Source organism: Lepidochelys kempii, chromosome 7 (genome assembly GCF_965140265.1).
Source record: "Lepidochelys kempii isolate rLepKem1 chromosome 7, rLepKem1.hap2, whole genome shotgun sequence".
NCBI classification, from domain to species: Eukaryota; Metazoa; Chordata; order Testudines; family Cheloniidae; genus Lepidochelys; species Lepidochelys kempii.
This window is the reverse complement of record NC_133262.1, coordinates 48994790-49135930: the sequence shown is the minus strand read 5'-3', so window position 1 is coordinate 49135930 and position 141141 is coordinate 48994790. Positions and strand designations below refer to the sequence as shown.

At 55.6% G+C, this 141141-nt stretch overlaps 1 protein-coding gene across 3 annotated transcripts; it reads left to right on the top strand.

Annotated features, from left to right (window-relative positions):
• Positions 1-29093: 29093 nt before the first annotated feature.
• Positions 29094-140792, top strand: SEMA3F (semaphorin 3F). 3 transcript variants are annotated; one of them, XM_073352602.1, is made up of 19 exons: positions 29094-29498; positions 37539-37690; positions 102180-102340; positions 105785-105847; positions 107751-107870; positions 110957-111046; positions 121042-121135; positions 123968-124087; positions 129479-129618; positions 130174-130288; positions 131014-131083; positions 132604-132748; positions 134106-134328; positions 136239-136327; positions 136917-136958; positions 137475-137632; positions 137985-138052; positions 138250-138383; positions 138624-140792. In XM_073352602.1, the coding sequence occupies exons 2-19, from the start codon at positions 37579-37581 to the stop codon at positions 139080-139082; spliced, it is 2403 nt and encodes an 800-aa protein (XP_073208703.1). In that variant the 5' UTR covers positions 29094-29498; positions 37539-37578; the 3' UTR covers positions 139083-140792. The 3 variants fall into 3 exon arrangements, with proteins under 3 accessions (XP_073208703.1, XP_073208704.1, XP_073208705.1); XM_073352603.1 differs by lacking the exon at positions 105785-105847; XM_073352604.1 differs by lacking the exon at positions 110957-111046.
• The last annotated feature ends 349 nt before the right edge of the window (positions 140793-141141 follow it).

Sequence of the window (141141 nt, the reverse complement as noted above, 5' to 3'; positions counted from 1 at the left end):
GCCACCACCCAAATGCAAAAAACCCCTTTGACCACAGGAAGGAGCACTTGGGAATTCCTTCCAGTGGGGTACCCTCAAACCTTTCACCCCCTCCAGGGAAGAGCTGAGAAAGGAAACAAAGGAAATTAGCTGTTGCTACCAGCTAATCAAACAACATTCACAAACCTCTTAGGACACCTAAAATCCAATCCTGTTCTTAAAAAAGGTAAATTTTATTAGAAACAAAAAGGAAGAAAATACATCTGGAACATAGGTTTTTGCTAGATTTTAAAAGAGCAATTCCAAAAATCAAGTACGAATAACAGCTTTCTTGGGGTCCAACTTAAAAGTTACAAGCAAACAAAAGCACCTGGGGTTAGCACAGGGGAGATCCACAAGCCAAAATAAAGAAATAAACCTGATCGAGCCTAATTAAACATTCCCTATCTAATGATTTTTTCTAGGTATGGAAGATGAATTTTCATACCTGGTTTAAGCTTTACATAGCATTCCTGCTTATAGCATTGCTGTTCCCTGTCTGCTTCTCCGGAGAACAACAGAAAAAAGGGAAGGTTTTTTTTCCATTTTAAAAAGTTCTAGCCTTCCCATTGGCTCTTTTGGTCAGGTGCGCACTCCTTTTCTTTTACCTGTGGGCTTGTTAACCCTTTACAGGTAAAGGAAGCAGAGAACAGACACCAAGATTTTACAAAAAGAAAAGGAGTACCTGTGGCACCTTAGAGACTAACCAATTTATTTGAGCATAAGCTTTCGTGAGCTACAGCTCACTTCATCTAACTGGGTGGCTGAGTGTCCATAAAAAGGAGCTACCCCTACCCCCACTTCATTTATCACAGATGGAGTTACATTCTTTGGACTCTCCATCGCAGATGTTCTACTCTCCACCACCCCCATTGGCCACTTGGCCACTTTCCTTCCAGATTGGCCGAGACAAGCCCAAAATCCCAAGGTGAGCCAATGAAAAAGCTGTTTCCCTGGGGGGGAAATTCTCCTCCGGTGTTTTGCGTTTTTTTCTTTTGCAAGGTGGAAACAAAACATTCAGATATTGGCTGGGAGATGCCTAACTGAGTCCACCGCTCCCCTTTCCCCACCCCACGACCACTGGGTGTAGAGTGCACCTCCGCCCCACCACGGGAAACTCCAGCAAGAGGGAGCCAGATGCTTGCAATTAGCCACCTTTCCTCCTGATGGCTGTTTCCCGGCCCTCCTGCTATGCCACTTTCCACAAACGGCTAGCGTGTGGCTCTGAAGTTCAGGTTCCTGGCTGGAGAGAGGAAGCAATGCAGAGGGGTTGCCCTCAGGGCCATCCCTACCCTTACGCAAAGTACGCAGCTGTATAGGGCACCAGGAAATTTTGGGCACCACATTTCCTGGTGCCCAGCACAGCTGCTTGCTGCTCCAGCCCCTGCCCCGCCTCTTCGCCAGGGCCCCTGCCCCTGCTCCGCCCCAGCCCCGCCTCTTCCCACCCCTGCCCTGCCTCAGCCCCGTCCCCACTCCGCCCCTTCCTCAAAGCCCCCACCCTGCTCCGCCCCTGCCCCGCCCTTTCCCACCCCTGCTCCGCCCCAGCCCCGCAGGACTGCAGCAGGGCCGGGACTTGCACTCACCAGAGGCGGGAAGTGCAGCAACCCGGCCCCAGCCATGCTGCCGGTGAGTGCTGGGGGGTGGTTCCCCCATGCCCCCCCCCAAGCTAGCCCTCCCCTCGGAGGCCTGCCACCCCCTGCCCCGTGGAGGGGCTGCGTAGGGCCCCAGAATAGCTAGGGACAGCCCTGGTTGCCCTGCCATCACTCCGGAGAAGAAGAAGGCCGCCGATGCTTGGGATTGCACCTAGGGTGACCAGATGAAACGAACAAAATATCAGGACACATGGGGGAAGCAAAAAAAAAAAAGCGTCCGGAGCGGAGTTGCTGAAGCAAAAAAAAAAAACCCGCCAGAGCGGCCAAAGCCGCAATATCAGGAGACAAATGGCGTCCCGACCTTTCATCGGTTGGGACGCAGGACAAAGAACTAAAAATCAGGACGTCTGGTCACCTTAATTGCACCACTCCGCACTTGGTAATAGAAACCTCTGCTCAAACCTCTGGGAGAAGAACCTCCATAGCAAATGTATCCCACTGATCGGTGTGTGTCATGTGTCCTGCACTGTGCCTGGGAGTCTCTTACAGCCCCACCTAAGGAGCCTTGACTCTAGCTGCAGCAGATCGGGCTGTTAGCTCTGGCGGTCCCTGATTCAGTGCCTGGTGCGGAGGCCAAGATGGCAGCTGTTATGCAGCTACACCAGGCAGGAGAGATCCTTCAACAGAAGGAAATCCACCCCTGCCCTTAACAAGTGGAGGAACCAAATGAGAATAATATAGTCGCTTGGAACCAGTGGCCATGAGCTCTTTGCCTGTAGCATAGCAAGGAGCAGAAGCATTGCATGCAGCAGTACAAGAATGTTAGGAGTTGGTACAGCCAGCCTGGGGAAATTAAGGAATTTAGGATTAAGGGACAATGGGAGGAAGTGATAAAACCCATCTGGAGGCCATGGATGGGAGATGCTCTCCAGATGGAGGTCCTACTACTAAGGCTACTTCAAGCAATGGGAGCTGGCCAGGAAGACTCGCAAGCATATTTAGGAAAGGCCTTCTGGCCTTGGAATGGTTTTATTAGCACAGTTAGCAAAACCACAACCATTCCAAGCCGGCAAAGTAGACAAAAACAATACAAAATGGTCCAGGGGTCTGGCATCTGAGTGCTTGTCTACGTAGTCACACCGTCTCCTGGAGACATCTAGAATTGATGAGCCCCCAGTGGGCTGATCTCTGGCATGCCAAGAAGATCCCAAAGGCATAAGCTGTAGTTAGCTCTCTGACTGGGACATGCGGCAGGCGTGAATATTCCGAAAGCTGTCTTGTCTCCTCTGTCCATATCTAAACTCCCTCACCCTAATACTTTTGGAGTGCTCTCTTCCTAAAGGTTAATACATCATTTACCTCAAGCTCATTATTTTATATGCCAGTAAGTGACCATAGCTGGTTGAACATCTGCTGATGTTCATATCCTAGAATATCCCAAACTAGCATAAACTGGAATTCTGGCCCTTGGCAGCTCAGGTGCACTTGGTTATTAAGCCATCTGTCTCGTGATATCTTATGCCCCACGATTACTCCTGGTTAGCTGCTTCTGCTGAGACTTCTGGGTGTTAAGCTTCAACCTGGCTAGACTCTTGCCTGATGCCTGTCAGCTTCTTGCTCTTATGCCTTGCCGAGCAAACACCTACAAGCAATAGGCTGCAGATCGAAAAGTCAATGACAGTTTGTTTTGGATGGAACGTTTTGTCCAAACTGAAACATTTGTTTCGATCTCGAGCATTCAGTTTCAGGTTTGTTTTTAATAAAACTGCAGGACCAAACAGAAAGTTGTCAAAACAGAAAGTTGGTTCAAACTGAAAACTTGAAACACTGTTTTTTTGGAGGACTTATTTTGTAATAGGTTTATTTCCCCCCCCACCGAAACAATTTGGTGAATTCACACCGTGCTTTGGGCTCAACAAATGTTGCAGTTTTTTTGCTGGCAACAGTTTTGGATGAAAAATTTCCCCAGCTCTGGTCAGAATTGGAGTAGGTACTGGGGAGTGGGCTGGAGTGCTCAGCTGTCAGAACAATGTTTGGGAAGAAAAGGGCTTTCCCTGCAACTCTCATCATCATCCTCAAAGCACCCTCTTGCCTCTCCCTCTTTCCCCTCTCCGAGTCACTTGTTACCCTCTGTCCCCTACCCAGTCACCCCTCTGAACTTGTCTCCCCTGCCCCAAAATCTGAGCCCCCCATCTCCTCCTTTATTCTCCCCCTGTGCCCTGCCTTTCCTCCAATCTCTGCCCCACTTTGTCCCCAATTTCCGGCTCCTCCCATGTCTCCAGCATGACCCACCCCTGCCCTTTCGCTGGGGACCCCCACCCCGCTCTGTCTGACTCAAAGGAGGCTGGGGGCTTGGCTGTGCAATGGTTCCCCAGAGAGTGGCTCCAGCAGGGGGTTCCATCGCCAGGTCAGACAGGGCCCCTTGTCCATGACCTTTCTTCAGCCCCCCTTGGTGCAGGGAAGAGGCTGCTCAGTGCCTGATGATGGGAGAGGAGGAGACGTGGGGGAAGGGCAGGCTGGGGGCAGCAGGGCAAGCACTGCGCCCCCGGCCGGCAGCCGCTCGGGGGAGGAAGGCGGGTTTGGAAGTCAACCTGTCTGTGCCCCAGCCACAGGCCCCTTTCCCCTCTGTTCCCAGCCTTCTCTCCGCAGGGCTCCCTGAGCCAGTGCTGGGCCTCAGCTCTGGAGGGCGCTGGTCCTTGGGGGACACTTCCACCACTGGCTGCTCCCGCTAGTCTGTGTGGCCATGGTGGGCTCTGCTGAGTTCAGCTGAAGGCCGCCCTGGGACCTGACATCAGCAATGGGGCCAGGCAGAGGGTTCCCTAAGCAGGCTGGACTAGGGGGGACGTCCTGCCCGCTGGGTCCCCCAAGTCCACTCTCTATACGGGGCCTGGTGCCTTCCTTCCCCGGTGGGGAGGGGCCGGTGTCGCGCTGGGGTTCAGTTTCCCACACGGCAAACCCCATCAGGCAACGGTTACATGTGGGTACATTGCTGCTGGCTGGACAGCCTGGCTGGGAGAGCCACACTTCCCTGGTGGGTCACAAGTGAGTCCGTCAGCACAACCACAGAACACTCACTTCTGTTTTAAACTCAGACAGGTGTGAAAGGGGTAGGAAGGGACATTTTCTACTGAATTATTGGAATTGGGATGTTTTTTCATTTTCAAAACTTGTGAAAATTGGCTGGTTTTCTTTTGAAACACATGCTCCCTGGCCTGAGGCCAACTGCTCCTTTTTTTACCTTTTTTTTTTAGTCATAGAGGAGCCATTTTAAAACTTCAGACACCTTCTCATGCTGCCCAGGCAGGTGCCGTGGGTCCCCATAGCGCAGCTCAGTGCTCAGGGATGGCAGCCGCGCTAACTGGCCATTTGCACAGCTTTCTGGGATCTCTCCTGCCAGCAGTGGTGAGTGCAGGGGGAGGGGGCTCAGCACCAAGCTGGGGCCATGGCCTGGATGGAGGCAGCGAGCGCTCAGCACCGGGCTGGGGCCATGGCCTGGATGGGGACAGCGAGTGCTCAGAACCGGGCTGGGGCCATGGTTCAGCTCTGGGTACCTGGCTGGAGACCGGCGCCGCTGATCATAGAATCATAGAATATCAGGGTTGGAAGGGACCTCAGGAGGTCATCTAGTCCAACCCCCTGCTCAAAGCAGGACCAAACCCCAACTAAATCATCCCAGCCAGGGCTTTGTCAAGCCTGACCTTAAAAACTTCTAAGGAAGGAGATTCCACCACCTCCCTAGGTAACGCATTCCAGTGTTTCACCACCCTCCTAGTGAAAAAGTTTTTCCTAATATCCAACCTAAACCTCCCCTACTGCAACTTGAGACCATTACTCCTCCTCGTTCTGTCATCTGCTACCACTGAGAACAGTCTAGATCCATCCTCTTTGGAACCCCCTTTCAGGTAGTTGAAAGCAGCTATCAAATCATTCTTCTCTTCTGCAGACTAAACGATCCCAGTTCCCTCACCCTCTCCTCATAAGTCATGTGTTCCAGTCCCCTAATCATTTTTGTTGCCCTCCACTGGACGTTTACCAGTTTTTCCACATCCTTCTTGTAGTGTGGGGCCCAAAACTGGACTCTGTACTCCAGATGAGGCCTCACCAATGTCTAATTGAGGGGAACGATCACGTCCCTTGATCTTCTGGTAATGCCCCTACTTATACATCCCAAAATGCCATTGGCCTTCTTGGCAACAAGGGCACACTGCTGACTCATATCCAGCTTCTCGTCCACTGTCACCCCTAGGTCCTTTTCTGCAGAACTGCTGCCTAGCCATTCGGTCCCTAGTCTGTAGCGGTGCATTGGGTTCTTCCGTCCTAAGTGCAGGACTCTGCACTTCTCCTTGTTGAACCTCATCAGATTTATTTTGGCCCAATCCTCTAATTTGTCTAGGGCCCTCTATTTCCTATCCCTACCCTTCAGCGTATCTACCTCTCCTCCCAGTTTAGTGTCATCTGCAAACTCGCTGAGGGTGCAATCCACACCATCCTCCAGATCATTCATTAAGATATTGAACAAAACCGGCCCCAGGACCGACCCTTGGGGCACTCCACTTGATACTGGCTGCCAACTAGACATGTTGCCATTGAGCACTACCCGTTGAGACCGACAGTCTAGCAACTTTCTATCCACCTTATAGACCATTCATCCAGCCCATACTTCTTTAACTTGCTGGCAAGAATACTGTGGGAGACCATGTCAAAAGCTTTGCTAAAGTCAAGGAATAACACGTCCACTGCTTTCCCCTCATCCACAGGGCCAGTTATCTCGTCATAGAAGGCAATTAGATTAGTCAGGCATGACTTGCCCTTGGTGAATCCATGCTGACTGTTCCTGATCACTTTCTTCTCCTCTAAGTGCTTCAGAATTGATTCCTTGAGGACCGACCTGCTCCATGATTTTTCCAGGGACTGAGGTGAGGCTGGCTGGCCTGTAGTTCCCAGGATCTTCCTTCCCTTCTTTAAAGTTGGGCACTACATCAGCCTTTCTCCATTTGTCCGGGACTTCCCCCGATCGCCATGAGTTTTCAAAGATAATGGCCAATGGCTCTGCAATCAGAGCCGCCAACTCCTTTAGCACTCTTGGATGCAGCGCATCCGGCCCCATGGACTTGTGCTTGTCCAGTTTTTCTAAATAGTCCCAAACTACTTCTTTCTCCACAGAGGGCTGGTCACCTCCTCCCCATGCTGTGCTGCCCAGTGCAGCAGTCTGGGAGCTGACCTTGCTCGTGAAGATAGAGGCAAAAAAAAGCATTAAGTACATTAGCTTTTTCCACCTCTGTCTCTAGGTTGCCTCCCTCATTCAGTAAGGGGCCCACACTTCCCTTGACTTTCTTCTTGTTGCTAACATACCTGAAGAAACCCTTCTTGTTACTCTTAACACCTCTTGCTAGCTGCAACTCCAGGTGTGATTTGGCCTTCCTGATTTCACTCCTGCATGCCTGAGCAATATTTTTATACTCCTCCCTGGTCAGTTGTCCAATCTTCCACTTCTTGTAAGCTTCTTTTTTGTGTTCAAGATCAGTAAGGATTTCACTGTTAAGCCAAGCTGGTCGCCTGCCATATTTACTCTTCTTTCTACACATCGGGATGGTTTGTCCCTGTAACCTCAGTAAGGATTCTTTAAAATACAGCCAGCTCTCCTGGACTCCTTTCCCCCTCATGTTGTTCTCCCAGGGGATCCTGCCCATCAGGTCCCTGAGGTTGTCAAAGTCTGCTTTTCTGAAGTCCAGGGATGTGCTGGGGGGTGCTGGAATGTGCTGTTCCCCCGTGTCGAGGAAGGGGCATAGTAGGGAACCTGCTGCCATGGGGCACACGGGGTTCCCCAGGCCCAGGGGAAGCTGCTCCACATTGCAATACTGTGAGCGACAGCCCTGGAAGTGCTGCCCTGTGGCTTTCCTGGAGCTCTGCTCCCGGCTCCTGCTACCCAAGCTACCCAGGCTAGGCTCCTGCTACTCAGGCTGGCTCGGCCCCACCGGGTGTCTGGGTGTCTTGTCTGTCAGGCCTAGGAGCCCAGTTAGGAGGCAGCTGATTAGTTATGGGACCTGACCCTGCTCCTTCTTAAAGGGCTAGTATCACCGATGCAGCCGAGGAGCAGGGACTGGGGGAGGATGGGCAAGAGCTGGAGGTTGGCGAGGGACCGGACAGGAGGAGCAATGCAGGGGCTGGGCTGGAGCTGGGGGCTCATAGCAGGTGAGGGGACAGGCCAGATCTGCGGGGATGGGGAGGGAGAAGAAGAGGACAGGAGAGGCTGGGGGGCAGGGACAGACAGGTCTGTGACCACTAAAGCACATTCCCCTCCAGAGCCTGTCTTTGCTCTAACCCCGTATAATGAGCCAGCATCCCACCCTGCATCGCCCAGCAGGGCCCAGGACAGACGGACACCGGGGAGATGCACAGACACATCAGCAGGTCCTGAGTTGTAACAGGTTCCAATAGAGGCTAGGAGAGGGAAGATGAAGAAGGTGGGAAATTGTGGGCAGAGGAGAAGGGATGAGGGAGTCCAACGGGAACAGGAAATCTCCTTTGCAGTTTGAAAGTCCCATTCCCTGGCAGCTGTGGGAAGGTTTTCCCAGCTCTCGGCAAGGCCGGGCGAGCCATGACCTTGTCACTGTGTCTGTGCAGAGCAGAGGACACAGCACAGTTAAACAACCTTCAGGGCCAGGGGGTGGGATGGGGCAGAAGGGATCGGGTTTGGTTAATAATCAGAGATTAATTCTAAAGATTGAACAAAATTCTGCTGATGGCCCGCTGCCCCCTCCCCCAGCTCTGCTGGTGCCCCTCAGTCTTGACTCACAACCCCCTGCTATCCCATCCCCACCAGCTCTGCTGATGCCCTCAGTCCTGGCCCGCAGCCCCCTGCTATCCCAGCCCTGGTGTCCCTCCTGCCCCGCTCTGCCGATGGCCCTCAATGCTGCCCTCTACCCCGCTGGCATTCCAGGCCTGGCATCCCACCTTTCAGAGACGGATAAAGGCCCAGTTACAAGCCGTTGTCTAGACAGGGTAAACACAGCCGAAGGCTCTCAGGCAAAAGGCAGGCACGCAGCAAGAGGCGGCCAGGGGATAAAAAGCAGGAACGTTCCCAGCCCAGCGGGACACCAAAGGAAATTCCTGCAAACCAGCGGGGAACCCAAATCTTTTTATGCTGCTGCTCATAGGAGGCTTGTCCGGCACAGCCGTCGGGCAGACGCGTTCTCAGCAGAGCCGCGGGAGCCCAGCCAGATGCGATGCCCTCTTCTGAATGCTGAGTCAGCACCTCATGCTGCATGGGCAGGGTGGATCTGTTTGCTGCCACACCAAGACATGGGGCCACACGCAGGTGGAGGGGCTGGGTGTGCCCACCCCTGGCGTGCCTACTGGGCATGAGTGGGACACACGTGATTCCAAGGCTTCTGCCCCGGGTGAATCCCTGCTGCTGAGAGGGCCTAGGAACCACAAGGAGAGTAAAGCATGGAGGCAGCAGCCCCTGTACAGGATCTGGCCACTAGAGGGGGATAGAGAACTGCACCAGGTTGGCCCGTGTGATCAGTTCCCCACTCCTCCAGGGAGTCTCTCATGCACAACAGCACAGATGGGGACTGAATTTCCTCAGTTTCTCCCTCCCCTTTCAAAGCAAAGCAGTCAGGCCTTTGGTTTTCTATACCCGGATCCCTCCCTCTAAATTCCCCTCACAGGTCACCTTGGGTGGAATGCGGCCTGAGTGGGATAAGCCCATTAGCTGGAGGTTTCTGTGATGAGCATCGACAGCAAGATAATTAACACTTGGAGCATATTGAAATAGCACATTAAGTTAGGCTCCCGTATTAGTCCCCCGCGGGGATGAATGGGGGTGGGGAATTTCACAGTCTCTGCATTGCTTGCTCTCAGCATGCTGGCTCGGCAGCACCGCACAGCGCTGGGACTGCGTTATGGGGGTTACTGCCGGAGCCAGAAATGTTCTGCCCCTGGAGCTCGGGCAGTGGGGCGAGCCAGCAGGGTAATGCATGGTGACTGAATTTCTACTGCCCCAGCTTGCTACCCACCTGGCTGGATGGGCAGGGAGCTGCCCCCCAGACCTCTCCTCACTCTCCCCACTGCGTGTGCCTGAAAGGAAAAGGGAGGGCTGAAGGGCTGCCAGGTTGGAGACCAGACCAGAAATGCGCTCAAGGGCTTTGCTGAGATGAACTCCAGAGCCAGCCAGTCCAGTTGTTTCTCCATGTAGGGGCGTATGAAGTCCTCCCGCCAGTTCCAGTAGCCACAGAGCAGCTAGCGGTAGTGGGAGGCCCGGCAGAGCCCGGTCCATGGAGATTTGCACTCACAGCTCACTTGAGGCAAGGTCTTTCTGGGCAGCAGGGTCCAAATCCAAGGATCTGTCGAAGCTGAGTGGTGTAAGTGCTGCCTAGGAAAGGCTGAAGGAGGGCTGCGTGTCGGGAGTGAAAGGTATCAGCAGAGCTGTGTGCGGGGGGAGCCCAGGGCTGGGATAGTGGGGGGCTGCGGGTCAGGAGTGAGGGGCATCAGTAGAACTGGGTCAAGAAATGTACCCAGTCTTATCACCTGGCTTTCCGAGCACTAAATCCACATAAATAACCCCGCAAGTCCATCTCTGCATGCAATCAACCACACTGCTGCTCCGTGGCGCAGGAAGGGTTAATCCCGACGGCCCTGTGCTGCCAGAGTGGTCCCTAATTCCCAGAGACCGAGCAGTGACCTTGCCATCACCTCTGCGCTGACTGTGCCTAGCGCTCCTGGCTGGGCAGGGGAGCATGGCTGAGCACTGAGAGTGTCCAGGGAGGGGAAATGGTAGGAGACTTTCCGACTCCTACCGGAGCAGGCCAAGAGCGTGACACTGAGCACAGCCCCACGGCGGCATGCCAGCCCTGAGTTACAGCACTGCTGGTCTTGCAGGGGACGAACAAGTCAGGCCAATGTCCCCCTGGTTTGCTGGTGCCTGGGGACGGGGCCAACTCCATGCTCCTTGGCACTGGGCTTCCCCTGGGCACTGTGTCCAGATCGCCCCATGGCTGTGACTTCTGCACCCGCTCCAGGCCCTGTCTGCACGACAGCCCAGAACTGAGTTTAGAGCCAGAGACGCAGACGGCCCCAAGCCTGGCTCCGGCCTGTTGGGCCATTAGTGACTGTGGCAGCTAACAGGGCTTTGACCTGGCCAGAGGCCAGGCTGGGATGTAGAGGGACGGGTACCTGGCGGGGGGGGGGGGGGGTCAGAGACTGGCCTGGGATTCAGGAGACAGGTTCAATTCCTAGATCTGCCGCTGAACCCCACCCCAGCCCTGTGATCATGGGCAAGTCATTGTATGTCCCTGTTCCCCAGCTGGAAAACAGAGCCAGCCTGTCCCTCCCTCACCAGGGAGGGTGAGGGCTAATGTGGGGATCAGAAGCCATGGTGAGGGGCCCAGATGACACCCGAAAGCAGGTCATTGCACTGTAGACAGAACCTCCTAACTGTGTCTGCACCGTCAGTCTGCCTGCTCCCAAGCCACACAACCACAATGGAAAACAACATGGCACAGATGGACCCATCACCCCAGACACAGCACCGAGCCACATGAGTGAGGGACACTTTGTCACCACAATGTGAGTTGGAGTAAAAGAAATTTGATTGCAGAGCCATTGGTCATTGGCCATTATCTCTGAAAATTCATGGTGATCAGGAGAGGTCCCGGACGATTGGAAAAAGGCAAATATAGTGCCCATCTTTAAAAAAGGGAAAAAAGAGAAACCGGAGAACTACAGCCTCACTTCAGTCCCCAGCAAAATCATGGAGCAGGTCCTCTAGGAATCCATTTTGAAGCACTTGGAGGAGAGGAAGGTGATCAGAAACACATCAACATGGATTCACCAAGGGCAAGTCATGCCTGACCAACCTGATTGCCTTCTGTGATGAGGCTCTGTGGATAAGGGGAAGGCGGTGGATGTGATATATCTTGACTTTAGCAAAGCTTTTGATATGGTATCCCACAGTATTCTTGCCAGCAAGTTAAAAAGGTATGGATTGGATGAATGGACTATAAGGTGGGTAGAAAGCTGGCTAGATTGTCAGGCTCAACGGGTAGTGATCAACGGCTTGATGTCTAGTTGGCAGCCGGTATCAAGCGGAGTGCCCCAGGGGTTGGTCCTGGGGCCGGTTTTGTTCAACATCTTTATTAATGATCTGGATGATGGAATTAATTGCACCCTCAGCAAATTCGCAGATGACACTAAACTGGGGGGAGAGGTAGATATGCTGGAGGGTAGGGATAGGGTCCAGAGTGACCTAGACAAATTGGAGATTGGGCCAAAAGAAATCTGATGAGGTTCAACAACGATAAGTGAAGAGTTCTGCACTTAGGAAGGAAGAATCCCATGCACCGCTACAGGCTGGGGACCGACTGGGTCAGCATCAGTTCTGCAGAAAAGGACCTGGGGATTACAGTGGACAAGAAGCTGGACATGAGTCAGCAGTGTGCCCTTGTTGCCAAGAAGGCTAGATTTCAGTAAGGCGTTTGATACTGTGCCACATGGGAAATTATTAGTTAAATTGGAAAAGATGGGGATCAATATGAAAATTGAAAGGTGGATAAGGAATTGGTTAATAGGGAGACTACAGCGGGTCATACTGAAAGGTGAACTGTCAGGCTGGAGGGAGGTTACCAGTGGAGTTCCTCAGGGATTGGTTTTGGGACAAACCTTATTTAATCTTTTTATTACTGACCTCGGCACAAAAAGTGGGAGTGTGCTAATAAAGTTTGCGGATGATACAAAGCTGGAAGGTGTTGCCAATTTAGAGAGAGACCGGGATATCATACAGGAAGATCTGGATGACCTTCCAAATTGGAGTGATAGTAATAGGATGAAATTTAATAGTGAGAAGTGTAAGGTCATGCATTTAGGGATTAATAACAAGAATTTTAGTTATAAACTGGGGACGCATCAATTAGAAGTAACGGAGGAGGAGAAGGACCTTGGAGTATTGGTTGATCACAGGATGACTATGAGCTGCCAATATGATATGGCTGTGAAAAAAGCTAACGCGGTTTTCGGATGCATCAGGCAAGGTATTTCCAGTAGAGTTAAGGAGGTGTTAGTATCATTATACAAGGCACTGGTGAGACCTCACCTGAAATACTGTGTGCAGTTCTGGTCTCCCATGTTTAAGAAGGATGAATTCAAACTGCAACAGGTACAGAGAAGGGCTACTAGGATGATCCGAGGAATGGAAAACCTGTCTTATGAAAGGAGACTCAGGGAGCTTGGCTTGTTTAGCCTAACCAAAAGAGGGTTGAGGGGAGATATGATTGCTCTCTATAAATATATCAGAGGGATAAATACCGAAATTATTTAAGCTCAGTACCAATGTGGACACAAGAACAAATGGATATAAACTGGGCATCGGGAAGTTTAGACTTAAAATTAGATTAAGGTTTCTAACCATCAAACGAGTAAAGTTCTGAAATAGCCTTCCAAGGGAAGCAGTGGAGGAAAAAGACCTATCTGGCTTTAAGATTAAACTCGATAAGTTTATGGAGGAGATGGTATGATGGGATAATATGATTTTGGCAATTAATTGATCTTTAAATATTCATGGTAAATAGGCCCAATGGCCTGTGATGGGATGTTAGATGGAGTGGAATCTGAGTTACTGCAGAGAATTCTTTCCTGGGTATCTGGCTGGTGAATCTTGCCCACATGCTCAGGGTTTAGCTGATCGCCATATTTGGGGTCGGGAAGGAATTTTCCTCCAGGGCAGACTGGAAGAGGCACTGGAGGTTTTTCACCTTCCTCTGTAGCATGGGGCACGGGTCACTTGCTGGAGGATTCTCTGCACCTTGAAGTCTTTAAACCATGATTTGAGAACTTCAATGGCTCAGATATATTTGGGAGGTTTATTGCAGGACTGGGTGGGTGAGATTCTGTGGCCTGCATTGTGAAGGAGGTCAGACTAGATGATCATAATGGTCCCTTCTGACCTTAATATCTATGAATCTATGAATCTATATTGGGCTGTATTAGTAGGAGCATTGCCAGCAGATCGAGGGAAGTGATCATTCCCCTCTATTCAGCATTGGTGAGGCCACACCTGGAGTATTGTGTCCAGTTTTGGTCCTCCCACTACAGAAGGGATGTGCACAAATTGGAGAGAGTCCAGCGGAGGGCAACGAAAATGATTGGGGGCTAGGGCACATGACCTAAGAGGAGAGGCTGAGGGAACTGGAATTATTTAGTCTGCAGAAGAGAAGAGTGAGGGGGGATTTGATAGCAGCCTTCAACTACATGAAGGGGGGTTCCAAAGAGGATGGAGCTCAGCTGTTCTCAGTGGTGGCAGATGACAGAACAAGAAGCAATGGTCTCAAGTTGCAGTGGGGGAGGTCTCGGTTGGATATTAAGATACACTATTTCACTAGGAGGCTGGTGAAGCACTGGAATGGGTTACCTAGGGAGGTGGTGGAATCTCCATCCTTAGAGGTTTTTAAGGCCCAGCCTGACAAAGCCCTGGCTGGGATGATTTAGTTGGTGTTGGTCCTGCTTTGAGCAGGGGGTTGGACTAGATGACCTCCTGAGGTCTCTTCCAACCCTAATATTCTATGATCCTATGAAAACGGAAAAAAAAATTCTGCCAAACTAACAATTTTTGGGGCTAGTTTCCATTTTGGTCAAAATTGTTGGCCAAAATCCAGCAACTCAAACACAGCTTCTGGGCAAAAACCTTCCCCTTGGGGGGGTTTGAAAACCAAAACTCTTCCCCAAAAGTAAACGTTTATACAGAGCTATTGAATGAAAATGGTTTTCAAACCCAGATTTTTTTTTTTTTTGGTTAAAAAAAAAATAAAATGGAAAAATCCACAGGGAAAATTTCAAAAAGGAAACAAGATTTAAAAAGAAATGTACATGGAGAAATAATTGGCGTTTTCCAACTGGCCCCTGCCATCAGAACTGTGAGGGGGTAATAAGGTAGAAGGGTGGACTCAGGGCGAGTGTGCCCCCTTGTGTCTGGGTATGGCAGAGAAGCACGCCCTGCTGATGGAACTCCTGTCCCACAGTGCTCTGCCTCATCTGTAGGGCCCTACCAAATTCACGGCCAGGAAAAACTCATCACGGACTGTGAAATCTGGTCTCCCCCCGTGAAATCTGGTCTTTTGTGTGTTTTTACCCCATGCTATACAGCTTTCCTGGGGGAGGGCAGCATTTCGCACATTGGGGAGTTGCAGGCGGAGTTGCAAGGTTATTTTAGAGGAGTTGCAGTATTGCCACCCTTACTTCTGCCTTCAGAGCTGGGCAGGCAGAGAGAGGCGGCTCTTGGCCGAGCGCCCCGCTCCGAAGGCAGCGCCCCACCAGCAGTAGTGCAGGAGTAAGAGTGGCAATACCACACCATGCCACCCTTACTCATGCACTGCTGCTTTCAGGGACAGCTGGAGAGTGGTGGCTAGTGACTGAGGGCCAAGCAGCGCAGAAGTAAGGGGGGCAATACCATACCAGGCCATCCTTACTTCTGCGCTGCTGCTGGCGGTGGCTCTGCCTGCAGAGCTGGGCTCCTGGCCAGCCGCTGCCCTCTCCAGCTGCCCAGCTCTTTGAAGGCAGCGCCGCCAGCAGCACCACCACCAGCAGCAGAGCAGAAGTAAGGGTAGCAGTACCGCAACCCGCCCCCCCACACAATAACCTTGTGACATCCCACAACTCCTTTTCGGGTCAGGACCCCTACAATTCCAGCACCATCAAATTTCAGATTGAAAAAGCTGAAATCATGAAATTTATGGTTTTTAAATTCCTATGACCGTTAAATTGACCAAAATGGACCATGAATTTGGTAGGGCACTACTCATCTAACAGCTCAGCCCTCTGGCTGGGTGACGTTTTGGTCCCATCCCTTCCAGGGTACCAGAAAGGCCAACAAATAACAGTCCTTACATCAGGTCTGTGGTCCCACCGCATCCCCCCTTTGCTCAGGGCTTCCTGGTGTCCTTATCCCCTTCCCACGTCCCTTTATTTCCCCAGTGGCTAGCAGAAAAACCCAGTTGCAGCAGCTCTGTGAATAGTTCCCTTAATAAAGGCTTGAAGCCCGCTCCTGCCACTGTCCAACCCATGGGGCAAGAAACGAGTAGGGCAGGTAACAGGTGGGATGAGGGAGGGGCCCTGGCACCCACGGCACCGCAGACATGTGGGGTGAAAGCAGCGTTCCCTGATGCCTGCTGGGCACGCTGGCCTCTGAGGCTGGGGAGGAGCAGCAGGAAATGGGTGCTTTGGAAAGCAGGAAGGTTTCTCTGGGAGCTGCTGGGACATTCGCCTGAAGGGACCCGGGTGCCCCCTGTTCCTCTCTCCCAGCCATGCTCCGCAGGGCTGTCTGGTGGGCACACTGTTCACCAGCCCATCAGCCAGGGAAGCCCCTCTCCTCTGCCCCCCATTTCACTCTGACCTAGTACAGGCCGCTCCCTGATCAGCTTCCCAGCTTCTAGGCTCCCTGGCTTAGTCCTGGCTCTGCCCGTGTGTGGCACAGGGAGCCCAGGCACCTCACTGGGGCTAAGGATTCCCCTGGGCTGCTAGCCTACCGGGTGAGGCATTTCACTGCTGAGCCATGGAACCTGTAATGTAGACAGGGATCAGGCCCTCACATCCTCTGCCCCTGCTCCACACCCCAGTCCTGTCCCCACATTGGCCCTGTGACTGGAGCAGCCTGTGGGGGAAGTCTTGAGTTCTCCCCAGGGCTCTCAGCCTGTGGGGTGAGACCAGGGCAGAGCAGCATAGGGCTGGATAGTGAGGGCAGGCTTTAGGCCTCCGAACAGCTGGCCCAGAGGCACCGGGGCTGAGCTATTTGCCTGGGGAGGGTCCAAGTGCTCTGGGCCCAATTCTCCAAGATCAGCCCACCCCCACTGCCCATCAAAGGCCAGTCCTCTGCGCACCCCAGATCCCAGGCATTCACACACACTGGCTCTTCATGACAACATTGGCCTGAGTGATTTTCCTGCAGCCACGGGGCACAGTGGGGCCAAGTCGCAGCTAGTGCCTGGCCCCCAGCCCCTGGCTTCTAGCCCATGCTTCCCTCCTCTAGCCCAGGGCTGCAGGACTCGCCAGTTCCCCTTTCGCTGGAGCAGGGCCATCCAGCCTGGCTGAGGGTGGTTGACAGGAGCCCTCTGGCTAATGGACATTGCGCTCTGCTGGTCCTTGGCTACCACGGTAACTCTCCAGCCCCCAGCACAGCCCACCTGGCAGGGCAGGGGCAGGGTAGGGTGACCTTACCTTCCTTCAGCTAGGGGACCCCGTGGCGTAACATAGAGCAGCCTGGCTGCGGCTCTCCTGCTCAGTGGCACCGGGATCAGCGCAGGCCTAGGGTAGAGGGTGCCGCAGGCACTCCCCAGCACCCCTTTCTCTACCGGCTGAGTGGATCTCGCTCACAGGGAAGACCTGGCACACTGACCCGGCCTGGGTGGCAAATTCACAACCCTGAGGAGCCATCCCAGAGCTCCCCCTGCAGGCAGGGCGTGCAGCCATCTCCCCATGGCCAACCAGGCTCTGCCCTCCCTCCCCCCACCGCTCCGCTGCCAGTTCACATTCAGGTGACACACGCCCCTGCCCCCCATGCTCCTAGCCAGAGGCTGTGAGAGGGTGGGGCAAGGAATGGCTCACTGCTCCGGGAAGGGGGGGGTTGGAGGGGGAGGGGGGGCAGGGGGGGCCTTGTGAGTTAGTTCTGCCTCCCCTCCCCTCCCCAATGCACTGCAACTGACCTGGCAATTTACAGGGCTGTTATCCAGGAATGCTCAGGAACAGGGAACTACTTAATGATTACATTAGATTAACCCTCTGAATCTTACCTGCCTTTGCAGGACTCTTTCCCGCAGGTGCTCTCAGCATCTTTGAGCCCCAGCGGGCCAGAGACAAAACAGCAGAGTTTAAAGCCGACCCGTCGGATTTAAGCCTGGTCTAAGCTATGAAATCCAAGGGCCTCTGCAATCATGCCAGCTGACTGGGATTTGCTTATTATTAGTCAGGACCCCCTTGCACTCGGTGCTGTATGGACACAGAGCTCTGCCCCGATGAGCTCACACCTGCCAATGAGACAGGAGACAACCAGGAGCCCAGCAAAGAGCCAGGGCGCCCCACACTGCTATTACAACCAGTGTGATGAGGGCCTGCCACAGCTCACCAGCTGCCTAACCACTACCGAGTTCTTTGCAGCCCACGCGGCAGAGGCGAGTTGTCAGGGGGGTTGGGAAGAGGACAATGAGGCAGCTGTTGGGGGGTTTACTGTGGGACTCCTCTGTGCACAGGCTGGTGTGGAAGAGCACACAAAGGGGCTGGTGGGGATGAAGAGTGGGAATGTCATTGGAGTGGAGCTGCTGTTTGATCCCACAAGATGGTCCCATCTAGTCTTGGGATCTAGGAATCTCAATAGCTTATACTCCATCCCACGAACAGCCAACCGTCTGCAGCCACCACTGCACTGGGGATGAAAGGAAGGAGGCAGAAAGGGAGAGGTGGGTGTGCAGGGGGTTAGGAGAGGAAGTGTAGCCTTACGGTTACAGCACTAGGCTAGGAGTCAGCAAATCCAACTTTGATTCCTGGCTCCACCACAGACAGCTTGGGCTGCTTTGGCCCACTCCCTGTGCCTCAGTTCCCCCCATGATGGGGGAGAATGATCCTTCTTTTCTTCCATCTTCTGGCTGCGGAAACCCTCTTCTCTTTGGGGAAGGGACTGCCTCTCACCGATCCTGCCCTGATCTTGATTGGCACAACAGTTATAATCCCACATATGTTCTTATACCATGCCTAGCACTGTGGCATCTGGGCACCAAAGAGAAGAAAGAGAAGATAGATAGATAGATAGATAGATAGATAGATAGATATTACAGTGGTAATATGAGGCTGGATCCAACATTAGCGAGGGTGAGTCACTCCAACAGCCGAAACCCAATGTGTAATAATCCTCGCAATCGGCGCGTATGTTTCGCAAGTTGACGCAGTATAAAACTATGTATAGATTTCAGGAGCCAGCAAAGAGGTCGTCACTTCCTCTCCAGCTGTAATAATACCACAGCGGAAGACAGGGAGGGGGAGCGGCCCAGAGCCTGCAAAGGTATTTTCTGTGCAACCCCTTTGAATTGCACGAGAGAGAGAGAGAGCGAGATTGGAAGAGGCCGAGCAGAGGAGCTGGTTAATGATTTTTGGCTCTGGAGGGTAGGAGCTAAATGCTGGTTGATTTTACTTTAACCTTGAATAGCGGGGGCAATTGATCGAGTGCCTCCATCTGGTTCCATTCTGGAGGCAGGCTGGGGCAGAGACATCCCAACTGGCTCACACCAAGAGATTCATGAAGTCCTGCTTCTCCTTCTAAACCCAGCTCCAGACTGGGATATTCCCTACCAGACAGATGCAGCTGCCCATTTCCAGAGGGAAGGTCCTGACCCGGGACACCCTACCTATTCCTGAAAGGGTGCTACAAAGAATGGCTAAAGAAGCGTTTGGGGTTAGGAGCATGGCACCAGATTTTGTCCCAGTGCTGGCTCCCCCGGACAAACACCTCCTCTGCCCCTCGTGCATTTCCTAGCATGAGCATGGAAGATCCTTTGGGGGAAAGCCCCAGAAACAGCTTCTTCACTCTTCCCGGGGAAGATCCCAGCAGCCCAGGTAACCCCATCCACACTGAAGGTCAGGCCTTAGGAACCATAGCTGAGACCTAGGAATAATAAGGCCTAGTGGAGCAATCATCTGAGGAGGGAGACAAGAGAAGTTTCCATCAGAGACCTCAGGGGTGTTATAAAGATGCCAGGGACCAGTTAATCTCATTAGTGAATTAGGACAGGAAACAGTGGGTTTAAGCTACAGCAGGGGAAATGTAGGTTAAATAGGAGGATGATTTATAGCGATCTACACTTGGGAACAAACCATTCCAGTCGGATACCACCAAACCCTAGGCTAGCCGTGTGGCCGAAGCCCGAAGAGCAATCTGGCTAATAAGACCTGCCAGACAATTTGCCTTGTCTCAGCCCTAACGTTTAAACAAAGTTAGGGGTTCAGTGGGATGCCATTAATTTTGCAACCCACCCTAACACACTAAAGCGGTCTAAAAGCTGGGGAATGTAAGCTCTTTAGCTGCTGCAGGGAGTTACAGTGGTTTAAAGTTTAAGTCAGTTTAATGCCCTGTTGCAGTTCAAGAGTTTAAGCCACTCGGGATTTAAGGTGGTTTAAGGCGGTTCTTGACTTAACGTGGTTTAAAAGCTTATGGAGCAAAGCCATTTTAAGGAATTATGATCCGTTAAGCCTTCCACGATCAATCGATTTGTAAAGATCCATTCAATAAAGCAGTGAATGGGGAGCCCTGAGATCTGAGTTTGAGTCTTGGCTCTGCTACTGATTTTCTGGCTAACCCTGTGCAAGTCACACTGACCACAGCGTGCCATAGTCTCCCCATCTAGACTGTAGCACTCGCCTATCACAGTACAGCTGCAGCATGGGATTGTGGATGATGGAATCATCTGAAGTCACTGAAGGGAAGCGGGACAGAAGTGACTCAAGAGGGCATCATGGACTTCAAAGTAGGATCACTACAAAGAGTTGAAATAGAAAAATTCAGGCAAGATTTGTACAGACCCTTCCTCCTTCTAAAGGTCAGCTGCCCAAGTCTAGAGCACTCTCACCTGTATCTCAGGCCAAGTTTGAGATCAAACCAGAATCAAGGTGTGACATATATTAACTTCCCCTCCGCATTGAATTTATAGTCCTTTGGCTCCTCCCAATTTTGATTTCAGCCAATCAGAGCTTCGCTGGAGGGAAGGGGGGGTTTCAAAAGTTCCCCTCCACTTTTTTTTTAAAATGTCATTTGGTGCATAGATTGTAAATCTCCTTGAGCCAAAGCTATTCGCCTGTCAGAAGGTGTACGCTACATGGGGTCGGCAGAACTCCGACAATCCTTTGTAGCCATAGCCTGCAAGCCAGAGTCCTGCACCACCACAGTCTAATCTGTAGAGTTTACAGACTCCGCAGTTCGTATGTGCAGGCTTTATAAACACTGCAACAGCTACTGAGAGAGCAACAAACTCGGCATTCCGAAATGCAAATATTCATAACTCTCGAGTTAATGAGCCAGCCATCTGAAACCAATAAGAATCCTGTGCATTAACGTGCTGTTGAGAGCACATGAATTAAACAACATTTGGAATTTCAATACCAGGCTCCTCTGCGGGGGATGACGATCCTCTAAGGTTTGGTGTTTAGATAAGGTTTTCGGGGCTTTGGTTCAAAAGGGAAACATCTCTATGTAAAGTCTTGTATCTCAGGAAGCCCCTACATTTCACACAGCTTATTTTCACTCATGATTAGAAGATTACAGGTGTGGGAGTTAATTGGCACAACAATTAGAAATTTCAACTGATAAAACTGGGGGGGTGGGATAGCTCAGTGGTTTGAGCATTGGCCTGCTAAACCCAGGGTTGTGAGTTCAATCCTTGAGGGGGCCATTTAGGGATCTGGGGCAAAAATTGGGGATTGGTCCTGCTTTGAGCAGGGGGTTGGACTAGATGACCTCCTGAGGTCCCTTCCAATCCTGATATTCTATGAATCTATGAAAAGGAAAGGGCTTTTTCACGCAACACAGTTAACCTGTGGGACTCCCAGCTACATGGTGTCATTGAAGTCTAGAGTTTAGCAGGACTCAAAAGAGGACTGGAGAAACAAAAGCGTCCAGAGTTGCAACAGTAAGGATTTAACACAAAACAAAATGTGCCTTTTAGATGGGCTTTCTATGACCGCATGCATGAGGGCCTAAGCCAATCATAGAATCATAGAATATCAGGGTTGGAAGGGACCTCAGGAGGTCATCTAGTCCAACCCCCTGCTCAAAGCAGGACCAATCCCCAATTAAATCATCCCAGCCAGGGCTTTGTCAAGCCTGACCTTAAAAACTTCTAAGGAAGGAGATTCTACCACCTCCCTAGGTAACGCATTCCAGTGTTTCACCACCCTCTTAGTGAAAAAGTTTTTCCTAATATCCAACCTAAACCTCCCCCACTGCAACTTAAGACCATTACTCCTTGTCCTGTCCTCTTCTACCACTGAGAATAGTCTAGAACCATCTTCTCTGGAACCACCTCTCAGGTAGTTGAAAGCAGCTATCAAATCTCCCCTCATTCTTTTCTTCTGCAGACTAAACAATCCCAGTTCCCTCAGCCTCTCCTCATAAGTCATGTGTTCCAGACCCCTAATCATTTTTGTTGCCCTTCGCTGGACTCTCTCCAATTTATCCACATCCTTCTTGTAGTGTGGGGCCCAAAACTGGACACAGTACTCCAGATGAGGCCTCACCAATGTCGAATAGAGGGGGACGATCACGTCCCTTGATCTGCTCGCTATGCCCCTACTTATACATCCCAAAATGCCATTGGCCTTCTTGGCAACAAGGGCACACTGCTGACTCATATCCAGCTTCTTGTCCACTGTCACCCCTATGTCCATCAATACAACTGTGATAATAGCCCTGCCGCACCTCATGGAGCTGTGAGGATAAATACAGTAAAGATTCAGAGAGGGTCAGCTGCTCTGGTTCTGGGGTCATGGAAGCACCAGACAGAGAGAGAACCTCTGACTAATGGGGGATAGGAGGAAAATTTCCCTAGGGTCAGGTTACTCCGTAGCTGCCTCCTGCAGAGTTTCTGGCACTGGCTGTGGTCAGAGACAGAACGTCTAATGGGATGGATTTCAGGTCTGATCCAGTCTAGCAATTCCTATGTTCTTAATAATCAGTCTCCTGAATGGAACTATGACTACTGAGTGCATCTTCTCTACCATCCCCTGGATGACACTGGGCCAGGGACTGCCTTTGTCCTGTGTTTGTAAGGCACCTGGCATGCCGGGGTCCTGCTTAGGAACTGGGGCTCCTAGGAGCTGCAAGTGACCAGGGCAAAGGCGGTCTGGCCTAGTGGTGTTGGCTGGAGCTGGGATCAAGAGGCGAAAGTCAGGGTCCGAGCCAGGTCAGGGTTGGAGACCAGAGATCAGAAAGAGTACCAAGCTGGGTTGGACCAGAAAACAAGGTGACACCTGGAGTTCACAGCAGTCCAGGACAATTTCCTGGCCCATTTTCCAGGGTTAAATAGTGAGCATTGGCCAATCAGAGGGCTGCAGGGTGCTGGTCCCGTTGGGCAGTACTTCTTGTGGTGCCTAATCTCCACAGTGCTGCTTCGAGGTGGCTCTGCCTGGCCTCCCAGTGGCGATGTGGCAGCCCCAGCTGTCCCAGGCTCCACAGCCCCACTTCTAGCTCTGCAGCTCCTCACAACAACACAAATTTCATGTCCATGGCATGGGGGCTGACTTTTAGTTTTCCCCAAGGGGTGCTCCACCCTGCTCTGCCCCAAGGCCCCTTGCCCCGATGCCTGACCCTTGCTCTGCCCCCTCCCCCGAGGCCCTGCCCTGACTTTTCCCGCTACGCCCCCTCCCCGATGCCCCCACCCTCCACTGGCTGCTCTCCGCCCTTCCCCAAGCCGCCAAACAGCTGTGACTGGGGGGTGCTGGAGCACCCACGGAGTCGGCGCCTATGCAGCCCCAGGGCAGCATTCTGAGGCAGTACTGTCCCAGAGGTGACATAAAAGTTACCAGTCCTCCCCGAATCACACCAGCAGCTGATTCAATATGAAGACCCGGAACACCCGGTGAAGGCTGCCTTTTAGGGATGGCAAGATATATCATTTCCATCTGCCACTGTTATCACGTAAGCTTCTCCGAGCCATGCACGTTCTGATCCTTCTCTTTCGTTTAATCAGCCAGACTGCAGACGCGCGTAGCTCAGCTCCCCTGGTTATAATCCTCACCTCTGTGCCGCGCTGCCTGTGAAACATGGGCCACAATTTCTACAAGGGCTAATTGGTATTCTCTCCAGCTCTTCCTTTTCTTTAGGAAAGTCACCTGCTGGGGACGTCCTGATGTGAGGGAGAAAGGTAAACAGGAGAGACGACTGGCTCTCTTTAGCTCATTGATCATTTCATATTCCTTGCTCATATCTCCTCCTAGGCCTAGCCTCTTTCATCTCTCCTTCTGCAGAATGTTTTCGTGTCACCGATCGTCTCTCTCACCCTATTACATATTTCTGCAGTCTCTTCTTTCGGGACAAAGTGAACGTACTAACAAAGGGGAAGATATATTGCTGATTTCGTGCATCGCGGTTACGGTATTTTCCAGATTGCCCTCTCTGTACAGCACAATTTGATCTGGTCCATGACTGAAGAGGACAGCTCTATGGAAAAACCAGCTGGTGTAGAAGCAGCCTGGTGATTCGGTAGGTGACACACTTCTCTGTGAAGATGTACACCCTGCACTCTGCGAGAGGGCATGGGCTATCTTGCAGACAAAATGTAAGCCTAATACTCTGCCCCCCTCATGGTCATTAAAAGATTCAGTGGCAACATAATTAGCCCCAGTGTCCCGCTCCAATTCCAATGCAGGTAATTCCATTCTTCTACAACCTAACGTTCCTCCTGGAGTTTCCACTTGAGAAGTTATTCTTCACTTAGTGATGCAGCAAGGGGCAGAGTGGTGGGGATGTTCTACCTTAGAGGTGGCTATGTTTTAGCCAGTGGATGGAATCAGTGTCAAGTGGTCTGAGCTCCTCCAGGATGAAGGGACTCTGTCTTGTGGGGCTTGCTGGAAAATGGGAAGTATTTGCTGGAGGAAATTCCAGATAAGTGAAAAAACTATTGTGTTTCCACTTCCTTTTGTAGAGACTTTCCAGGTGTGTGTGTGGGTTCTTTTGTCTGTAAAACCCCCTCATTTTGGCAAAAGAGACCCCTTTTTCACTGAAAAAAATTCAGCCCCCTGTAATAAAGGGATCCTGCAAAGTTCTGTGGCTAGCCATGTGCTCCATGCACGTAACAGGGTGAGTACAGAACTGCTGGACTCTTCTCTTTCATTGGCCTCTCCTCATCCCACTGACCTAGGCCAGTTACTCTCTCTGCATATGAAAAATTGCGGTCTCACCTAGGAGCCCCAGTCCCAGATCAGGACCCAATAGTGCCAGGTGCTGTACAAAGAGAACAAAGAACCGGCAACCTATGTTCTGGCTTTCCTGCACTGGCGTTGGTTTGGTGCTTTGACCCACATCACATACTCAACTTTGCTTCCCATTTGTCCTATGAGCCTAAATTCCCCTTCCACAGGGACTACGTGACTGTGACCCCGACCCCGAGATGAGGTCCCCCTCCACAAGCTCTGCTGTGGCCTGCGGTTCCATGGGACCACGCTGGTATCAACCCATTTGTAAGGCGCTCATTTGCAATAGCCCCCTTGGTGCAGGGAGACCATCTCCGGTGCGCTGAGCAACCACAGCTCCAGCTGATGGCCCAGGGAGCCACAGATCAGAGCAGCGTTGTTTCAAAATGCGTTTCCTAGGAGACGGGGTGGTAGCTTCCTTCCTTCTTGTTTCGTTTCCCGTTGTGCTGGAGCCAAGCCATCTCCCTATTGCCCAGACCCTGTTCATGGGGGGTTCAGACTGAGCAATGCATCCAGTCAGCTGGAGCCTATCCTGTGGGTATGAGCACCCCACACACAACTGCCCCCTGCTGGTGTGCCCCTCAGCTGGCAAGACCATCTCCAGGGGAAGAGAGGAGCTGTGACCGTGGTGAGCCAGATTATGAAATGAGTCTGGGTGAGTTTAAATTGTGATGACTAGCACCATCTCCCAGCACCCTTGATGTGCTACCCCAGCTGAGATTCCTTTCCTTAGACTCACACCCACTTACCAGTATGTATACCCCTCCCTCCCAGTCCATATCACAGCCCAGGGTTTGGAGACAGCCACTACGCACCTACCCCCCATGCCATCAGGTCTCTGAACCTACTGGCTTGTTCTCCAGAACCTCAGCTTTCCTGTAGAATAAAAAGTCTTGTTTTCAGTTGTTCTGGCTGCAAAGAAAACATTAAAAATGAGACCCGGGTGTACTTGCTGCAGCAAGGGTCTGCAGAGCCCGGAACAGTCACTTGGAGAGGTGTGAACTTCCCGGTCAGCAAGGACTGACCACCAGGGCTGATCATTTCAGTGCCCCATGGCTCACAGCAGAGAGGAGAGGGCAGGTCCCAGATCTGCGTCCTCCGAGAGACATCTCGTTTGCATGTGGGTGGTGTTTGGAAGATACTGTTTTCCTCCCTGAGCCCAGATTTTAAACATCCCCATGATCTACTGTGCGCAGCATCTTATTGGGGCATCCCACATGGGCAGAGCTCACTGTGTGACTGGAGCTTGGAAGAATCCCACGGCCTTTCAACCCTGGGCAGGCCTAATCATGTCTGAGCTTCAGCTCCGCTATGGTAGTTAACCAGCTCTACTGCTCACCTTCATATTGCAGGAGACTGGCAGCAACTCACCAGGGAGAGCTGCATCTGAGATTGGTCTCCAAATTCCTATTTTTCCTCTAAATGTAGGCAGCCGCTGGGTGGGAAATGTCACCCAGGGTTCATTTTCATGCCTTTGAATATCCTCCATCATTTTTGCTTGGGTTTTCTTCATAGACATTTTTCATAGGAAGGGTTTGAATTTGGGCTCGGGGTGAAATTTTTCCTCGGCAGCCCTACTTTTTATTTATCTCTCTTTTAAAACTTCACCTGTCTGCACAAAATGGAGCAGGGAGGCCAAGCCCAGCGAGATCTGATGCAAGACGGAGAGATTTGTTAAAGAAAACATTGGCTCTTGAGTCATTTTCAGCCACTGTTCATGTTCTGTGCACACAAACCTGGCTGATAGAAAACCAGGCACATAGAAAAATCTTCTCCATGAGGAGCTACAACTGCCGGTCAGGTTTTGTCAGGCAACATCCCATGGGTCACGTGCAGTTGCTGATACACAAGGACTCATGCATGGCTGCTGGCAGACAAAGCGTTCTCTTTCAACCACTGCACGTCTAACCCCGCAAGTCTACCCTCATGAAAACACTGAGAAAAAGCCCAAAGAATTAATAGAGAACAATCTCTGTTGTAAAGTAGTCAGGATTAACACACGCACAGCACAGACCCACAAAAGCAAGGCAATGAAAAGTGAACTTACTCCCCTACACCTCCATCACAAACACACATTGCCACAGCTACTGGCAGCACCACTCATCACAACCTTAACTCTGCCCTGCTTCATCACAACCTTAATTCTGCCCTAGTAGACACACCAGCCTTCCATTGCCTCCTTGACTACCCTTCTGCACCCACCCCTTTACTAAGCCCTCTCTCACTACAGCAGCAAGCCGGGGGCTAACTCAGGGAGGGTCAACGTCACATCAGAGTCTGTGTCAGGGCCTTGCCTCATACGACACAATTTAGGGGTTAAACCAAATTCTTAGGCAAACTGCCAAAATAAAGCAGCTCCTCTGCCCCATCTGGCTACAGTTTCTGGAGGCTTTTCTCTCCGCTCTTTCAGCCCTTTGCCCTAAACCCTCAGGGACACCCGCAGGAAACTTTCTACTCCTTGCACTTCCCAACTCCCCAGGTCCCATGTCAGGTGCCAGCTAAGAGCTGGATCCTTTCCCCTGATACAGGATCTGACCTGCTGTCTGCAGGCCACCTGAGAGGCTGATACATGAACTGGGTTCTTTCCCAGGATTCAGGCGCTCCCTGCAGCTCTCCAGCTCAGCTGAGCTCATGCTGATTCTTCTGGGAATCATCCAGCTCTCACCTGCTCCTTGGCCTCACTGGGAGCCAGCCTGCTAGTCACTGGTGGGGGCCAAGCTGGATTCCCATAAAGGGCCAGCCTAGTCTGTGGCCACAACCAACAACTGCACCAAACACCAACCACAGCTAGCGAATTGGGCCATTCTCTTGGTTACCATGGGGGACTGAATCACAGACATCTAGAGTGAATCACTAAAGCAGCACATCCCCTAGCCGACAGCTATACTAGACCCATGTCCTCTGTGGGTCCAGCACACTAACACACACCGAGCGCTGGGCCATGCATCGATTTGCTTTGGAAGTGTACCTTTGCTTGTTTGCTTTAGTTCTTTCCTGGGGAAATGACGGCCCAGGGTTGTCCTGCCCCCCAGGACAGCCGTTGCAAGTGATTTGGACATTGCCTTCACAACAGTGGTACCTCGCTCCCTGGATCATCTCAGGAATGAGCCACATGTTTGCAGCACAGACTCACCCAAAGCACAGGCCGGGAGAGAGCAGGGAAAAGACGCAACCAGACCTGAGCCTGGCTTTGGGATCATATGGGATAACTCCAAGGGGAATGTCTGTGACAACCCAGGCTTCCAGCTCTCCGCATTAATCACAAGAATCTCTTGTGTCTCATCCTGACTGCAGGTTGCTCAGTTTTACTGTGCAGAGAACAATCCTGGGCATTTGCAGAACACCTTTTGCCCCATATGATCCCCAGATGCCCTGGTGGCCACACAAATCACCCAACCCACCACTGACATGCAGCCGCCTCTGGGGAGGAAGAGATCAGCAGCCACAGTTTGACACCTCATCGGAAAGACGTGGCTTCGAGTAGCGCAGAGTCTGCCAAAAAATGTGGATCAGCATCGGGCTTGCTCAGAGGAAAGAGCACCACCTGCTGAATTTTGAGGCAGGGCAGGGCCCCGGAAATTCGCTGGAGATCCCTAGCACCGATTCCACTGATGCCTTGAAGCCTTGCCACTCCAAACAACTTCCCCAGCCCCACATTGGGGTTCACCCTGCATCTCCCTGGGAGCTTGCCTTCTGTCTTGTGTAGGTGACAACTCCGAACCTCCTCCCCCAAAGGGTTAACCTGTCTTGTCTTGGGGAACTGATGCAAGGAAGGAGGGGGGTCGGGAGCTGAGATAATGACGGGAACACGCTTGGTGCTGCTGTCAGTTATGCCTGAGTTTTTCTTTGTTGTAGGATATTTGGCTGGCTGGATTCTGCAATATCACAAAGGCCCCTTCCTCCCCCCCCTTCCCTCCCTCTCTCTCTCTCTCTGTCTCTGTCACTCACACTCCTCTTCCTCCTCTCTCTCTCCCCCACCCACCCCAGGGAGCCAGGAGGCTCCAGTGCAATAGGCTGCAGAACTAAGCCAGACAAAGGACTAGCTTTATTTATTTAGATTTCCTAGGTGACACCACCACCCCCCCCGCCCTTTTCTGGGCACTCCCCCTAGAAAACAGGCACCAAAGAATGGGTGGGAAGTGAAGAAAGGTACCAAGGGTTTGTAAGGAGCCGCACTAGCCAACCCGGGCCCCAAGGCTGGAGCAGGGGAGCCGAGCAGGGCTGGGAGGGTGGAGGGAGTGAGGCTGGAGGTGAGCTGGGCAGGGCTGCGGGGGCATGTAAACTGATCCGGGGGTGGGGAGGAGACCAAACCAATCCCCTTCCAAGCATTCCTCTGCAATGCTCCCTGTGCCAAGCCTTCCTGAGGCTCTGGCACCAGCGACTTCAGCGGGGAGGGGCGGTACAGGTGGAAAGGGGTGGGAGTGGGGGTGAAAGAGAAGCCAATCAATCCAGCCCCTCGCCCCGGGCGGGGGAGGGCGGGGCTATGCAAATCGCAGGCAGCAGAAGCCAATGGGCTGCGGCGGGGCCGCGGGCTCAGTGCGAGTTGTGGAGCCGGGCGGGCCGGGGGGCGCACGGGGCCGGAGTCTGCCATCGCAGCGCGCAGTTCTGCTCGCCTCGCCAGCAGCCAGCGCTCTGCGCACCGAGCCGCCGGGGGGGGAAGGCAGCGCAGCCCGGCCCGGGGAGCCTATGGCTCGAGGGGCAGAGCCGGCTTGTCCCTGATCGCCGGCACCCCGCAGCGGGGCTTCTGGGGGCGCCCGGGGATGGCGCGGGGACTGTGCCGCCGGGCACCCTGCTGAGATGCGCTTGGGCTGGCGCTAGGGTCCCGCTCCCCTCCGGGCTGGGGCTGCGCCTGGATCGGTGCCGGCTCCACGCCCGCAGCTCGCCGCGGCTGGGAGCCCCGCGCGTCCTTGCTGCCCCGTCGGGGGGGCTCGGGCCCCGGAGCGGTCCGAAGAGGTACGTATCCGGCGCGGAGCAGGGTGCGGGCATGGCTGCGTCGGGCGAGTGGGGACCCAGTCCCTGGGGCTCGGGCCCCTGCCCCGCGGGCCCCCCAACTTCGCCAAGGCTTTGGCGCCGGCTGTGGCTGCAGAACATCCTCCCCTGTTGCGAGGCGAGGGCCCGGGGAAGCCCGTTGGGCTGCACCTCCGGAGGGTCGGCAGGGATCAGGCCCTGGCAGGGACCTCCCGTCCCGATGGGGCTGAGGGGGGCTGGGAAGGCAGAGATCCAGGCGAGCGCTGCTCCCTACAAACTTCGGGCTGGTTTGAACTCCCCAGGACAGCGCAAGTCGTCTGATCGTTCTGTCCTGCACCCGCGGGGGCAGAGGAGGGGAAAGGGGTCCTGACTTCCTAGGGGCTAGCAGGGCTCAGGGAAGCTCCAGCAGCCGAAAAAGCCGTGGGGGAAGCTAGACGTGCCGAGTCCGCCTGCTCCCCGGGGAAGCTCAGCGGCTCTGTGCGGCTGGCTAGAGGGAGCTGCCCTTGGCCGGGGAGGGAGTCGAGTAGGACGGCAGATCCGCGTGGGAAAAGGAAAGGGATGGCGTGCCAGGGCTGGCCTGGCTCCCCGCAGCGCCCTGGTGGGGCAGGGCTCTGGATAGCCACCCACAGCCCCTGCAGCTCAGAAAAGTCTGTCTCCCTTTCCGAAGTCTCCTGCTGGTGCGAGGAAGGGGCTACCTCCAAACCCCAGGCTGGCTTGCACCTTTAGGGGGTTTGTTTCTCTGTCCCCTTCCCAGGCCGCTTTGCCCAGCCCCCTTGGCGCTGCCCCAGGGGGAGGTTCTGCTCTCAGCCACTCCAGGGCCTTTGCTTTGGGCCTGGAGTGACCCAGCACAGAGGTGGGCGAAACCCCTGGGTCTGAGCGATCTTGCGGGCTCTTTCACCTTTATCAGCTCTTGAATTCCCTGCATTTGTCGTCCATTCTCCCTTCTCTCCTCCCCCTGCTCCCTCCTCGCCCCCTTGTTTGAATTCTTCTCCCAAGTTCTGGGCCTAGGGGCAGCGGTGTGTTCCCTTCTCTGCCCTGCCCCTGGTGGGGCGGTAGGGGAGGGTTAACCAGTCCCCCACCTCCATCATCTCTCTACAGCCTGCATTGTCAGACGGGGAGGAGAGGAGCTCTTCCAGGTTCTGCTGCCAGCCTCACTCCCACATCAGCCTGTTTGTTTTCCCTTTGGCTTTCATTTCCCCAATGAAAACACAACTGCTGGGTAATTAGTGGGAGACATTGCCATGCCTGGGGAGCTGCGGCCGCCTTGGCTAATTGAGTCAATTTGTTAGACAGGGCAAAAACCCCAACCCCTTGTTCTCCTTTGCTGCAGCTCAGATCTCTCAGTGCAGCTGGAGACATCCCTGTCCCTGCCAACAGCTGGCACGGGTTGCTTGGGCTGGGGCCCTTGGGCCAGAGCATCAGGTGTCTGTGTGGACACTGTGGAGCCAAGCCCTGGAATGGGGGATGTCTCTTGTTTGGGTTAGTAACAGCTGCTGGCATTTATTTCAGCATCCCCCAATTCCTGTCCCCTTCCTTTCTTTGTGCAGCCTCAGTTGAAACCTGTTTTGCCTTCTCCCGTGCAGGGACCTCTCTCCTCGTCCATCTCTGGATGGCCTGTGGTCCAGTTGTCCCTGAGTTGTGGGGCTCATAGAGAATGGATGTTAGGTAGGGAGGCTCCTGAATCCATGGGAGAGGTGGATCTGCCTGGGGGAGAGGCGTGGAGCGAGGGGAGAGTCAGAGGGCTGAAAGATGGAAAGAAGGGACCCTGAGAGGAAAGAGGGACCTGCCAATGGGGAACGGAGGGGCACAGACATGCCAGGCCCTTGGCAGTCTCACCCTGGAGGAGCCAGTGTGCCCAGACCCAGAGCACCGGGAGACTGTTAATGAGCAGGGGGGAGGTAGGGAGGGCAGCTTGGCTGTGTCCTGCTGGAGGGCCAAGGGGTTGGCTGCGGTGACGACTCACATTTGGATGGGCAGAACACCAGGGCAGGGGATGGTGTATTGGGGAGAAAGCAGTGCTTGACCCTGGGGTATGCTGGATGCCCCAAGATGGCTGGTTTGGGAATGTGGCAGGAGTAGCCCTGGAGACGGGCAGAGTGCTCCCACGGGTCCGGGCTTGGGGACCTGCCTGGCTCACTGCCATGTCTGCTCATTGTTGGGCCCTGTCTCATCCTGGCAGGTTTTCAACACCAGTCCCCTCCGCCTCCCCTTCACTCTGCTTTCTCCCTCTGCAATGAGGGGGTGTGTCTCTCCTCCCCACCAGGCCGGGAGGGAGGCCGATCTCACCTTGGGGAAATAGTCAGGAGTCACATGGCAGCCCCAGCTCCTGCCAGTGCCACTGTGCAGGGCATGGAGTGCCGTGGACTCCCTGGGAGCATGGCTGTGGTGGGGAGTGGCAGAGGGTGGGGCAGTGGGGTCGCAGATCAGAGTGCTAGTGGGGAGCCTCCAACCGTCCCCCCGTTGTTCAGGCTCAGGGCACTTCCTCTTCAGAAATACAGGCCCCCACACACTGCCAGCCCATGCTGTTAGGTTGCTGGGGGCCATCAGCAGAGGGGGCCACATGCAGCTTGCCTGCTCTGTTCCTCTCCGCTGGGAGCAAAGGGTTCTGGGACAGCAAATGTCTCAGGTATAAGGGCACAGCATCAAACCCAGGACAAGTGCCTTAGTCAGGTGACCCCGCTGACCCATCCAACCTATGATGCCCACCTGGCCTGGTCTCCTAAGTGCCCCCAGTCTGTCAGCCCTTGGAAATGATCTAACGCAGTGGCAGCCCTTCTTCTACCTGACTGATCCAAGCTCCATGCACATGGGGCTAGAATGGTGCTGCTCTCCTGGGGGAGGGGGGGTACTAAGAGGATGTTTTGTTCTCCCAACCTTCTCCCAGCCCTGACCCACTGTCAGACTCCAAGACTCCCTCCCACCACAGGTCAGACAGCTGAAAAGAGAGAGGAATATCCCATAGCCTGACCCCAAGGACCAGAGCCACACCGAGAGACCCCTCTTGGGAGAGGACGGGGCGTGAGGAGGCAACGGAGGGTTAAATGTGGCTGTGGAGGAGTTATGTAGGGGGAAGTTATCTGTCCAGTCCGAGGGGCTGCGGCGTTTTGCTGATGTCATTGTGTGCGTGTCTTAGTTACGGAGTTCTTAAGAAGTCCCTTTTGACTCCTGAGCCTGCGGCTTTCTTTTTCTCCCGGAACACTTCCTGCTCTCGGAGCCCCTTTCTTGGACACACGCACACCAAGAGCCAGGCACGGCGCAGGCCAGCCGCTCCCACCCCCTCCGAATGGGCATTTCAGCAGCAGAGCTGAGATCTTTCCCTTTCCGCCCAATTGCCTCGGCTCCCAAACATTTTGGCTAATCTTTATTTGATTTATTTTGGGGATGGGGAAAATAGCTATGCTGTTTATAATGAAATAAAAACAATCTAGAATGCCCAGTCTCTGAATTTCGCCTTGCCTGCCCATGCCAGGAGAGGAGGGTGGCTGATTCTTGTTGAGAAACAAATCTGTCCAGAGCAGTTGAGTTTCCACATTTGAGTGTGAGCGACATTGGAGAGAAGAATCGCAGCACTAAGATGCACTTGGAGATCAGTCTATTCCCCCTGCTCTCTCTGGACATTTGTTTTCCTCCCAGCTTTGGACCCTGTTTTCATTTCTCATTCCTTTTCCCAATCCCTCTTTCTTTCCTCCTCCTCCCCCTTCTTTCCATTCTCGTCTTTCTCCTCCTTTTCTCCTCTTCCCCCTTTTCCTTTGTTTGCCATTTCACTCCCTCTCTGACGCGCACACAGCTCCATCCAAATGAAATAGCAGGATCTGCCAGAACTATTTCCCAAAGCCGGCAGGGGGGTTTATTTAACTGCAGCCGACTGTAGCTTTTATATCGCAGGGTAATTTGGTTTTTAGACGTCCCGGCTCCAAAACACATGGCATTGTGCTAAGTGCAGAATCTTAGCAGGGAGACGCTGACATGGAAATGAGCGAGAGTACAATAGACTCCAGAGAGAGCTGTGTGTGCGGGAGAGGGGAAACAGATCGATGAGACAAATATTTACGAACTCCAAAGGCAATAGCAATGCAGTAGTGACTGGGAGCGGGGAGCTGCAATTCCTGTGATGGTGGGGCCCACAGTTGAAAGAAGCTCTGTACTCCCAGGGGCTCAGCCTGTACCGCTAACATCCTTCCAGCCATTCGTCTGACTAATTTGTGGGATTTTCCTATCAAATCCCCAAAGTTAGTTTCCACCATTTAGACAGTCTCCTCCTGTCAGCTCCCTGTAGTTTGCTCCTTGGGCACAGGGGGCAGCACTGAAGGCCCCTCTGTTCCCCGCTGCTCCAGAAGCAGTGTCAGGCCATGTTCTGCCCCTCTCAGCCAGCTCACCTGCCATCTCCCTGCCCTGCTACCCTCAGCACCTGCCCCAGACATCAGGGCCTCAGACGAATAGTGCAATGGCCACATCCTAGGGCTTGAACCTCCAGAGCGCAATGTGGGACCTGCTGCAGAGCCAGAGCTCCTGAGCAGGGCTGTGCCAGCCTCTGGACTGGCAGAAAGGGGGACCTGTGGCTGCCCAGTGGGGGACGAGCACCAGCTCATGTGATTTCCCCCCTCCCCGGCCCAGGAGGGTTTCGTGCAGGCACATGTGATGATTTGTGGTACTCTGCCTCCCCCATGCACACTTGCTGGCCTCATCCATCTGGCTCAGCTGGGCTGATTGACCAACAAATACCCCAGTGGAGACAAGGCCCTTGGGCAAATGTCTGAGACCCCCCCCGCATCTCTCCACCCATACCCCTGTCAACGGTGCTTTGCCACCATCTATTTCCTTGGTGCGACATGTGGCCTTGGGATCTGTGGTGGGAAGGAGATGGCTGGATCTATCTCTGAGCCAGGAAGAATTAATAACCTGGTGCCTGCAGAGCACAGAGCTGTGAAACGAACCCGCTTTCCCTCCCCCTTGGCAAAGCAGATATATCCAGACACCAGCAGTGTCGCCACCTCCTGTGCATTTACGGCAAATGTCCTGGAATTTGGGGTCCATAAAGCCCCAGCGCCTGGATTCATGTGAGCATTTGAGAGCCTCCCTCTTAAATTGGGAAGAAGGAAGTTTCTGGCCCTGCTGGTTGCAGAGAAAAGTTGGAAAACATGACCTGCGGGTGACCGTAACAGCTCAGAAATCAGAAGGCAAAGGGGAAGAACCTCGTTTTCTTATTGGCTTAAATCTCATGAGATTTAAGCCAATATCTCCTGATTGGTTGGGGCCTGACTCCTGACTGAGCACGGGGTCTTGGCCAGACTGCAATGAGGAGCCTGCCAAGTGATCAGTCAGTTCCAAACTAGTCCTCTCAGGCCTACTGTGGATGCGCCAGCTGGAGGATTTGGGGGCGGGCCAATGCGCTCACTCTCGGGGCAGCTCTGATCCAACCCAACTCGTTCAGTGCCCACAGGCTGTTCCTTTTCGTTGTTGCTTATCCCAGATGAGACCAGATCCACCCTGCTTGTCCAGGGCACCTTGCCAAGCACCTCTCCCACCAGCTGACCCCGTTCAGCAGGGATCCATCCACAAGACGTTGGATCCAGCTGGTCCTTGAAGGGGCAGTGGGTCTCGGCCCAGTTGTGCCATTGTGCCCCCCCGGGGGTGAAGGGGAGATGAAGATGGTCATGTGACCCAGTCAGACCCCCTGGACTAGATGAGGGACTGGGCTGGCTACTGGGGAGATGGAGAGCAAGAGGGGAGAATGGGAAGAAGGCCGGGGGGCAGCTGCTGAGGAAAGGGCAAGAGGCAGCCCAAAGGGTTGAGGGTAGAGATGGAGGGGAGTCTGGCAAGACTCTGTGTTTTGCGTTTGGTTTTGGACTCACACCCTGGAAGAGGTGGGCTTAGCTGAAGGCCTGAGTCACTAAGGGGAAACTGAAGCAGCGATGTTTCAGGAGCTCCCCCTCCCCCTGGCATGAGGGGTGCTCTGGAGGCAGTGTCCCTGTTAGAGAGCCCCTCCCATCTCCTTCCAGACACTTGCTGAAGCAGGGAGGCCTAATGGGTAGGGCACTAGCATAGGACTTGGGAGACCTGGGTTCAAATCCCTGCACTGTGGCAGACTCCCTGTGTGACGATGGGTGAGTCACCTGGTCTCTCTGTACCTCGGTTCCCCACCTGCCCAATGGGGGTAACAGCTTGGTCCCTGAGGGGTGTGTGAGAAGAAATACACTACAGAAGGGGAAACTGAGGCAAAGCATGACCCACCCAGCAGGTGCATGGCAGAGCCAGGACTAGAGTTCTGATTGCCCAGCCTGTGCTCTGCTCACCGGACTGCACTGCCTCCTTTCTAGCAGATGGGTTGCCATGTTCAGGGGCCGTGAGTGAGGGTTGGGGTATGGCCCACGTTTGCAGGTCGAACTAGAAGGGGAAGACTGAGCACGGGCTGTGAGTACTGCACTGGGGAGGTCTCTGGTAGCAGGCAGCTCTCCTCGAGCACAGGTAGCCAGCGCTGGCAGGTGACGTTCGACCAATTCCCAGTGGCAGTAAGTGGCATTGCTGACAGTGAGGATAATTAGCCAGTGGACTGAGGAGTGTGGGGGAGTCTCCCTCATTGCTGGCTCAGCACAGGGCTAACGGGGGAGGAGCCCTGGTCGGTCACTAGGGTCCCATCTGGATTTAAAATGCTCTCCCTGCCGCATTAAGATAGATCAGCTTCAATTCCCGGCACACCCCCTGGGAGCTACGTCCCTTGTGAGCCTGGTGGTTCGTGCATGGCCCCCAGCTCTCCCCTTCGTGGTGTTGCCGGATCCCCACAGTGCCCAGCCAACCTGGCACATACAGATCTTTTTTTTTCTCCAAAGTGCCTTTTGTCTCTTTTTGTTCTGTAAATAATGAAGCCCAGATTTCCCCTCCGCTCCCTGGGTCCTGCGCTTCTTTGCTCGGTGGGGGGCGTGAAGGGGAGGGAACAGTCATGATCTGGGCCAGCAGCTGCCAGCTGGTGGGTCAGCCAGGTCCTTCCATGACTGCCGTGGGGTCGGGCCAGGAGGGGGCTGTTCAGTCCTGAACCAGCCGCTTGGATTACTGCCCCTCAGTCAAACCCCATTTGCTTTGGCAAATGAGGCCAGCCTGTGAGCTGGTTAATTACGGCAGTGCTGGGGACGCTGGCTTGCTTGGCAGAGTCCACTGTCCTGCAGGGACTGGGGACCCCTTCCTGAAAAGCGTCTGGTCATGGGGCGAGCGTTTGGACCTGCCCCATCACCCGCCTCCCCTTAGTTCCACGTTCAATGAGCGGCGGGTGAAGAGTTTGCAAACAAAAATAGTTTGCACCCCTCCCACCAGATGGCTAGGGACAGACTGGTCAGAGAAGAGCTGGGTTTGAAGGCCGCTTTTATAAACGGGGACCTGGCAAAATGACGGGAAAGATACGAAGGGAGCCAGCTGCCTGGGCTCCTCTGTATGGGCCAGACAGCAAGAGATGTGGAAAGGAATGACCAACCACCCTGTCTGGTCTGCTCAAGCCCTCATGGGGGGCTGCCCCACCTCCCCAAAAGCTGTCTCCCCAGATTCTAGCCCTTCCCCTGAACACTGGTGCAAGGGGAAGGGAAGCTGAGCTGTGGTTAACCCCTTGTTCACCAGGTAGTGCCCCCTTCGTCTAACAGGTCAGCCCAGATCAGTGCACCCTGGGAGCTGGGCAGGGGCTGGGGAATTACTCCAGTGGTGGCCCTAAGACTTGGGGCCCCATCTCCCCACTGCAGGGTCTGAGGAACAGTCAATAGGGCTTGTGCCGACCGTCAGACCCCTTATGGACTCCTAGACTGGCTCCCTTCCCCCCCACCCCCACCCCCAGTTCTCGTCCATCTTCTGATGCGAGGGGGACTATGTGGGAAGGAGCCTGGGAGGTATGTGTGAGCTGGGTGTGGCCCTGGCAGTGGTCTGGGGTCTGTCTGTGGATGGTGCTCCCCACAGGAGAGGCGGATGGGGTGAGAACCACGTCCCCTCAATGGGCGGGCTGCTCCGTTCTCCGCCCCCCAAGTAACGCTGCTTTCTCCTGCCCACTAGGCTTCCCAAGGACTCTGCCTGGACTTAGATCCACCCCACCATGCCCCTCCTTGGCGTCGTCCTCTGGGTCACCCTGCTGACGCTGGGCTGGCGGGTGGCCCACGCCAAGGACTACGTCTTTGCCACCCCGAGGGTGCAGCTCTCCCTCAAAGGTAAGACACTGTCTCCTTCCTTCTCGAGCCTAAAGCTGGGGGTCCTGTGTCTTGTGCTTTGGGGTCGCTGTAGCAGCTGGGTCCAGAGTCCATTCCAGGGGCATGGGAATCCAGGTCTGGTTCTTCCCCTCCCAGGGGCTACACCAGAGTCCATTCCAGGGGCTCAGCAATCCAGGTCTGGTCCTTCCCCCTCTTTAACCTCTGGGCCATTAGCACATCCATCAATCCCTTCTGTGTCCACCCTCTTTCTGAGCCAACATGTGCCCTTGGGGCACAGGAAAATCCTGGCCAGGAGCATTGGATCTTGCTGGAATGGATTCTAGTCAGTTCCTCTGGTGCCAATCAGATCCGCTTGGTGCTGTGGGCGGTGTGGGGGAATTGCATTGTGGCACAGGGAACTTTCCCACCATTCCTCAAGTCGAGCGTTGTGACTGTTGGACCAGACAGCAGGTGGAAATGCGGTGAGCCCAGGCTGGTCCTGGCACCTAGGACCTGGTGATGCCCAAGAGTGGGCTCCCTCGGAAAGGGGGAGGGGTGACACCGTTCTTCTGGCTAGTCCCCCCTCTGCCCATGCGGTGGGGCAAGGCTGTTGGACTCCTCCGTGCCAGGCGGCTAGGGTTTGGAGCACGCAGCTAGTGGCATCTGTGGGCCGCAGCTGAGATAGTCCTAGAGGGGAGCCCTGTGTCCAGTCCCACAGCACCCTGTGGAAGGGAGCACAGGCCTGGTTCCCAGCTGACGTAGTTGAAAGGTGAACTGGCAGGACGTGCCGGCTGCTGTCACAACACAGGGTGTGCAGTGAGCGCTTCTGCTCCCCTGCCCTTCCTTCCCATCCCTGCAACACAGAACGGCTTGGGCCTTGGGGGAGCCGGCAGGGTGGATTTATCTGCAAGCCCCAGCCAGGGCGAATGCAGAAAGCACGAGTGAAGGATCGGAGCTGGCAAAGGAGGGAGCAGGTGCAGAGCCCTGGAGCAGGGCTCGCTAGCCTGTTGGAAATTAAGCCACCTGCTGGTGTTGGTGCCTGTATGGGCTGGGACCTGCTCTCCCCCATCACCCCCGGGTCCATTTGTGGGATCTGCTCACTGGCTCTGCACTTGCTCAGATACCTGGACGCTGTCCAGATGTACATGGCCTTTTGCGATCGCCCCAGGGGTGTTGGACCCCAGGCCAGGAGGCCTGCTGCCAGGGTGGGGGTTGAGCTGGAAAGAGGAGGGATGTGAGTGGATGCAACAAGTTTCGGCAGGGTCAGGATTTGCACAAGCAATTTGTGATCATCGTGGGCGCCTCTGACCAGTCGCTGGGTGAACTCTGCATGGCGCCTGTGTCCTGGGTGTCTTTGTCACTTGCCAGCTGGGGAGAATCCGCAGGCTGGCAACATGGCCTAACGGGCAGGACGCCACACTGGAACTCATTGAGACCTGGCTTCTGTTCCCACCTCTGCAACCTTTGCCGAGTCCCTACCCGTTCTGTGCCTCAGTTTCCCCTCTTGCTCCTCAGCTCTTGAGACCGTGAGGTCTTCAGGGCAGAGTGTCTCTCACTGTGTTAGACAGGGCCTGGCCCAACAGGACTCCGACTTGGGTTGGTGCTGCTAGGTGCTACTGTAGACGATAGGATGCAACCCAGGGAGAGTCCCATGCCTCTTCAGCCCCTGCCTCTTCTCTCCTCTGGAGGGGTTTGCCCTTTGGGCTCTTCCCATCCTGGTACTGGAAGCCACTTAGGACTCAGCTGGGCCTGAGCAGAGTGGGTAGGTGCTGTGTGGACAAGAAGCAGGTGGATGGCTGGGGCGGGAGTCCTAGAGGGTTGTGGGAAGGCTTTGAGGGTTTGCAGCCTTCAACAGTTGTGCCATGGCGCTAGCCTGCATCCACACTAGAGGGAGCAGGAGGGACGGTCGCTGTACCCCGGTCATGCCAGCGCAGTCCTGGGATTGCCGCCACTCCGCCCGTGTGGGGTTTGTGCATGTGGACAGGGTTGGAGTTAATGGGAACACTCAAGTGATAACTCGCGTTCACTCGCTCGTGGAGGCCAGCCCACAGCCCCATTGCAAACGAGGTCCCGTAATGATGCCCGCATGCCCCTGCATGCCTGCTGGCTCAGCCAGGCCCTTCGCCACTTGGTACCACTGGGCAGGTGTGCAAATCTGTGCAAATGGCTGCGATCCGTACAGCCGTGGCTCCTCGTTGCCCCCACCCTGTGCTGCTAGGGCCAAGAGCTTTGTTTCTTGCCTGGGCCGTTAGCCAAGGAAGCAGGACACTGCATGCCCCCGTTTGTGGTACTGCTGTTGTGCTAGCATGGTGCAGACAGGGTAAGAGCCCCCCTCGCCAGGCCTGGGTGGCACCGGTGTCCCTGTTTTGCTGATTTTGGTGTCCAACGGGGCGTGTGCCGGCCCTCAGTGAATTTCATTTCACGCTGTATGTACCTGATCCTGCGTTGCCCCGCTGACTCTAGCGGTGTTCCTGCTGGCTTATGCTGGGGTACCCGAGTGCAGAGCCCAGCCCTTTATTTCTCAGGAAAACGTGAATGGAAACATTAATTCAGATGGTCTCAGGGTGGGGGTGGGGCGCTGTCAGGTGGGCTGGAAAGTGGGTCGACCACCGTCCCAGACCAGCCCCGTGTTGTCTGGGAGATGAGTGGCCATGGCGATGGGCTTAGCCTGGCCTCGAATAACATCTCTGCTAATGGTCTGGGAGTGACCCACACGCCCATCAAGGCGAGCTGGGAGGAGGCGAGGAGAATGAAACCACACAAAGGCGCTCGGCAGGGTTAGGCGCGCGGGCAGAAAATGGAGGCTGATTTCAAGGGGAGCGTGGCGGTGGGGCCGCCTGGGGAGCTGGGAAAGGAGCCGAGTCTTGGGACAGATCTAGCCAGCAAAATGAGAAGTTCAGCTCCACAGACTCTTTGCAAAAGGCCACTGTTCTCTGCCGTGCGTAAACCGCGGGGGAGGAGTTATTTCACACGGTACTTGTGGGTATAACTTGGAGGACGCTCAGGGGAGCTGGGCTGGGGACAGTCCAGCCCTTGGGACTTCGAGTGTGTTTTGTGCACAGGCTGGGAAGTGGACTCAGCTACTAAGGTTTTTGCAGGCCTGTGGTTCTGTGATACACTGCAACAGGGCTGCATCGCAATGTGCGGTGTTCCCAGCTGGTCTGGGCTCCAGCATGGAGTGAGAGCCAAGTCGGAGTAAAATTCAGGCTTTAGTCCTTCCTTCCACCTACGCTGCCCACTCCCGACAAGCCCTCACTGAATGGAGAGGCCTCGCTGCCCCGCTAGGTAATCACCCAACAGCGCCCCCTATTGGGAAGCTGGCCATCACAACACCCAGGTGTCTGTGCTGAGCGAAGGATGCAACGTTGCAGGATTGAGAAATGGGAGGTGGGGGAAATTGCAGCCACCTGCTTCTCACTTCGGAGACTAGACCAGGCAGCATGTAACCGCACGGGGCATGCCGGGGGCAGCAGCTCTAGCACAGTCCGGACAAGCATTGTTAAGCGTGGTGTGCGGCGGGAGTGTCCACACGCAGTCCCTTCCATGGGAGCTGGGCGTTGCTTGTACGTCTCTGGTATAACGGCCAGATCGGGCAGTTGTCAGGTGGGATTCCCTTGACTTAGGAGCCCAAATCCTGTCACCTGAGGGATTTAGGAGCACAGGTCTTATTGACTTTCACTTTCCTCTGGAAATCCCACCGGTTTGGGACTCAGGGTGGTGTTTCCAATTTTCACTCCTCTACTTGCCTCTGCTGCCCCCATCAGCCGCTCCGCCTCCAGGCGGTACCCGCTGGGGATGCGCTGGCTGACAGCTGCGCACCTGCCTCTGCAGCCATTGGAGAGCTGTTAATGAGGGGCACTGAGGGAATTGCTGCTTCCTTTTATCCCCTCCCCGAAAGCCACCCACCCTAGGTGCTGGTGGGCACAGATGTGATGGGCAAGGAGGGTGCAGTTTACACGTCGTTGAACTGGAGTAATTTTTGGAGCGTCTTTTTGCCTTACTCCGAATGAGCAGGTCACCTGCCCCCTGTCCATTAGGGGTTCTCTCTGCCCTGCTGCTGCGCTCTTTCAGTGTCTCCAGTCAATGAGAATTAACCTCTCGCCTTCCTTAAGAGCCAGCTGGGATGCTGGAGCTGTAAACTGAGCTGGCTTTAATCGGCTTTTACGAGTCGATAATTTCTCTGTGTGTCTCTCTGCACCGAGGCTGCAGGGCGAGTTGGGGAGGGCAGCTGCAGGGAGACCTGCTAAGCAGCGCAGGCCCTCATAGCCAGCTCTGTGCATGAAAACAACTCCAGGGCTGGGGGAAAGGTGAGGGATTCACTGGGCCAGCTCTCTCCTCCCCCTTGGCCCAAATCCCACCGCGGATTAGCCGGCAGGAACAGGCCCTACCTCCACAGGCAGGAAAGGAAAGCAAGTGAGCAAAGATAAGCCCTGTCGGGGTCGTGCAGATGGCGCAGGCCCAGCAGGCAGTGAAATGGGAGCCTGGACTGCGCCTCTGCCGAGCTGTCAGGGCTAATGGCATGCCAGCTTTGTGGGACAGGGATCCAGCCCTGCTTTTATGTCACCAATGGAATGAGTTTGGCGGTTTCAGCCACGGGCCCATTAGGGGGAACTGGTCATGCGATGAAAGCCGTTGTCCAATATGGCACAAGTTGTTGGGTTTTGTTCAAGAGAAAATTATTGGAATTGGGGCAGCACTGCAGGTCAGGAGCGAGGGGCACCAGCAGAGCTGTGGGGGGAGCCCAGGACTGGGATAGCAGGAACTGTGGGTTGGGACTGAGGGGCACTGGCAGAGCTGTGGGGGGGAGCCCAGGACTGGGATAGCAGAGGCTGTGGGACGGGAGTGAGGGGCACTGGCAGAGTTGTGGGAGGAGCCCAGGGCTGGGCTAGTGGGGAGCTGCAGGTCAGGAGTGAGGGGCACCGGCAGAGATCTGTATGTGGGGAGCCCAGGGCTGGGCTAATGGGGGAGTGTTAAAGGTTCAGGAAGATGCCCAGAGCTGGGGGTGGGGGACTCAGTTCTGTGGGGTGGCTGCAGGTGGGAACTGAAGGGCACCTGTCAAAGGGGTGTCTGGGTATTCAGCAGGACTGCAGGTGCCAGGAATGCCAGGAGCCTCAGACAGCTGGACTGGCCAAGCCCTGCGGGGGTCCCAGATCTGGCTACTGACTCTGTGCCCAGCCAGCCAGGTCCATCCCTTGTGCTGCCCAGTCTGGCAGGGCAGAACAGTGCTCTCCAAGGCCAGGGGGTGTCCAACTGGGAGAGCAGCGGAGGGTGGGTGGGAGCTAAGCTGTGATGGGAGGGGGCTGGTGGATCAGGTTTGGGAGGCTTGGTCACCCCACAATGACCTGGAGAAAGGGGCTTGCTTGGGGTGGGGTGGAGCAGGGGCCATGGCAGCACCCGGTGGCTCGGACGGTAGCAGAAAGAAAAGCATTTTGCCCCCAGAGCAGATAAGGGGAGGTCAGGAAGAGAGGTGAGGATGGTCACCTGCTGGGCCTCTCCCACGGGCCTGCAGTTTGATTCCATGTTTAAAATCCCCAGGCCCAGCTCCCCACCCGGCTGCAGACTACGGTGGCAGCCAGTTACCCTGTTGGGATCTGCCTGTAGAAGGAGGCTGATAGACAGCCCAGGGCAGCTGGCACCTGGTTTTCATCCCTAGATTCCACAGCTGGAAGGGACCACTGGGATCTGACCCCCTGTCTATCCAGTCTTGCTTTAAAAATGGGCAGAGACAGTGTGAATTTGTTGAGATTCAACTTGCCGACATTGGGTTGTGTTAGACCTTCCTCTGCTAGTCTGAATAGCCCATTGTTAAATACTTGTTCTCCACATAGATACTTATAGGCTGTGATCAGGTCACCCCTTAACCTTCTTTTTGTTACACTAAATAGATTGAGTCTCTCACTATCAGGCAGGATTTCTAATCCTTTCATCATCCTCGCAGCTCTTCTCTGGATACACTCCTATTTATCAACGTCCTTCTTGAACTGTGGGCACCAGAACTGGATGCTGGATTCCAGCAGCAGCTGCACCAGTGCCAAATACAGATGTAAAATCACCTCTCTGCTCCTACTAGGGATTCCCCTGTTTATACACCCCAGGATCGCATTAGCTCTTTTGACCACAGCACCACACTGGGAGCTCACGTTCAGCTGATTATCCACCACAACCCCCCAAACATCTTTCAGAGTTGCTGCGTCCCAGGGCAGAGCCCGCAGCCTGTAGGTACAGCCTGCGTTCTTTGTTCCTCAAGGTTTACATATCCATTCAGTTTGTTTGGAGAATCTCCTGTGACCAGGCAATTATCATCTATGTCCTCTTAGTCCAGCCAGTTAATCTGGGACAGCCTCCTTTTACCTTTCGTATTACCTGGCATTACAGGGCCAAGATCCCGTCTCACGTGTGCGTGCCCCTGGTATAAACCAGGACTGAAAGCCATTGAAATCCAGGGACCCACTCAGGTGTATGCAAGGTTCAGGCCCACGGAGGCAGAATCTCCTTTACTCCGGTGTCGATCCAGAGCAGCTGTCTGATGCATTATGCACACACAGGAGGTGGGACTGCCTGGAGAGACCATGCGGATGAGTGTGTTGTCGGGTCTGGATGGATGGATGCTCTCCTGTGCAGGAGGCAGACAGAGAGCCAGGAAACTCTGGGTCTGAGCCGACCCCTTTGGCAGGTGGAGACTCACAGGAGAGATTCCCACCGAAGGGGGGAGAGACCACAGGCTTGTGACCTGCACAAAGGGACCAGTGACGCTGGGGGTGGCGGAGGTCCCCAGGGCGAGGCTGCCAAAGCCACAGCTCTGGAGTTGCCCGTGCACCAAATGGCTGGTGCTGTGCCAGACGCCCAGAGGGAGGCACTGGCCCTGCTGTGCCGCAACAGCCAAGGGAAAGCCGAGGGTCTGGATCCAGGCGAGGGTTTGGCTGAAACCCTGGTGATGGGAATTGCTGCCTCGGCTCTAGCTTCAGGGGCTCCCCACTGAGCTCTCTCATTGGACACGTGCACTCTCAGTCTGGCTGCAGCGAGTCCTGCTCTTACTCGGGAGGGTGCCAGTCAGGCCCCAGTGCTGGCCAAGGGGCGGCTGTCACCCCTGCGCTGAGACCTACTGGCCCACACTCTAGAGTCAAGGTGCAGTTTTGCTTTCCACGACTGCTCAGTTTTGCTCCTAAATTCCCCAAGGAGTCTCTCAGCCGGGCATGTTTGGCTTGTAGCCAGTGGGCTTTGTTCACAGCAAACTCGGGGTGATCCGTGCGAGCCCCTTTAGAGATGTGGGATATAGAAGAACAGGTGACGTGGCCTGAATTGAACTTGGCTCTGAGCTGCCTGACTTTGCATTGCTAGGATCTTCTCTGCAATGTCCTTGGCAGGATTTCACCCCTGGGGTCTCTGATGGGGACTTTCAGCCTGATCTCCAGCTTGACAACAGTTTTTGCTGGGTCACTGAAGTGCCTGGGCCGGAGTGTGCTTCACCCCTTTGCTTCAGAGCAGTTAGTTACTTCCAGTGTACCTGAGACCAGAACCAGACCCATTGTGATCCTTACCCTCCCAAGCCTTCCCATCAGCGCTGGGGGGCGCCTCCATCTCATCTCGGGCCTGCTTTGGGGCAGCACAGGCGGTGGCGTGGGCCAGCTGCCCAGGTCCTACCTAGGCTCTCAGGTGGGGCTGTGCCAGGCAGCTGGCCGATGCTGTCTGTGCCACTGTTAAAGCGCCGGCTCCGAGCAAAGCGTAGACAGCCCGTGTGTGTGGACGTGGCCCAGGTGGGGGGGATGAGCAGCGATGGAAAACAGCCCTGATCCAGAATGCTGCTGTTGGAGGAAAAGGGCTAGGCCACGGGGAGGGTCAGTCATAGAACTTTCAGTCATAGAATATCAGGGTTGGAAGGGACCTCAGGAGGTCATCTAGTCCAACCCCGCAGGACCAATCCCCAATTTTTGCCCCAGATACCTAAGTGGCCCCCCTCCAGGATTGAACTTACAACTCTGGGTTTAGCAGGCAAATGCTTAAGCCACTGAGCTATTCCTCCTCTGTGCCTCCTGCTGTGCTGACAGGAAGGCTAGGTTCTGATGGGAACCCCCCAGGGGCAAGGCCAATTGCCCAGCCTCCTCTGTGTTGGGCAAAACCAGGGCGGATATTTTTAATCAGCTTCTTGTTACCCAGATTCCATTTCCCAGCCTGCTGTTGTCCCTTCTCTCCCGCCACCATGCGCGGGAGGCTGGCTTAGGGCCCCAGGAGCATTTGCAGGCCGCTCCATGCACTCTCCTCGCTCCTTGAAACTGGGGCTTTCCCAGTAGTTACGGGGAGTTAGGAGGTGACTCCCACTGAGTTTCATTCCCTTAGGTCCCTGGGGAATCCCAGCCTGAGATCTGTGCATCTCACCTGTTGACTGAACTTAGCAGCAGCCCCCAGGGCTACTGTCAGATAAAAGGAAACACTTGTTTTTACACAGCATGTCGTTAGCCCTTGGAACTCCTTGCCACAGGAAGTGGTTGAGGCCATGCTTGAAAGAGGGGCTGGCCATTGATATGGATCACAAGACTGTCTCGAGTTAGAATAGTTACTGCTGACAAGTTCTGGCAGGGGCCTTGAACCTCCAGCTGCGGGACTAAAGCTGATCGCTTGCCGTTAGAGAGCTCACGGGGGGAGGTTATCTCACATCTGCTACTTCTGACACCACCTTTGGCAGCATGCCGCAGCCAGAGATGGGGTCTGGGCTGGATGGAGCTTGGTTCTGATCCAGCCTGGCAGTGCCCGTATTCTTACGAGGCCATGGGGCTCCGTGGCACCTGCTGCTGGAATCCGGGTGAATTCTCTGGTCTGGGTTATGCAGACCAGCCATCAGAATGGCTCTGTCTGGCCTTACGATCCAGGAATCTCTCTCCTCTCTGAACCTCCCTCTTTCCTGTACTGCACTTGCTCCCCCGCCGACCAGGCTCACAGTGGCTGCATTGCAAGCGGCTCTGGAGGAATTCTGCCCATCCGTACTGCATGACCTCATGGGAGGCACGGGGGCCAGCAGGGAGCTGGGCCCAGCAATATCTAAGCCACAGAGATAAGTGCTGGTAAGAATCAATTGTCGTCTTAGTGGAAACCAGCCGCTACGCTAAGTGGGAATTCGTTTACTTCCCAGTGAGAGAGACAAGGTGGGGGAGGTGATAGCTTTCACTGGGCCGACTTCCGTTGGCAGAAGGGACAAGTTCTGAGCCATACAGAGCTCTGCCTCCAGTCCGGGACAGCACTGCAGCTAAATGCCAGGTGGAACCGATTAGGAAGCGTAAGGAGTTGACACATGTTGCAAGGAAGTGGGCAGTCACAGCACACAGGAGGGATAGGGGGTATGTCATAGTGACGCATAGAACCAGCATTGTAACTGAGGCCTGGTCTGTGCTACAAAGCAAAGGCGACCCCTCCTGGTAGCGTAGGGTGCAGTGGTGCCACTGAGTCCAGGATTTCAGTGTCTTGCTGAGGGAGGAACAGGAGCCCCTTTTTGGAAGGGGCTGGGCCAGTTTCCCGAAGGAGCGGGGCTGAGAGCCGGGGCTGGAGTGATGGCTTTGGGAGAAGTGTTCGACCGGGGCTGAGGGGGCAGTTTTGTCATTTTTTGGGGCCAGCTCATTTGGCAGCATGGGGATGGGCCGCTTTCACCCTGCTGCTGGTGGGGTATTGGGTGCCCTGGATGGGGTCCATCGCCTGTTGTGATAAGTGTGGGTAGAGCTTCCAGGGTCAATTGTGCCCCCCTCTGGCCCGGTGCTTACGCTGAGCCCTAGTGGTATTGTAGGGCCACCAGGGCAGAGCAGCGATGGGCAGTGGGCATTGGACTGTTGGCCTCAAGGCCTGCAGCTCTGGTTTGGCCCCGCAGCTAGCAGAGGGCTGGCTTTGGATGAAGGACAGTTCCGTGGTGGGCTTAGCTTGGCTCCTCATGCAGAGCGGTCTGTACCCCCATCCCTCCTCCCTTGCTGGCAGGATGGCCTGGCCAGGGAGACCATATACCTCTTGCGTCCGTCACGCCGTGGCAGCCTACCTGGCCTTGGGTGTTTGTAGAGACTCCTGGCCCCAGGCCTGTGTACGTAGCACCCTGGACCGTGAGGAGAACAAAGGTGATAAACGTCTCCATGGATTGCAAGGCCCAAAGGGACCTTTGTGACCCTCTGGGAGCCACGTGAGTAGCCGCGGGGCAGGATGCGACGTCTCGGCTGTGCCTCCATTAGGGGAATTCCCCCTTGGCTGGACCCTGGGCTCCTGGGGACCCTTTATGCCACTGGCTCTGGTACTTTGACCTGACATAAAGTAGCTAGAGTGGGGGTGAGGATCCCGCTCTGGGTTTCTGTTCTCAGCTCTGCTACTGGCCAAGTCACGTCCTGTGCCTCAGTTTCCCCTCCCAGCACTTGTCTGTGTGATCGATTTTGTTTGGAAGCTCTTCAGGGCCAGAGCGGCTCTTGCTGTGTGACTGTACAGCACCTAGTGCTGTGGGGCTGTGATCTCCGTGAACCACCTGCCAGGGACACCTTTGCCTGCTTTACACACAACACGTTGACCTAGCCATTAGCAGAATGGAGCTGCGTCAAGGAGCAGGGAATTTGGGACTGTGTGTGGAAGGAGATTCCTTAAGCCACAGCTGGAGCTACATTGCTAGGGATTGCCTGGGGACTGCATAGTCAAATAAACATGGCAGGGCCTGGGAAATCTCGGGGGCGGGGATCGCTGGCCAAGGTCTGGAGAGAGACCGGAGCGTCAAGGCCTGCTGACTTAGAGTATCTAGTCACACCTGGGGAGCTGCACGCCGCTGCAGGGCGTTGGAGAACAGCAGCCCGCGCACCCAGAACACAGTGAGCCGTGGCCTGCTCTCAGCCACAGCCATGACCCTCCTGCAGTCAAAGGAACCTCAAGGACTGCTTCAGTGTTTTTAAATGCCTGTACCGTTACAGGGGCTGGACAGCTGGCTCTTGTTCCACGGAGGACGGACTCCAGGACCGGCTAGGAATTGTGACTGGTTTTACGCTGTTTGTGTGCATAAGAATGCAGCTCCCCCAGGTCCTTGCTGATGGACGGCATCCAGGCCTGGTCTCCCTCCCATGTGACTCCTCAACACTCAAGGGATTTCCCGTGGCCATGTCCAGTTCTGGGCTGGGAACAAAGAACTGTCGGCCTACAGGGACATTTGCTCCAGAAGCACCTGAGAACAGGTTGCTGAGGAAAAGCCCTGTACAGCTTACCAGGGCTCCTTTCTGAACATGCCTGTAAGACATAACAGCAAATGACCTTATCTTGAAATCAGAGGTGAATTTGAGCGCTGGAGAAAAGATCAACAGCCCTGGAGACTAAGACCTGTCCAGCACAGGCTGTGCCAACCAATGTCCTTTAATCCTAACCTCGAGGGACCCCTGCTAGAGTTCAGGGGATGATACTCCAAGGGTCTGTCCTGCCACCCGCCCCAGGGGTTGGGCCAGGGGTGCAGCCTGCTCACCTGGCCTGTAACGAGCCCAGCCAGCCACTCATCACTGACCTGGCTTGGACTGAAATTGGTGATCTGGAGCTGAAAGACTCTGTAATCTTGTTGCCAGTCTGCTAAATGCCTGACTAAAGTCAAGATATAGTAAGTCCCCTCTCCTCCCTTTGTCTACTAAGCCTGTTATCCTATCAATGTAATAAATAAAGTTAGTTTGGCTTAGTTTGTTTCTGAGTAACTCCTGTTGCTTACCACTCATGGCTTGCATTGCTCTATGTGCTTGCTTCCAAAGGGACAACTTTGATCACTACCTCAGCCCTTCCTAAAGCAGTCGACTTCCTTTGAGGGTTCTTGTTTCTCCTCTTGTCTTCCCCTCGCTGCTGTCTTTAACTCTTTCCATTCCTTTGGATCAGCTGTGCCCAGGAGTTCTCTAAAACTATCCCTGATGCTTTAAACTATTGTAGAGGATGCAAGAAGGAAAGTCCCAGAATGGAAGCTGGCTTGAAAGTGTTCAGGTTCGCCCTGCATTCAGCGTATCTGTAGCCATGTCGGTCCCAGGATATTAGAGGCAGGTTAACCAAGTATTCTCGTAAGTGTTGACTAATGGGGGCCATTGGAACTCCCTGCTCCCGGAAATGCCTGTTGTGAACGCCATTCATCGTACCAACCTGCTTCTCTTTAAATCCACTGCATCTTTGCAAGGGCTGGCTGCATGTCATGGCAAAAGTCTGAATTTTAGCTTAAAAAAGAATCCTGGCACACAACAGCTGATATTACTAAGTTTGTTTTCCATTGGAACTAGCTGTCACGCACAGTGTAAAAGCACTGCACCACAATCCTCATGCTGCCGACTAGATCTACAAATCTTCTAAAACATTTGCTGGTGTGTCTTGTTTGGATAAAGCATGTTCTACGTTCTGAAATTATACGCTTGAAAAACCAAAGTTTCTCTTCCAAACCCCACTAGGTTGGACATGGACAGAGCCAGATGTGTAAACCAGTTCGTGGAGTGTTGCTCAGTCGCACGCTGACTGGGATGACAGACGAATTTTTTTTTTTTTTTTTAAATATGGGTTTTACCCCAAAATGATGTGGACAAACAGGCTTACTCGTAACTCCTCACCAGGGCCTGATCCTGATACCCTTTCTCCAGTGAACTTGCTTCATCAATGAGACTTCTCACAGACTAATCAAAGTATGGAAATGTACCACAATCTTTTCCTAATACGTTTATGGGTTGTTTCTTTGGACTTTTAGGCACGTTGCATGGCTGATCAGTTAGGTCACATGCACGTTTCCTCTCCCTAATTGGACAAGGGGAACCGTTTTAAAGGGAGACCGTTTTAATAGACTCAAGTTGCAGTGGGGGAGGTTTAGGTTGGATATTAGGAAAAACTTTTTCACTAGGAGGGTGGTGAAACACTGGAATGCGTTACCTAGGGAGGTGGTAGAATCTCCTTCCTTAGAAGTTTTTAAGGTCAGGCTTGACAAAGCCCTGGCTGGGATGATTTAGTTGGGGACTGGTCCTGCTTTGAGCAGGGGGTTGGACTAGATGACCTCCTGAGGTCCCTTCCAACCCTGATATTCTATGATTCTATAGAGAAATAGGCTATAGCATGCTTTGGGGATGAATTAGCGCTTGGGCCTAACATTGTGCAGCTTGCTGGAGGGGTAGCTGGATTCACAAAGGCCAGGGGGTGTGCCTAAATCCTGGGGAGACTAACAAGCAGTGGCGAGCTGGAGCCGGTTCGCACTGGTTCGCGCGAACTGGTTGTTAAATTTTGAAGCAGTTTTAGAACTGGTTGTTAACCCTCTTCCCTGCAGGGGATGCTGAGGCTTTGATGGGCTCCTGCTGGGAAGTGATGTAATTCCTTCTCCAGCCGCCGGGGGCGCTGCACTGCAGGAGCCATGTGGGCTGCCGCCTGGCCCTGGGCCTGAGCCCTGTTGCTGCTGCTGCTCCCCTGGCCCTGGGGCTCCCGCTGCTGCCTGGTGGTCCCCGGCTGTTCTGCCAGGCCTGGGCTGCGTCCTGCTGCTTGGGCTACTCCGAGCCACTCTCCCCGTGAGCACCCACTACCCTGCCCGCAGCCAGCCCCTGCCTCCAGCCACCCTCTGCCCTGCCTCCAGCCACCCGTCTCCAGCCACCCCCGCACCCCCTGCCTCCAGCCAGCCCCTGCCGCATCCCCTGCCCTGCCTGCAGCCAGCCCCGCACCCTCCTGTCTCCAGACAGCCCCGCACCCCATGCCCTGCCCACAGCCAGCCCTGCACCCTTTGCCTCCAGCTAGCCCTGCCCCATGCCCTGTCTGCAGCTGGCCCCGCGTTCCCTGGTGCCCTGCAGTTCCCAGGGCAGTAACCCTGCACACCTGCTTCAATGAGGGGGGCAGGGAGCAGCTGGGACCCACATATGTGCACACCCTAGGGTGACCAGACAGCAAGTGTGAAAAATCTGGATGGGGGTAGGGGGGGTAATAGGAGCCTATATAAGAAAAAGACCCCAAAATCGGGACTGTCCCTATAAAATCGGGACATCTGGTCACCCTAGCACAACCCCAGGGAGGGGCGGGGACCCATACATGGGAAACGGAGCTCATTTCTAGTTCAGGCCCATCTTTTTTAAAAAAGAACTTTAGCCCGGGTTAACATACATCCGTATTTTCCCGGACAGGTCAGGCTTTTTGGTTCTTAAATCGCCGTCCGGGAAAAAAAATTCCTCCCGGGAAAAGTATGGTAACCCTGTTGGTACAAAAAATACATACTGGGGCACATCCCTTAAATCAGAACTTTTTATAGGGAACTGGTGGTTAAGATTTTGGCAGCTCATCACTGCTAACAAGTAAACCTGGCCTCCAGAGTTAGCCCTTTTATTCACCACAGTAAAGCCCCAGTCGTTTTACTGTTTGGGCCTTGTTTCTTCTAGAGCCCATCAATCGATACAGTCTGAATGGGTGTCTAGGGTTGAGGAGTGGTTCCTCCGGGTGCACATGTTTCTCCGTCTCTTGCGCTCTTTAAATCAAGCATGGGTCTTTCTAAAAGCTCCGTGCCAGCTCGGCCACCCGTTACGGGGCTCGACACACGAATCGCTAGGGGTGCAAGGTCAGACTTGATGATCCCAATGGGCCCTTCTGGGCTTGGAACCTGTGGGTGGAATCTGGCCCTGGGAGAAGGTGATGGGAGTTTTGCTGCGGGGGCCAGGATTTTGACTCACATAGCTTTGAAAAATGAATATTCGTGGCAGCAGCCTTTCAAAACCAAACCAAATTGGGCAGTGAAGTAGCTTGTAAATGTTTAATCAGAGCGTATCTGTTCAAATAAGTAACCACAAGGGCGGCCTGTGGCCAAAGTCCATTAGTGCTACTTCAGCAACGCTGGCTGACGGCATGGTCTGCGCGGCTGACTCCTAGCCAGTTTGTTCGGTTTGGCCATGAGGGCAGGCACTCAGACCTCTGTTAGTCCTGGCGATGTGAGTCTAGGTGCCATTTGTGCATGCACTGCAGATGTTAACCTGCGGAACGCCCTGCTGTAGGATAGCTGTTGAGGGAAATAGCTTGGGGGGGTCAGGGGAGGATTTGAGATTTATATGCGTTAGCAGTTGCAGTGCCTGGCGCTGTTAGGAGCAGGAGGGTGGGTCTCTTCCAGGCCTGCAGGTTCTGTGTCCTGCACAGAGCTATGCAATTCTCTGAGGAGAAGCTGCGCTATCCCACCTCTGGAAACGCCACTTGAGGCCTCACCCTCATCATGGAGGGCTGTCCCCTTACCATCCCCTCTGTTCCCCCTTGCCTCTTGAGTGCTTCCCCGACATACCAGCTGCTCTGCCCCACCAGCAGGAGTGTTCTTGGGAACTGCAGCTAGAGGCCAGCTGGAGTCTAGGGACGGGCCCGGCGGCGAAATGCTCCTGCCAGCCCCAGCTCCACGGATGAGAAGTGGTGGGCTGCATGGCCACGGTGGGGAAAATTCCTCCTGCTGCCATGGCTGTTCTCTGCATTTACAGCAGTGCCGGGGGAGCAGAATTTGGCCCTTGAGCGGCTGAGGTGCCAACCCACTGGCCAGTGGAGTACAGAGTTAAATAACAAGTAGCCCAGGCCTTGCCTCCTAGGATCCCAGCCAAATCCCACGGCAGGACCAGCTTTCTCCTGTCATAGGATATCAGGGTTGGAAGGAACCTCAGGAGGTCATCTAGTCCAACCCCCTGCTCAAAGCAGGACCTATCCCCAATTTTTAGCCCAGATCCCTAAATGGCCCCCTCAAGCATTGAACTCACAACCCTGGGTTTAGACCATTGAGCTATCCCTCCCCCCCGTCCCGATGGCTGAAGGGCTGTGAGGATGCTGCCACTCTCTGAGCACCTGGCCCCTTCCCTGCGAGAGGGGAGAGGCAAACCTGGGGCGGGGAGGGGGCTGGGTCACTGGGAACCAGTGGAAAATGCTCCCTGTGAAGGAGTGATTTATTGATCTCAATTAGCCGTGGAGAGTTTGTTTCCGTTAGGCAGGATAATGGGGTTGAGCCTGGGGGTGGGGTGCTCTGCCCAAGCTACTGTGTGTTGCTACCGGGGCTCAGCTGGCTTCAAGAAGAGCACCCCCCGCACACACACACACACACCCTGTGAAAACTCACCCGGGTTCCCAAAGTGCTTTCCAAGCAGCGAGATCCAGACGCCTCATGCGGGAGCAGAGGGCCCCGCGAGCGCTGCTCCCCTGGCCTTGTTATTCCTCATGCCCTCCTCTTTTACTCTCCGTGCCTGTCTTCCTTCCTTCCTTTCCCTCCAGCAACCTGAGTGCCTTCCTTGCTTGGACAGTGGGCAGCTACCCTTCTTCTCCAGCCGCAGGGTGGATGGCTTCTCGGCTTGCTGTTGGCGGTGGGGGGGCAGACTGGCGCCCCACAGCTGTGTCTAACCCCTTCCGAGATGGCTGCTCCCAAGGCCTCTGCCTCCTGCCCCCATGAGGCTGGAGGGGCCCTGGCCCCAGCCTCGCTGCTTCTGGAATGTCACCGTCATTCACAGACACATGGTCTTCCAGGTGCTATGTGCCAGTCCCACAAGGGGCTTTACAGTTGAGGTCTCCCCCAGTATTCGGTAGGAAGGGGAGCGTCACGGGACCTGCTTGTGGGGCCCTGTATTTTCATTCTGGGTAGCTGAGGCAGTCGAGAGCGCCCCCTCCTGGCAGCTCTGCTCTTTCCCCTCCCTGCCCGTCTCCAGTCCTGATTCCCCCCTGGAGGCACTGTGCGAGTTTTGAGGCAGGTGTTAGGTGATCATGCAGGGCAGAGCAGCCCTCTGGGAGGCCGGAGCCACTCGCAATCAAAGCAAGCGGGCACCAGTAGCACAAATGCTCAGCAGAGCCACAAAGAAGCCAGTCGTTTCATCTCCAAGGCATCGTCAGCGTTCCTCCGTTCCCTCCCACCTGTGAAGTGGTTAAATAGGAAAAACGCTTGGCTCAGGGCCATGGAGCCGCTCGCATTACATGTAATTAGCTTAATTACATCATAAATAACCCATCAAGGGGGAGCGACGCTCAAACAAATCAGCAGTGCCACGGTTAGAATGCAGTCCGCGCTGCTTTCTGATCAGTTCAGTGGCAACAAACCATTTCAGGGCACGAGGGGACGACACCATGGCAGTGGCCTCCACCTCGCCAGCAGCCCAGCAAACTCCTGGAGCCACTGTCCGACCTGGGGAGCTCCGATGTCAAGGATCCAAAGGGATTTAGGTGCCTACAGCAACTGCTAGGCACCTGTGAAGCGCCTAACCAGGGTAGGCACCTAACTCCAAGTGGAGTCAGTGAGAATTAGGCACTTTTTGGAAATCCTGCAGGCTGTGTATCTGTGTCTTTAGGCCCCTAAATACCTTTGTCAGTCTGGCCCTGGGCCCCAGTGGAAGGCTGGAGGCTTGGGCTCTGTTCCTGAGCTGCTGGGTGATGTGCCTCAGTTTCTGCAGATGTACAATAGAGAAAACTCTTGTTACCCTCATACCTTTGGGCACACAGCACATTACAAGAGGGTAAGGCCCAGACCCACAATGTAATTATCAATGTTCCTAACTTCCATTGTGTCTAACTCTTTATTATTAGGCATGCCCCTAGCTCAGTGACATGACCCCCTTTAAAAGCAGCTCAGACAGTGTGATGACAATTTTCTGAACTGTGCCCCAGAGGCGTGGCCGGGTGCTGCTGGGCCGCTGGGCTCCCCTGCCGTCACGCACACACAGCAGCTGAAAATGGCTCAGGGCAGTGTGGAGAGGGCTGCAGTGGGTTTGCTGGGGCCCCTTCCCCTCCCACGAGCTGAGGCCAGCGCCCCTGGGGTAAAGCAAACACAGAGTGTGAGTGTGATCAGAGGCTCAGACAAACTGGCCATCCTCAAGCAGTTGGGAACCATTTGGAGCTGTGTAAAGAAACCCAGCCACACACCCTCAGCGTCGCTGGCCCAAACAGTCCCTAACTCCAGGGCTGGGCCCCCCCGACTTGGCACGCCATAAAAGGGAGTATGGGTGGGATTGTTGTTCTCCTCCTAGGGGTGCTGGCACCTTTCCAGCTTTGCGATGCAGCCCCAAGAGCTAGATATGGTGGTGGTTAAATTGAAGCTGCAGGTCTGTCATCACCTGCCTCCCAGAGCTGTGGCTTGAATAGTGTAAGATGCGGAGTCCAGTTGCGGTTGGTTGCAGCCTCATGTGCCCATTGCCCAGCAAGCTGTGCTGCTGATCTGACGCTCTGGCTCGTGGCAAAGCATTGAGTCAGCAGGAAAAGATGACGGGCTCTGAAGCAGGGCAGGGGGGCCTCCCCGGAAAGGCCACGCCCGGATGCATTCCAGGCCCGCCTCTCCCACCTTACTGCCTTGGTTCAGCACCGCAGAGTCAGCATGGGGCAGGCTGGCTGTCAGCTACCCAGTCAGCCCTGAAAGCTCCATGCCCCCTGTGACAGGGATGGGGGAAGGGGGCGGGGGAAATGGACCTTTTATCCCAGGGGGCCCACAGGGGGCGGCATGTTTACTGAGAGGGGTTGGATGTTCAGCCATGTGTGAATTCCCTCTGCACCTGTGTTTGTGCCCCACGTCCCAGGAGAACCCCACGCTGGCTCTGCTTCCCGTGGATTGGCCTTCCTGTGGCCGCTCGCCTCATCCAGCGAGAGGCAGGATGGGCACATGACTAAGTCACAAGGGCTGGGTTCTGATGCTACACTGCCTCGGTTATGTCCCCTCCCTGGGCCTCAGTTTCCCCATTTGTTGAATGCTGACTGCACAGCAGGGAACCTGCATCCTGTGAGGCTCCAGGTCTGGCAGCAGGTGGCTGAGGGATGATGCCTGTAAATAACTAAGCCCAGGGATGGCTGCACGGCCGTGTTAGCCCCAGGTTACGGGTCTGGTGTCCAGCTGGCAGGCTGTCCTGGGATGTATTTAATGGGTGAGCCGAGTGTTTCCCAGCTGTAGGGGTTGGACTGGAGCAGGGCAGGGGAAGGTTGCTGCATGGCTGAGCAGCGTGTCTCTTTCCCAGAGCTGGCAGCTGTGGGTGTGGCTTTCCTTGCAGCACCAAGGGGCAGGAGATGTTAGCAGAGGGCCTGTGTTGCCGTGTTATGGACTGTGGGTCAGAGAGCATGTGCCCCCCACTGTGCTGAGTAGTGGGGCTGTGGCTGGGCACAGGTGGTAAGCCTGGTTCCAGCAATGGTGCTATGCTTGCAGCAGCTGGGAGCCCTGTGTCTCTGGTGCCCTCTAGGGATGAGCAGGCCATTCCCTCTCTCAGGGGCTCCCTACAGGTTCTTGCCATTGTCCCACTCTGTGCAAAGGGTTCAGAGTGCACTTCCTCCTCCCCTCGAGCCCCACAGCTTCCCAGCTGGAGGGGGCATCATGGCTGCGAAGGAGCCCTGGGGGCTTAAACCAGGCCTCAAAATCCACCGCAGGAGCCTTGTCTCTGAGCATCCTGAGTCTGGGCATGGAGGGGGAGTTAATGTGTGTCTGGCTACAGCTTCTACCCCATACCCAGTGCCGTCCCTGGGACTATGGGTGGCTGGGAGGACAGTATGTGATTCTGTTCATGTCTGGGGGCACTGCAATACCAGTGTCACATCCCATAGGGGTGCTATTACGTGGGGCAGGAGTGACAGCTGTAATCTTGGCTGACGCTCTGGGGAATTGAATCAGGGCTAAGAGCCTGAGCTGCTACCATTTGAGCTACAGAGCCAACTTCCCTCCCTTGCCCAGGGTTGTAACACTCCTAACCTCTGTGGCTCGGGCCCTGAGGGGGCCCATCCTGCCCTGGCCAGCGGCGTGCACACACGCTCCGCACCCTGCTGTTGTGCAGAGGGGTACAGATTGGAGCCCATGCTGTGTGCCCACATGCAGGCTAGGAGCCGGAGGCTTTTCTGAGAAGCCAGCTGGGGCCAGGGGGATGGACGGCTGTGTGGGAACAGGGAGCAGACGCTGGCAGCAGGAACTGGGCTTTGCAGCCCGGGCCTTCAGCTGTCCTGTTCCTGCTTCCAAACCCTCCCCAGCTCAGCTGGGTGCCCTCCCCGCCCATCTCCCAGGCTGCCGGAGAGCCAGCCGGGTTCATTAGAAAGCACCCGTTCAGCTGAAATCTCAGCTTGGTTTGCTGCAGGGACGGATGGTCCCCGTGTTTGTTTCCCAGCTGTGCATCTGAGCGATTATTAGGCAGATCCCGTCTCTGAGGGGAGGAGGTGGGGCAGGCCTGGGGAGTCCCTCGTTCCAAGCAGGATTTCAACCCCCTTTCAGTGATCTCTGAGAGCTGGGTGTTCCCTGCTGGTGCCCACCCACCCCCTATCAGGGCTGCCTGGTGCCCGCCCCCCACCCCCATGCCCTCCCTTCTCCAGGGACGTTTTCTGTGGGAGCCATGTGCCATGCCTCTGGCTGCCCACAACCACTGAGTGAGAGCCAGGGGCCTGGGGAGGGTTAATATATGGAGCTCCCTGCCCTTGGGGCCAGTTCCACCCACGCCCAGCTCCCACTAAGAGCACCGAGTTCTGCCCCGGGCTACGAACCGGAGCTGAATCAAACCTGCCATGCAGGAAATGGGCCTGTGCAATTCCCAGTGCAGGTGCAGACAAGCTCGCCTGAGTGAGACAGCCCTAGGTTAGCGCTAATGCCGGGGCCAGAACCTCTCTGCTGCGGACGTAACCTCCCTGCCAAGCCGCAGCCAAGATCTCCCAGGCTACAGCCTCCCCTCCAAGGACACGGTTACCAATGAATGCCCTGCACTCTAGGAATCCGGCCCAATGCAGACCCGAGGCTTGATTCTTAGATACACCTCGGCCCCTCTGGGTGTAAATGACACTGCCTGAGTGGTGCCTGAGACTCACATGGCATCCTGGCCCAGACCCTGCACCGCCCAGCTCGGGATATTTTGCCATCAACCTTTGCAGAGGCAGGATCAGACCTTTCTGTGAGCGCTTTCCCACTCTGTCTGTGCAGGCTTGTGCTCTTCCCTGCTTTCCCCTTCTCTTTCCTCTCCTCCCCTCTGTCTGGCTCCTTTCCCATCCCTCGCTCCTTGCCTGCCTCCTAGCTCTTTTCTTCACTCCTTTGTCTCTTTCCCCCACCCATCTCCTCTCACCTCCACACATTGCTCTGCTCCCTTCGCTTGGAAGCAGATTGCTCTTTGCCTTTTCCCAGCTGTGACTTCCCCTTTCTCACTCTGCCTTCCTTGTGTGTGGGTGCACACGAGTGTGTGTGTGGTTGTGGGCCTGTGAATGTGTGTGCACGTATGCATGTGTCTGCATACGTGCGTGTGCGTGTGTGTGTGTGCACGCGAATCCTGCTGAGAGACACATGCAAGGTGTGAATGATCCCTGCGTACCAGCAGTCATGATGGTGTGTGCCTTATAGCTAGGGAAATACGGTATCGTCTACTCTGTTGGCATTTAAATTAAATTCAGTCACCCAGATTAAAATAAAGCAAAGCCCCCTCCCGAAAGGCAGCACCGTCCCTGCAGCCGGGAACACTGGGAAGTGGTTATTGAATATAAACATGCCGTGTAATTTACATGTTAATTACGTTGAATGCACTACAAGGCCGTAATTAGAAACTAATTGGGTGAGAGCGCATGTAATTGGTTTTGCAGGCGCAGCGGATGGGTTAATGGTGCACCTGGGGAAAGAGCTGCCTCGCACCCCAACCGGAATTAACCCTTGATGCCCGCCATGCCAGCTCCCAGTAGGGGCCCTGTGTAGGTTCCAAGGGAGGCGGGCAGCCGGCGGAAAAGCCTCATGGGGGAGTGGGAGCGGGTAGATCTGCCCTGGGCAGTCAGTGATTCTGGGTTCCCTGGGAGCATGGTTCTTTGTCCACAAACCAATCCTGGCCTCTGCCATCATATCTATAAACAGACCCTGGAAACACACTCCAGCCTGTGGGGCATTCGCCTGCTGGGTCGGTAGCGTTTCTCTCTTCCTGTTTGGTGATTGGTCACTATTATCCCGATCCTGGATTCGATGCTTGAAAGTTTGAAAATGGGAGAGTATCCAGTGGCACCCTTCCAGTGTGAATTTTTGGGATCCCTCACATTCACAAAACCTTTGGAGTCATTAGGCAGGCTGGTGGCTAACCAAGCACTGGAATACGCAAGATCAAGGAACCACACAGCCCGTGGCTAACGGTGAAGCAAAACCACCTTGGCTATCCACGAAACCACATGCCAATTGCTTTCTTGCACGTCTGGCCTGCCTCGGGGCTGGGTTCTTCTCTCTCCACCTGGACGGGGTTTTTGTATGTAATTAGAGACCCAGATCCTCAGTAGAGGGCATCCTCCTGATTTATACCAGCTGAGGATCTGGCCTCCAATGCGAGTAAGATGCTTGGGAGGTATTAAAAAGGGGGGCAGGGATAGAAAATAACACAGAACATGCTATTGATAGGGCCAGAAGATTGAGGCTCAAGGACTTGGAGCAGTTGTGAGTGGGCCATGCAAACTCCAGGAAATGCCTGTTTTCAGGTGGAAAATGACCATCTGCGCATAGGCGTCCACTTTCTGACCATCCTACCCACCGTGGCATCATCTCAAACACGGCTGGAAAGTGAGGGGCAGGGGGGGAATCCAGTCTGGGTCAGCTGTCCGCAGGAAGGAAACTGGCTTGATTGGAATGCACCAGAGAACGACAGTGGAGATGGCTGTGGGTATGAAGAAGCTTCTCTCTGCCAAAAACTGGCAAGAACTGCTTTGCCCAGCCAGGAGAAGGCTTAGACAGGACAGGACTGAGGGTGGAGTGAAAACTGATGGGCAAGTTCTTTCTTTGCTGCCCCACAGTGGGGAGTGGCTGGATGAAGTGACGAGGCTGGAAATGTAGAACAAGTCCAGGGGAATTCTGCTTGATGGAACATCTCATCAGCCGGCACGATTCACTGCCGGGAGGGCGCATTGAGTCCCGGGGGCTGGGAGATTGATTCTTTAAAGGTCTGGATAATTTTACGATCACCAGCATCATTTGTAGCTGTTCAAGAGATGATGACTCGGGTAATTAAAGCTAATGCCTGAGGGTGGAAAATGTTCTCCTGGATTTCCCCACTGCCCATGTTCAGCATGGCACACAAGCTGCATCCTGGGCAGGGTGAGGTGGGTACCAGGTATTGGCTCCTACCAGGCTCTGGATTGGCTAGACCAGGGGTCTGATCTAGTGTATGAGGCAGGATACCTGACAAAGGGTCTGCTGCAGGGGAAGGACACGAGCTTGGATGGGTCACTGCATTGTCTGGTGGAACTGGAGGCAGGATCGTGGATTAGATGGGCCAATGGTCTGATCCAGTCAGGGGACTTCTGTGTCCACATGCCATGGGATGTTGGTTTGGTGGGATGGGAGAGAATGGATCTTGTACCAAGGAGGAAGAAATTGCTGAGGCTGGAAGGCTGTGATCTGTGGCTGCAACAAAACCAGGCTGGAACGCCCTTCACAGCACAGCCAAAGAAGCAAAGCAGTGTGGCCAATGCCAAGAGTTCAAAACCCCTGAGCCAGCCCCCTCTCCCCCACCCTGCACAAAAAAATCCTGAGATTATCTTTAAAATCCTGAGATTGTTTTAAAAAACAATGTTGGGGGGTTCTTATTTCTTGCTGGTTTCTGAGAATTAGGGGCTCATGTTTTCATGCCGCAACCAGAAGGGCTAGAAACTTCCTGGGGTTTTTTGCCCCTGAAAGTGGTCATTCCCCCATAATGATGGGACTCCAGGAGCTGGAGCCTTCTCAGCCCCAGATATTGCGAGAGGGGAAAGAAAATCCCAACACTGCTTGACATTTGGGATGTCCTGTTGTTTGAGTGGGGGAAGCGGGGCTTTAATAGCAAGCACCCCAACACGGAGGCCCCCTACATCAGAGGCCACTCTCACAAGTTGGGGTGGCACTGTTCACTGCTTGACCTCTGGGAGGGTGTCTGCCCAGCAGCTTGACAGCACCCATTGTCCCCCATACGCTCTTCCCGTCCGCGAGGAGCCTGGCCCAGGACTCCGTGCCGCTGGCTAATTGGCTAGCCGGGCAGAAGACGTTTGGGAGTTCCGGGATTTTCCTCTGGTGGCAGCCAATTAAAAGGGGATTAGGCTGCTGGCCAGCCGTGGAAATGGGCTGCTTTGTTGGTCTCCCTTGGTGCAAGGCAGGGCTCTGGGATGCAAGAGAAGATATGTTGTCAGGAAAGCGACTCCACTAATTAGCAGTTTTCTTTGGCATGCCTGTGTTTCGTTTGGTTACATGGGTGCTGGGGAGACCCCAGCAACGCTGCCTCCGTCCTGTGGCCAGGGCTGCGGCATTTCCCAAGCTCTGGGAGCGGAACCGCACCAGGGACGCCGACTTTCCCAGGCTGGGAAAATGCTGTCTCTGCTTGGGAGCGCATCCGGAGAGACAGGACAATGGCTCAGCAAACTCTGCTCTCAGCCGTGCCCTGTCAAATCCCTGGGGCAAGGGAGTTACGCTGGATTTATGCACCCACTGAATTTGGCCCACAATGTCTCAAAATCCTTGTATGATCTTAAAATCCAAGGTCCAGCTCCTCAGCTGGTGTAAATTGGCACAGCTCCATTGGCTACAATAGAGTGACACTGACTTACCCCAGTGGGGGGCCTGGCCCCACTGACTCCAATGGGGGTGCTGGTGATTCCCCCCAGTGTGGGAGCTGGCCCTACCATGGGACGTTGGGTTGCAGAGCCAGAGGCAGGTGCTTTGCTGGGGTGGAGAAGGGCAGGACTAAGATGGGCTGGCAGGACTCTGGCTCTGTGACACAGGTCGAAGGGCTGCCAGGCTCAGTGCCTGGGGGCTGCTTGTGCCCAGCCGGGCGTTCAGTGCCTGGCCGCCCTGGGGGGCTGGGCCTGGCCACTGTGCATATGGGAAATGGCATGTGCTGAAAACTAAACATGGGGCATTCTATAGCGAGGGGCAAGAGAGGCCTCCTCTGCCAGAGCAGCCTGAGCCCAGACACACCCCAGGGCCTCACATACACCCCCACAGCCTACCCCCTGAGCCCAGACACATGCCAGGGGCCCCCATACCTCCTAGCCAGCCCCCCAAGCCCAGACACACCTTTCCCCCCCAAAGCCTGTCCCCTGAGCCCAGACTCACTCAGGGCCCCCCATGTCCCCTCAGGACTCTCACAGCCTGCCCCGCCCAAGCTCGGACACACCCGGGGGCCCCACATGTCCCCTCAGGAGTCACACAGCCTCCCCCCCAGAGCACAGCCACCCCCTTGGACTCCCTCACATCCCCCAGAACTCATACAGCCTGCCCCCCAGAGCCCAGATATACCCTGGGCACTCCCCACATACCCCCAGGACACTCCCAGCCTGCCCCCCGGCAGAGCCCAGATATGCCTTGGGGAACCCCCCATCACACACTTATTATCTGCACCGCTTCCTCAGCGCACCCCAGATGGGCATCCCTGTGACCCACACACACAGCCTGATAGGTCAGATCCCAGACCCCCGCATGTATTCCCGGGGCACCTCAGCCACTCACACTGTAGACCAGACCCACACTCCAAGCACCCAGCCAGCTTCGCAGCCCGGTGGCGAGAGGGTGGGTCTGTCTGGCAGGTCGGGGGGCACGGGGTTTCCCTGCCTGTGGGATGGCATTTCAAGGCAATGATTTAGCGAGGCACAGGGCAGCAGTACCCCCCCCCCGCACACACACCTTGAAGAAGCAGCGTCCTGGCTCGGGGTGTTGCCACGGGATCTGGGTCAGGTCATATCTCACCCTCCCTTTATTTCCCACTCATCCGCCCCATGCTGAGTCTGCCTTCTAGAGCTGAGTGCCCAGGAAGCTCTCAGAGCGGCATCTAGCTCCTGCTCCCCTCAGGCTCAGCACTCCAACCAGAGCCCTGGACCAGGCCTGGCCGAGCTACTGGGATCCATACAGGCCCTGGGATCGCAGAGTAGCATCGCCCTGCCCGGCCACCAGTGCCACACTCCCTCTCCCAGCACCTTGCTACAAACCCAACTCTGGACTGGGACTTGAACCTCCAACCTTCCCAGTGAGCCGCAGGCTGGTGTGCCTGGCAAAACACTGCCTTGTGAGTATGGGGCACTGCTGGAAGGAGGCCCAGCCCCTGGTATGAGCCCACTCTCGGGGAGCCCATTAGATTCCCAGAGTCTAAGGCTGGAAGGATGTGACCGTCTAGCCTGACCTAGCTAACCAGGCCAGAGAACGCCCCCACAATCATTCCTGGAGCAGATCTGTTAGCCAGCCAGCCAGTCTGGATTTAAACAGTGCCAGTGATGGAGAACCCACCGTGCCCCTTGGTAAGTGGTTCCAGTGGTTAGTTACCCTCCCTGCTAAAAATATACACCTCATTCCCAGTGTGAATGTGTCTAGCTTCAACTTCCAGCCATGGATTGTGTTTGACTTTCCTCCACTCAGTTAAATATCTGTTCCCCACGTAGGTTCTTATAGACTGGGCTCAAGTCACCCCTACGCCTTCTCTTTGTTAACCTAAATAGATCAAGCTCCTTGAGACTACCACTATAAGGAGGTTTTCTAATCTTTTCATCATCCTTGCGGCTCTTCTCTGAAGCCCCTCCATTTCATCACCATCCTTCTTGAACTGGGAGCACCAGAACTGGACCCAGGGTTCCAGCAGCGGTTACATCAGGCCAAAATAGAGGTAAAATCACCTCCCTGCTCCTACTGGAGAGTCCCCTGTTTATGCATCTGAGCATGGCACTGGAAGCTCCTGTTTAGCCGATTAGCCCCCCCACCCCACTCCAGATCTTTTTCAGACACCGTGAGGGAGGGGAATTGGTCTGTCCCCCTGGTGGGAGCTGCTCAGGCATGGCCTGACCTGAGTGTGTTTAAAATCTGTGACGAGCTGCTGAGATCTCTGCTGAGGGTGACCCAGGCCCTGAGCCCCCCTCCCCATAGAGCTATCTGAAAGGCAGGGATTAAGCAGCAAGGGGCCCGCCCACCTTAGTTGCGCTTGTCAGCAGGTTCCTGGGGATTTAGGGTTGGGGGGGTCAGAGGTCAGTGCGTGGGCGCGGCTGGCTGTCCATCACCTTTACAGAGCTCAGATCAGCGATTGCTGAGCTGTCACCGGGCGTCAAGTGAGCAGACAGGGGAGTGACGAGTGTCCATCAGGACCACGGCCCCCTTTGTGGGCACTTTAACTGAATGGGTGTGTCCGCCCACTGCTGAGCACTCAGCCGTGGGGCTGTTTTGTCTTGGTAGCCAACGTTTGACTGGTGGGGCGGGAGGGTGAATGGAGAGCTTAGCTTCTGAATGGGCTGAGCAGTGGGGTCTGGAGCCCCACAGAGCCCTTTGTACCCAGCCTGTCCCATTCTGTTTGCAGGGATACACTGAACAGAACCCAGGAAAGCCCTTAGAGACAAACCTCTGATTCACAGCAGGGTCCAGGGAGAGCGGGTGGCTAGGTCAGATGATTCCCAGCTCCCAGCATGGACCTTCTCTGGGAGAGTCCAGCACAGATCCCAACAGGGATGGGGCGCCCATGGCTCTGTGATGCATTCAAGATCCATAGGAGAGGGGAGGCTGCTTCCCCTTCGGAGCAGGGTAAACCAGAGAGTTTGCTGGGTGTGGGGACCAGGGGGAGCCCAGCCTCATAGAACAACTTAGAGAGATGGGAGGAGAGATGTAATCTATCTATCTGGTGCAGCGTGGCCCCTGGGCAGCTTTTGGGTCTGGAGGGGGATCCCGTGTGATCAGCCAGCTCTGGGTGGGTGTCAGGGCGATGTCAGGCACATCCCCGGGGAGTTCCGTTTGACCCTGAGGCCTCAGCACTGGCACTAGAGAGCAAATGGGTCATGGCGAAAACAGTGACCCCTTGCCCCGCCAGCAGAGACCGCTGTCTGCACCCCACGCTCGGGGGCATGGCCTTTGCAGCGCTGGGGCCAGCAAAAGGGGTTGGGGATGCTGATTGGCTAGAAGGTGTTGATGGCTGGACAATGCTGATTGGCTGCAGGCCTCTCATGGATAAAGAGCACTGGTTGGCTGGTCCAGGAGCACTGGTCGGTGGGAACATGCTGAGCAGTCAGAGTGTGTCGACCAGCCAGGTGCCAACAGGTGGTGCCATTACACATCATCCACCAGTTCTTTCTCCTAGCGTGCGAGCAAGTTTTGACGCTTGGGAAGACAGTCTGCCTTGTGATTAGTTTGGGATTACGCCAGGTTTTGTGTAGAGGCATCTTTGGGGAACTGTATAAGCAGCAGAAGTGTTTGCTCCGAATAGGCAATTCTTGAGGCAGAGTCACTGGTTGGAAGCCAGGAATTTGGGTTGAGCTGATATCCCTGAGACAGCATTGCACTGGCTGCTGTTTGACTACTGCTGTTCCACACCTGGTGTATCTGTAAATAAAACCTCTTACATTTAGCATTCACCCAGACTAATCATTAACTTCTCCTCCACTGGGAAGACAACTTGCAGGGCCCTGCTCAGCAGAGAGGCAACAGAACAGGATGTCAGCTGGTGTCAGGAGAAGGGGCAACACTTGCATGATCAGATCATCAACTTACAGTAGATATTGTACCTGTGAGTTGTAGCAAGGGGCTGACTTTGGGGACACCTCTAGTGGAGGTGGTAGGTGATCGATGGACTCCTTGAAAAGCATTGAGCTGTGGCTACTTTCCCTGTTTAAGTCCCCTGCTTTGCTTGAAGGACTCTGCTTGCACAGTGTTTCTTTTTATCCTGTGGCTGATGATTGGTGGATTGATGGTTTTAATGATGTCGTAAGCTTTTCCATTGATCCCATTCTGTAGCAATTTAAGGAACCTTCTAAAAGTCTATAAAAGCAGACAAGTATCTCCCACTGCCTGGTTTGTTTGTCTCTTGTTTGTTAATGAACATCTATGTGGTCAGAGATGTGCGTAGTGGTTTGTTTGTCTCAGTGGAATCCAATTTACCTTCCCGGTATAATGGTATTACCTATCGGGTATTATGTGTGTCTTTTTTTGAGGATTCTGCAGAACAGTTTGCTGACATTAACACAGATGCCTCTGCCTGTGTTTGGGGTGAGAACATATCAGTTTGGGTGGACTGGGGTAATGTGGCCACCTGACAGCATCTCTAGGAAGTCTCAAAATTGAAGAGTTGGTGAACTTTAACAAGGCTTCCTGCTGTGTTTTAGCACCTCGCTTGATCTATTGCAGAGGTGGGCAAACTATGGCCTGCAGGCCACATCCGAGCTGCGGGACCATCCTGCCCTGCCCTTGAGCTCCCAGCCCCTCCCCTGCTCTCCCCCCTCCCCCGCAGCTATGCCGCCGCGTGGGCAGAGCTCTAGGTAGCGGGGCTGCGTGCTCCTGTCCTGCTGCTCTGAGCAGCATCGTAAGGGGGCCGGGGCCAGGGGGTTGGATAAGGGGCAGGGGATCCCAGGGGGCAGTCAGGGGATGGGGAGCAGGGGGCAGTTGGATGGGGTGGAGGTTCTGGGCCGGCAGTCAGCGGACGGGGAACAGCAGGGGTTAGATAAGCGTGGGGTCCTGGGGGGGCCTGTCAGGGGGCGGGGGTGTGGATAGGCCATCAGGGGACAGGGAGCGGGGGGGTGGATAGGGAGTGGGGTCCTGGGGCGCAGTTAGGGGCAGGGGGTCCCAGGATGGGTCGTTTAGGGGACAAGGGGACAAGGAGCAGGGGAGTTGGATGGGTCGGAGGTTCTGAGGGGGGCAGTCAGGGACAGGAAGTGGGAGGGGTCGAATAGGGGGCGGGGGCCAAGCTGTTTCGGGAGGCACAGCCTTCCCTACCCGGCCCTCCATACAGTTTTGCAACCCCAATGTGGCCCTCGGGCCAAAAAGTTTGCCCACCCCTGGTCTATTGTCCGGGCCATAAAACTCCCTGAAGCGGGATATCTGGTGGTAGTATGGGCATTTTCAGGTGTAACTGGCTCTTCCGCGATGCCGTTTTGTTCTCTAATACATTGTTGGGGTTGGATTGACTACAGAGTGGCCCCATTCTCTCTAGGTTTCACCGGGCTGGGATCAGATACCTTTCCCTGGGTTTAGCTTCTTCTCAGCTTGGCTGGCAGAAGAAGTTGCACCTTCGGTTTGTGCTAACTTTCCTTTCCCGGGCTCTGTCTGATTCCTGTTGATTTGGGGCACTGCAGGGAGCACAGGATAAGTCAGCCTCAAGTGGCTCTCGGAGGTTTCAGCTGGAGAGCTCCTACAGTTTCTCCCATGATTTTTGGCTGTTTGTGTAAACCATTTCCCTTCTTTCTTTGCCAGTCTCAGGGCTTGTTCTCTGGCTGTGCGGTTGGGGGCTGCTTTGCCCTGTGCAGATCTACCCACAGCACTGCTGTGATCTTGGCCAAGTCCTTTCACCTCTCCATTTCCCCTCCCCCCATTTGTTTCTTTTGATTGTAAACTCATTGGGATGGAGGCTGTTACTATGTGTCTGTGCAGCACCAGCACAAGGAGGCCCTGACCTCGCTCCGGTCCTCTCGGTTCTAGTGCAATACAAATATTAAGGAAGTAGGTAGCTCAGGCATGCCACGGGGCACCGGCCAGCACAGGCGCAGCACCGCCAAAATGTCCGGCGGACCGCATCTGTGCAGGCACGGCACGTGATCCAGCTCCGCACCCACGTGGCGATGCCACACCAGGCCAGCAGCAGCGTGGGGCCCGGCTCCAGCCCGCCCCGCACGATGCGCAGTGGCAGCGGCTCCCCGCCCCAGCGACCCACCCATTGACTGTTCTGCCCTGGGGCCCGGAATTGCTGTCAGTGAGCCTGAGGTAGCTAGAGCCAATGTATTTACTTACTTAGTGGCTAGGCTGGTATCACTAACCAGCTGGCATTAGGGCTTATTCAGCAGCCTAGCAATTTGCTCTTTTGATGATGGTCATTTTCACAGCACCTCGGTCACTTTTCTTGGAGTCCCGACCCCAGGCGAGTTCTTTGGACAGAGGTTTTATGGGGCCTGCTCCCAACTTGAAAGGTATTTCAGACTATGGGTTTCCACTTGAATTAATTAGCTATAACTGTTCAGAAACAGTACCGGCATGCTGTATTATTAAGTTGCTTCCATTCTGAAGCGCTGCTCTCACCCCCGGCTGTACATTGTCCTAAATAACCTCTGGCATTCTGGGCAGACTTCCCATGGTGCAGCGCTCTATGGCTCCGGGGATTTCTCTGGCGGTGCATTGTGGGATGCCACTGGCGTACGTGGGTGGTGACGGGCTGCTGTGTCCGGTGGCATCTGTCTCACTGTCAGTAGGGCTTGGTGCCCCACAGCACATTTTTTCCGGGGAGATGTAAAGTAAGACTCTCATTGGAGGATGGGGCAGATGCAGTGCGAGTAGGTTGGCCCTGGGCTCCATGCAGCTGCTGCAGTCCATTCAACCTGAGAAGGAACCCAGGTATCCCTGGAGCAGCTGCTCGCTCCTTCTCTCCATGTTGCCCCCCACAGACATCATATTCTCAGCCCGGGGCTAGTCAATGTCTTTATCAGTAATCTAGAAGATAATATAAAATCATTGCAGGTGAATCAAACATTGGTGGAGCAGTAAATAGTGACGGGGGGCAACAGGTCAGCTAGACAGAGGGAGCCAGGTCGCTTGGTCTCAGTCGAACAACAGGGTTTTGAGTGTGTCAAGTGCAATCCCATCCATCTAGGACCAAATAATGCAGGTTGCCCTTACAAGATGGGGGACTGTGCTCTGGAACACAGTGACATTGCAAAGGACTTAGGGGGCATGCTCAGGAAACAATTGAACATGAGCTCCCAGTGGGATGCTGTAGCTAAGAGGCAAACACAGACCTTGGCTGTATAAGTCACAGAACATCAAGCAGAAGTTGAGAGGTGGTGTTACCTCTGTACATAGCATTAGTGGGTACTGTGTCCAGGTTATACACTTGGAAAAGGACATTGAAGAATTGGGGATGGGTCAGAGAAGAGTCACGAGAATGACTGAAGGGTTGGGAAACCTGCCTAAGAGTGAGACACTTAAAGAGCTCAAGCTGGGTAGTTTATCCAAGAAGTGACTTGAGCATGGTGTACAAAAACCTACATGATATTAGATGGTGCCATAATCTAGTAGGCAAAGGCATAACAGGATCCAAGGTCTGGCAACTGAAGCGAGACAACTTCAGATTAGAAATAAGGCACCCATGTGCAACAGTGGAGGTAATTATCCCTGGGAATGCTAGAGCCAGGGGCATGGTGGGTTCTCCCTCTGAATCTTTAAATCAACCCTGGTGGTCTCTTTAAAACCCATGTTCTAGCTCAAGCTGTTGTTAGAAGCTGGAGGAAGGGATCCCTGAGTGAGACCCTCTGGGTTGGGTTGGGTTGGGTTGGGCAGGTCAGGCTGGATGATCAGAAAGGTCCCTTCTGGCTGTTCAATCTGTGAATCCTGCTACTTCAGTGCAACTGCACAGGAAGACTACTTTCTTTCTTTCTCCCCATCCACCCCCTCTATCTGTCTGTCTGTCTATCTCCTGCCCGGTGCAGTCTCTTTGCTGTCACATTGTATCTGTTTACACAGAGCGCTCCCTGGAGGTTGCAGTCTCTGGAGAAGAGAGTCATTTTGCTGTAACTGTTCTGCACCCAGCCCCATGACTCCCCTTCCCTCCCTGCACAGAGCTGAGCCCGCCTGAGCCTCCTGGGCAGGTTTGGATGTCCTCCGTCTTCCCCTCGCAACCTACTCCACACCAGGGGAAGGATTTTCACAAGGGCTAACTGCCACCAAGAACAAGGGACACTCCTCCCCTCTCCCACCCCATTGAAAACAATGGAGACCCCCACCTTCTCCCTCCCAACAAGAACAACGGACACTCCCCCTTCCCAACGAGAACAATGGAGTCCCCACCACCACATTGAGAACAGTGGAGACCCCCCTCAGGTGTAATGGGAGCTGCTCAGTGCTGAGCTCATGAGAATTGGACCCAGTGTGAGGTGGGCAGCTTGGCATGGGATGGGCTGGCACTTCACAGCCAGTCTGTGGCTGGGTTATCAGTGGGGAGGATGGACCCACCTAGTAAGTTCAGAGCCAGGTATTCGGGGTGGGGGGCACTGAGGAAGGAGGAGTCCCTACCCTGCTCCCTGGGAGGGTGCTGGCAAAGGAGGGGGTCCATGCCCTTGGAAGGAGCAGTGGCTGCTGTCATGGGCCAGCCCCACTGCAAGGGGGTGGCAGGACAGAGGCTGCTGTGCCTCTCTGGCCTGGCGGAGGTAGCTGATGGAGGTTGCTTTCCTTGGTAGAAAGGCTCTGCAGGGCTCCCAGCTGAAAGATGTTGGCATACCAACCGCAGGGGCCGCACTGCTCATGTGGCGACCCCTGGCCCTAGGTGGTGGGACTGCGCTGGCTCCATTGGCACAGGCTGGTGCAGGGCGAGCCCCTTGGGGCAGCAAGCTAGACGCAAGGTGGCTCGGTGGGATTTGGATCAGAGTGGAAATATAGACGGAGGAGCCGGGCATGCGATCAGATGCAGAATACATGGCCAGTGCGTTTACTGATTTGTCCAAAGTGGTGCTGCACCCCACACCACTCCAACCTCTCTCTCCCTTCGCCCCACTGCCAGCCCCCTGGCAGGACACTGTTCCGGCCCCACAGATGCTGGTTCCAGGGTGAGCTTTTTGGCTCAGCCAGCTGCTCGGGGGATGAGCCCAGAGATGAGTATGGGGCATGGCTCCCCCTTCCCAGGGCAGCGCAGGGCAGGACTGTCTGAGGCTGGGGGAAGGCAGGGGGACCAAACGCGCAGAGAAGGAGGTTGTTCATGGGAGGGGGGCCATGAGAGAACTGAGGCGATTGGAGCAGTTCGTGGCAGGGTAAGTGATTCAAATCCAGCCCCAGAGCAGAAGCAACCAGCAGCCTGTGAGCTCAGGTCCATACCCAGGTGGACAGCCATCCACTGGCACCCAGCGCCCATTCGCTGGTGGGCTCAGCTGCTTGGGCAAGTGGCGTAGGTTCCTCTCTGTCTGTGGGGAGAAACATGCTACGCTGGTGCCTATGCTGTGACTGCCCGGAGCATCTTTCATGGAGTCTGCACAGCCGCGGCTGGGCGAGCACGCTGGGAAGCAGGGCTGGACATACACTGGCCTGTCTCTCGGACAGGGGGCTAGTGGAACGCCCAGCCCTAGAGAGAGAGTGGGGCTGCTTCCCAGCCCCCGCTTGTGGCCCCGGTGGGTGTGCTGCACAGGCGGGAGAGCATTCCCAGCCCAGGCACAGGCTGTGACGTGTTTGGGAAGGGCAAGGAGCCCTCAGCCAGGCAGCGCTGCGTGACATCAGTTTCATTGGTACCCAGCCCCCCGCGCACTGCGCCCCCAGCACATCGGAGACATGGCCCTTGGCTGGCGTCTAGCAAGTGGACTCCTAGCGCTTCCATCTCTGCTCCCACACTGGCATACAGAGCCACTGCCACCCTGGTGCACAGTGACTCCATGGCTGGCAACACCCAGCCTGCCTGACCACCACCCTCCTCCCCCTGATTTACCCCAGCCTGCTGGTCCTCAGAACCTGCATACAGCCCTCCCCCAATCTACCCCAGCCTGCCTGACCTCAAAGCCCCCATAGAGCCCTCAGCCAATCTACCCCAGCCTGCCTGACCTCAAAGCCCCCCGTATACCCCTCCCCAATCTACCCCAGCCTGCCTGACCTCATACCCCCCCGTATACCCCTCCCCAATCTACCCCAGCCTGCCTGACCTCATACCCCCCCGTATACCCCTCCCCAATCTACCCCAGCCTGCCTGACCTCATACCCCCCCGTATACCCCTCCCCAATCTACCCCAGCCTGCCTGACCTCAAAGCCCCCATAGAGCCCTCAGCCAATCTACCCCAGCCTGCCTGACCTCAAAGCCCCCCGTATACCCCTCCCCAATCTACCCCAGCCTGCCTGACCTCATACCCCCCCGTATACCCCTCCCCAATCTACCCCAGCCTGCCTGACCTCAAAGCCCCCATACAGCCCTCCCCTGAGCTACCCCAGCTACCCTGACCTCACACCCCCCATACACCCTGTCATGGAGTGTGGGGGAGTCAGGGCCCTGCACCCCCCACTTCCTGCAGTTCACTGTGACTCTCAGCCAGCTAGTAAAACAGAAGGTTTATTAGATGATAGGAACAAAGTCTAAAACAGAGCTTGTAGGTACATCAACCTGCATTAACACCACGCCCAGCCCCATGTCTGAGGTGTCGGTGAACACCATAAAGGGCTTGTCAAAGTCTGAGTTTATCAGAACTGGGTCACTGATCAGAGCCTCATTCAGCACACAGAGAGCCTTCTGGCACTGCTCAGTCCAGACCACCTTATCTGGCTTACCCTTCTTGCATAGCTCAGTGATGGAGGCGGCTATAGAGCTAAAGTGTGGCACAAATCTTCGATAATACCCCGCCATCCCAATAAAGGCCTGGACCTGCTTTTTGGTTTGGGGAGTGGACCAGTCCCTGATCGCCTCCACTTTGGTTGGTTCTGGCTTTAGGCAGCCGCTCCCCACCCAGTGGCCCAGGTAAGATACTTCAGCCATCCCCACCTTGCACTTCTCAGCTTTTATGGTCAGCCCAGCCTCCTGGAGTCGGTCGAGCACTTTTTTAACCTGGGACACATGGTCCTCCCAGGTCTGGCTAAAGACACAGTTGTCATCAATGTACGCCACGGCAAAACTCTCCATTCCCCTCAGTGGCTGATCCACCAAGTGCGGGAAGGTAGCAGGTGCCCCCTTGAGGCCGAAAGGCAGGACCAGGAACTCATAGAGCCCCAGAGGGGTGATAAAGGCAGGTTTCAGCCTGGCATCTGCATCCAGCGGCACTTGCCAGTAGCCCTTTGTAAGATCCATAGTGGTAAGGTAGCGAGCTCCTCCCAGCTTGTCTAGGAGCTCGTCAGTCCTGGGCATGGGGTAGGCATCAGACACAGTGATGGCATTAAGCTTCCGATAGTCTACACAGAACCGGATCGACCCATCCTTTTTGGGGACCAACACCACAGGAGAGGCCCAAGGGCTGGAAGATGGCTGGATCACCCCCAAAGCCAGCTTGTCACTGACCTCTCTTTCCAGGTCCTGAGCAGTTTCCCCTGTGACTTGGAAGAGGGACCATCTTATAGGAGGATGTGATCCTGTCTCCACCCGGTGGACAGTCAGATTAGTGAGTCCAGGCTGGCTGGAAAGCAGCCGTCGGTACAAATGCAGCACCCCTCTGATCTCAGCTTGCTGGGCTGGTGTTAGCTGATCAGAGAGGGGAATTGTTTCCAAGGAGGAGCCAGCCCCTGTCTCAGGGACTAGATCTACTAAAGGGTCATCTCCCTGCTCCTCTCAATGCCTACACATGGCCAACACCACATTCCCCCTGTCATAATCTTGCTTTATCATATTAACATGGTACACCCGGTGGCGGTGTGCCCATTTAAACAGTTCCACCACATAATTTACATCATTTAGTTGCTTGACAACCTTGAAAGGACCTTCCCAGGTGGATTGTAGTTTGTTTTTTCTCATGGGGATGAGAACCATCACCTGGTCCCCGGTGGTGTAGGTGCGGGCCCACGCTGTGCGGTCATACCAGACCTTCTGCTTCTTTTGGGCTCTGGCCAGATTCTCCTTGGCCAAGCCCAGGAGCTCAGCAAGTCTTTCTCGGAAGGTGAAGACATATTCCACTGCTGATTCTCCATCGGGAGTGGCCTTCCCCTCCCATTCGTCTCTCATCAGGTCCAGGGGCCCCCTTATCCTTCTTCCATATTACAGTTCAAAAGGCGAAAACCGGGTAGACTCCTTGGGCACTTCCCTGTACGCGAACAACAGATGAGGTTAATACTTGTCCCAATCCTGCAGATGCTGGTTCATAAAGGTTTTCAGCATCATCTTTAGGGTTCCATTGAACCTCTCCACCAGCCCACTGGACTGGGGGTGATATGCTGAGGTCCAGATATGCTGGACCCCACATTTCTCCCACAAGCACCAGAGCAGGGCTGACATGAAGTTGGATCCCTAGTCTGTCAAGACTTCCTTGGGGAACCCCACTCGGCTGAAAATGGTCAGCAGCACATCTGCCACTGTGTCTGCTTCGATAGAAGACAAGGCCACTGCCTAGGGGTAACAGGTAGTGAAATCTACCGCCACCAGAATGTATTTCTTCCCTGACCTGGTCATGTTGCTGAGAGGCCCCACTATGTCCACAGCCACCTTCTGAAAAGGCTCCTCTATGATGGGCAAAGGTCTCAAAGCTGCTTTCCCCTTGTCCCAGCCTTCCTCACCCTCTGACAGGGGTCACAGGATCTTCAATACTGTTGGACAGTATTAAAGACTCCAGGCCAGTAAACATTCTGTAGCAGCCTCTGCCTGGTATGCCGGATTCCCTGGTGTCCTGAGAGAGAGATGTCATGGGCCAGATACAGTAGCTTGAGGCAGTACTTCTGGGGGACCACCAGCTGCCTGTGGATTCCCCATGACTCCACTTCCCCTGGGGATGCCCATTCTCGGTACAGGAATCCCTTCTCCCACAGGAACCTCTCCTGGCAGCCTTTTCCCATGGTCTGTGCTGCACTGAGGCCAGCCAGATCCTTAGCTTCTTCAAGGAGGGATCTTTCTGCAACTTGGCTGGAACTCAGTGGTTGGGGAAGGGATGGGGGCCTGCTCCCTCTCGCTGGCTGGGTCTGAAGCCGCAGCCCCTCTGAGCCTTGTCCTTGGGCACTCCCTCCCCATGAGGGTAAGGTCTTGTGCCTCCGGAGTGGTACTCTCCCCGATGTCAGGGCATAGTGCCCCTCGCCAGCTCTGGCTACGGGTCACAAGTAGGGCATTCTGGGGGTTGCCTGGCCAATCCTCTAGGTCACTCCCCATCAACACTTCAGTGGGTAAATGATGGTGCACCCCCATGTCCTTGGGGCCCTCCTTGGCCCCCCATTTCAGATGTACCCTCGCCATGGGCACCTGGAATGGGGTCCTGCTCATGCCCATCAGGGTCAAGTAGGTATCAGGCACCACCCGATCTGGGGCCACCACCTCAGGCCGGGCCAGCGTCACCTTGTCCCAGTATCCATTGACCTTCCTCCCATCCACCTCCAGGGGAACAAGGCAGTCTCTCTACAGGGACAGCCCTGCACCCACCCGTTAAACTGAGAACCTTGAGTCCAGAACATCAAGCCCCACAGAGGTGCTGGTCTGGGAAACTCCTCCCTCCTGAGCAGTTGGTAAGCTGCCAGTCCCTCCTGCCTGGGAAGCCTGCCCCTCCTCCGGCTGGGTCCCTACCCAGTTAACCCTGTGAGAGTTTGATTTGCTCAGTTTGTCCTTGAGCATGGGGCAATGGGTCTGTTTGTGGCCTCTCTGCCCAAAATAATAACAATTCACATTCCGTTGGTCGCCTCAAGCTGGTCGGTTGGTCCTGGTGCCGGTTGTTCCCCTGGAGAGGGGGCTCTCCACATTCCCCCTTTTGGGGATCCCAGGGTGACTCTCTCTGCACCTTGGTGGGCTTATTCTTCTGGGACTCCTCCGTTCCATCCCCTGACTGGCTGTCCACAAATTCGTCAGCCAGCTGCCCTGCGCTCTGCAGGTCCTCTGGCTTTTTGTCCACCAACCATATCCTCAAGTTGGATGGGCAATGTTCATACAGGTGCTCCAGTACAACCAGTTTAACCATGTCCTCCTTAGTCTGGACCCCATCTGCCCACTTGACATATCCCTCCATTCAGAGGATCAGTTCCAGATATGTGTCCTCAGGGGTTTTACGCTGACTTCAGAACTTTTTCCAGTATGCCTCGGGAGTCATCCCAAACTTGCATAACAGGGCCTTTTTGAACAGTTCATAGTCCCCTGCCTCCACCCCTTCCATTTGGCTGTACATTCCTATGGCTTTGGGGTCCAGTAAGGGGGTGAGAAACCAGAGCCTGTCTGCAGGGTCAACTCTGTGCAGCCCGCAGGTCTTCTCAAAGGCCATCAGGCATTCATCTATGTCCTCCCCTTCCTTAAACTGGGACAGGATGTGCTTATCAAAGTTCCATGTAGTCCTGGGTCTACCCAACTCACCGCAGCAGGGATCAGCTCCTCCAACTGATCCTCCTCCTCCAGCTGGGCAATCAGCTGTGCTTTGGTGGCCTTCCCTCTGTGAAGCCCCCTCTCCTTGCACAGCTCTACAAGATCCCTCTTGAGGAGATGGTTATAGATCTCCCCGCTTTTCCCAAGGTGTTGTGGACTCGCAGGCCTGTGTGCTCTCAGCTCCCCACGGTTTCCAGGAAGAACCCCTACTGTGCCAGCCCTTCTCTATGACAGCACCTCTCTCCCAGGGTCAAGCCGCAGACTCCTCTGCCCCTGGAACTGCTCACTGCAGTCCCCAGGGGGACCCTGTTACTGCAACAATCCTTCTCGCTGGTCCCACACTCCCAGGGATTACATGTAGCTCCTCCATCTCCTGAAACTGCTCCACTCTGAGCCTTCAGCACTCCTGGTTCTCGTTAATCCCCCTTCGTTTTACTGCTCCCCAGTCATTTACTTCAGAAAGCGCCATCCATGCAGTGCAGTACATCCCACCGCTGCCAGCAGTTGTCACAGAGTGTGGGGGAGTCAGGGCCCTGCACCTTCCACTTCCTGCAATTCACTGTGACTCTCAGCCAGCCAGTAAAACAGAAGGTTTATTAGACGACAGGAACACAGTCTAAAACAGAGCTTGTAGGTACAGAAAACAGGACCCTTCAGTCAGGTCCCTCTTGGGGGGTCGGGAGCCCAGATCCAGGTTCTGGGCCTCCCCCCCGTCTCCCCAGCCAGCTCCAAACTGAAACCTCTTCCTACTGCCTCACCCAGCCACACCCCCGGCCCATCCTCCAGCCTTTGTCCAGTTTCCTGGGCAGGTGGTGTCACCTGGCCCCAACCCCATCCTGGGCTCAGGTTACAAAGGTCAAGTATCATCCCTCAGTGAAGTCCCACCCTTATTTCCCATCACCATCTAGTATTGTTGCAGTACCCCAGGGAAACGGAGGCACGCCCCGCGTTAGCAGAAGACAGTAAACTAGTAAAACTCCCAAGCAACATTACCAGGTTAATACTCCCTACTCCACACACACCCCTCCCCAATCTACCCCAGCCTGTCTGACCACCACCCTCCTCCCCCTGATCTACCCCAGCCTGGATGACCTCACACACACCCTGTACACCCCTCCCCCTGATCTACCCCAGCCTGCCTGTCCTCAGACCCCCTTACCCGCTCACCATGGCCCCTTCTGTCCTCACCCCACCTGTCTCTGCCCACACACCCCTTCATCCACTTGTTCTCTTCTCCAATCCCAGCCTCCCTGGCCCTCTCCCACCTCGCAGAGGGTAACTGTGCCCTGCCCCCCCGGGAGTTGCTGAGTTGCCCCTCACTGGCTCTCGGCCCTTGGCTCCAGATGCTGGTTGTGATGCCGGGGATGGTGCTGTCACATGGACAGGCCGTGCATCGGAGGGCACCCATGGACAAGCAGCAGCAGCAGTGCCTGGCTGCAGAACTATGGGGGAGCGGGCGGCCTACTGGGTCCTGGCATGTTCTGCATCTGCAGGCATGGCAAGAGGTGCCAGCGGGCAGAGCAGTGGCAGTGGCAGAGCAGTGGCAGCAGAGACCAGGTTGGCTCAGGGATGGCTGGTCAGTCTAGGCTCTGGGGTGGCCCTGGAGGTTGTGTCCTCACAGCACCATGCTCTTATCCCCATTGTATCAAGGGAAACGGAGGCCCAGCGAGACTGAGGGTCCATCTGCGCTGCAACTGGGAGCCGTGACTGCAGCCTACGTAGCCATGCCTGAGCGAGCTCACATGACAACAGCAGCGAAGGCATGGCAGCACTGGCTAGCCTCCCTCACCCAGGGCCCTGGGCACACACACCAGGGGCCCCCCGCCCAGCTGCAACGGCTTCACTGCTATTGTTACTCAAGAGAGCTTTGATCTCACTAGAGCAGGGCTTGGTTGGGTGTGTCTACCCGGGCTGCAGCCAAACGTCCAGGGCACAGTGCAGGCAGATCTTCAGTCTCACAGGGCCTCAGTTTCCCTCTGAGTTCAAGGATGGGTATTAGCCTGGACTAGCCCATGGCCCTTCAGGAGGCTTCATGCAGCTCCCACAGCTTGGATGGAGGCTCCGCCAGCTACCTGTCTAGCCTCCCCTGAGCATCAGAAGCATCTGCCCTATGCTGTGGCATGGTATTCACAAGCACAGAGCGGATGCAGCCGAGCTGCTGACACTCGTCATCCTCTGGGCAGGGCAGTGGGTTGGGGAAAGCAGGGGAGCCCGTAAGTCCATGGAAAGCCGTGGGGGTGTTTGCACCATAGTGCTGTGTGGCTGCGCGGTTTTGTGATGCAGTGCCAGGGCGTCTCTTTGTGGCTCCCTGCTAGGGACCCAGGATTTGCAGTCTCCTGGCTGGACTCCCCCGGTACTGGGATTTGCTGGCTGGTGTGGATGCAAATCTGCAGGGCCAGGTTCAGTGCTCTGGAGTTTACCCACTAGCCAGCATCTTCTCTCTGAAAAGCAAAGCAGTGTGAGAAGCTGCGGCAGAGCCCATCCCGGTCCCTCCTGCCAGCCTCTCTCCTGGCCCAAGGCTGCAGGAAATGCTCAGCTGGCAGCATCCCCGAGACTGGGAGCACCGTGTTCGCTCACCGCGGGGCCAGGAGGCTAAATTTAGCTCTTGAGGAGAGACCTTGGGCAGGGTGGCCCCGGTTCCCTTTCCTGCCCTGCAGGACGTGGGAGAGAGTGGCCCAGCCATGCCTGGAACAAGAGGGGATTTCGGCCTCATCTATCCTGGAGCAACCCTACCTCTGCTGGCCTGAGCCAGGGGATGCCCCTCGGCTGCCATCTTGTTTTGCAGGGATGCGATGGGCCCGGCCGGGCCAACAACATTTCCTCCTTTACCAGGCTCGGTGGCCACGGACGGGCATTTCCATCCCGGGTGGAGAGAGCAGCCCAGTTTGCATCTGGGGTGCTGTGGCACACAGCGGGCAGGACATTCCACACAGCGCTGTTTTGGCACCCAGAGCAGGTCTGTGTTCCGGGGCCATTCAGGGGCCCCTGAGTCGGGGTAGGGGTCCCGGCGCTGGGGGAGCCAGAGTCTGCGGGGGGAGGACTGAGCCCCCACTTTTACAGCCCTGGTGCCTCATGGCAGTCCATAGGTGTGTGTCTGTGCCCACATGAAACCAGCCCCAGAGTGCCCCTGCCAGAGGGGTATGGCCCAGCCTTCATCGGGCTGCTGGATGCCCGTCTGCACAAGCGAGGCTACGGAGGAGAAACGCTCCCTGACAGTTCAGTTGGGTGCGTGCTGCCCCCTGTCACCCACTGGCATCAGGGCTGGTGGTGTCCTACAGATGAGCCGTTTGACTTGGGGTATGGGTCTGAGTGTGTGTAGCCCCCAGCTCCTTGGGCCGTCCCAGAGCACCACTCAGGGGTGAGAGATCCCCAACAGGCAGGACTGGCACACACATAGCTGGCCGCGCCCCGCCAGCCCCACACACAGAGGGCACACTGTGGATAGAGAGGATCACCCTGGGGGAGAGGAGGGGCAGATGCAAACTCTGATGTTCCTCACACTTCTGCTGCCAAAGGCGAAATGCCAGGGAGCCAGACCCAGGCCAAAGATTTTAAAATGCCTCTGGTTGGAGTCCAGACTCCAGGCCTTGGGATAGAGGGACCCTGTCCTCTGGTGGCCCCTCCTGCTGGATCCCCCTCTCCAGGCAGTGGGGAACAGCACCTTCCAGAGCCCGAGCACAGCTGCCTTGGGCCCCCTGCTTTTCCCTGCCCTCCCAGGGAGGATCCCGTGAGCTCCAAAACAATGTCAACAAACCTGCCACCCACAAACAATCCATCACCCCAGGGCTGCAGCTTATTGAAAACAGATCCGACAGCCATAAACAATCCAGGCCCCGGCCCTGTCTTTGCTGTGCTTTTGTTTGCTGTCACAGGTTGGGTTTCCTTGGCCAGCTGTATTGAATAAACCCAACTCGAGTTCATCAATTATCCAGACATGCATCTGCGGGTCCCCCGGGGAGCATATCAGCCCCACGAGCCGGCCTGCCAGAGGTCAGGAAAGGCACTCGTCCGCCTGAGCCCTTGGGAAAGCAAACAGGGAAGCCAACCGTCACGGCCAAAGGAGGCTGGTGAGCTCACATCCTGTGCCCGTGTTTCCTGCAGCGGAGGTGACCGTGGCACGGCCCAGAGAGGAAACGGCTGATGACTGCCCGAATCACAAAGGGAAGCGGCCAGCTGCTCCCCTGACTGTTCCTACCCATTTTCCAGCTCGCAGTGACTCACTTGGGCATGCATGTCAGCCAAAGAGGCAAAAATCTGCCACTCCCTGCTTTGGGCGGACTATGGTCCCTGGGCTCCACATCACCCACCCGATCCTGCCTGCCCTTTGCTGGAGGAAGAAGGGATGAGTCATTGGGAAGACGATGGACATGCTGCCAGCTGCTGTGTCTCCCTGGGCTGCACTCGGATGCTGAGCAGTGTCCAGGCTGGGCTGGGAGACGCCCAAGGAAACCCAGGGGCTTCAGGAAGTGGTGTTGGCAGTTCAGTTGGGTGCGTGCTGCCCCCTGCCACCCACTGGCATCGGGGCTGATGGTGTCTTACAAATGAGCCGTCTGACTTGGGGCAGGGGTCTGAGTGTGTGTAGCCCCCAGCTCCTTGGGCTGCTAGGCACTCCGGGAGTAGGCACAAGAAATAATGATTGTTAATTACAAACCGCCTGGCACTTTTTAGCAGTGCCACTGGCTTTCCTGGTAACCACACTCTGACTCCCGAAATTTCCCCCACGATTGCAGCTACATTCGATGCTCTCCCTGCCTTTATGTCCCAAAACGGGTTGCTGGGATACGTGTGTACCCCTCTGAGTCCAAACCAGACTGGACCGTGCGCGGTCACACCCTCAGAACCTGCTTGGCACCCCCTCGGCATACCCCCGTTGTCTCCCTCAGCGTCGGGTCCACTGGAGCACCAGGTGGGGGTTCTTTTACGCCCCTCCCGTGGCAGCATTAGCTCCTGGCCCCACATGCCTAGCTTTAAGGGCAGGGAACTGGACATTGAGAGCTGTAGATTTCCTTCCCAGACCCCACAAAGGCTGAGCTCAGTGGGGAGTGCCTAGAGCAGGTTGCTGCCCCAGCACAGTGCAGCCAGAGAGCAAGGAGGGTAGAATTTGGGCCCCAGGGAGGGCTGGGTAGGCTGGTCAGAGGGGCAGGAGAGCTGCCTTGGCCTCCTGCCAAGGGGAGACCTCAACCCCTCATAGTGGTGCGGGTCTTTGGGAACCTCCACCTGGAGGCCTCGGGGGGAGCCATTTTGAACCCTGGCACTTGGGCATGGACACGGTCTTCTGGCCATGGGGTGCAGGACCCTGGGGGAGCTGTCACTGTTGGCTCCCTCAGTCATCTCCTCCTCATCTCCTGCCCCTGTCCTGTGGGGGAGGTCACAGGAACTGGGGGGAGTCTCTGGATTCAGAACCTCTTCCTGTCCTGGCAGCAGGAAGAGCAACAGGAGCAGGTCTGAGAAGGCGGTGAGGGGCTCTCCAGGGGATTGGTGGAGAGACCAGCAGTAGCTGGAGCATCAGTGGGGATTCAGTGGGTGGTTATGAGTGGGTCAGGCTTGGCCAGCCGAGCAGGTACATCCCCGAGCTGCTCCACGCCAACCCTGACTGCCAGCCCCAGTCGGGGCACCACCAGCTGGCCCTACCGCTGGCCCCAGCCACCTGTAATTGGCTCCCAGCAGGACACTGGAGGGGCTGCAGCCCCGCAGCCCTTCCCCAGGCCCCAGGGAAAACTGCCTTTTGGCTCTGTGGTTGGCGCAAATCCCATGGGCATCTGGAGAGGGGGTGCGCAGGCTGACAGCCCAGGGAGCAGGCCCTGTGTCAGGATGGCATGTTTGTGGGGGCTGAGGGATGTCCGGTGATTCTGTGCGACCTTGGAGGGGTCACCTGAAGCGGCTGGGGCGCAGCTTCCTCCAGACAGGGCTGATAGTCCTGCGCTGCCCCGCCCCGGGGTGTGTGGGGAAAGGGCCTGGCATCACGGTCCCTATGCTGGCTCTGAGGCTCTTGCCTTGGGATCAACAGGCAGCGGGTTTCTATCCCAGTCCCGGGTGGGGACACCATGCCCGGGGCTGGCCCTGCGGGATAGCATGTGGCCAGCTAAGGGGCAGCACTAACCCCAGGCTCCTGGCCAAGGCGCCCCCAGTGGAAGGTCACAGGCTGTGTGTGGGGCGCTGTGAATGCAGACGGCATTGCAGGCTAGCCCAGGAAACCAGACTCCAGCCCGAGCGTGAGCAGCGCCAGCACCTGTGTGGGTCAAACAAGCCTGTTCGCGAGGTGTGCTGTGAGTTCTGAGCCCAGCCTAGTCCCCAGCCTGGCACCCCACTGCAGCGTGGGCCCAGTGATGCCGGGTCCGCAGGGGAGAGGCTAAGGAACCTGGGTGCAGTGGGGGGTCACTGGCAGGTCAGCGCCTGTCCCAGGGCAGGGAGGGAGCGAGGGGGGCTGGGCCGGGACAATAGCTTTGGTGGCAGGCGGTTCCCTGCCGGTGTGCAGAACTCTGGCCATCCCGCTTGGCTGAGTGGGCCAGGGACTGGCAGAGCCAGCGGGTCAGGCTCACAGGCCCCATGGCTTGTGTTGGCAGCAACGCACTGGGTGCGCAAGTGCCTTGCAGTGAATCCCCCTGCGATTTGTCCCATTTCTGTTTGGTTTTGTTGTCGAAAGCTTGGAAAGTTGCTGTCTGTTGAATGAACGTAATGATGCAATAATTTCAGCCAGCTCTGGTGTGTGGGTAGGTTCCTGATCGGGGTCGTGGAAAGGGAAGCAGAGAGGGAGGAAGAGCAGGTGCTCAGAGGTGAGGACAGGTCTCCACAAACCACACTAGCGAGGGGCATTTTGCACCCCTCTGACATTGGTGTGGGAAAATTTGCAAGTGCTCACAGAAAAAGGGTCACAAATACTCTTGCGTCTCCCCCATCGGCCAGGAGCCCCGGATCCCGCCCTGTGAGCCAGCACAGATCCATCCCACCCACCCGTGGATTATCCCCAGGACCCCGCCATGGGTCTGCCAGCCCGCTGAGAGCCGAAAGCACTGGCTAGCCTGGAAGGCTTGGCGCGGCTTCTGTCTCTGCCTGTTGCTAACCACAGACATGATCGCAGGTGGGACATCTTCACACATTCCTCACCCAGGTCTCCAGAGCTGCCCTGCTCCCTAGGGCGAGCTGTGCCCCTCGTCTGCTGACACAGCACCGTCCTGCCTGCCTGTGCCCAGTTCGCACGCATCACCCAGCTGGGACACCCAAGTTAATGAAAACCTGCCGCAGCCTTTGCCTAGGCCATTAGCACAGTGATAGGGGTGGCCCCCCATGCCTGTTACTTTCACGATGGCTTTGCTAATTTAAAGGGACAGTGCCCCTCATTTGAGCTGTCAGCCCCTGTGCCTGGGGAGAGTATCGCCAGGGCTACCCGGATGAGGTGGAACAGGCTAATTCACTCTAATTGGTTCTCGTCTAGAGCTAAGAGGTGGTTGCAGGGCGGGTGCCCCGGCCTCACGGAGTCAAATGGACACTTGAGTATTTCCTTGTAGCTTTGATTATTGTTTATGTGCAAGCTGATTGCACCAGTCTGGTCTCGGTCCAGGACCCCACTGTGCCAGGCGCTGGACAGACACAGAGCAGAGCAGTCCCTGCCCTGGGGCGGGTGGGGGGGGAGGGTTAAATCACCTCTTGGAAGGTCCTTTTCTGTTTGTGGGGTGGGAGGAGGTATTGTTTCATATTCTCTGTGTATATATAAAGCCTGCTGCAGTTTCCACGATATGCATCTGAGGAAGTGAGCTGTAGCTCACGAAAGCTTATGCTCTAATAAATTGGTTAGTCTCTAAGGTGCCACAAGTACTCCTTTTCTTTTTGCGAATACAGACTAACACGGCTGTTACTCTGAAACCAAACATACACAGTCTCTGTTCCTGCAAACACAAAACCACACATTTTCCCTACACACGCACACTCTGTTCCTACATGCACAAACACACACACGCTGTTCCTGCACACACACAAACACACTGTTCCTATGTGCGCACACACACACATTGTTCTTACACACCCACCCCCCCACACACACACACACTGTTTCTATGCGTCTCAAGCTTTGGTGTCAACCGTCTACTGGGAGAAGGATGTCAGCCCGGCTTCCCCTCAGCCCTTCCCCAGGCTGCCCCAGTGTGAGAATCGCCCTTTGCAGACCCAGTGGGAGTTTTGCCCTGTGCCAGACATGCTGCGGAAAGAGTTAATTGGTAAGCTACGCCCTGTTGCCTGTACTGTCTGAGGCCCAGGGGAGCAGTTCCCAACCTGGCCTGGGGGGCACCACCGAGGTATGGTAGCTGGGAGAGCGGAGCTAGCTGCAGAGAGCACAACAGGCTGGACTCAGCAAAGCTGCTCGTTCTTCACCTTAGTACCCAGTCCCACGGTCAGACCATCCAAGGCATTCTGGTGCCTAGCTGCCCTAGGAATCAGCTCCTTTGCAGACCTGGCCTTAGTACGTTCAGTGGCCCCAGAAGGAGCTGGGTGGCAGCATGGGTCAGGTCCTGCTGTGCCCCGTGTGGCAGAGAAGGGCCAGGGCCAAGCTGCAGAGGGGAAAAGCAGAATTCGTTTTATGGCTGCAGGACACAGACAGACCCTGTGGTTTCCTCTGGTTTTTCAGCTCGCAGACTGGGGGTCCAGGGCTCCCCATGGACTAGCCTGGACTTGGCAGTCACGGAAGGGACAGGGCAGAGGGCATGCCTTCTGGGAGCCAAGGGTGGCGGTGAGCGACTGATTGAGGAGTCACTCACTTCCCCTAACCACTGTCATTTGGGAGCACACCGGAGAATTGCTTTGCTTCCTTTCCTGCGGCTGGGGGAAGAGCAAAATAGACACATCCCTGGGCTGCTTTGACTTCCCATGTGCGTGTGTGTATACGTTTGCATGTCTGCACATGTGCACATCTTTGCGTGCATTTGTATTTGTGAGTGTTCACGTATGTGCATGCGTGTGCACAGTGACCCTGCTCTCAAACACTGTGCCACAAGAGCAGGTTCCAGATGCTCCCTAGGGCAGAAGATCTCGAAACAGAGGGTGTCTGGTCTGTTATGCCCAGCTACGGAGCTGGGCCCCACATTCCGTCTCAGGGGACGGCTAAGCTGAGAGTGTCTTTTATAGGCTGACTTTTCTAGAGTCTTGTACAGTCTGTGTTGTCTGGGCTGTGGAAGGGTGCAGGGTGCTGGGGCTGGCAGAGAGAGGGAGATGGAGGGATGGTACCAGAAAATATGTCCCAACTCCTACGACATTAGTGCACTGTGCTTTTAAGAGATCTGGAGGCGGTGCATGCATGCACACACACGCAGACTGGGAACATGCACAGGCTGGGAACACACACACACAGAGGGTGGGAACGCACACACACGCACCCACACTAAGGCTGGGATCACACACGCGCACACACACAGAGGGTGGGAACGCACACACACACGCACCCACACTAAGGCTGGGATCACACACGCGCACACACACAGAGGGAGGGAACGCACACACACATGCACCCACACTAAGGCTGGGATCACACACGCGCACACACACAGAGGGTGGGAACGCACACACACGCACCCACACTAAGGCTGGGATCACACACGCGCACACACACAGAGGGTGGGAACGCACACACACACGCACCCACACTAAGGCTGGGATCACACACGCGCACACACACAGAGGGAGGGAACGCACACACACATGCACCCACACTAAGGCTGGGATCACACACGCGCACACACACAGAGGGTGGGAACGCACACACACGCACCCACACTAAGGCTGGGATCACACACGCGCACACACACGCACCCACATTAAGGCTGGGATCACACACGCACACACACACAGAGGGTGGGAACGCACACACACGCACCCACACTAAGGCTGGGATCACACACGCGCACACACACAGAGGGTGGGAACGCACACACACACGCACCCACACTAAGGCTGGGATCACACACGCGCACACACACAGAGGGTGGGAACGCACACACACGCACCCACACTAAGGCTGGGATCACACACGCGCACACACACCGAGGGTGGGAACGTGTGCACACACGCACGCACACCGAGGCTGGGAACACACAAGCACCCACATGTGGGCACACAGGCTGGGCGGGTGAGAGGCTGCCTGGAAATGGGGTGTGGGCAGAGTGGCTCCGAGAGGCTGCAATGTGCTTTGAACCGTCCTGGTCTCCGGGCCCAGGGATGTTAGTTGTGCTGAAGGCTCTGCTCTGCCTTGCCGCCCAGCCCCAGTGGGTCTCTGGATCCTCATGGGATGTCGCTGCTCAGGGCCCCCTTCCAATCCTGTGCCATGCACCTAGTCTGCACCGAATTCTGGGGAGCGGCTCTGACAGTCAGGTGGTGCCGTGCCAGGCTCTGGATATCCCAGGCCCGCCATGAAGCTGCGAGCCGTGGGGCTGTGGCGGAGGGCACTGCTTGGACAATGGGGAACGCAGACAGGGCTGGGAGCAGGGGGCGCTGCAGGAGCGTGCGGGGGCAGCCGGGCCCCGTTCGCCTGTGGGGTAGCAGCAGCTGGGGAGGATGTTGGAGCAGCAAGCGCCATGCAACATAAACAGAGCTGGCCAAGGCCACCGGCCCCCCTTCCCGTGTCTCCTACTTGGGCGATCGCTCAGCCCAGCTGGGAACCAGATGTGGGAGCCACCCACCAGCTCCCCTGCCAGATGTTTGTTTGGGAAGAGTGAGGGCAAAGGCATCTGCTCCCAGCAAGGGACGTGCTGGGATATCGCAGCGGGCAGGGTGCCAGCCCCCTGCCATGGCCCCCCCTGCACCCATCCCACCAGGCATGGCCTGCTGTGGCAGCTGGGCAGGCAGCTCCCTGCAGCTCCCAGGTAGTGCACGAGGGCACCAGGGTCAGTGTGGGGGCCCCTCCGGAGAGCTGGGGTCATAGCACAGGGCTCCCAAGGTGCAGCTAGGCCTGGGGGCTGGGGCTGGGGCTGGGGCTGGGCCTGGAACAGAGATGAACTGGGAGTCTGGTGGGGAGAGCCCCCGATACAGATTTGTTGCTCTCCTTAGGTTCTGCTACCCACCCCAACTCCCCCAGTCCCCTACCCCTCCCAACTCCCCTCAGCCCCCCTGCCCCTCCCAACTCCCCCTCCCAATGCCCCCACCCCTACCTACTGCCCCCAGCCCCACTGCCCCCTCCCAACTCCCCCCAGCTCTCCCTTCCCCATCCCAACTCCCTCCTGCCCCCACCCCTTCCAACTCCCCCAGCTCCCCGGCCCTTCCCAACTCCCCCCTTCCCCCTCCCAACTTCCCCCAGCCCCCCTGCCCCTTCCCAACTCCCCTCTGTCCCCTCCCTATTCACCACAGCTCCCCAACTCTCCCACCCAAGTCCTCCACCCCCTCCCAACTCCTCCTGCCCCCTTTGCCCCCCCCCCACATTAGACAGGGCAGGGATCTATTCCCCCCACCACCACCATTACATGTCTGCCATTCCCAGGGACTCATGCCACTGACTTCCCCCTCCAGCCCCCGAAACCTTTGCCACCCCACCAGACCCTCCCCAAATTTCTCCCCCCTTCCTCCTCCCCCCCCCCCCCCGGTCTGTGTCTAACATCCATTGGCACAGGCCCACCCTGGATTTCCCGAGGGGTCTGGGGTGAATGGCCTTAGGGCTGGTCCGGAGCCCGTTGCCCTCCTACATCCCCCTTGTGCCCTTTCACAGCTCAGCCTGTGTAGCTATATAGGTATAGTCAGTGCATTCATCAACCACTTAAGGATCTCCTGCCCCGCTCCCCACAGCGCCCCCTGCTGAGAGAGGCTGGGGCCGGCGTAGCTAGGAGCTGCCCCCACAACCAGTGCTCCTGTACTACTCCCCACAGCGCCCTCTGCTGGGAGAGGCTGGGACCAGAGTAGAGAAGACATCTGTCAAAAGAGTTTCCCTTTCTGGAGAGGCTTCGGAGGCATCCCTTGCACGTGGACATCCTTGGATGATCTTGAAAGGATTTGTTATTTCAGCCGTATCTGGCAGAGCTGGGATTGCAGCGACGCGGAGGAGAAATCCAAAGGGCGCAGCTGGTCGTAGGCCTGCGACTGTGCTCCTGGATTCAGTGTTTGCAGGGAAGAGGGGACCTGGCTGGGAGGCAGGGGATCGAATCAAAACTCTTGGGATGCCTTTCCCACTTGTGTGAGGCCAGTGCAGGGACCTGGGGGATTTCAGTGAGTGACGCAAAGAGCTGGCTGGGATGGGAGCCGAGCGGGTGCCTGGCAGTGCCGTACGCCATCCCAGAACAGTCCCAGGAGCTGGGTTACTAAGACCTTGCAGAAGATGCACTCTGGTCAGTGCATAAAGGGAACCGAGGTCCAGACCCTGTGCGAGCCCCATGCTATTTTGGGGTATGGGCGGAGCCGGGTTTGTGGTGGGGCGTCAGGGCTGGGACTTGGCAGAACCAAGCAGTGACAGAGCAGAACGAAGCACAAGTGTCCCTGTGACACAGGTTGGGTGTCCAACACTGACTCTGCCCTTCATGCCATGGGCACTGCCAGGGTATGGCTGTGAGGGACCTTGCATGCCCAAATCCTGGCTGGCACTGGAGGGGCACTGCCAGAAGGAATTAGAGTAGCCAGGAGCTCCCCCACAGCCAGGGCTCCTGCCCCCTCCCCATAGCACCCCCTGCTGGGCGAGGCTGGGGCTGGAGGGAGGGAGCTCACTCCATTCGCATCTTGGTTAGTGTTGATGAGGCACTGCTGGGAGGAATCCCCCATCTCCTGTGGAGTGTCAGGTGCCCTTGGTGAGTGGAAGCATACGCCTTGTACTGATGAGCCAGCTGCAGTCTGCTCATGCTGCCCGGCTCCTGATGGGCATCCTGGGACATGTCCTGAGAGGTGGCATCACTCTGTGCCCCCAGCCAACGATCCAGGTGGCATCATTTCAGTGCCTGTCTAAGCACACCCCGCATGCAGGTCTTTCCTAGCCTGGTGCTGTTGCTTTTGGCCCATGGATGTAATCTGGCCTGGGACTCTGCCATTCCCAGCTGCTCCCTCCTGGGTGTGCCATGGCAGGAGGGGTGGGCTGGCTGGCTGGCTGGAAGGGAAAGAAGATAGGAAAGTCTGAGGGATGGACAAGAAGATGAACGGGCCTGTGGACAGACAGCTGGCTGACAGACTGACTGGATGGATGGACGGAGGGATGGATGGAGGGACAGACGGATGGAGGGACAGACGGATGGAGGGAGGGATGGACATATGGACAGAAGGAGGGATGGACAGAGGGACAGATAATGTAACCAGACTGAGTCCCGCTGTAGCGCCAGTGACACTGTGTGCTTACAAAAACCTGGCTCTTGCCCAAAGCATCTGTAGCACTCCTGACTTCCATCTGTCTGCCTCATTTAGCACGTGAATATTCATGACCCTCATTATACTCTCAGTCGTTTCTCCCACACTCAGGCTAAAAATAATTTCCCAAGGGGGAATATTTCCTTCCTAGAATATACAGCGCCTGCGCCCCTGGTTCACCGGTTCACAACATTGCATGCGGGGCCCATTAGACGCCAAGAGAAGCTCCCAGAATGAGAGACCACCTACCCCATGGGGACATTACAGACCTACCCAGGTCGGCTCTTTGTCCTTTCAACCACTCACTCTCTTCTCATCCTTCTGGGCTTTCCTTCCCCTGGACCGGTTCCAGGTCCCCCCCGCAGAGCTCAGTGCCAGGTGGATCAAGAGAGTTCGTCAGTTTCAAGAGCCTGTGATTTCAGTGTGTTGGTGCTGATCAGCGATAAAAGGGCATGAGGGTCATTGCTGGGTATTGCAACAAGAGTGATGTAGTGGCGGGAGTCTGCTATAGATCACCGGACCAGGGGGATGAGGTAGATGAGGCTTTCTTCCGGCAGCTCACGGAAGCTACTAGATCGCATGCCCTGATTCTCATGGGTGACTTTAATTTTCCTGATATCTGCTGGGAGAGCAATACAGCGGTGCATAGACAATCCAGGAAGTTTTTGGAAAGCGTAGGGGACAATTTCCTGGCGCAAGTGCTAGAGGAGCCAACTAGGGGGGGCGCTTTTCTTGACCTGCTGCTCACAAACTGGGTAGAATTAGTGGGGGAAGCAAAAGTGGATGGGAATCTGGGAGGCAGTGACCATGAGTTGGTTGAGTTCAGGATCCTGACGCAGGGAAGAAAGGTAAGCAGCACGATACGGACCCTGGACTTCAGGAAAGCAGACTTCGACTCCCTCAGGGAACGGATGGCCAGGATCCCCTGGGGGACTAACTTGAAGGGGAAAGGAGTCCAGGAGAGCTGGCTGTATTTCAAGGAATCCCTGTTGAGGTTACAGGGACAAACCATCCCAATGAGTCGAAAGAATAGTAAATATGGCAGGCGACCAGCTTGGCTTAATGGTGAAATCTTAGCGGATCTTAAACATAAAAAAGAAGCTTACAAGAAGTGGAAGGTTGGACATATGACCAGGGAAGAGTATAAAAATATTGCTCGGGCATGTAGGAATGTTATCAGGAGGGCCAAATCGCACCTGGAGCTGCAGCTAGCCAGAGATGTCAAGAGTAACAAGAAGGGTTTCTTCAGGTATGTTGGCAACAAGAAGAAAGCCAAGGAATGTGTGGGCCCCTTACTGAATGAGGGAGGCAACCTAGTGACAGAGGATGTGGAAAAAGCTAATGTACTCAATGCTTTTTTTGCCTCTGTTTTCACTAACAAGGTCAGCTCCCAGACTGCTGCGCTGGGCATCACAAAATGGGGAAGAGATGGCCAGCCCTCTGTGGAGATAGAGGTGGTTAGGGACTATTTAGAAAAGCTGGACGTGCACAAGTCCATGGGGCCGGACGAGTTGCATCCGAGAGTGCTGAAGGAATTGGCGGCTGTGATTGCAGAGCCATTGGCCATTATCTTTGAAAACTCGTGGCGAACCGGGGAAGTCCCGGATGACTGGAAAAAGGCTAATGTAGTGCCAATCTTTAAAAAAGGGAAGAAGGAGGATCCTGGGAACTACAGGCCAGTCAGCCTCACCTCAGTCCCTGGAAAAATCATGGAGCAGGTCCTCAAAGAATCAATCCTGAAGCACTTGCATGAGAGGAAAGTGATCAGGAACAGCCAGCATGGATTCACCAAGGGAGGGTCATGCCTGACTATTCTAATCGCCTTTTATGATGAGATTACTGGTTCTGTGGATGAAGGGAAAGCAGTGGATGTATTGTTTCTTGACTTTAGCAAAGCTTTTGACACGGTCTCCCACAGTATTCTTGTCAGGAAGTTAAGGAAGTATGGGCTGAATGAATGCACTACAAGGTGGGTAGAAAGCTGGCTAGATTGTCGGGCTCAACGGGTAGTGATCAATGGCTCCATATCTAGTTGGCAGCCGGTATCAAGTGGAGTACCCCAAGGGTCGGTCCTGGGGCCGGTTTTGTTCAATATCTTCATAAATGATCTGGAGGATGGTGTGGATTGCACTCTCAGCAAATTTGTGGATGATACTAAACTGGGAGGAGTGGTAGATACACTGGAGGGGAGGGATAGGATACAGAAAGACCTAGACAAATTGGAGGATTGGGCCAAAAGAAATCTGATGAGGTTCAATAAGGATAAGTGCAGGGTCCTGCACTTAGGACGGAAGAACCCAATGCACAGCTACAGACTAGGGACCGAATGGCTAGGCAGCAGTTCTGCGGAAAAGGACCTAGGGGTGACAATGGACGAGAAGCTGGATATGAGTCAGCAGTGTGCCCTTGTTGCCAAGAAGGCCAATGGCATTTTGGGATGTATAAGTAGGGGCATAGCGAGCAGATCGAGGGACGTGATCATTCCCCTCTATTCGACATTGGTGAGGCCTCATCTGGAGTACTGTGTCCAGTTTTGGGCCCCACACTTCAAGAAGGATGTGGATAAATTGGAGAGAGTCCAGCGAAGGGCAACAAAAATGATTAGGGGACTGGAACACATGAGTTATGAGGAGAGGCTGAGGGAGCTGGGATTGTTTAGCCTGCAGAAGAGAAGAATGAGGGGGGATCTGATAGCTGCTTTCAACTACCTGAAAGGGGGTTCCAAAGAGGATGGCTCTAGACTGTTCTCAATGGTAGCAGATGACAGAACGAGGAGTAATGGTCTCAAGTTGCAGTGGGGGAGGTTTAGATTGGATATTAGGAAAAACTTTTTCACTAAGAGGGTGGTGAAACACTGGAATGAGTTACCTAGGGAGGTGGTAGAATCTCCTTCCTTAGAGGTTTTTAAGGTCAGGCTTGACAAAGCCCTGGCTGGGATGATTTAACTGGGAATTGGTCCTGCTTCGAGCAGGGGGTTGGACTAGATGACCTTCTGGGGTCCCTTCCAACCCTGATATTCTATGATTCTATGATCCTATGGGTCCCTCGGGGAAACCATCTCCAGAGAGAGAGGGAAAGAAAGAAAAAGAAAGAACAAATGAACTAGCAAGCAGCATTCAGCCTAAATGGCCAAGGGTTGGAGCCATCTCTGGTGTCACTCCATTGAGGGCAGGAGATCTCAGGTGTGGCCTGGCTTTGGGAAGAGCTCTCTGCCTATGAGGCACCTGAGTAAGGGCCAGATTTCCTCACACACTCCACACCTAGTAGCTCCTGCCGAGGCACCTCAGGGCAGGTTCTCAGGGTGCACCCAGCATGCTGAGCTCTCGGTCAGATCTGGTCCCTCTGTGCAGTTTGGACCCAGTACCTCCTTCCGGGTCACTGCATTCCTGGCATTCGTCCTAGAAGGCCCTGCTCAGGTGGGGGGGAAGTACAGAGGTGTGCACCTGGGAAGCTTCTGAACTATGAGGAGGAAGTGAGAATGGCAGGATGGATGGGCTTTGCCAGCTCAGGCATTGGAGCAATTCTTGGCATGCAGCTTGTGGGACGACTGTGGGGGGCTCTTCCCAGGGACCCTCCATCCTGAGTGCAGTCAGCCAGCACCCAGGGAGGGGGTCTCCCAGGCACTGATCGGCTGGGAAGGTAGCATCACTGCTGCATTTAGAATTGCCCATCCCCAGCAGCCAGCCGGGTAGGACTGGCACTCGTGCATGGTGCTCAGCCCCTGGAGCGAGGAGTCCAGCTTAGTCCTGGCCAGCACCCATTGGCATGGAGCCATGGTTGCTGGCCCAGCAGGCCTGGGGGGTTGATCTGCTGGCTGACGTATGAGTACACCTTGGCAAGATGCCTGGGGTATGGCCCACTCAGCGTTGTGTGGGTGGCATTGCTGGGGGATGGAGCTCTATGAGGAGTGCCGTGACGGTCAGGAGGCAGAGGAGTGCAAATCCCCTGTTAATATCTGTGCTGGCTCAATACGGGGAAGGGCAGCGCGTGGTGGCCATGTGGGAGCTGGTGCCAGCAGGGCTTGGGGGTGACACGTGGCTCCAGGGTGCAGGCGTCATTAAAGAGCCCATCAAGCCACACCCCATAGGGGGTTTAATGCCTCTGTGGGGAAGGAGGGGGCGGGGGGCTCGGTGCTGCTCGTCCAGGGTGAGCGGAGGTGGCTGCCGTGGTGTGAGGGTTTGCAGCCCTGGTGCCCACATGGAGCAGGCAGGTGGGTGCTCTGGTGTCTGGGCAGTGGGTGTAACCCTGGTGCCAGGCTCTGGGGCTTGTTTTCCTTGCAGGGTAGTTGGGGCAGCTCCTGGCAGAATGCAGAGTCCTGCTGCAGCCAATGGTGCACCTGGGCCTGCCTGGCACGGGAGCCCAGTCGGAGGGGGCCTTGGGTCTGGTCTGACCTGGAAAGTGGGGACAGATCTGCCCTTTGGGGGAATCCTGCACCAGTAGACTGGGCAGGAGCTAGCTGATTCCCTTGCATCCAGCGAGGCAGGTGTTGGGCAACCCTCCCACCCCCCACAGCACTAGCAGCTTGGCTATTAACATGGCAAAAATAGCTGTGTCCTTTGCAGTGCTAGGGCATGGGGGAGGGAGGTGTTCAGCGGCAAACCAGGGGCTCCCAACAGGCCCCAATCCTGCACTCCCTGGGGGACACCTGCTGCAGACAGTGTCCTGAGCTGTGGTTCTTCAATGAGTTTTTGCTGTGCCATCCAGCCCTGCCCCTTGTGCCACCCAGCCCTATGCCACCCGGCCCTGCCCCTTCGTGCCACCCAGCCCTATGCCACCCAGCCCTGCCTCACTGTGTCACCCAGGCTCTGCCATCACTGGTGGATGGATGGATGGGTGGGTGTGTATGTACAGGGAGGGAGGGATGGATGGATGCATGCATGAGAGGTGGGTGGATGGATGATAATATTCTACATTTCCACGGGGCTGACCAGAGTACTTGACTGCTTTGCTTTCTGGCATGAGGGGCCAGAGCCTTATTCTGAGCCCAGGGCCTCACTGTGCCGGGCGCTACACGTACACATGGCGAGAGAGTCCCTACCCCCACGGGCTGCCAGTCTTAAATACTCACAGGCTGGGAGGCGGCACAGAGGGGGAAGGCAATTGCTGACGGTGCCAGGCACAGTTGGGCATAGACCCTGATTCTCGGTCCGCTCTGCCTTACGACCCAGCTCCCCAGGGGGCACAGAATCCCCTTTCCCTGCATCCCCCCTTCACTGACTGGCAGCTGTGGGCACAAATGCCCGATGCATGCCCACTTCCTGGCACAGCTCAGCCAGCCTGTCGTGATGGGATCTCCAGTATGACTGGACTCCCAAAGTGATGACGCGACCTGGGCTGGATGGACCTTTGGTCTGACCCAGTATGGTCATTCTTATGATCTGGGTGTCTATAAGCATGACCGAAAGGGCTGTGATCTCTTGATGTGAAAGGCACCATCAGCGTGTCCAGTGTTAGCCTTCAGGAGAGCGAACAGAGGTGGGGGAAGGGGGGATGGAGGTGCAAAGAGGGATGGGACAGGGAAGGGGTGGGGGTGTCCAGATCTGTCCTATAGGATGATGGCTAGCCTGAGGTTAAGGATGGTCAGACTGAGGAGCGTGTTAAACACAGGCCACATGGTGCCATGGCCTAGGTCATTGTAATCCCCTGCCAACCCCATCCCTGCCCAGCCCATGGGTACCTGGGCCTGGGTCATTGTAATCCCCTGCCAGCCCTGTCCCTGCCAGACGCAGGGGTACCCAGGCCTGGGTCATTGTTATCCCCTGCCAGCCCTGTCCCTGCCTGGCCCAATGATATCTGGGCTTGGGTCATTGTAACCCACTGCCAGCCCTCTCCTTGCCTGACCTAGGGGTGCCCGGGCCGGAGTAGAAGGGCTGCTTCATGCCCCTGGGTTGATTGGTGGAAGATCAGTCCAGGCGTGAGGAGGGAATGCTGGAGGGTCCTGGCGTGTGGGTCAGGTGCTCACAGCCTGGCAGGGCCCTGGCCTGTGGGTCGGGCGCTCAGAGGCATGTAGATATTAATATTGTCCATAGTATAGAAATCTTGGCATTTAGCCATGAAAGCAATATGGTAGTGTGCCTCAGTCTTCCTTTTTATACAGCACATTATGTTTGGAATGTCTTTTCCCCTGTGAAAAGTTCCAGTATTGTTTACAGGCACTAACTGTGCAACATCCATATAACAAGGCCTTTTAACATAAAGTGTGTTCTCATGTAATCCTTTTAACATGTTCAAGGGTTTTTCCAAAAGATTAGGCACATTGTACATTTTTACAATTCTTGGTAACAGCAACACATTCGTTACAAAAATCACCATTCGCAATAACAACAAATTCATTGCAAGTGTCCATCTACAATCATGTTTGTCATGCCACACCTTTGGCTCAATACCATTGGTGTTTTGGCATTTTTGGGTTAGCCTTTGGCTTTCCTTTGCAAAATTAAGGTCTCTTTTTCCTCCATGTCCTGAAGGATTAAACCCTGATTTTTCTTGCTGAATAGAATTCACTGGCTGATTGGGTGTGCTCTCTGTGCTACCAGCTATTAGCAAGTCTTTCCTCCAGTCAGTCAAGTAATTTGCAACAACACAAACACTAGCTTTTAAATTCTCAGCCATTACCAATGTTAAGGCTGGACTCTGTCTGAAAGAGATACCATCCATTTTTACCAGCAAGTTAGACTCAAAGTTTTGTGGTCCTACCATTACCAACCTCTGCTTCCACAACATGGAATCAGATGTTAAGTCCACTGAGAGACTACAAGTCATATCCAAAGTGTCTAGAGATGAGAGTATACCTGCCCTCCCCTGCATCCTCCAGAGATTAACTGCACAGCTGTCCTGCTCTGCAGACTCAGCTACCCAGTCTTCCCTCTGAACCCGAGACACAGACTGTTCACTTACAGAATCAGCATGGAGACATTCCTCTCTCAGCAATCTTGACTCCCCAACAAGCTGGCCACTTGGTTATAGGGCTGTTTAAATTCCTTAACAGTTTTACTCCATCTGAGACCTTCTTAAAGCTATCCACACTGGATCTTTCAAAAGGAAAGTCAGTGGATCCATTCACAACAGAAAATGTCTGGCTGTGAGGAACTGAAACTTCCACACTCTTCAGCTACAGCAAACTGCTTGCACACATTACCATGAGGTTTCCTTTCCATAGGAGCTTCTCTAAGCAGCAGTTCACCCCTCACAGAAATTCTGCCCTTACCCTCTTCACCTAGGGCTTGCTCTAAAGCCGTGGTTCCCAAACTGGGGTCCGTGAACCCCTGGGGGTTCATGAAATGTCACGGGGTTCTCGGGAAAAAAATTCACTAATGGCTGTCCCTAGGAACCCCTGGACTTCCAAAAGCTAAGCAGATCAAAGCAAGCATATCTATCACACAGAGGAGATTTAAAGTTCAAGACTCCTTATAAGAAATGGAAAGGGAGGTGGATATCTTTTGCTGTTTTTAAAATTAAATGGGCAGATAGTATTGTTTTTAAAATTATTATGAAGAATAAGTTTAAGCTTTGTTGTAACGTGTGTTGTTTGCCTGGCCTGCTCAAGACCTGAATGCTTGTGTAGGAGGAACTCTTGAGTTGGTTTCTTAAATACCTTCATGCTGTTTCACATCTGATGCTCCTTGATGAAACATAGGAGCCTTGTCTTATAACTGGCTTATTCAAAGTGATACAAGCTACAAAAGTGAGATCTTGGAAGAGTGTTGCTGTTTTCATAATGTAATAAAAATACGGTAATGATAAATCATAATTAATAAATAGTGTGTAATAAGCATGTCATAAAAACAAATTTTATATTTCCAAGATCACTGCTTTTATAATTTATACTCAGGTAAAGGAGAAAATCCCTGGAAATATTCATTTTTAGGAGGGGGTTTGCGAGCCTTGACATTTTAGTGAAAGGGGTTCGCAGGTTGTTAAAGTTTGGGAACCACTGCTCTAAAGGAACACGTTCCTGAGCAACAACAGACTCTTTCTGGATCTTACACCCAGGATCACCTCTGGCTCATCAGACGGATTTCTACACAATTCCCTTTCAGGCAAACTGCTAGATTTCATAGTTAAAGGTCAGAAGCATTCTCCTTCCCTTTGCCACACACAAGCTCAGGAATTTTTTCCTTCTTGTTACAAGTTTTCAAACTGTCAGTGTGTAACACAATTAAATCACCTTTATGCTCTCCTTGTGCCCTGGCTAGGATATCACCCTGATTAGACAAGTTGCTACAACCTTTTTCAGCCACACATTAAGCAACAGGCAAAATACAAGCACCAGAATTGTCTGGTCTCTGGGATTTTGCTAAAACACTACTGGCTTGTCTACACTTACATTTTATAGTGCTCTAACTTGCTGGCTCGGGTGTGAAAAATCACCCGCATGAGCGCAGCAAGTCTGAGCACTTTAAAGCGCTAATATAGACAGGCTCCGAGCGCTGGGAGCTAATTCCCTCGTGGATATGGATTACCAGGAGCGTTCCCGCAGCAGCGCTTTTAAGTTTCCAGTGTATACATACCCTAACTGGATGCAACCTAGTTACAGTGCCATTCTCCCTAGCAGACACAAACTTAGGACCATTCCCTTCCTGGGCTTTAGTTGAATTCAGAACCAACTCTGAGACAACTGCAGTATTCTCAACCATCACAGGTTGAAAGGCACCTTCTGTCGGCTTCACAGACAAAGAACTGGAGACACATTCTCCTTCACCAGACACACAGCTTGGGATCTTATTTTCCTTGTCCCAGCACACAGGGCTGTTCACAGACAACTGCTTGGAGACCGGGGTAACTCCCTCCATGGGCAAGTCATTACCCCCAACAGACACAGGCACGTTTCCTTCACTGTCACAATTCTCCACACAGGTACCAGGTAAGGTATAGGGACACTCATCTTCATTAGATCAAGCACAGAAAGATCTCCTTGATCAGGAAAATGTTTCTTGGGAGCCCCTCGCCCGGCACATTGCCACTCCCAACACATAAACTGCTGCTCTTCTCACTACCCTCAGCTACTTCTAGCAAATCAGTTACCTTTTTCAGGTTCACTTTTACAAGCTGTACTTGCCAATAATTCATCACCCATCAAAAATCTACCCTTTCCTTCCTCAGTTAGGGCTTTAATCTGACCATCCACTTTAATCTGCTCCTGAGAAACATTTTCCTGATCAAGGAGATCTTTCTGTGCTTGATCTAATTCCAGATTCACTTCTGAGACATTAGACAGACAATCAGAAACTTCATTCACACACAAACTGCTCTTTTCCGCAGACAAACATTTGGCGAAACCCTCCCTGGGCAAATCATTGCCCATAATAGACACAGGTTTAAGATCATTCCTTTCCTGTGACCGGCTACCTGGACTGAACAAAGCTTTAACATCTTCCCCAATCAAAAGATCCTTAGGCAATAACTTCCTTACCTCAGCTATAACTTATTGGTTAGTCTCTAAGGTGCCACAAGTACTCCTTTTCTTCATGCTTAGTACCATTCAATTCAAGGTGGATTCTGGCTAAAGGCACTCTTACAGTAAACTCATTCACACTTTGATTTGGTAAGTAATCTTCCTCTTTGACAAGATCCGCTTTAACAAGGGTGATGTTAGAAGCCCTAATTTGCCCTAAACAGCTTTTTCCATTGACTTTTACACTCTCTATGAATTTTTCATTTCCACCGCCATACATAGCACGGGCACAATTTATGGGGTCTCTACTGAACTTACAGTAACAGCCTTTACATAAAAGGTGTCAGGGTTACACCCAGACAACTGCTCAGAGTTATACAACATACCAACATTGTTAGAAACTGGACAGATTCTGTCCCCAACTTTGCTATTGAGAGAAGCTGGCTTTCCATGATGATACAGTTCCTGTTGTTCCTTTATTCTCTTTAGTTGGAGCTTAAGTCTTTCCACTTTTGCCTTAGCTTCTAGTTCCTGCTATTGAATTTCTGCCAGTCTTTGTTCATGCTCAAGTTGCAGTTTACTTGCTGCCTTTTGCATTCTAATTGCCTCTGCAGCTTCTGTAGCATCAGGTAAGGGCTGTGCTCCTGCCTCCTGATCACTGGCCATTAACAGATCTCTCAGTCCTTGATTTGTAGCTTTCTTTTTAAAGCTTATCCCCTTTTCTGAACACAAATCTTCCAGGGCTTTTTTGTCAAGACCCTCATATGCTCTGTGCTCACGCATTGCAACTGCTCTTTAACCAACCAAACTCTCAATACCAAAATTCAGATGTGGATAGCGTGGGGTTCTGACCCAAAGCTTAATGGACCTGGTTCTCTGGATCCTAGCATGACTATACCACTGTAACAGTGCTGGTTCTGGTGGGACCCAACTGAGAGTGTCAATTCAGGACAAATTACTTAAAGCTGGGCAATTACAGCCCAAGGCTGGGGTTTTTCCACCTCTAAGGCAAACCAAATGAGCCAGAAAGAGAGGGCTTTGGTTTTACCCGACTGGTTAACCACAAGTCACACAAGCAATTTCCTTAGACACTCCAGTTTCCCAGTATCACCACCAGTGCCACTCGTTATGGGGGCAAATGGTTATGAAAACCAATACCCTAGTAAAAGAAAAAAGGTTCTCTCGATCCCAAAGGACCAAGCCCCAGACCCAGGTCAATATACAAATCAGATCTGACCCACAAATCATGCTGTTGCCAATCCTTTAGAATCTAAACGCTAAAGGTTTATTCATAAAAGGAAAAAGATATTGATGAGAGCAAGAATTGGTTAAGTGGAATCAATTACATGCAGTAACAGCAAAGTTCTTGGTTCAGGCTTGTAGTACTGATGGAATAAACTGCAGGTTCAAATCAAGTCTCTGGATTACATCCACAGCTGGGATGGGTCATTCAGTCCTTGGTTCAGAGCTTCAGTTTTTAGCAAAGTCCCTCCAGAGGCAAGAAGCAGGATTGAAGACAAGATAGAGATGAGGCAGCTGCCTTTTATAGTCTCTTCCAGGTGTAAAAACACCTCTTTGTTCTTACTGTGGAAAATTACCACAAAATGCAGTTTGGAGTCACATGGGTAAGCCACATGTCCATGCATGACTTAGTTCTTTACAGGTGGCAGCTATTGCCTGCATGCTATCTTGAACGTCCCCAGGAAGACTTCTTATGTGGATTGGAGTCTACCAAGGTCTATTGTCAGTTAAGTGTTTCTTGGTTGGGCACTTAACTTGCAAATTCCTTTCTCAAGAAGCTGACCAAATGCTAGCTTTGGCTTGGCTACACTTGCAAGTTAGAGCACATTAAAGCAGCCCCGGGAGCCCTAGCTCCTGAGGTGTCCACACTTGCAAGGCAGGTAGAGCACCTGGACTCTGCAGCTGGAGCAGTCCTGGTAATCCACCTCCATGAGAAGCATAAAGCTTGCTGCACCCCGGCTGAAATGCCCGGGTGTCAGTGTGGAGGACGTGTTGCATTACTGTGCTGTGATTGGCCTCTGGAAATGTCCCATAATCCCCTGAAGTCAAGTGGCCACTCTTCTCATTGTTTTGAAATCGGCTGTAGGAATGCAGATATCCCCTTTCAAAGCTCCGTTTCTGACAGCCAGAATGCTTATCTGCCCCAGGACAAAGCAAACCATTAGTATGGAATGCTGCTGTTGTGAGTGTGTGTGAGAGAGGGGGAGGAGACGGGAGGGGGGTCTGCTGCTGTCTGAATTTACCAGGCAGCATGCTGACATGCTCTCAGCCCCCCAAAACACACTGTCTCTCCCCCCACATACACACAACACACTCCCTGTCACACTCCACCAGCCCACATTTGAAAAGCACCCATTACAGCCACTTGGACACTGGGATAGCTACCACAATGCACTGCTCTTTGTGGCAGTTGCAAGAGCTGCTAATTTGGCCACACCAGTGTGCTTGCAGCTGACAGTGTAAACACATGGCAGCGTTTTCCCTGCTGCAGTCTCCGAAGTCTGGTTTAACTCCCAGCGCTCTTCACCCAAGTGTAGCCAAGCAAGGCTACTTCAGAATTATAACACATTGAGATACAAGTACATAGCCAATATTCATAACTTCAGGTACAAAAATGATGCATGCATACAGATAGCATAATCATAATCAGCAAACCATAATCTTTCCATAGATACCTTACACGACAACCTTTGTACAATATTTGCTGCAAATATATTACTGTGGTTGCAACAATGATTTATATTGTCCCAGGTTATGTCAGTAATGTCACAGGCTGGCAGAGCCCTGGCATGTGAGTTGGGTGCTCAGAGCCTGGCAGGGGAGACCCTGGCACATGTGCCACAGTCCTATTGCACCCCAAAGCTGTGGGGGTTTGAACCTTGCAGCTGCTGAGGCTGTGGTGGACATCGTGGCCCTGTGTTGCAGGCTGGCTGATTCTGAGCTGTGGGGTCATTGCTCTCTTGGGTCCTGCTGCATGCAGAGCCCTGCCAGGAGGAGCCTGACCCCCCTGTCTGTGTTTGCCCGCAGAGCTGAAGGCCACTGGCACCGCTCACTTCTTCAACTTCCTGCTCAACTCCACGGACTACCGCATCCTGCTGAAGGACGAGGACCATGACCGCATGTACGTGGGCAGCAAGGACTACATCCTCTCGCTGGACCTGCACGACATCAACCGGGAGCCCCTCATTGTAAGAGCCCGTCTGACCTGCCTCCGCCTGGGGGCCCGCTAGGGATGCAGGGCTGGAGAAGTGGGGCAGGAGGGGGAAGAATGCTAGGCCCCTGGGCTGGAGTGAAATGAGTTGGTAGCCACCATCCATCCCCTGCTTTGCCTGGCTCCACCTTGTATTGAGTCATTGCCGGAGGGAGACCAGGGCCCCAGGACGTGAGACCCTTGCTGGGGATTGTCCAGTTCTAGTTTGCACTTCCCCCAGGACCTTGGCAGGCTGGGAAGCCGAGAGCCAGTCAGGGCCCTTTGCTGACTGATTTAGGAAGCTCCAGCTGTTTAATTGATCCCAGAGAAGGTTGATCCTGGGTGATGGGAGCCTGAGCGGGGAGGACAGATCCGATAGCAGAGGGTCTTGGGCCTAGCAGACAAAGGCAGAACCCGCCCAATGGCTGGGAGTTGAAGCCAGAGAAACACATGCTAGGAATAGGTACAAATTTCTCTAGGTTGGGGTTCAAAGCTGGCCCATGCCAGTGGTGACCGTCTCAATCCTACGGCCCTTCCTGGCTCTTTGGGGACAGGGAAATGGGCTCCTGTCTCAGTCTGGGTCTCCCTAAAGCCCCCTGACCCCAGTGCTTTCTGGTGTCTCAGCAGAGAAGCTGAGGGTTAAATGGAGACTTGCCCCATGGGCTGGCTCTGCAGGAGCTCTCTGAAGATTCCCTGTTGGCGCTAGCGAGAGTGGAAGCACTAGAGCAGACGGGGCTGTGTTTCTGCACTGGCTAATCCTTCTCTGAGAGCAGATGAGCCACCCAGTAAAAACATCAGCCTCCATAGGCAGCCTGAGTGCTCCAGTGCGGCGGTGGGACATGGGCAGGAAAACCTCCGAACTGAGGAGGCCCCCATGGGGATGCTCTCACTGGCTGCCAGCCAGACGCCTCTGACCAGCACCAGCGTCACCCCCAGCACGCCCACGCACAGCCATTAGGGTTGCCAACTTTCTAATTGCACAAAACCGAACACCCTTGCCCCTGCCCCTTCCCCAAGGCCTTCTCTGAGGCCCTGCCCCCACTCATTCCAGCCCCCTTCTTCCCCCCCATCGCTCGCTCTCCTCCATCCTCACTCACTTTCACTGAGCTGAGGCAGGGTACGGGAGGGGGCTCAGGGCTGGGGTAGGTGGTGGGGTGCGGGAGGGGGTGTGGGCTCTGGGAGGGAGTTTGGGTGTGAGAGAGAGTTCCAGCCTGGGGCAGGAGGTTGGGGTGCAGGTGGGGGTATGGAGTCTGGGAGGAAGTTTGGGTGTGGGAAGGGGTTCTGACCAGGTGCAGTGATTGGGGTGCAGGGCGGGGATCACTCTGTCTGGGCAGCGCTTACCTCAGGCGGCTGCCGGTCGGTGGCACAGCGGGACTAAAGCAGGCTCCCTACCTGCCTGCCCGCCCTGGCTCCGTGCGACTGCCAGCATGTCCGGATGCTAGGCAGAGGCATGGCCCGGCAGCTCTGCGTGGTGCACGCTCCCCAGGCCCCTGCAGCTCCCATTAGCTGTGGTTCCCGGCCAATGGGAGCTGTGGAACCAGTGTTGGAGACAGGGGCAGAACTTGGAGCTTCCCTGATCGCTCCTGCACCTAGGGGCCACAGGTACATGGCGACCGCTGCTGGGAGACACGCAGAGCCAGGGTAGGTGGGGAGCCTGCCTTAGATCTGCGGCACCGCTGACTGGACTTTTAATGGCCCAGTCAGCGGTGCTGACCGCAGCCATCAGGGTCCCTTTACAACCAGGCGTTCTGGTCGAAAACCGGATGCCTGGCAACCCTAATGGCCGTGTGGTGATGGAGCTGTGGGGGAGGGGAGCATGAACTTGCCCAGACCCTGCCTCCTCTCTTCTTAGCTCTTACTACTGCATGTGGGATGTCACGTGGCAAAGCCACCCCCAGAGCATTCCCAGGTCTCACAGGTGCCCTGCTGGCCCATCAGACTGGGCTCAGCTGGGCCCTCTCTGGAGGAGCTTTCCCCAGCCCATGGCTCCTGGGGTCTGCCCAATGCGGAGCCATGGAGCAGCAGCAGCAGATCGTGGGTCCATGCCTGAGGCTGGACAGGGGCTAAAGGGCAGGATAAGCTGAGCGGGAAGGGTGCCAGCCCCGCTTGGGCCCTTTATCTGCCCCTGAGCCGCCTCCCCCATCTGGCGCCTGAGCTGCCGGGGAGGAGACCAGGAGCAGATTTACCATGAAACAAACCATGCAGTGGCATGGGGCCCCCAACAACAGGGGGTTCCCCAAAATGCAGGACAAATATCTGACAATCTGCCCCCGAGTCTCAGCCAGCAGCTCAGCAGAGCTCAGGCAGGCAGGCTGCTTGCATGCCATGGCCAGTGGCCCCACGCCACTCCCAAAAGTGGCCAACTGCTGGCATGGCTCTGCACGCCCCTGGTGGGGGGAGACAGCGCACAGAGCCCCATTGCTCCTCTCCTCCCAAGGGACACAGAGACGTGCCAGCAGCAGTGCAGCAGGGCTAAGGTGGCTCTCTGCTCGCTCTGCCTCCCTCCCTCCATGCCGCTTTGCTCCTGGAAGCAGCTGGCATGTCCCTGTGGCCCCTGTGTTGCCTCCACCCTGAGCACCGACTCTGCAGCTCCTACTGGCTGCAGTTCCCAGCCAATGGGAGCTATGGAGGCGGTGCCTGTGGGCAGTTGCATGCGGAGACCCCCTGGCCTACCACCCCCACTGCCTAGGAGCCACTGCCGGGGGGGGGGTGTGCTGGTCACTTTGGGAGCCAGGCCACCCAAGGTATGCGCCCACCCCCGTCTCCCTCCTGCATCCAATCCCCCTGCCCCAGCCCAGAGCCCGCACCTTGCACCCAAACTTCCTCCCAGAGCCTGCACCCCTACCCCTCCTCCTACACCCCAACTCCCTGCCCCACCCCAGAACCCACCCCCAGCACCCAAACTTCCTCCCAGAGCCCACCCCCCGCACCTCCTCCTGCACCCCAACCCCCTGCCCCAATCAAGGTACCTCACTTTATTTTCATTTACTTCCCATTACTTAGAGGAGAACGAGGAATGAAAACCCGGGGGTGGTGGGAAGATAAGAGAGAATGTTCTTTTTCTTGGCTGGGTTCCAAGTGGAGGGGGGGGCAAAAATGAAGCTGTGCACAGTGCCCCACTAGCTTTAAATCCGCCACTGTAGGAGATGCCTTCTCCGTGGGCCGAAGTGGAGCCACCCCTGGGGAGAAGGGAATTCAACCTCCCCGTCTGTCAGTCCAAGGCAGCTTCTCCCGGCCCCCGGAGCACGGTGAGATGCAGGGCCCTGGTTCAATCCCCGTGTGCTGGCCAAGCTGTTGGCTGTTCCTGCCAGGAAGCCAGTAGCAGACCCTGGCGTGGAGCTTTCTGAGGGGCCCAGGCCTCGGCTGCGTGGGTTCAGCCAGATCTAAATTTAGCCCCGGTGGAAAACCCCAGGTGACAATCGAGCGCCTGTTGTTTTGTCAGATTCACTGGCCCGCGTCCCAGCAGCGGATCGAAGAATGCATCTTGTCGGGGAAGAACAACAATGTGAGTCCTTCTGGGGGCGTGTGCCTGGGGGCTGGGCAAAGGCACTTGTGGTCATGGAGAGCCGGCCTGAGCACTCCTTCAGGGGTTGGCTCTTTGAGATCCACACTCCCCGGGTCAGCTGACAGACTACGGGCTCTAATGACAACAGGGAATCTCCACCCCGGTGCCTTGCATCCCAGCCGTGTGATACTGGCATGTGGTTCAAGAGGCTGTTGGCTCACCAGGGGAAAGTACGTGTGACCTTCCCCGACGTGTTGCTATGGTAACCAATCGACCATGGGGAGAGGATCCAGGTTGCCCGGGCCTGGTGATCGTCCAGTCATTCAACCCACGGGAGGGTCTGAGTTCAGTCCTTGCTGTGCTGGGAGGCTAAGTGATCGCGGCAGGACACTGAGAGCTGGGGACGTCCTCCCGTTCCAATGGACATCTCAGGGCCCGAACTGGAGAGGATGTGGGCGTGGGGGGCAGAGGCACCTCCCAGAAATCTTGCCTATGGGACGCACCTGTGGAGCCATTCCCCCTGCAGCTGCTGCCCCCAGCACCTCGCCCCCTCAGCCCATGCTAGGCTCAGGCCCCACTTGCCAGCCTGGCCCACCCAGGTACAGCGTCACTCCCCGTCCCTAAGAGTGGAAGTGGGGCACCTGGGGGGAATGCCTGGTGCAGGAGCCAGCCCCATGGCAGCGGCGATAAGCAGCACTGGCTGCCCCCTGCCCAAGCAGGTTTGGCCCTGTGGCCCCTCTGTCAGGGGTATAGGGCCAGGAGGGGGCGGGGGGCAGCCAGCACTGCTGCTTCTCACCATGCCCAGCGGTACACACCGTGCGTGCCGTATGGTCATTGCTGCTTGGGGCACAGCCAGGCTTAGGCTGGATTCCTGCTGGTACCAGCCAGGCTCCACCTGAAATCCCCAGTCCACATGTCCCACAGTTCCCATCTGGCCACCGAGCAACTGTGCCTGGTTCTGAGGAAGCGAGGGGTTGGCGGTCACTGAGATGCCTCCACCGGAGCCAAGCCCCACATGCCTGGCAGCCGCCTGACCCCCAGTCCTTCTCTCCACTGGTCGCTCAGCTGCTGTCGGTCCTGTCCTGTTCCCCCGATGACGAACGTGCCTGAGTCCCCACTCGGCCCCCCACTCGGCCCCCCAGTTTGCCATGGCTCCTTCGCCGGCTTCCCGTGCTGCACTCCCAGGCTCCCCTCCCCCGATGCGGAGGAAATAGGAGCTGCAAACAGGATGCCTAGCCCTGACCCTGGGTCGTTAACTAATAAGCCGGGCCCAGCAGGACACCCAGTTATAATTGCTGTACTGCTGCCTCTCACCTGTTGGTAATACAGCCTGACTGGCCCCGGAACGCGGCCCCAACAAGAACAGTCCAGCATCCCCTGCCTGCCCCCTTGGAGCAGAAAGGGGTGGGGCACCCACTGGCCTCCTGCACCCTGGGGCAGAGGAGGTGCGGTGCCCGCTGGCCTGTGCCCCAGAGCAGAGGGGTTGGGGTGCCCGGAGCAGGGCAGGAAGCGCTGGCTTGGGGGGAGCTCATGGCTACGCCAGCCCCATCCGCTCCCAGTGGGACTCCATGTAGGGAGAAAGTTCCTTCACTGAATCCTCGGGGCTGGATCAGCTACAGGCCACGCAGCGGGGGTCAGTCCTGGCCGTACCTACTGACCCCCACCATCCCTGGGCTATTTGAATCCCTGTGCTCTGAGGAGCTCCAGGCTTGGGATCAGGCTACACCACCCCTCTGGCACCGGGACACCCTCCTGGCTACATGCCAGTCTCCAGCAGCCCTGACACCTGAGGCCTGAGCATGCACCATGCAAGCAGAACTGGGGTGGGCATAGGGGTGCCGAGGATCCTGCGCATGCTGCCCCAAGCCCCCATAACCCCTCTCATTCTCCTCCTGCTTCACAGGGCGAATGTGGCAACTTCATCCGCCTGATCCAGCCCTGGAACCGGACCCACCTGTACGTCTGTGGCACTGGTGCCTACAACCCCGTCTGCACCTTCGTCAACAGGGGGCGCAAAGCACAGGTGAGGCGTCGGAGGGCCATTGCTCAGCCACACACCCCCAGCCGGAGTGGTGGCATCCTCTCTGCCCCAGGGAGCTGGCCTAGGCATGGCATGTCCTGGCAAGGCTCCCTGGGTGGTGCAATATTTGCCCCAAGAGGCCATCACCCTGGCTCAGCCTGTGGCTTGCAGCCGCTCTCAACCCAATGGACCCTGCTGGAGGCCCATAAGAGGCCTGGCTGAGGTCTCCAGCACAAGGCCAGGCAGCTGCTCCTCTCAGTCTGGAACCTGGGGCCATTGTAGCCAGCTCAAAAGGGGGCACTCATGGAATAGAGCAGCTGTCTGGCCATCCCGGTGTCTCTGAACTGTGTGTGGGGTTCGCTTTATGGATTTCCTTGCCAGGGGGCAGTTTTCAGCTACTGGGCTGTGAATCCCCTTTGGACAGGATCCTCGGGCAGGGAAGGGCTCCATCTGGAAAGCAGCTGGGGAGCCCCTGCACTGCGCTGAGATATGCCGAGCCCCTGGCTCTTGCTGAAGATCTGCCTTGAGCTTTGCACACTCCTTGAGGTGGGAGAATCTCTGCTTTGGGCCTGGCTGCCTGCAGAGTCGTTGGCGCTGCTCAGTGGCCTAGCTTGGGGTAGCAAGTGATCCCATTGGGGGCTGGAACGTCTCCCGTTGGAGGCTGATGAGTTTTGGCAGCATGGGGCACATGGGAAATGCAGACATTTTTGCATGGCAGGTGCTCAGGTAGCTATGGGGAGGGAGGGGTAAATGAGGTTTGGTACATTTAACTTCAGTTTACACTAGTGAATTCTTTGTATCTGTATCTAAGATGGGCTCATGCCCCCAGAGTCAAGGATGGGGACACATATTAAACAGTGAAAAATGAAGTCATCAGGTGCTGCTCCTCAGCTCGGCTCCACCAGGGCTCTGCTAGCGCTCGGCTCTAGGTTATTCTATCATGTGCATACAGTGAGGTGTGGAACAGGGAATCTCTGTTTTTGCGTCGCAGCTGGTTGGGGTTGCCAGCGTCCTGTGTTACTGGAGAGCTGATCCCACGCACAGGTCAGCGCCTCGGTCCCATTACTAAGCCTGCCTGTGTCTGCAAATGGCTTCATTAATACTGCTGCCCCTCTGCCCCTGCAGAGCTCTCTGCAGAGAGCCCTCTGCAGAGCTTGGGGCCTGCAGGCCAGCCTGCCAGTGGAGGAGAAAGCAGTGTATCCACCGGGCCTGGAACTGAGGTGGGCCCAAACCGCCCTTCATCCGAGAATCTCGCCCATGCACCAATGCTCAGTTCTTCAGCAGCAACTCGCCCTCCGGACTTGACTCTAGTTAGAGTGGATGGGGCGGCGAGCAAACTGCTGCTTGCCGCAGCTCCCTCCTACAGAACGTGCATCACAGCACCCAGCCGCCCCGGCATTTCTTCCAGCTGGCCAACTTGTAAGTCTGGGGAACAGCGTCACCCAATGAGGCCCTCTGTGTCATGGACTGTGCCTGGCTAACACCTGCCTTGTTCTAATTGTGTGATTTGGGTTCATCACTCACAGCCAAACAGGCATGCATTTTTGCGCACTCTGTGCAAGAAATGGACGCACATCTTCCTGGCTTTCTATTGGCTGCTTGCCCTAGAGGATGGGGGCTGGGACAGAGGGGCTCCCCCACATCCATTCCAATCCAGCTGTGATCCCTGACAAGCAGAGGCTGTTCTGTCCCCTCCTTAAGGCTGTTTGGGGGCTCATGGGGATCTCAGTGCATTTCCCCTGGGGCTGCATCCCCCAATCGCCGTGAGCATCAGGGGCCCTAATTGACCTCGGGCCCTTGCTGTCAGTCTCCTCCGAGAGGCCAAGGCAGGAGGGGGTCACCCCCCAGCTGGGGGGGGAATCTAGTCCCACTCTTGCCCATATAGTGGGAGTGGGCTTTTCTTTTGGAGAGGCTCCGCCCACCACCTCCCAGGATTCAAATAGGCTATGGCTGTCACTGGAGGGGGAGGGGCCTGTTGTTTGCCATGGGCTTTGCCCACTGGTCCTGGGGTCCTGGAGGGGTGGTACCTCCTAGCACCGCAGTCCATTGGAGAAAAGCCAGATGGTGAAGCTGTGCATGAAGTGAGTAGAGAGGGAGGAGCTGGCCCCCCACAGCAGCTTTGTGGGATTGGGGTAATCCCGGAGTTCCTCATTATCCTCATGCTTCAGGGCAAGAGCTGGGGTCAGGAAGGGATTTCCCAGCCATGTTATGGAACTGTGGGCTCCACACTATTCCCGGCTGAGAATATAAACTTAAGTTTGGGGTTGTTGTTGTTTTTTTTTAATTTAAAGTTGATACACCATGACTAGTGAACCATGTGCCTTGAGCCCATCAGCCAGGGTGGCACCTCCTGTATAGCACCCATGGGCACCACTGGGCAAGCCTGATTGAGTGTGGGGTAAGGACTGGGAAGCATTGAGGCTCCTCAAACCGCAGGCCGCATCAGGGCATTTGCCACTGTCCTGGCCTCTCAGCAGCCTGGGGTTCTCAGTCTGGGTGTCATGAGGATGCGGCAGGCAGAGCAAAGGGCACGGTTATGAGTACTGTGTGGCAGGCCTGAGCCAGGCATTTGGTCACACACAGTCCCAGAGCGGGGCCAGGACCCAGCCCTGCTGGAGCCAGGATTCCCTGATGTTTAACCAAGGGTCTTGGTCCCTTCCTCTGTCCCCGGGCAGGGGGAGGGGGCTTGTCACAATGTTCCACATCTGCTGTCAGTGTCAGTACGGGGCAGGAGGAGGCCCATCCAGTGTGTGCCACACACATACATGTGCCACGCATGCTGGCACACACCATGCCCACACATGCCATCACAAGCATGCCACCACACTAGCACACGGTGGGCACAATTGCATGCGGCACACACAAGAGCCTGGGCATGCTCACAATGCCCTGGGCTCAAGAGCGCTGGCTCTGCCCACGGGGGCGCTCTAGGAACAGGGGCAGGCATGCTGGCTGGGGGCAGGGGGAGTTTCTAGCCCTTCCAGGTGGGCATGACCCCCTCTCGCTGCACTAGTGACCATCCCCGCCCACCCCCTGGGTGGCCTCTGTCCCCGCCAGCTCTAACTCTCTGCACTGCTCCTTCTCCTCAGGCCTTTGCGCTGACCCAAAGTGTCCAGCCGGGAGGACGGGGAAGCCGAGCCGCCGACTCCTCCCACAGCCCGACACCAGCAGAACGCAAGGTGGGACTCGCGCTCAGATCCCCCCCAAGGGCAGGAGCCGGCTCCCTTCCCAGGGCATGCCTGGGCTTCCTAACCCTCCTCCCCCATGGCATGCACCTAACCGCTAACCCCCAGCTGGGCACGTCTCTTGCAATGGCTAAGCTGTCTGTGCCACCGCCTGGCACAGGGCAGCTGGTCCTCGCATCTCCTCTCGGACTAACACCTTTTTCCCCCAGGCCTTGCTCCAGACGCTGCAGGGAGGAGGGACACTGTCAGGGGCCCTGTGCCAGGAACGGAGCCACGGGCTCTTGATTCCTTTCAGAACACTGGCCGCTTGCAGGGGTGGGGGAACGGTGGACCTACGAAAACACTCCCCCAGCTGGCTCTTTAAGCACAGCAGTGCCCACCACCTGGGCAGGAAAGTTGACAACACTCCAGCTGGAGACGGATCGTGTTGTTTAATTGGGAACGGGCCAGATGAGGCGAGGGAATGGGATGCACAGCTCTGAGGCCCTGCCCCTGACAGTATCTCTTCGACGAGATCATCTTCCCACCGGGCTAGCAGCCAGGTTGGCTCACTGCATGGAGATAGGGTTAGCCCAGGTTCACGTCGCTGATGCCATAAGCAGCTCAGGGTGCCGGGAGGAATCAGGAGCTCATGGTCTCAGGGGGAAGTTCAGCTTCTTCCAAGATTTGGTTTTCCCTGTGCCATGAGCGACACACTCAAGACTCCTGTTTGAGGGCATCTGCTCTGCCCTCCTGACTCCAGCTGCCTCCAGAGCATGTTCCAGGAGCTCAGAAACCCAGGTCTGGTCCTTACGTCCCCCCACAGGAGCAGCCAGCAGGGGGCTCTGCCAGTCCATGGGCACGTCCCATGCCCCAGCACCTTCTCCATGGGACAGTTTGCTTTGGGGAGGTTATTCGCTGAGAGCCTAGAGACCAAAGCCCTCCACAGAGCTGGTGGGCAGGGCCCAGTGAGATCCAGCAGTGCCCCTTACACACACATGCTCCTCCTGGGCTCAGAGCACCCCAACTGCCCACGCTCAGCTACCGTCTCTCGGCTGTGACCCAATTCCAAGGGTTGTGGATGCCTGTCCCTGTGCAGGTTTCAGACCGGCCACCTCCCCCACCCGCCAGAGGGGTCCAAAGCATGGGGGGCATAGAAAGCTGCCTGGCAGGAGGCACCATCTGCCACCCAGCAAGGGGCCGAGACACTGACATGGGGACTGTTCCCTAAAGCAGCCGTGGGGCGGGAGGGGGGGTGTCATACAGACCTGGGCACCCGCCTCCCACGACAGCCCTCTGGGGTGGGGCCTGGTGTCCTGCTCTCCTTCTGCCATCCCAGGGCAGGGTGGGGGTGGCAGCTCCCCCATTCCTGGGTCTTCTTAGCCCCTCTCTCTCCCCCCCATGAGTATCTCCTCCCCCAGCATGGCTGCAGTCCAGCTCTCCTCCCTGGCTCCCATGTGGGAGCTGGCTCCTCATGTGATTGTGCGAGGCCCCCCATGGCACATGGTTCTCCTCCAGGCACCTGCCTGCCGCAGCTCCAGTCCCTCAGCATCGCTGCACCCCACCAGAGAGGAGCTGTGTATCCCCATCAGGACAACAGCATGCTCCCTGCTGGGCCAGGGGCAGCCTGGGCTGGGCTCAGGGCAGGAGCCCCCGTGACAGGCAGACAGCAGTCCCTGGGAGGTGCCCCCTCTGCGCCAGCCCCTCTCAGGCCAGAAAGGAAGAACTCCCTTTGATGTCTCACTACACGCCTGCTGCTGTGCCTGGGTCACCGTCGTCAGAGAATGGAGGAAAAGCCTCAGTGCCCTTCCCCTGGGCTGAGAGGCGAATGTCTCGGGGCGGGGGGGGTCACCAGGGCCCTCCTGGACAGGACCCCCCCAGCAAGAGGATGAGGAGTTGCAAGGCAGAGAGAGAACGTCGTGAGGAAGAAACAGGAGCCTCTGGTCAAGCTCTACTCAGCACGGAACTGGGGCAGGGGGCCACTGAGCTTGCTGGATGCCATATCTGAGCTCTTGGGCAGCCCGGAGCTTTAATCTATGCCAGTTTGTAGCAGCCCCAGCGCGCCCACGACTAAGCCAGGAGAACCCTCTCCAGTGGGAGAACCCAGGCCTGCCTGGCCACGAGCAGAGAGACTATCGTTGGGCTGCCCCCTGGATATCTCACGTTACCACATTCCCCACTAGCACCTGGCGAAGCCTGCAAACCAGCGTTTGCTGATGGGCCTTGGGATTCCAAATGGCTCAATTCTCGTAAGATTTCAGGAGGGGCGGTTCTCAGAGTGCCAGTACCTGGAGTCAGGGGTTTATGGGAGGAACTCAGCTTGCATCTTTGGGCAATTTTCTAGCCCTCACTGATGTGCTTGGAAGCATGGAGGCCAAAGGCTCCAAGCCCAGAAGGCAATGAGTTTGAAGCTGGGATTTTTTTTTTTTTAACTGCTGGTTATTCATGAGTAGGTTTTACTTGGTTTGAATATTCGGGGGATGGTGCCCTTTATCATGCTCTTCATCACGCAGTCTCCCGCTTAAAAAGTTTAAGTCGTCCAATCAGGGAGCAGAAAAAATATCATGCGGCTTAGGGGACCAATCACGCACTTGAGAAACAGTGGTGGTGAAGTTTTCTGAAGCCATTGTCTGAAAGTGTCTGGCCCAAATGACTGGTCTCACCATTGCAAATAGGCACTCAATTTGGGAAGATCAAAGTCTGCTTCAGAAGGAAAAAGGGTTTAAATTTGCTGGATGAATTATCCACAATAAATGAGTTGCCCAGCGCTGGGTCAGTCTCCAGTAACCTTTAGTGCAGCTCACCTGCACCACTGAATTGCAGCTGCCGTTCATGCTAGGAGAAAGTGCCATAGTGCTGCATTTGCAGATGGGGAGCCATGTGTTTGTATTCAGTGCGGGTGTGGCGATAGCTGTTGGATTGGGATGGTTGGATATACACCAGGGTGGGGGTCATACATACCCAGTTTTACCTCAGTCACATTGATGTGCATGCTCCCAGTGAAGCTAGTCGTTTGCATTACCCATTGTCACTGCGCTACATGGTCTTTTTCATCCCATCCATTCATCCCAACTAGGGCTGGATTAAGACCTTTAAAGGCCCTAAGCACTGAAAAGATTATGGTGCCCCCCCATATGTAATTCAAAATAAAAACAATACTATACCGTAAAATAAAATTTTATTTTTCAAAATGACACAAAAAACTTACGTTTGCTGAAATTAAAATAGCTTCTTTCTAGATTTTCTGATTGCAAAATTCTGGATAAGTTCATCGAAGCTGACTCGACGAAGCATGTCCGCTTCCATACACAATAGGGAAAATGAATCATGTCTGTCCTGACACATTGTTGTTCTCTGAAGGTTTTTTATTCTTTTCAGCTGAGAAAAAGAGCGTTCTGCGGAGCAGTTAGTAATCATCAATGTTAGAAAAATACGTAGTGCGATCTCTACATTCGGAAATACACATTGTATTCCGTCTTTCAATATTGTGTCATGAAGATCAATGTGACTGAATTTCATTTTTCCTGTTTCATTAAACTTTGCGCACATATAACAGTGGAACTGCTGTACTTTTCCACAGAGATTCATGTTCAAGTCAACAGGGTATGAGTCAACTAGCTTTTGGGAACCTTGTGAATATTGTTCATCAGATAAGTCCATATCATTTAGAAAAGAAAATCTACTTGATACTTCTTTGTACACGTCACCTCTCCTCTTCATATGAGCTTCAAGTGTATCAATTATAGCGTAGTAAGTAGATACGCGAAATTTGTCTCTAGGATTCAATGCTGTTTCTGTTGCACTGGTATCATTTGCTTGTTTTTTCCTGATTTGCTCGTGGGACTGAGCTTCTTTGTAGTTAGTATCAGGCAAGATATCTTTTGATATGCCTTCAAATCTTTCGAAATCATTCCTCAACGTGTGTACGTGGTCTGCTAATGATTGACAGAGGTCTGCACATGTTTTCAAATCCAGTTCTTTTTCTTGGAGAGCTTGACTTGTGTAGTAAAAGTGTTGTAAAATTCATTCCACATGGTCAACATGAATACAAACTCTAGTTCTTGCATCTTGTTTGCAATGTTTTTTGCCTCTCTTATAGTTTCTCCCTTTTGTGATTGGTCTTCAGCTATACTTTCTAATGCATCCACAATCTTTGAGTAGGACTCCAGAATTGCACTTGTTGCCACTGCATGTGCTTCCCAGCGAGTATTAGAAAGAGATTTCAACACACGATCATTGCCCAAATATGTTTTAAGAACTGTCCATCGGTGTGTTGAGGCAGAGAAAAATGTATAAAGTAACTGGACTGTTGAGAAAAAACTTACTGCCACCGGACAACGATCAACAGCACCGCGGCCAGCAAGACTGAGAGAGTGTGTAGCACATGGTATGACTATGGCATATTTGTTCTGTTCTAAAAGCTTCGTCTGCATTCCTTGATAACGCCCTGACGTGTTGGCAGCGTTGTCGTAAGATTGACCTCTGCACTTTGAGAAATCTCTTTTGCAAACTTGGCACAGATAATGCAGTATTTGATTTGCCATTTCTTCACCAGCGTGGCTTTTCAGATTGAGGAATGTTATAAATCGTTGAACTGGTTTTCCATCTGTGGGAGACACATATCTTAGTACAATACTCAATTGATCAATATGTGAAAGATCAGGTGTAGAGTCGACAGATAAACTGAAGTACCCAGCAGTACTTATTTCATCCACAATAGCTGAACACACTTTGTCACGCATTAGACCAATGAGTTCATCACATATTGTCTTGGATAAGTATGATGGGTTACCTTTGCCAGCATTCCCATCTTTTGAGATATGGCTGCTAAAAATGGGTCAAACTGAGCCACAAGCTCCAACAATCCCAAGAAATTTCCATTCTGAAATGATCCAAATGTCCAAATGTCCCATTAGTAGGACGCCCCCCTGGTTTAGGTGGGGATAAGTAGTAAAAAGAGAACAGAAAAATGGCGGGAAGAGTGTGTAGTGCAGTGTAAGGAAGTCTAACAAAGTTCTGATTTTTCCCATGATGACTACTTTGATGCTTTTTTTGAAATATCAAATATCAATTTTTTTAATCTCATTTTTTTTATGCCCCCTGCTTTGCTGGGGCCCTAATCACATGCTTAGTCTGCCTATTGGGTAATCCAGCCCTGAAAATGCCCCTATATGACTCCATGTTATAAGAGCACCTCCTGCCCTGACTCAGCCCATTCCACGGAAAGGACTTGACATGAGCAAGTCCTCAGGTAAAAGAGGGGTCAAGGGAGGGAGATTAATTCTGTCTGATCCAATCCATCTTGAAGACAACTTCAGCACAGCTCAGCAGAGCTCGTTTGTGTGACTCTCTGAGACAGGGATGAGCTCAGCAGTTAGCTATCTGAATCCTGTGTCTTTCACTTCCAGCCCTTCAAATCCAGCCACTTCCAAAACAGTTACCATGCTCTGAAGCCCATAACCGACCCTCCTTTTCATCCCCTTGTTAGACAAGTATTCGCAGAACATTCCAACAATCAACAGCAATTATGTTACCAACAGCTTAGATGCAAGCGGAACATCTGGACTAGATACGGTTGAAATGTTCCAATGGAAAGTTTTTCTATTAAAAAGTAGGATTTTTTCATAAATGCCCCTTTTTTCTTTTGGTCACACACCCCATCACCAGTGTTATTTTTGGTTTCCAGCAAATATTTTTTTATCAGAAAGGTGATCAAAGTGTCAATTGCATTTTTTGTTTCCCAACTTTCAGGCAATGAAAAATTGCAATGACCGTTTGGATAAGGATTTCAATTTAAAAAAAAAACAATTGTATAACAATTTGCAAAGAAGGAAAAAAATGGGTCAATTTCAAACCATTCAAAATGAAAACTTCAACGGTTTTCACTCCACTGGTTTTTCAACAGCTTTAAGCAGGACTGGCTCTTGGATTTCAGACAAAAAGTCAGAAGACACCTTGTCAGGTTCTAGGAATGGGTGCATGACTTTTCCTCGAAACACCGAGACTGATACCCATGGCTCTCTACTCACAAGTGCTGGAGTGGCATGAAAGCAGCTGGCTTAGGGCAGTTGGGCTGGTATGACTTTTCATTCAAGGATGGTTTGTACCATGCTGCCATACAAAATATCACTAGCCAGGGATGAGATTCCTTGGACTGCCCAGATACACGGGAACATGGGCATTGCCAGGCTGGATCAGAACCAAGGTCCATCCAGCCCAGTGTCCCATCTCTGATTGACACTGGCACCAGCTGCTGCAGGGGAAGGTGTAAAAGCCCTGCAGCGGTCGAAGTCGGGTAATCTTCTCCCCACATAGGTCTCTAGTAGCCAGCAACTGGCTCATGCCCTATGTACAAGATGGAATATCCCTACCAAAAGTTATTGTGGGCATAAGGTGGCAATAGCATTGCTAGGGCGGACAAACAAGGCAAGCCCATTGCTGGTATAGGGCTAATACAAGGTGCTATAGCAGATCGCACGGTGGTAGGCTGGCTGCCATGGAGATTGCCTGGGAACGTGGAGCGAGTTCAAAGGGCCGCCACCCATTTGAAATCTAGCCCGTTTCAATCATGAGTGAAATGTCTCTCCCGGCCCTGCCCCTGTCAGTTCTGTGGTATTACACTCACACTTCCTCCTCTGTGATGCTTTTCTCTGCCGTCACGGTATGGGGACCCACTCAGACTGCAGGAGAAGCTGGCTAATGCCTGGGCTGAATGGAGGATGTCACCCTGGTGTAGCGACCCCTGCTGTACACAAGGGAAACGACTGCTGGCACAGAAGCAGCCAACCCAAATGGCAAGCAGGGGTGGGCTCAATCCGTGCAAACAGCTATTTAGCCCTGCGTACACTAGGAGTTGCACTGGTTCAGCTACAGTGGTGGCTGGCTGGACTCAGGGGAAATCGCTAGTACAGACCAGGCCTAATTAAATATGGGCCCCATTCAGCAAAGCACTTAAGCACATGCTTGAACTTTATGGTTAAAAGTTAATACTGCTGCCAACTCTCACGGTTTGATTGTGAGTCCGGCAGTTTCTGGAGTATTTGTTTAAAGCTCCGGCTGGTGGCATCAAGAGATCACAGGAGAGTCTCGGCTTTCATTCAAAGTCAAAGGCAGTTTCTAGCCCTCCTGGTTGCAGAGGAAAGCTTGAAAACATGACATACGTGTGCCCCAAAAGCTTGGAAACTAAAAATCTAAGAAAAACAATCCCACAATTATTATTAGGTTGGTTTTTTTTCAAATCTCATGGTTTTTAAGACAATCTCATGATTTTGGCAGGCCAGATTAAGGATTGTTCTGCATTTAAAGTTGGCAACACTTGAGTTCAGCAAAGCACTTAAGCATGTGTTTAACAGGGATGGTTTGCTGACTTGGGACCTACTTTATGGGGAAACCAGGGACTATTTCCCAAGTAAGGTCAAATGTACAAAGTAAATAAATTGCCACGCTACCTGGAATGCCATCCTAAGGGGCGGTACTTCCTGGATTGCACTACTGGTGCGTGGAACTTCCTGGAAGGAAATCACCCAGTACTGGTGGTATGATGTAGTGTGAGGGTAGGACATGTAGCCTGATCTCACCATTTGATCTTCTAACACCCATTTACATAGAGACACTTGCCATCCCACTTCCTGTGCTTCCTACTCAATGGAGTTTAATTAGCAGACAATAATCGTGGTATCGCATGCAAAGGATGAAGGTGGATGGGAACCTGGGAGGCAGTGACCATGATATGATTGAGTTCAGGATCCTGACACAAGGAAGAAAGGAGAGCAGCAGAATATGGACCCCGGACTTCAGAAAAGCAGACTTTGACTCCCTCAGGGAACTGATGGGCAGGATCCCCTGGGAGAATAACATGAGGAGGAAAGGAGTCCAGGAGAACTGGCCGTATTTTAAAGAATCCTTTTTGTGGTTGCAGGAACAAACCATCCCAATGTGTAGAAAGAATAGTAAATATGGCAGGTGACCAGCTTGACTTAACAGTGAAATCCTTGCTGATCTTAAACACAAAAAAGAAGCTTACAAGAAGTGGAAGATTGGACAAATGACCAGGGATGAGTATAAAAATATTGCTCAGGCATGCAGGAGTGAAATCAGGAAGGCCAAATCACACTTGGAGTTGCAGCTAGCAAGAGATGTTAAGAGTAACAAGAAGGGTTTCTTCAGGTATGTTAGCAACAAGAAGAAAGTCAAGGGAAGTATGGGCCCCTTACTGAATGAGGGAGGCAACCTAGTGACAGAGGAGGTGGAAAAAGCTAATGTACTCAATGCTTTTTTTGCCTGTCTTTACGAGCAAGGTCAGCTCCCAGACTACTGCACTGGGCAACACAGCATGGGGAGGAGGTGACCAGCCCTCTGTGAAGAAAGAAGTGGTTTGGGACTATTTAGAAAAGCTGGATGAGCACAAGTCCATGGGGCTGGATGCATTGCATCCGAGAGTGCTAAAGGAGTTGGCGGATGTGATTGCAGAGCCATTAACCCTTATCTTTGAAAACTCATGGCAATTGTGGGAGGTCCCGGATGACTGGAAAAAGGCTAATGTAGTGCCCATCTTTAAAAAAGGGAAGGAGGAGGATTCGGGGAACAACAAGACAGTCAGCCTCACCTCAGTCCCTGGAAAAATCATGGAGCAGGGCCTCCGAGATAACTGGCTCTGTGGATGAGGGGAAAGCAGTGGACGTGTTGGATCTAGAATGTTCTCAGTGGTAGCTGATGACAGAACGAGGAGTAATGGTCTCAAGTTACAGTGGGGGAGGTTTAGGTTGGATATTAGGAAAAACTTTTTCACTAGGAGGGTGGTGAAACACTGGAATGCGTTACCTAGGGAGGTGATGGAATCTCCTTCCTTAGATATTTTTAAGGTCAGGCTTGACAAAGCCCTGGCTGGGATGATTGAGTTTGGGGATTAGTCCTGCTTTGAGCAGGGGGTTGGACTAGATGACCTCCTGAGGTCCCTTCCAACCCTGATATTCTATGATTCTATGACTGTGGAGACTTTAAACTCATTGCTGCTTGTATTGGAAGGTCATTTCCTTAGCAGCCACTCAGACGGGCCCTAGCTGTGGTTGCTTCTGTTTTTGTTCTAACCCAGGCTGCCATCAAAAGGCTTGTGACTGATGACCAGCAGCATTCCTGCAAAGCAGTCACTCTGTAGCTGTAATAAAATGCCGGGGCACTGACTGTCTCTGCTCTCACATGCTAAGCAGGGCCAGGCCTGGTTGATATTTGGATGGCAGATTGCCCATTAAAAATGAATGATTAGGCCCTTTTAACTTTGGGTCAGCGCCCCCAGCGTGGCTGAGGTGCCGTTGCTTAGGCGAGATGACAGAGTTGTCAGCTTGTGGCTCTTACTACTGTAATAACCCTGCATGCAATGCTACTCTGCATGGAAAGCCAGGGCAAAGGTGTGGCCAGACAGGGGCCGCTCTACCACAGATGCCCAGGCACTGACTCCAGCGAGATTAATGGTAGAGACAGAAGGACAGGTGCTGTGACGGGGCGATCGCTGAGCAACCTGGGGCTTGTGCCATTGAGAGCTTTGTCTAGGCTCAGCTGGGAAGGGAACTGGGCACTCGCAGCAGCGCTGGAGTAACAGCCCCTCACCGTTCCACCGTACCAACACATTCTGTTTCAGCTGGTGCTCCCAGGTTGCCTCCGGGATGCGCCCCAGCTGGAGTTTGGTGCCATGACAAAATTCCCCAGAGGAGAAGTGATAACCGCCGTGTCCCACTCAGATTCCTCCTCGGCAATGGGTAATTCCTTTCTGCCTCTTAACTTTGCCTCTGCAGTTCCAGTGGACCCAGCATTCTCCTTCATTGCCTACCATTCGGTATGTGCAGCATGACTGTGGGCTGCTAACAGCTGCCATGCTCCCCAGAGGGGGCTGCATTTCGCTTCTGGGTAAGGTGAGGCTTGTGAGCGCTGTGGAGTTATGAAAGTGCTTTGGGTTCCTCTGTCCTATGGAAATGGAAGGGGCGGGTGTAATGGGCTCCCTCCTATCTCTGTTCCAGGATTATATCTTCTACCTGGAGCCGGAGAAGCTGGAATCAGGGAAAGGGAAGTGTTCCTATGACCCCAAGGTGGACAGCGTCTCAGCCTTGATAAGTGAGTCCTTCTCTCTTGCGACTGCAGCACTGCAAGGTGGCCAAGGGGACCAGGGCTGCTCTGGCTGGGCCCTGCGGTGCTCCAGAGGGACACCCAGCTGGTTCTTGGCACTGATTCCAGGACCATAGATGGTCCTAGACCAAGAGGGGCAAAGGGGTATAGTGGTGTCAGCCATTGCCAAGGCACAAGACCAGGAAAGGGCCAGAGCAGCAAAGGGGAAATGCAGACAGGGCTGTTGCCTAGTCTCCATACGGGGAGATGTCTGCAGGGGTGAAGGTGGAGTAGCCAAGGCCCGGGGGGCACCAGAGCCCAAAGATCTAAGCTCGGCTGCTCGCCAGAACCACCTCAGCCAGGGCAGGAAGGTACCTGAGCCCTCCACCAAGGGACCAGGAGACTGGGAAGGTGCCCAGGCATGTCAGAACCCAGTTGTGGCCTTTAATTCATAAGCTCCGGCCCAGAGCCAGGAGGGACCTGGCTGGTTGACTCACAGGGAATGCAGCCGCTGCAGATAACGTGTCAGTCTTGTTGAGCTACTCTGTCCTCCCTGCTGCCACCAGTTGAACCCTGGGTCACACTCTCCAGTGGTGCCACACGACCACTCTCGCTGCCCAGGGAACCTCCAGGGGAACTCAACAGCCACAGAATGCCTGCTGCCTGCTCTGGTCTCGGCTGCTGGCGAGCCCTGCCTTGTGCAGACACTGCTGCACTGCAACCCATTCGAACTTGCCACTCCAGCGAGAAGCAGCCACTTGCAGGTTACGGGGAGCTGAAACCAGGAAGTGCATGGGCTGGGGTCCAGGTTGAGGAGGAAGCTCCAGAACTCCTGTCCAGGCTTTGCCTGGGACAAGCCAGAGAGCAGAGCCCTGGGGAGCCGGCTGTTCTCTTCCCGGCCCCGGCACACACGGTTCCCCTTGCATGAACCTGGCATGGCACTCACCTGAAACAGATGCTGCTGGCCTAACACAAGGCTCCACCATGACTCCCCATTGCTCAAGGCTGGGGAAGTCTCTCCCCACGAGCTCCCATTTTGTGCCTCCCCTAGGCTGTCCCCCACCCCCTTGAACTAGCCAGCGCCACAACTGCGTGGGGGTGGCTCACAGACCCCTGCTCTCCCTCCCAGCCGCATCAGAGCAGAGCAGTGGGCCGGGGAGGGACCTGCACCAATCTGAGTTGAGTGCCAGGGCTGGTTGCATGCCAGGGAAATATTAGGTGGTTTGAGACCAACGTTAAAATGAGAGGTGATGAGAAGCTGTTTAGGACTGCAGGACGGGTGGCTGCTGGGGGGCTGCTCCCCCCTCCCTGGAGACATTAGCCTGGCGGTGTTCTGCAGCTCTGCTGAAGGTGGCTGCCCCCAAGAAAGCCAAGCAGGGATCTGAGTCCAGGGCCCAGCGGCTGTGGGGCCAGCAAACCCAGTCCGGGTGTGTGGGAGGGAAGGCAGCAGGTCGAGACACACGCAGACGGGGCACTTTGGCCCAATGTGAGGATTTGGAGGGCTGTGGCATGGCAAGAGGCCCCCGGATGCCACGGTGTTGGGTGTGGGACGAACCTAGGTAGAACAGAGTGGAAATGGGGTAGGAGAGGCTCCGAAAGCCACCGACAGATGATGGAAAAATCCCCAGGGCGTCTCTTTCCTCAACAAGGTCAGATCCAACCCCGGCGTAGGAATGGCCACAGTGAGTCAGCCCCATGTGCTAGGAGCATCTCCACCCCAACTTCCTGTCCTATTTCTGTCCCTATTCTCCCCATTCATTTCCCATTTCCTATTCCCCTCCCCCCCCCAGCTGATCAGGCGCAGCCCCGGGCACTGCTGGCGCCCTCCTGAAAGGTGCCAGGCCACAGTGCATGGCAGCCCTGGTGTCCATGGTGCTTTGCCCCTGGGGTGGCGAGGGGCAGGGATGGCTGGGATGGGGTTGCAAAGGGCGAGAGACCGAGTCGGAGCAGTGAAATAATGCGGGTCGGTATCGATGTCCTGCCGTCCCCGGGCCTGTCTGGGCAACAGCTGTGCCGGGCTCCCCCAGGAGCACTAGCCAAAGCTCTCACTTACTGCTAATCCCCCTCCCTCCCCCCGCCCCTAGGCCTTGCAGGGCCTCGGCTGCCTTTGATCCTCTCCAGGCACAGGTATTGCCTTACACGCCAGCCCCAGCACTGCTTCGTTCATTGGGGAGCAGCTGTGAAGCAGGGGGATGGCAGCCAGACCTGGGACCGTGCCCCCGCCACAGTGCCAACCGGGCACCATGTGGGAGATGGAGACCTGTCTAGGAGCTGACAAGGAGCTGCGGTCCCTCTCCCCAGAGGGGAGATGGAGTGCTCTCAGGGCTGCCCCAGGCTCTCTCCCCTGGGCTTTCTCCCCACACCCAGGGGCCCCGCGCCAGCCCATACACTCTAGGCTGAAAGGGCATTGCTCCTGGACAGCCTTTGAGACAGCTCATGAGTGGCACAAGTTGGTGACCCCGGTGTTGCAGGAGCAGCAGGTTGTGACTCCCTGTCTTTGTCCCATGGCGTGTGCCGCTCGCAGTGGACGTGGGCAGCGAGGATCTGCCAGCTCCTGGGGTGTTGTGGGCACCAGTCGTCTCCTCACTGGCTCCCATGGTGGTGTCCTGCATTCCACCCCCGGCCCCAGGATGTCCTGGCGGAGAGAGGGCATCAGCCAGGCCCCCATGCCAATCAGCACCACCACCGCCCGCAAGCTCCCCCTTTGGGCAGGGCTTGGGGGCAGGACAAAGGGTCTACATGAAGAGGGGCTGGGGGGTCCTCAGGCCCCACACGCTCCCCCTTCAGGAACTGCTCCCCCCCACACCCCAGTCTCTGCTGACCTCTGCCTCCCACCTACAGATGAGGAGCTATATGCTGGCGTCTACATTGACTTCATGGGCACGGACGCAGCCATCTTCCGCACCATGGGCAAGCAGACGGCCATGAGGACTGACCAGTACAACTCCCGCTGGCTGAACGGTGAGTCTGGGGGAGCTGCGGGTGGGGACGGGCCGGCATCGTGCGTCTCCAGGACATGGGATGCTGCCCAGGGGCCTCGCGGTCTGTATAAAGCCCAGTGCCTGGCTGCCCTCTGGCCTGCCATTCCTGGAGCTTCTCTGGGGCTCATATAGCATGAGCACTGCATCCAGGATGGGGCCCACATCCCACAAGTGCCCTGGAGATCCCCACCCCCTGCAGCGTTTCAGGAGAATCTCCATGGCTTAGCCCCGGTGGAAGGCAATCGTGGCCTCGTGCCAGCTTGGCAAGGCTGTGCCAGGTACATGGTGTAACGATGCTGGCTTTGGTGGGACACGACTGAGATTACCAATGCAGGACAAATTGCTTAGAGCAGGGCAGTCACAGCCCCAGGCTGGTGGTTCTCCACCTCTAAGGGAAACCAAACCAGCCAGCCAGAGAGGACTTCGGTGTCACCCCACTGGCTAACCATAAGTCACATAAACAATTTCCTTAGACACTACAGTTTCCCAGTATCACCACCAGTGCCACTTCTTATAGGGATGAATGGTGATGAAAACCAATACCCCAGTAAAAGAAAAAAGGTTCTCCTGACCCCAAAGGACCAAGCCCCAGACCCAGGTCAATATACCAGTCAGATCTTAGCCACAAATCACGCTGTTGCCAATCCTTTAGAATCTAAATTCTAAAGGTTTCTTCATAAACGAAAAAATATATAGATGAGAGCTAGAATTGGTTGAATGGAATCAATTACATACAGTAATGGCAAAGTTCTTGGTTCAGGCTTGTAGCAGTGATGGAATAAACTGCAGGTTCAAATCAAGTTTCTGGAGTACATCCACAGCTGGGGTGGGTCATTCAGTCCTTTGTTCAGAGCTTGTTCAGAGCAAGGTTCCTCCAGAAGCAGGATTAAAGACAAAGTGGAGGGATTTCCAGCACCTTTTATATACTCTGCCCTGTGGAAGGACACCCCTTTGTTCTTACTGTGGAAAATCACAGCAGCAAGATGGAATTTGGAGTCACATGGGCAAGTCACATGTCCATGCATAACTCCGTTCTTTACAGGGGCTGATGCCGTTGTTTACATGTTAGTTTGAACATTCTCCAGAAAGCTCAGATGTGGATTGGTGTCTCCCAAAGTCCATTGTCAGTTAAGTGTTTCTTGATTGGGCACTTACTGAGAATAGTCCTTTCTCAAGAAGCTGACCAATTGCTTCACTGAGGCTACTTAGAATTAAAACACATTGAGATACAAGTACATAGCCAATATTCATAACTTCAACTACAAAAATGATACACACATACAGATAGCATAATCATAACCAACAAATCATAATCTTTTAATAGACACCTCACATGACAACCTCTGTACAATATTTGCTGCAAATATATAACAGTGGTTGCAACAATGATCTATATGGTTACAGATTATGTCAATAACGTCACGCATGGGGCAGCCTCGGGGTGCAGTTTTCCCTTTGCCCGTGGTATGCCAGGCAGAGCTGGTGAAGTCACAGCCCTGGGGGCTCAGGGCAGGAGCGGGCAAGGTGCGTTTTAACCAGGGTGAAGTGAACGACAAACTTTCCTCGACTTCCCTCCAAGCCCCCAACTTCCCTTCACCCCCCCTCAGCTTTGTGCCTTCTCCCATGCCGCCCCTGTGCTGGGAGCCATCACTCTCTTCCTTCAGAGCCTGGCACCAGGGCATTTCCACCCCCCTGAGCTGCTTCCAGGGCCCCCTGGAGCCTGAGGCCTGCACATCTGCCCCCTTCTGATTCCTGCTGGCAGTTCTGCCTCTGCCAGCAGAGCCCGCGACAGTGGGCTCCTGCCGCCAACCCACTCACGGTCGGGGGCATTCATAGGCAGCAATCCCCACTCTGGGTGTGTGTCCAGCAGTAAGAGATCTTTCTGCAAAGATCCATCAATGCATGCTTGGCCCACTCCATCTTCAGCGGGCACCACAAAGGTGCTGCCTGCCTGCCTCCTTGCCAGTTTCTCAGGCACTCCCACCATGGCAAACCGCTGTGAGGGCCCCAGCAGGAATGCCGAGCCTCCTGGTTCTGGTCACAGCGGGTCTAGACATCCCAAAGGCCTCCCACGCAGCGACCTGCTGTGGAGCTGCGGCGATGCTGGTGCCAGGGGGCAGTTCTAAGGCTGGGCCCGTCTCCTTCCCTCAGCAGTTGTGTAGAACATGGATGAGCGCAGTCACTGGTCCACTGGGAGCACAGAGAGATTCCACTGCTGCTCCCCTCTGCGCCGGCCAGAACCAGGCTCTAAGTCCTTGGGTGCCCTGCTTGGGAAGCTTGTGAGCACTGGAAATACCAGAAGAGCAAATGGGATGGCCACCATCTTGGCCTGGGGACCTCCAGAGCTCAAACCAGGAGGTGCTAAAGCTTGAGCTAGAGCCCAGGCTGGGGCTGTGAAAGCCTCACCTCCTGTGGCCCATGCAACCCAGGAGGAAAACAAATCGGAAGGTTGATATCGTCCCAGGACACAGAGCAAAGCAATTGGCGTCTGGCTGCATTCTCCCCTCAGAGGCGTTGTCCTCATTGAGCAGGAGAACCTGTCAGACTGGGAAGTGGTACAGACAGGACATGGCTGCCTAAGACCAGCCGTTGCCTAGGACGGGGGTCAAAGTTTCATCCATGACATAGAAGTGCCCTGCTGAAGAAGGTTCTTACTGAAGGACCAGGCTAGTGCTGGAGCTGAGGAGGAACTCTGAAGCATCCCTGACCTGTTTTGCCAGGGCAGCCCTTCCCTGGTATAGTGATCTGAAAGTGTGAGACCTGCCCCAGGTGCATGACCTGAGACACTTGCAGATGTGCACCCAGACTCACCAAAATTCAGGCCAGTCAACCCAGTAGCTGCCAAGCCCTCATGGCTCCATCCCTGGAAAGTGGACAACCAATCAGCAGCACTATGTCCTCAGCCACCTTCAGACCTGGTAAAACCCAGAAGAAGTGGTGGCCATTTCATCAGGCAAGGACAAGAATTCCCTCCCAGCATGTGAACCTCAACGAAAGGGTCTTACCAAAGGAACAGGGAGTCCCTTGAAGACCCATGTGGGGTCTGGGGGAAGTGCCCACACAAACTCAAGTATTGCAGAGCCAAGTCCTGGAATAGAAACAGCAAAGGACAGAGAACAAATAAAACTGATAGATAGATAGATAGATAGATAGATAGATAGATAGATAGATAGATAGATAGATAGATAGAGTGTGGGAATCGATAGATAAATAGATGTGTATGGGAATGGATGGGTGAGGATGGAGGGATATGTGGGTCTGGATCGATGGAAGGGTCTGTATAGAGCAGGGGTGGGCAAACTTTTTGGCCTGAGGGCCACATTGGTTTTCCAAAATTGTATGGAGGGACGGTTAGAGGAGGCTGTGTCTTCCCAACCAGCCAGACGTGGCCAGGCCCCAGCCTCCTATCCGACCCCCCACACCCCTGCTTCTCGCCCCCTGACGGCTCCCCTGGGACTTCTATCCCATCAACCACCCCCTGCTCCCTGTCCCCTGACCACCCCCGGACCCCTCACCCCTGACTGCCCCCTGCCGCCCCATCCAACCCCCCCCATTCCTGACTTGCCCCCCGGAACCCCTGCCCCATCCAACCACCCCTTCTCCTTGTCCCCTGACTGCCCCCAGAACCCCTGCCCCTGACTGCCCCCCACCACCCCATCCAACCCTCCCTCTCCTTCCTGACTGTCCCCCCAGGACCCCTGCCCCATCCAACCCCCCTGTTCCCCGCCCTCTGACAGCCCCGTCCCCTATCCACACCCCCACCCCCTGACCACACCCCCAACTTCCCTGCCCTCTATCCAACCCCCTCTGCTCCCTGCCCTCTTACCATGCTGCCTGGAGCACCAGTGGCTGGTGGGGCTGCAGCCGCGCCGGCCAGAGCACCAGGTCAGGACACAGCTTTGCAACTGCACTGCGCACGCTGAGGCTGTGGGGGAGGGGGAACAGCAGGGGAGGGGCTGGGGGCAAGCCGGGGAGGGGCTCAGGGACCGGGCAGGAGGGTCCTGCGGGTTGGATGTGGCCCACTGGCCTTTGTTTGCCCACCTCTGGTATAGAGGGATAGATGGTTCTGCATGGGAATAGTTGGATGGGTCTGAATGGGAATGGGGTGTCAACCCCATCATCTGCAATAACCAATCCAGAACATTTCTCTCCTGCTCTCCCTCCCTTCTCTGCTGCAGCAGAGGGAGATCCCTGGTGGAAAGTATGCCTGGCCTTCTCCCAGTAGCACCTGCAACTGTGACAAAGCAGCAGTGACAGCTGAGTAAACTGAAGTTGGAGCGATCATATTATACCTCTGGGCACAGTAGCTGCAATTGAGAAGGCAGAGCTGTCACCATGGGCTTGGAGGCATATTGATTGATGATGGACAGAGATTCTAGCAGGAACAGCACAGACTTCCAGCTGCCAAACAGTTTCCATTCAAACTTCCTGCTTCCAGTTGCTCGAAAATTGCTGGAGCTTCGGGGCTGAAATTTCCCAAGCGTGGGCTCCTTCGTGTGAATTGATATCCAAACGTTTGAGCAAAACACTGTCAAGCCATTTTGGAGTCCAAGGAGAGTTGGGAGCCGAGGGGGGATACACTTTTCTCATTATTAAGAAAAAAAATCATCGGACTTTTGTACAGCACCTTGAGCACTGGCACAAGTGGGGGTAGGCCACTGACGTATGGTATGAGACATGCCAGTGAGAATGCATGGGCATCAGTCTGCATTATGGCCTCAGTGAAACATGCATGCCAGATGGTTAACCATGGTCACCCTAACCACAGTCAATGCTCCTGTCAGAGTCAGTGGCAAAAGTCCCCCTGGCTTCCATGGGATTGGTCACAGGATATGTTGTTGCTGCAGTTAGCCTGGGGGCTTGGCAGCTAGGTCTGAGCAGCCAGGTTAGCTTCGTCTGGGTCTGAGCGTCCCCACTGCAAGGCCCAAGCTGTGCTATGGTGTCTTCACTCACCCGTGTGCTTGCAGCAAATCCCACAGTTATTTGTGCTGTGGAGTCCTTCCTGGTCATTTGCAGGAGAACTTGTCTATCCTTTGGGAGGACTTGTGGGAAGGCCCTGGAGGCTTCTGGCTAGGAGTGCATTCCCCCAAAAGACAGGGAGTTCTCTAGATAACTAGTTCCACTTTATGGGCTTTATTGCTAGCTAAAAACTTAGGATATTACATTAAAAACTGTTAAGAGAAAACTCAGGTTGCCTTGCTGAGCATTCCAAAGCCACAGAACCTTAACTGCCCTGTGTGTGGGTATTGCCATAGGGTGTTTCTTGACAAATTCACATGTTGTTTTGCCAGCCGGGGGGGCAGCGGTGCCACGTACTGGCCTCTCAGTAGATTGCAGGGCAGGCTCACAGCGCTGGCATTTCTGGTTGCAGACCCGGCGTTTGTTCACGCCCAGCTCATCCCAGACAGCGCCGAAAGGAATGACGACAAGCTTTACTTCTTCTTCCGGGAGAAATCAGCTGATGCCCCACAAAGCCCTGCTGTCTACTCCCGCATCGGGCGCATCTGCTTGGTATGTACCTGGCTCCCCACGGCACCTCCTGCTGGGAATGGCTGGGAGCTCCCCCCACAGACAGAGTTCCTGCTCCATTCTCTACAGTGCCCCCAGCTGGGCCTGGAATACCAGCAGTGTCCCCCACAGATTGAGCTCCTGCAGGGAAAAGATGGGATTTGAATAGAGTAGCTGGGGACCAGCAGTGTCCCCACACAGCCAGCGCTCCTGCCCCCTCCCCACAGTGCCCCCTGCTGGGAGAGGCTGGGGCTGGAATACGGGGTTGCCCCCCACAGCAAGCATCCCCTGTCCCACTCCCCACAGTGTCCACTCCTGGGAGAGGCTCGGGCTGGAGCAGCTGGGAGCTCCCCCACAACCAATGCCCCCTGTCCCACTCCCCACAGCACCCCCTGCTGGGGGAAGCTGGGGCTGGAGTAGTTGGGGAACCCCCAACAGCCAGCACTCTTGCCCCTCCCCACAGCGCCCCCTGCTGGGAAGCCCAAGCTAGGAGGACGAGCCTAGCTCACATTCTGGTTGCCCAGGTGCCTGAGGATGGTATTTTCCCCCCTGGTTTAGAATGACGACGGAGGTCACTGCTGCCTTGTCAATAAATGGAGCACGTTCCTGAAAGCCCGGTTCATCTGCTCCGTTCCAGGGCCTGACGGGATCGAAACGCACTTCGATGAGCTCCGTAAGGGCCGGTGGGCAGGGGGCACGCCGGGCAACGAGGTGTCTGGGTGGGGCAGCGGCTGACCACAGACCCCAGAGGTGGTAGCAGACAGAACCTCTGTGCTGCCCGAGTAGTCACTGCAGGCTGCAGCGTCTCTGAGCAGGGGCATCGCTTGTGGCAGGGCAGCGCCACATCTAGGTCCCCAGCGCCTCCTGGGGAGCTCACAGGGGCCTTCCTACCCAGCCAGGAGCCTCTCTGGAGGCTCCCAGTGAAGTTGCTCTCGGCAGAGGCTGGGAGGCAGCGCAGTCCCCAGCAGCTTGTCAGCGCCTGCCGTGGCACGTGATGGATGGGCTGCACCCGGGAGCAGGACGTGCCATCCCATTGCCAGCTGGTTCCCTGCGCTTTGCTTGCCTAGATCAGAGGCTCCCCTGGTTCCTGAGGGGCACTGTCCCCAGCCTGCATCTTTCCCACTGGTGCACGCCCTGCAGCCAAAGCATCCCCTATGCGACAGTGCCCTGGGCGAAGCCAGATGTTCCCCCCACAGCCAGCACTCCTGCCCTGGTCCCCACAGCAGCCTCTCCCCTGATGGGAGAGACTGGAGTAGCTGGGAGCCCCCCGACAGGCAGCGCTTCTGCCACGCTCCCTGCAACGCCCCCTGTTCTCTCTCCATCTGCCCTGTGTCCCCCAATCCCTGCAGAGCTCTGGGGCGTCTCCCTGGCTGTTGATGCTTTCTCTTCTCCCCTCAGAGGACGTGTTCATCCAGCAGACCCAGGACGTGAAGAACCCCATCATCTACGCCGTGTTCGCTGCCTCTGGGTGAGCCCACTGGGAGGGGTTGGGGATGGGTCTCCGTGGGGACCAAGCTGGGTGCAGCCCCTGCTGAGTGAGTGCATCCCCATGGGAGCGGAGGGGGGAGCACTGCAGCAGGCCCTGAAGCCCAAGGATGACATGGAGGGGTTTCTGGGGGGAGGGGAGTAGATATCGGAGGTATCACACTCGGGGGCAAACCCTCCTGGTGCAGGGCACGCTGGTCAGGCTTGTCCCACCACAGGCAGAGGGTTCTGGTTCAGGCCTGTCCTAGCACAAGCAGAGAGGGTTCGGGGTCAGGCCTGTTCCAGCACGGGGCAAAGAGGTTTCTGAGTCAGTCCTGGCACAGGCAGAGAGGGTTTGGGGTCAGGCCCATGCCAGCACTGGCAGAGAGGGTTCTGGCTCAGGCCTGTCCCAGCATGGGCAGAAAGGGTTCAGAGTCAGGCCCGTCCCATCGCTGGCAGGGAGGATTCAGGGTCAGGTCCCCCCAGGTGAGAGCAGTGCCCCGTTGGGCCCTGTTCCCCACTCCCCCTGGCAACCCCCACCTCCCTACCAGCATGGCCTTCCGTTGCACCATCTTAGCTCAGGCAGGAGGGGCTCCATGGCCTGAGACTCCCTCTTTTCTGCCTGCACCAGGCCCAGGAGTGGGGATCCCTCTCGGCTTCCCTCCCCAACCTTGGGAACCCCGCAGGGCCGGGTGCTGGCCTGGGCAACGTTGGGCTCTGCCCCATCTTGGCATGGGCCTGGGGCTGGCACTCCCTATCTAGCCACATGCTCCCCGGGGCTTCGTGGGCGCAAAGGGGTCTCTTTCCTCCCACAGAAGCCTACCCCACCCATCCAGCTGATCACTGAAGGGGGGCAGGGGTGTCGGGGGGGTCTTGCACTACCCCAGAGGAGGGGATCCCAGCCCGACTGGGGATTCACCCAATGTCACCCAGAGCCCCGGAAAGGATCACTCCCACCCTCGGCAGGGAGTCACACACTAGTTCACAGATGGGGAAACTGAGGTACAGAGAGGCTAGCGACTGGCTCAGGGTCACACCGCAGTCCTGCGGCAGAGCCTGGCATGTAACCCAGGAATCATGGCGCCCAGGCTGGTGCAGTAAGCATGCGGGCAGCCTTGCGGTGTGCCAGCTGGCGTCACTGAGTCAGTCCTAGCTGGAGAGGTCATGCTGGGCAGCCACTGAGGACCTTGATCCCTCCGGATCTGCCTCTGCAGAGATCCAGGATCACAGGCATCTGGGTGGCGCTGTTTGCTGGACATGTCCGGGCATCGCTGTGCCATCACCTTCACAGCCAGTGGTGCCCGGACACCCCCATGCCAGGCTAGGATCCTGGCACCCTGGGAACAGGCCCCTCACATACATTTGGGATGAGCGTTTCTGGATCCCACATGAGCAGAGCTCAAGGTGCTGTCCCAATACAACTGGGCAGGGTCCCTGCCAGGCAGGGCAGGGCGGGGCATGGGTTCAGGGTGGGTCTGACAGAGGTGCCCCCTGGAGATAACGTGATGCTCCCCCGCACCTCAGGTCCGTGTTCAAAGGCTCCGCCGTGTGCGTGTACTCCATGGCTGACATACGCATGGTCTTCAATGGGCCCTTCGCCCACAAGGAGGGACCCAACTACCAGTGGATGCCATACACAGGCAAGATGCCCTATCCGCGCCCAGGCACTGTAAGTAAATCGGGGCCTCCTGCCAGAGCACCCAGCCAGGACAGGCAGTAGGGGAGCGGGGGTCCTCTGGGGATGGCTGCAGTGATGGGCACCGGAGGTGTGGGGCCAGGGGCACAATCACAGAGTGCCCGCCAGTTTGTGTGTGTCTGGGCATGGACCGCCCCTGTGCAGAGACTCTGATGCTTCCTCACCAGGAGTTCTGGGACCTGCCTCACTAAAGGGCCTAGAGCGACTCCCCCGGTGTCTCCCAGGAGAGCCAGGGGGTGGCAGACAGGCTGTGGCCATGAAGGGATGCACCTTGCCAGGGCTGGGGGGCTGGGCAGGGGGATGAGGGAAGGGCCACGAGATAGTGCACTCAGTGCCAAGGGAGTGGGGCTGGCACTGCCCAGCCCTGTGGGGAGCTGGCTGGCTCCAGGCCTGGCCATGGCCTGTAGAGCCTTTCACCACTGCCTGGGCTCCACCTAGCCTAGCCTGGCTTGGGATCAGCCCCCTGTCAGCCTAGCGCTGGGTGGGCTGGGGTCCCCTACCGGGGCCCCCCCCCCACTCTGAACACCCTCAAGCCCCTCTTCCCAGCAGAGAGGCCAGGGACTGAGAGGGGCCCAGGGAATTGGGCAAAGGGCACTTTGGCCCTGTGGCTGCCTGGCCACCTGCTGCGAGGAGAGGGCATCCTTGTGTGGGGTGCTCAGCCCAGTGCTGGCCCCATGCTGGCCTTGTGCCAGGGCTCTGCCAGCCCCTGCACCAATGGCACGCAGCATTCTCTGCCAGGACAGAGGCTCCCCCTGTACCACAACCTCCGGCCTGGGCAGAGGCAGGGGCAGGGCACAGGGGCAGCACAGTGGGGAACGAAGGAGTCAGAGGCTCCCCACAAAGGGGGCACACATGAGATGGTTGCTTTGGGTCGGGGTCTCATGGCACCTGATGCTGGCTGCAGGATGGGTGCGCCAATGCCTTCAGGAAGGGAGAGGTGGGCAGAACAATGCCCAGGGGCATGAGCTGTCATGCAGGATGGGTGGGGTGGGGGCCGTGCCATGTGGTGGGGTGCGGGGGCTGTGCATAGGGAGGCAGGCCATGCTTTGGGGTGGGGGGCTGTACATTGGGAGGCAGGCCATGCTTTGGGGTGGGGGGGCTGTGCATCGGGAGGCGGGCCTTGCGGTGCGGCGGAGGGACCATGCCTCAAGGGACTGGGCGGAGGCGGTGTCATGGGGTGGGGCGGGGGGAAGCCAGGCCATGGGGTGGGGCTTGGGGAAGCCAGGCCACTGGGTGTGGGGAGCGGGGGACAGGTCGTGGGGTGGGGAGCCGGGGGAGGCCGGGCCGTGGTTGAGAGGAGGGAGGTCAGCCTGCCCGCTCTGTGTTTCAGTGCCCGGGAGGCACCTTCACCCCTTCCATGAAGTCGACCAAGGATTACCCAGACGAGGTGATCAACTTCATGCGCACGCACCCGCTGATGTACCATGCCGTGTACCCCGTGCACCGCCAGCCGCTGGTCGTGCGCAGCAACGTGCACTACAAGTTCACCACCGTGGCCGTGGACCAGGTGGACGCAGCCGACGGGCGCTATGAGGTGCTTTTCCTGGGCACAGGTACCCGCAGACGTGCGCTGGAGACACACAAGCCATGTGGGAGGGCACACTGCCTGGCACTGGGCATGGCAGGGAGCTTAGTCCTGCTCTGGGCCGACTCGCCAGGTCAGCGTTGCCAGGGCTGCCCTGCCGCGCTCTCCCCGTCAGACGTGCCTGGCCACTGCGAGAGCTGACGATCAGCTCGTTGACAGGGGAGCCTGGCAGAGAATTCCATCTGGAGTCCCCCCACCCAGGGGCTGCCCCAGAGCCTGTTCCGGGGGTGCGGCAATCCAGGCCAGGCTGTGTATTCAGGATGAATGGAGTGGGTGCCCAGTGGTGACTCCAGCCTGGCACAGAGCCGGGGAGGGTGTGGGGATCTGGAGGTGAGTGTTCGGCCCCCCCAGGCTCCTGGCGTGAACAATGCCCAGGGGCATGAGCTGTCCTGCAGGATGCATGGGGAACGTGTTGCCCTCAGCAGGGACTCAGCCACCAGAACTGGGCCGCACCAAGCAGGGCTGTAGGTGGGGCAGGGTCTGCACTGGCTGTTGGTTCCTCACCCCTCATGGAGGGATTGCGCCAGGCTGACGCCCTGGGCAGATCCCAGCCCACCCTGTGCTGGGCAGCTTGGCGCTTGCTGGACCACGTGGGTCTGGGTCATCTGGGGCCGTGGGGGCAGGGTCTGTGCCAGGCCCCCAGGGAGCCAGCCTAGGAGGCAGGGGGCTTGTTTAACTGGGGGGCTCGTGACAGAGCGGCCAGCGCTGCCTCGGCCCCTCTCAGGGAGCCGTGCCCTTGGCTGCCAGCCGACCCGGGGAGCCCAGCCGGCGCCACCACACAGGTGGCAGGGAATGCTAACGACCCAGAAAGATCCCATTTGCTAACGAATGCGCTGCCTCCTGGCCAGCTGTTCACTCAGCCGCCCCTGCACACGGCAGCCTGGCCAAATCCTCCCAACACCTGTCCCGCCCATCAGGGAATTTCCTCCCTGCCCCAGCATCAGTGTAACGAATCGCCAGAACTCAGCTGTTCCTTCCCCCGGGGGTAGGGGCTGCAGCAGCCTGTGGGATGGCGTGGGGGGTTCAGGCTGGTTCCCGGATGGAGATGACTGCGCCAACGGCACTTGATGGTAGTGAGGCGCTCCCACACCAGTGCCCCTGCCCTGCCAAGGGTGGGGTGCCCAGCAGGATGTGGGGGAGGGGACAGGGCTTCCCCATCGCTGCCTGGGCAGCCCTGCCTGCGAGCCAGCTCTCCCCAGGCCCAGGATCAGAGTCCCAGACCAGCATCAGAGTCCCAGACCAGCCTCGCTCTGCGTTGCGCAGCTACGTTCTGTTCATCCGCCGCTGCACTGCCCCCCAGAGGCAACTGGTTTGAGTGACGGGAGTTGGCCTGTCCCACCCCCAGTCAGTGGCATGTGCTGTGAAGTGCTGGGCGACCCGCGGGTGAGGGGCCAGCCGGTGCCATGTGCGTGTGTTCGTTGGAGCAGCATGTTCTGCAGCGCCCCATGTGCACGGGGCCCATCGCGGGGGCCCACACCGAAATCAGAGCAGACGCCGGCAGCTTTGTGAGTTCCTCCTGCTGGTGCTGCCTGCAGGGCCCCCCGCCTCTCCCTGGCACTCCAGCGGAGGCTTCGCCTCAGAGATCCCCAGCCAGGCGCAGCGGCTGCTGGAGAGATCCAAGCACCTGAGGCGGCACTGGGCAGCTGGATCCCCCTGAGGAAGATGAAGCCGTGACTCTGGGGTTCAGTCCAGGCCCCGGAGTCCTGTGCTGGCTAAAAGCCTCGTGCTGATCCAGCCTCAGCGTGTTTATAAAGCTGTGATGGCGGGGTGGCCTCTCCCTTCCCACGCCATCCTCATCGGCATGGTCCCGCGCCCCAGGCTGTGGCAGGGCAGAAGGGTCCATCCCGCATGGCACTGAGTGCTGGCTGTGCCTTGCAGATCGCGGCACAGTCCAAAAGGTGATCGTCCTCCCCAAGGACGACTTGGAGACCGAGGAGCTGATGCTGGAGGAGGTGGAAGTGTTCAAGGTAACGTCTCCTGGTTCTGCGTGCATTGCACTCTCAGGCCTTGCTGTGCCCCCCGCCCCCCTGCCATGGCCTGGGACAGTTCTCCCTCCCTCACCCCCAGCATCAGGGAACCTCCCTTTCTCCTAGGCAATGTAGCGGCAATGTGCAGCAGGCTACCACTGCAGCTTCATCTGCGGCTTCCCAGCAGGCACCTGGGCCCTGATCCAGCACTTGCTGGCGTCAGTTGGGGGTGTCACGGGGCCCCGTCAGCTGCTATGAGGTGCCCAGTCCCATGGGCTCTGACCTCCGGCATGGTCAGTGGCAGGAGGTGAGCACGCCATTCGGCGGGCTCCACAGAAAGTATGAGAGCCCTGCTACTGCAGCTTGCTGAGGGAGCGCTCCAGTAGATCATGTGCCAGCAGCCTGTTCCCGGCGCTAAGGAGCCGGGGTTGGAGCCCTGGCTCCCTGGGGCATGTGTGACTGCTCCAGGGAGAGGGTTTGGTGCCAATGAATTTGTTTCTGACTCTGTCTCAGCCCTTTGCTCCCTGTGATCAGGAGCAGCTCCGAGGGGGCTGAATGACCCAGACTAACCGCCGTGCTCTCATTCCAGGTTCCAGCCCCCATCAAGACCATGACCATCTCCTCCAAGAGGGTAAGCCAGTGGTGCGCTGCAGGGAATGGGGTCCTCACGGGTGTCGCCCACCTGGTGCAGATGCCAGCCCAGCCACGGCACTCCCGCCTGCTGAGGAGGGATGGAGATTCCACGTGTTCCTAGCTGGACAGGGACTTTCCGAGCGTCCCCAGGGGCTTCCACCTTCATTCGCGTAGCACGGCCCGTGGGCTCAGATGGGCTCTGTCGTTAACTCGTGGGGCGGGCGTGGAAAGGGTCACTCAGAGATCTGAATGCCCAGCCCCGCTTGCGGAAGCACCAGGGGGCCGGCTCGGCGGGCGATGCGCAGGGCGTACCAGAAACCCGCTTGCTCTGCCTCAGCCAGCCCCGGGGAGAGGGGATCTGCTGGGAGGGTGCAGTTCCCGGCCATTTCCGGACAAGCGCCGCGCTCTCAGAGAGGCAGCCCCTCCTCGTTCCCAGCTGGTGGGTTTGGCACCTGGGACAGTGCAGGGTCTGCCGCAAGGGGGCATCTCACCACGTCCCCTTTGCCCCCCACAGCAACAGCTGTACGTGGCCTCGGCCATAGGCGTGACCCACCTGGCCCTGCACCGCTGTGACGTGTACGGGGAGGCCTGTGCCGACTGCTGCCTGGCCAGGGACCCCTACTGCGCGTGGGACGGCAAGGCCTGCTCCCGCTACTCAGCATCCTCCAAGAGGTAGGGGCCAGCCGCACTGCAGGGGCGGTTGTACCAGGGCCCAGCACAGGGCCAAGCAGTGCTAGAGGGAGGGGCTTTTATACGGGGGGACCCTGAGCCCTGCATGCGTTCTCGTACTCACTGGCTGGGTTTGCCAACAGGGCGCTGGGAGACAGCGTGGGGGGGCAGGGGACTCTGTATCTTCGATGAGAGGCAGGATTGGGGCTTAGCCCCAATCCCCGCGGTACGTGGAGGGGGGTGACCGAGCCCCGCACACTGCAGCCGAACTCCACCCACGGGGCTGCCCCAGGTGGTTGGGGACACCCTGCGACTGTGAGCAATTTTCCATCTGTGCCTTCTCCCCCTCCCACAGGCGGAGCAGGCGCCAGGATGTCCGACACGGCAACCCCATCCGCCAGTGCCGGGGCTACAACTCCAATGGTGAGTAGGGCCAGCTGGCCACCCTGCCCCTCCTCACACACACGGCGGGTACGTCTGGGACATGAGGGATGGAGAAAGACGGCGAGATGTGGAATATGTAGATTAGATGTCCTCTCCTAACTCTCTGGGTTGGGTCGGGTTCGCAGCGTTGTGCTTATTCCATTGTCCGACCCCCCGTCTCCTCTGCCCCACTCCAGCCAACAAGAACACGGTGGAGGCTGTCCAGTACGGGGTGGAGGGCAGCACAGCCTTCCTGGAGTGCCAGCCCCGCTCCCCGCAGGCCACCGTCAAGTGGCTGCTCCAGAAGGACAACAGTGACCGGCGGAAAGAGGTAGGAGGGTGCGGCGCTGGGGGGTGCCTGGAGGGAAAGGCCCTGCAGCCCACTGCCTGCTGTCTGGGGTGGGGGGCCAGGCTGGCATAGCGGGGGGCTGCAGGTTGGGACTGAGGCAGTGGGGGAGGCTTGCATGGAGCCTGTCTCTAATCTCCCCTCCCGCCCTCTGATGACCCCTGCCATGCCCGACTGTATCTCGCCCGTTCTAATGCTCTGGCCCTTGGCCTCTCTCCCGTCCAGCTGCGCACAGAGGGCCGGGTGCTGCGGACGGAGCAGGGGCTGCTCCTACGCTCCCTGCAGCTCTCAGACAGCGGTCTCTACTCCTGCACGGCCACTGAGAACAACTTCAAGCACACGGTGGCCAAGGTGCAGCTGCACGTGCTGAGCAGCGAGACAGTGCACAGCGTGCTCTTCCAGTCGGAGGCGCCCGCCCTGCAGGCCGACGGCGACGTCTCCACCTCTGCGCTGGGCATGCGGGCTGGCCTCCCTGGTGCCCCCGGGCCCCATTACCAGGACCTGGTGCAGCTCCTCACCCAGCCTGAAATGGGACTCATCAACCAGTACTGCCAGGGCTACTGGCGGCATGCAGCCTCCAGCCACAAGGAGGCGCTGGCCAGCCTCAAAGCCAAGGAGCTGCAGGAAGAAAAGAAGCCTCGAAACCGCCGGAATCACCAGCCAGACGTGGACCAGCTCACATGAAACTGCCACCAGGGACTTTGTAATAACAGTGCTATATTCCCCCCCCCTTTTAATATTAAAAATATCTATAAATATATATATAAATATATATATATACACACACACTCCCCCACTCCCTTTCAAGACAGTATTTATTTGTAGGTTGTACATAGTCCATGGGAGATGCAGTCCCACCCTATTGCCCCATGGCCTTTGGGCAAGATAGCCAGGTTCCCAGAGGCACCCTGGCCAGCAGCTTGTCCTTTTCTCTTCCTAATGTCTACGGTACTGTAAAATAAAAGGCAGGCACCAAGTATGGGGGTGGGGCTATGGTAAGATCCCCTCCCCCAGTCCCTCATCAAACCAGAAGCTCTTGATGCTAACGTAGGTATGAGCCAGCGCAGGACCCTCTGCCCACTCTCTTGATCCCAAGCCAGAGTGCTGGCACCTGGAGGGGCCACTCTCTCTCTCTAGCTGGGAGGGGGTGTCTCTGAGCTGGGGTGCCATTGGCAGAGCTGCCATGTTCCCTCTCCCCCTGACATGGGACCCGTTGGGGAGCCTGGGTTTGGTCTGTTTCCCACCAGTGCCCTGGGCATTGATGTGTGGTGGGCCCGAGCTGGGGGGGTGTCTGACTTAGGAATGGGAAGTCCATGCTGGGGGTGGAACTTCTTGGCCACTGACAATATCCTTCCCCTATTGGCACTGGACTAGGAAGGGACTGGCAGGGAGAGAGGGAAGTGGTCCCAACAAGGGGACTGGGTCCCCAGGAGCCTGGCACCCATCGTGCATGCACGCCCAGTTGCATGTCACTCCTGGGTGCTTCTTGAATTCCCAGGGAGGCACCATCGTTGGGCTAAACCCCATGGGAGTCGAGGGCACAAGGCCAGGCTCTTCCACCCACTGCTGGCCACGCGTCACTCCTGCAAGGGGTATGCTGGGAATGATATCACAGGCTCAGCCTGGGCTGATTGGTGGATGATGTGATGCCCTCAAGGAGGTGGAGCTGCAGTGGTATAAAAAGCTGGCTCTGCAGCCGGGTTAAATCAGGGATTCAGGAAGCAGGAGGGGTGAGGATGTCAGCTGCAGCTGCGCTCCTCTGGTGCCAGCTGCACCTAGCAAGCATGCCCCTTCCCGGGCTCTGCTGCGGTGGCACCTTGGAGGGTACTAGGGAGACTGGGCATAGGGGCCAAAGCTGCTCTCTGGTGGAATGGATGGGGCAGACACTCCTCCTCCCTCCTCCTCGCCCCCCCCCCCACCCTCGGAGGTGGGAAGAATTCCTTTTGGCAGGTGGGGTGAAGTGAGGAAAGGACAGAGCAAGTAGGGGGATGGAGCGAGGTAAGGCGGGGAGCAGGCAAGGTGGGGAGCAGAGGCAGGCAATGGGTACCTGGACAGCCGGGTCCCCCCTACTGAGTGACCTTGGGCAAGTCACTCCCCTATCTGTGCCTCAGTTTCCCCATCTGATTACTTCTCATTATTTATTTAGCCATGGCCCCACTGCCACTGGACCTGGCAACACCAGCCTCTCTGCTGTGCGGCTTCATGATGGGGGGGGGGGGCAGGGGGAGAGAGAAGGGTCAGTATTGAGTTGTGAGGCATTGTGGGTAGTGAAGTCCTGGGGCGCCCGGTTGCTACCCTGGCCCGTGTGTGGGAGCTGAGTAGTGGGTCTTCTGGCAGCTACACTGATTGGGAGCTAGAGCAGAGTGTATGTGGGGACGGGGCCAGTGGGATGGGGGGGTGAAAAAAGGGGTTGTGGGAAGGGGCTGACTGGCTGACAGCGCTGCCTGCATTCAATCCCTAGGCCTAGTGGCCACAGCCACACTCACCCTGGCAGACCCCAGAGTGCTTTGCAAACTGGACTGACAGGGGCACTTCACCCACTGCTAAAATGCAGCTACCTCTGGGGAGGGGCAGGTTACAACAGAGCCTCTGCCCCACAGCTTAAGTCAGGACTCCGAAGCTGACCCGGGAGCTGGGGGAGGAGGCAAATTGGGCTCCAGGTGCCTGGGGCAGGCATTGGCTGCTGCTGCTGCCGTGGGAGTTTTAAGGCCTGTGCTCAAAGCACCTGCCCAAAAGGGCTGTT

Excerpts from the sequence above, each read along its gene's own strand:
- SEMA3F (XM_073352602.1), top strand. The coding sequence starts at position 37,579 with ATGCCCCTCCTTGGCGTCGTCCTCTGGGTCACCCTGCTGACGCTGGGC. Across the intron at positions 107,871-110,956 it reads ACAGGGGGCGCAAAGCACAG|GCCTTTGCGCTGACCCAAAG; the intron begins GTGAGGCGTCGG and ends CCTTCTCCTCAG. Across the intron at positions 136,328-136,916 it reads AGGAGGTGGAAGTGTTCAAG|GTTCCAGCCCCCATCAAGAC; the intron begins GTAACGTCTCCT and ends CTCTCATTCCAG.